Source organism: Arvicanthis niloticus, chromosome 1, assembly GCF_011762505.2.
Source record: "Arvicanthis niloticus isolate mArvNil1 chromosome 1, mArvNil1.pat.X, whole genome shotgun sequence".
Lineage (NCBI taxonomy): Eukaryota > Metazoa > Chordata > Mammalia > Rodentia > Muridae > Arvicanthis > Arvicanthis niloticus.
Genome location: NC_047658.1, coordinates 165,352,465 through 165,496,643, shown reverse-complemented (window position 1 = coordinate 165,496,643; position 144,179 = coordinate 165,352,465). Strand labels below are relative to the sequence as shown.

The window sequence follows — 144,179 nt, the reverse complement described above, 5'->3', positions numbered from 1 at the left end:
GTGAGTTAGGATGCAAAGTCTCCTCCCCACCTATGGGACCACCCCAGAAGAGACAGGCAATTAAATGCTATGCCCATGAGTCTTCCAAAGGCAGGTGTGTTGGGAGCCAGAAGAAAAATCTAATTGCCCCCCACACACACACTTTTCTTGTTGTGACTAGTATTTTAGTTAGGTTTTCTAGCATATTTTGGAGTCTATGCTGAATAGACACGTAGACACATGGAGTGAGAAACTGTTCACCTATTTCCTGTCTTTGGAGTGAGCCATCCCCGAATCCAGCCTAATGCAGCTCTTCTCAACTTCCTAATCATAATGCTGGGTCTGTCTGAGAAAAAAAAATGACCCGCCCCAAATCACACAGCAGCTGGACGGCACAGCCTCCCTTCTGCTGTGGTTCAGCACTGTCTACTATACACTTTGAAATGTTTGGCACCTCCTGAAGGGCTTTCTTCTTGTTTCCCTATTTTCCACTGGCACAAGTTTAGTGACACACAAAAGCCACCTCTTTCCATCTCTGACTTTGCCACCGTTTCCTCAAGTGTGCCAAAGCTGCTCACTTGAAAGCATGGGCTAAAGATAATCCCATATAATTTTTAATTACAGATCATCATTTAAGATGTATAATTTTGTAAGTCTAACAGTGATTAACTACATTAGGGATTTTGGTGACGCACGTCACAATTAAGTGTTTTTAGTGTTGAGCCAATTAAGGGTTAACAGGCAGCAAATACCATCTTTGCACATTTTTGCTTAATGAATTCTTAGTGGGAAAGTATTCTCATTAGGTTAATTTGTCAACACAATCAAGTTACATCACCGGACTTTTTCTCTGCACTCACAAACGTGTCCGCCTTTGTATGGTGGTGCACACTTTTGCATCTGATAGCTGCTCCTGAAACCCAACACTGTTCCACAAAGAAGGAGGCAGCAGGGAGACCTTCAGGCCTTGGTGATCATTTGCATCTTTTCGACATAGCCATGTTTGTGCCGTTTTACAGAGCTCTCTGGGGCTTTCTGTCTGTATTTCCTTAGTACGTTGTCATGCCAGAGAGTAAAACACACATCTGTGTACTGGCAGAGGGAGGGCCACAGCCCCTAGGATGGGCTTGATGGCCTCAGGGAAAACTCTGCTCCCCAACCACTCAGCCAGAGAGGGAGGGCAGCTGCTTTCTCTGTGCACTTGAAAAACATGAAGCCTCCCTCCTTCCTTCTCATCCGTCTGGCTATGGCCCTGGCAGAGGAGCAAATATCCTGTCTACAGACTAATTGGTCTGTTTAGTGAAGGAATAAGCAGCAAGTCTCATTGTCAAAGCTCTTTTAAAAAGAAAAAATATTCTCCACTCAGATCTTAGGGACCATGTTGCTCAGTCTTAGCTGCTTTCAAGTACTTCCAAGGCAAGTACCTAGATTGTCTTTAGAGGGAGCACCAACAACCCCCATGCCCAATGGGAACTGACTGTGTGGTGAAGCCACCAGTACACAAAACTTTGCACACACTGGGGAAATTCTGGAAGTGAGGGTTGGTGGGTGTGGGGGGCTCAGTGAGTAACACACTTGACGCTCAAGAGTGAGTACCTAAATTCAAATCCCCAGAACCCACATAAAAGAGATGCAGTAGCCAACATCTGTAATCCTAGCATTCCTATGATGAGATGGGAGCTGGAGACAGGAGTCCTGGAAGCTTGGAAGACAGCTAGCCTGGAAACATCAAGAGAGTCTATTTCAAATGAGCTAGAAATCAAGGACCAATACCTGAGTTTGCTATGCCCTCCACATATACACTCTGACACGAACACAACTGTGTGTGCACACATGTGCGCACATGCTTAGTTAAAGTTACTATTGCTATGATGAAACACCATGACTAAAAGCACCTTGGGGAAGAAAGGGCTTATTTTTCTTACATTTTCATAATACCACTCATCATTGAAGTCAAGACAGGAACTCAAACAAAGCAAGAACCTGGAGGCAGGAGCCACGGAGGGATGCTGCTTCCTGACTTGCTCCTTATGTCTTGCTCAGGACCCAGGACCACCAACCCAGGGATATCACTACCCTCAATGGGCTGGGTTCTCTCCTATTAATCAGTAATTAAGAAAATGCTCTTCAAGGATTGCCTACAGCTCAACCTTACTCAATAAGTATGTTTTAATTGAGGCTCCCTCTTCTCTAATGGCTTTATCTTGTGTCAAGTTGACATAAAACTAGCTAACGTATGATCTGATCTGGGCTTGCATTTGGTTTTCATTTAACTAAGTAGCCTTTGCCCAAGGTCATAAGCTCCCCACACGCCTGCAAAGTACAGGAAGTTGGAAAACGGCATCTGAGAGATTTGCGCTCCACTCATTCCACACAAATAGAGTCAACACTCTCCAGATGCACAGCTCCTTGCTGGGGATCAGGGTGAGGAGATGAACCAGCTAATCCTCACTCTCAAGCATCTCTGTGTTATCCAAGGGCCCCCTAAGTTCAGAAAGAGTTTTCAAAAATGTAGGGAAGCACTGAGCAGTGGGGAGCCTCCCTCAGAGCAGTGGTGGGCTATCTAGACAAGGATGACCAGGAATTCTTTTCTCGGAGGGAAGGTGGGACCCGAAAACCAAACTGCTAGACCAAATGCAGCCGATGTGGCATGCTGTCCTCAGCTAAGATGTAGCTGGTGACAGCTCCAGCTACCACTGTGACTCTGTTGTTGCTAAACCAGATGGTAGTTGGGACTGTGAAGAGGCTATGAACCCCAGAGTTATGGATGAGAGGTGGCCATCAGCCTTGGGTAGGTAGTTAAATATGCCAAAGGACTGAGGTGTAGAGCAGAATCTGTTCTCACCCCAGGACCTTGCTGGGCCCCTCTCTACACACAGATCCTGCTTTGGGCTCTTTTCTCCATGAGTGTCTCCCCCTGCAAAGTGAAGAAAAACTACTAAGCACTCCAACTTCCCCTTCTGGATATGCATTGGAGGGAACCTTATACCCCTGGCTCTCCTTCCTCCAAGTTTCTCATGGCATGTAAACTTGGAATATTTAGTGCACTGTTTAGAAAAACTGAAGTGTGACTGACTTCTCACGAGTTATCAACAGGTGACTGAGAAGTAGCACTGATGCCCCCAGAGCTTAAGGCTGCAATGACTTTGGGGATCGCACAAGTCATGTGCCATGTGTGCTACTGACTGCTCCACTTTGATGACTTAAATCTAAGTATCTGGACCGATGTCTTAAATCTAATTCTACAATGCCAACAAGAACCCTGAGGCTAATGTCCCCTGTGAAGGACCACATGGAAGTGGCCCTGGAAGCCAGAAGAAGGTTAAATCCCTAGGCCTAGAGTTATATAGACAGTCATAAGATGCTATGTGGGTGCTGGGTCCTTTGGGAGAGCAGTCGGTGCTCTTAACTGCTGAGCCATCTCTTCAGTCTCTAGTCCAGCATTTCTTAAAAAGATAGAATGGAATGGGATGGGGGATGGGATGGGAGATTGGTGGGGGATGGGGTGGGGGATGGGGTGAGATGGGGGTGAGCTAGGGTAAGTTGGGGTAGGTGGGGTAGGAACTAGATCAATGCAAAAAGCAAAGGCAAGTGTTGTTTTGGAACATTTTATTTCAGGCTTGCACGTGTGTGCAGAGACAAGGAGAACAGCTGGTAAGCAGCCTCTATGTCTTAACTTGATCTGATCATCCAGCCCAAGCTTGGTTCACCCACCCTATGTTCTGAGGGATCACAATCCCAGGAGCAAAGGGCACCTTTATCCAGTGCTCCCAGTCTACATGCTGTGTGTCTACTAGCACATAGGTGAACAGCGTCAGATGCACGTGTACTGCTGACTGTCTGGTTGGTTAGGCACACTCATTGCTACCTGTTCCTGTATCTCCTAGACTTCTCCCACTGCTGCAGACTGGCAGCCTCTCAGAGTGGCATCTCATTGGCTGTTTTTCTGGCTGGGTTTGACTCAAGGGTGACTGTGTTTGAACTCATGAGACCATTCCTGTCTGTCTTTCCCAGCCTCAACATAACCTCTGGCACAAACTACACCCATAGGGCCACAGTTTCTACCAAGAGCCCCCATGAGGGCTCCAACCCTTGGTGAACCCTAGAAAAGTCCTTTATCATCTTGTCTTTTCTACCTTAAGGTACAATTACTATGAGGCTGTGAGGGTCCCCACAGCCACTGTCTTCTTCACCTATCTTACCTCTGTATGACCTTTTGGGAAAAGGTCACCTTTTTCAGGAATTCTGCTTCTTGGAAGATCTTGGACACATTTGACCCAGAATGTTCATGTGCTTGTGATTGGCTGTGTGCCTATGTGAGTGACTGTGTACACACATGAAAATTGTGGGTGCACACATGTGAGTTTGGGAGTATGGGTGGGTTGTATGTCTTCTAAGTCGTGCTGCAAAATATTCTTTTTACTGTGAGTTTTAGACAAAGATGTTTAAGGGACATGGATCACACTGGATATAAGCAGAAGCTTAGGTAATATGGGGGGACAGGGTTTCTAGAATTATAATAACAGCATAAAGAACAGGAAAGACAATTTGCCGAGAAGAACACTGGATTAGGAGTCAGAACCCACAGGACTTCCCTAGCTTCAGATTCTGCAGTCAACATGCGGGCAGTGAATGTAAACTGCCTTTGGCTCCAACCAGAACAACCTAAGAGCCATCACCTAGGGAGATTCCCTGGCTGGCAAAATGCTTGCCATGCAAGGATGAAGACCTGTCCAAGCATGCATATAAAAAAATAAAATAAAATAAAAGTCACATACACCTGCAATCCCATAATGGGGAAGCAGAGACAAAAGAATCCCTAGGTCTTACTAGCCAGTCAGTCTATCTGAATGAGAAAGTTCCAGGTTTAAACAGAGACTGTCTCAAAAATTAAAGTGGAGAGTGACTAAGAAGTTATATGATGGTGATGTTTGGCCTACTCATACAGGCAGAGGCACACACACCAGCAGGGGGGGGGGGGGATTCTGATTTGACAGCTGACTTATTTGCATATCCCAAGCCTACATCTAATAGCACCATATGTATTTTTAATTCACACAAGAATGACATCTACCAGTTGCTTAGATGAACCAATTTCCCCTTTCCTGTACCCCTTGTCCTCTAAGGATTAGAGCATCCACTCAAATCTTTACACATTACGCTGAGTGTGTCCCTCTGACTCCTCAATCATGAGTCACTTTCTTCCCCTGAATATTTTTATATGTAACTCATGATCGAGCTGCCAAAACGATGAACACAACCAATCTGGACACAGTCACTCCTCTAAAAGAGGAGCCTGGGGGCTGTGGATGAATCCTGAAATTGCTGGTGAGTGTCTCTGAATCCAAGCTTCTGAGCTCACGATCAAAACTGCTTCTGGGGGTAGGGAGTCCCCTTCCAAGCCCAGCTCTACAAAAAGTGGCCCAAAGCCTAGCACAAAGCCACTCTGACAGCAACAGCGTCATCGGGTCCTGGTGATGGCATTTCTATGTCCCTTCCCCCAGGGGCCTCCAGATTCTCCAACCATAGTTGTGGTATATCTTAGCATTTGTCTCTTACCCTGGCAGAGGGACTCTTATCATGACAGATAAATGGTTTTTTTTTTTTCTCAAGAGTGGCAGCATGCACCCTAGGCTGGTCCACACCTAGACCTGGCCTGGAAGCACATGGTACAAGACAGTAGTACACAGTTTGGCCTCAGGAGGAGGTGCTTATTTGAAATCCTGTCTCTGCTGTTTCTTCACTGCAAGATTCTGATCCATCTTTTCAGCCTTCTAAGTGTCCGTACCCAACTTCTATAAAACCAGGATGATAATAAATGCTTCAGAGGATTGCAGTAAGAATTCGATGAAGTCTGTGTGAAATGGACTTAGAACCCGAAAGGTACTCCATAAGCGTTTGTGATGATGTATCTGAGCATGCACACACTGGGGGGATTGGCTGATTGTTCCGATGCTGTCACCAAGGATCCCTGGGGACAGGCCAACTGACTTTATCTTGCTAAGCCTCCATATTTCTCAGCTTTGAAATGGGGTAAGTATCTATATCTGCCACACAACCTTCAGCCTGGAGGAAGAACTTAAATAATACAGGTGGTTAAAGACATAATAGGATTGTATGTGCAATTACTTTAAGTTCCCAGTGTGGTGATGTGTGGATGTGATTCTAGATCTGGTGAGGCACAGATATGCAGGTCCTCAGACTCATCCAGCCCAGCCTGCTCAGTGAATTCCAGACCAGTGGGAGACCCTACCTCAAAAACAACAACAACAAAAAAAAAGCAGACAGCGACCTGAGGAATGACACTTGAGACCTATATCCACACACCCCACACAGGTACACACATGTGAATAAACAGATGCACACACAAAAAATTTTCATCCACATCCCCACATCCCAGCTTCAAGAAGGAGAATGCTTTTCACCCTCAAATTTTCTTTCTCATGTATCCAAACATCTGTATGTATGTTTGGTTTCTCTTGCCTCAAACACGAGAGAAAGATAGATCCTTCTTGACCTTTCATTCCTCAGTATTTCAAAGTCAGTTTTCTCAGAGCAAGGAAACCCCTTACATAACCACAGCACAATAATGCCTTCAAGTTTCATGTACATTGCTTTGTGTATCAAAATGTTCTTTCTTTCACTCCATGATATCACACACACATACACATGTACACACACACACATGCACACATGAACACGTATGCACATACACACATATGCACATGTGAACATGTACGTACATAGACACACACACATGAACACATATGCATGTACACACATGCACACTCACATGCACGTGTGTGTGTGCGCACACACACACCACTTTTCTTTAACATAGTACACTTTCTTTATCCACTCGTGGGACATTTGGGTAATTTTTACCTGTTGCCACATGTGCTTAGCACTGTTGTAAACGTAAGCGCATGCATTTCTGCTCAAGCCTCTACTCTTGGTTTGTTTCCTGGGGCAAAGGGAACGCTTACCCAGAAATGAATTGCTCTGTGCAACAGCCACTCTATACTTAATTTTTCTAAGAAGTACCATTCCGAGAAGCAGGTTGGTTTTAACACAGCAGTGACTAAAATACTCACTTGTCACACCCGACATTACTCTCTGCTCTATTTCAGAACTATGCAATGGATAAAAATAATGAACTTAAGCTCTGCTCTCAGGGGAACTATTGACACCACCAGTCTGCCCACAAGGCATCTATGTAGGGAGGCAGAACCTGGACTCTTAGGACCACCCAGCAATTACTTCTACCAGGGAGGGAAGGATCCTTCCCCAAAATCAGAGTCGGGCAGAAGTGTTCCCCAAGTCTGTAGACCTGGGGACAAAGGAAATCACAGACCCACACAAATAAATACAAATGGTTGTTCTGCCCCTTCATCTAATTATCATCCAGTGTTTCCATGCCCCCCTGGGGACTGGAAGCTTGTTTGTTAGAACTGTCTGTTATTACTCTGTGAGCAGTTAGGAGAATCATTTGCATCGGTCATTAGCCAGCATCACCTATGGATTTCTAAGCGGTGGCTCTGTTTTAGTTAATGAGCCCCGATAGTGTGATACTTGGTGTGTCTTATAGGAAGACAATTAGGCATTGGCTTTCTTTTATCATTGGCCTTAAAATAAATCATTTAAAATAAAGAAGGGGAGACTGAGGGACTGGCTCCTAGAGCAAGTCTGTGGTTAGGATTAAGAAGCCAAACCATTTCCCACTCAACCCCATTCTGTACACGCCCAACTGACTTGAGAGGCTTCCTGGGCTTCTTGCTGACATTCCAGAGGCACAGTCGCAAAGATCTTTTGAGTGAGATGTGTTTATGTCACACAGAGAAGTAGAGAATTGAACTTCTCTGAGTTTTGCCTTTGTATGCAAGGGTGGGGCTGGGGGATGCAAGTAGGCATGGCTTACTGTGTAGAGATTCGAATCCTTCCTTATCGTCCAGAAAATCCTGCGAGGTACATGTCCCTACTGGATAGATGAGAAGCTGAGGCCTGCAGAGGTTGCCCATTACTCGGGGACATGCTTAAACTAGTATTTTACACAAAGCCCTGATCCTTCCCGGACTGTACGTCAAGGATGGAGGCTTAACTCCATATGCCGCCAACTCTTCTGCTAGTTTGAAATGCCTCAGTTTCCCTCCATGTTGACTGAACTCCACAGTTCATTTTCCTCATACACTGGGCTTACACTTGGGCTAAAGAACCAACAGATCTGCCTCATGTGCCTCCTCTGCCCGTGAGCTCATTAGACAATCACAAAACTGTCAGTGACTGACAGCAGAGAGAAAGGCTTTGCCACCCTGTGAGTGATGGTGAGACAACGCCATCCTATACCTCATAAGCACAGGACTTTATCAATAATAGGTTTAGCCATAAGCTACCCCACCGCCCACCAGACTTCAGATCTGCTAAGCACAGCCAGTCTTAATACTGCAGAAAGGCAGACATGTAAGAGCAGCTTGCCCTGAGTGTGATCCAAGGCCACCTATAAGCCACCAAATGTCTCTGGGAATGGAACTGGAGACTCACCAGGACCCATTGTTCCCCTATGTAGATGACACCATCTCCTTCTTCTTGGTTGTCTTGCAGATGCTTCTCCAAGAAGGACATTGTCCCCAGGGATGGTCTCAGTTACAGTTACCATAATGACTCTCTAAGGGCTGTGGTCAGACTTTTAAAAAAAAGATTTTTTTGTTGTTTATGTATGTGTGCCTGAATATATAAATGTGTACTGTGTGTGTTCAGGTGTCTGCAGAGGTCAGAAGAGGGAATTGTATCTCCTGGAACCGGAGTTACTGGTAGTTGTGAGTTGTCATGTGGGTGCTGGCCCTCAGTAAGAGCACAAGTGCCTTAACCACTGAGCTATCTCTCCGGCACTGTGGCCAGTATTCAATGACTACAAGCCCCCTACTGAAAAGGAAGCTCTTATCATGATGGCCAACAGGGAGAGCCTTTGTAGGCTTTATGTAAAAACTCCTATTTGGGCAACTCTGATGGTCCCAGCTAAATATATACATGATACATGTATGAATGTATCATATACTATATACATGTGTGCAAATGTTCTTCCATACAGAAGAATACCATGTAGCTGGAATGAAACATGTGAACAAGCTCTCTCTGAAGAGAAATGGAAATGTTACCAGATGTGGTAGTACATGCCTTTAATCCTATCATTCAGGAGGCAGAGACAGGTGTGTCTCCGTAAGTTCGGAGTTATCCTGGTCTACATAGTGAGTCCTAGGGATGCAGAGCTACATAATGGAGATCCTGTCTCAAAAGAAAGAAAGAAGAAAGAAGAGAAAGAGTGAGACAGAAGTAGAAGAAGAGGGAGTGGAGGGAGCGGGAAGGAGGGGAAGAGAGACAGGGGAGGGGGAGAAGTGGAGGAAGAGAGAGAGGAAAGGCAAAAGCAGAGAGGGAGGGAGAAGGAAAAGAATGGGGAGGGAACAGGAGGAAGAGGGGGAGGGGAAGAACGGAAAGGAAAGGGGGAAGGGGAAATGGAAATTGATGGAAATGGACCCAAGTGAAATATCATGGGAAGGGGATGGAAAAAATCTGAGTGCCAGAGGAAGGGGTGTATGAAATCCCACACTCTGGACATGACAAAGCCACTCCACTCACTCAAGAACTTGCAGCATCCATGGCCACCTGCAGGAGTCAGGCTGACAGGATCAGTCAATATTTCAACAGAAAGCACTAATTAGTAATTAGTAATTGCTAATGTAAATGTAACCAGTGGGTTACAAGAGTAAAATAGAAGGGAGGGCAGCAAGTTGGGAGTGCCTGGGAGGAGAGAGAGGGAGAATTGGAACAGATATGATCAGGAAGTATTATCTACTTGAGTGGAATTGTCGATGAATAAATAAAAATATTTTAAATAAATAAATACTTCTTTGAAAGTATTCAACTATTTTTTATTTTTCTCTCGTATATTATACCCCCCTCCTCCTCTCCTGCTAGTCCTTCCCCCCATCTCCCTTCTCCCCCAGATTTACTCCTCTTCCAATTCCCTTCAGAAAAGAGCAGGCTTCCCAGGGAAGTCAATCAAACATGGCCTATCTAGCCTTAAATAAGACCAGGCACATCCCCTCATGTTAAGACTGGATAAAGCAACCCGATGGAGGAAAAGGATCCCAAAAGCAGGCAAGAGTCTAAGACGGCCTCTGCTCCAACTTGGAAATCCCACAAGAAGACCAAGCTACACAACTGTAACATACGTACAGAGGGCCTAGGTTAGACCCATGCAGGCTCCACGGTTGTTGGTTTGGTCTCTGTGAGTCCTTGTGAGTCCTGGTTAGTTGATTCTGTATACTCACCTGTAAGTAGGCATTAGCTATGAAGTAAAGGGTAGCTATGCTGTAATCCAGAGACCCGGAGAGGCTAAGTAACAAGGAGGGTTGAAGGCAGGACCGTGGATTTCCCTGAGAAGGGAAAATAGAATAAATATCAAAGGTAGGCTGAGAGTGGGCTGGGATGGGGACAGGAGAGATCGTCAGGTGGGGGAGGGAGCAGAGGGGAAGGGGGCGTACTGGGAGAGCCTGGAATTGGGGACATTTCAGGAACAAGGTAGAAACTTTAGTGTGATAGAAACTTCCAGGAAGCCAGGCAGTGGTGGCACACACCTTTAATCCCAGCACTTGGGAAGCAGAGGCAGGCAGATTTCTGAGTTCAAGGTCAGCCTGGTCTACAAAGTGAGTTCCAGGACAGCCAGGACTACACAGAGAAACCCTGTCTAGAAAAACCAAAAAGAAAGAAGAGAGAGAGAGAGAGAGAGAGAGAGAGAGAGAGAGAGAGAGAGAGAGAGAGAGAGAGAGAAGAAGAAGAAGAAGAAGAAGAAGAAGAAGAAGAAGAAGAAGAAGAAGAAGAAGAAGAAGAAGAAGAGAAAGAAAAGGAAGGAAGGAAGGAAGGAAGGAAGGAAGGAAGGAAGGAAGAAAGAAAGAAAGAAAGAAAGTCAGTCAGTCCCAGGAATCTACAAGGTCAACCCTAGCTAGGCTCCTAGTAATGGATGATACAAAGTATTCTGCTTCTTAAAAAGAAAAAGGAACTATCCCCAGGCTGCATTCTAAGTTGGAAACTTAGAATGGAGAATAACTAATCTCTTCCCATAACATCAGAGAAAAATAAGAATCCATGATATTTGCTTGTATGTTCTAATTCCTGATGTAACCCACTTGGATATTTCATTGCGTATACATTTTAATCCCTGAGGTATCTCTAAGAAAACAAGGTAGCAGCTTTTTACCGGTGCCTTCTAGGTAGAGAGGTCTGGTCAGCTGAGGGGAAAAAAAAAAGTTTACCAGAGTCTAGCCTAAAGGTGCAGGCCTGTAGTCCTAGCCACTTGAAAGACGGAGGCAGAGAAATCTCAAGTTCAAAGCCAATCTTAGCTGCAGAGTGCAGGAACAGCCTGAGTAACTCAGTGAGACTCTTTCTCCAAAAGTAAATTAAAAAGTGGAGGCTAAAGCTGTAGTCTTAGTGGTAGAGTGTTTGACCAGCATATGCAAAGTCCAAGGTCAGATGCCCGGCATACTCAGCTCATCCATTCCCCTACCCCCGAAAATTATTTCCTATAGCTTGGAATTTGAACTATGTAAAGGCATTAGCTACTCAAAAGGCATTATATTGCTAAATTCAAAAACATTCAGGAAGAGGCGAAATGGGATTCAAACCATGTATGTATAATTCCTCAGTTATAACCTGCCATCTTGGGCCTCAGTACCCAACAACCTACATATGAAAACAGACTCCCAAAAAGCAGTTCCTGGAGGGGCAGCAGACAGGACAATCCACCTGGCTGGACTGCTGATTTGCAAATTTGATCCCCAGTCCTTTGCAGTGTATGAGAGCAGGGACTCTGAGGTGAGATGTGGAAAGGGAAGCCCTGATGCTAAAACAGACCCATTTGATGTGTCGCCTGCTTCTGTAAGTGACATCACCTCAATAACACGTAAGTTTCAGGCCACCGCCACCTTGCTCCAGTAGTGAACCCCTAGCACGCCCAAGTTGACAGCATGACTTTCTAGATTCTTCTTTGCTTCCAAATGATCCTTTAGAGCAGTGGTCCTAACCTTCCTAAATGCTGTGACCCTTTAATACAGTTCCTCCTGTTGTGGTGACCCCCAAACCATAAAATAATTTCCATTGCTACTCCATAACTGTATTCTTGCTACTATTAAGAATCGTAATGTAAATGTCTGTGTCAACCCAGGTCCTCTGCAATAGCAAGTGCTCTTAACTGCTGGGCCATCGTGCCAGCCCCAATAACTCATTTTAAATAGTTTTTCTAAAGTATATATTATAAGAATTGAAGCTTGGTGTCTGGAGAGATGGCTCTGTGAGGAAGAACTCTTGCTGCTCATATGGAGGACCCAGTTTAAGATCCCAGAACTCACTTCATACAGCTCACAGCCATGTCTAATTCCAGCTCTGGGTTATTTGATATTCTCTTTTTGGCCTATGAGAGACCTGCAATCAAATGCACACACAAATATACACTCATATGCATCATTTAAAAATAAAATTAAAGAAATATTTGAAAACAAAGAGTTGGAGTTTGAATGCAAATACTCCATGACCTGGAAAGTTGTCTACATGGAGACAACTTAGTCCTTTGTCACACGACATGGCATTTAGGGTTGCACTCCTCCTTGCTAAGGATTTCCAGTTAGGATGCTTACTAGAAGGTTCCTGGGCCCTCCCTATCCTCTAAGACTCCACGTGAACTCTATTTGGTTAATCTCACTCAGGGGAGTACTGGGGAAGTCAGAAGTTCCAAGGGGCCCCAGGGAAGAGAGGTGAGGGAAGGCGCATGTAGAGATGGCACCAGGTTCTGCATTCTGTGACGTTCAGCCCAGAGACCCTGCCAGCAGCCTTTAAGCAATGCTAAGCATTGGTGAACAATCAGTTCTACCCTGCCCCAAAACGTACTTGCAGATTGCTGTTCCTTCCCATTTAAATGTCCCAGGAGAATGAGATTCCTGAATTAGGGAACAAAGTGACTACCATCCAGAGGACCACTGGCTCCACTGCATGCTTTGTCTCCACTGTACTGCAAGGTCAACAAACAGTCACACCAATAAGTTGGCATCTCAGGACTAGAGACAGTTTATAAGCAGTGAGTATCCCACATCAAAGCCCAAATCTCACAAAGCTGAAATGAGGGTACCCAACAGCTGCCCTCCAGTACCTGTCTGGACCAGTGTTACAGTGTGAGTCTCTGGCCTGTAGAGATGACGGTAGCCAGGAGGTAAGCATGCCCACCTTCTGGGTCTGCTTCATTTATAATAGATAAAATTGGTAGCTAAAAGAGATAACACAGCCAAACCCAGAGTCAACTTTAGAAAGGACCACACTAAGACATTTACTAAATGTCATCAGTGTAACAACCTACCACATAAAGTAACTCAGAATAGGTTTTACAAGGGTCAGGGGTCAATTGCATAATTTCCTCTGGGGTTCAGAGCATTAACGAGCACCAGGAGAGCCAGAGAGATGAAGAAGAAGTAGCTAGCTAGAACTGTTAGGTCTGGGCAGAAACCTGAGAAAGTATAACAGTGATTCCCCACACACAGCTATATCAGTCAGCTATTAAAGCATAATGCTGTGTGACGAATAACCTCGTACCATCACATTCATTGATCTTGTTGGAAGGTCTGTGGAGGAACTGGGAATAGGTTGTGTTTTAGCTTCAGCTGGGGTTGCTCTTTTCCCTGTGTCTCCTGTGGTTTATAAGGAATGGACAGTAGTAACCTGAGATTCGTACTTGTCAAGACAATGACATGGACACTAGAGAGAAAGATCAAGGATGTTCACCTGCTACTCATTGCACATCTGGGAAACCTCACTGGTCAAAGCCAATGACATCGGCAAACAGAGTCAAAGAGCCTCCCTCCTGTTTGTTGTGTTTTATAAAAAGATAGAGAAGTCAGGGATATGTTTGGTTGAGGTGCAGTATGGTGTCAGGGAAGGGGGTGCCTCTGAGGGAAGGCTCATGTAGAGATGGCACCAGGTTCTGCATTCTGTGACGTTCACAGTCCAGAGACCCTGCCAGCAGCCTTTAAGCTGAGGCATCCCTTCCCCCTCTGAGGTACCAGCCATACGATGGTATAGTACAGATTAGAACTTATTCAGAACATGAGGAGGGGAGTGGAGAGAAAGGCAGAGAGAGAAAAAAAAGAGAGAGAGAGAAGAGGATGAAGGGAGGGAAGGAGGGAAGGGAGGGAGAAGGAGAGAGGAGAGAGAGAGAGAGAGGAGAGGCTGGCCATGAGCATGTGGAGAGAGATGGGGAGGAGAGTGGACAGAGGGGAAGAGGGTAAGGGAGCAAGGGCAGGAGGGCAAGAGGAGCAGGAGGGAAAGGAGGGGCCAAATGCCACTTTTATAGTAAGTCAGGCATACCTGGCTGTTGCCAGGTAACTGTGGATCGGAGCCTAGACTAAATGCCAACACTGTTCATGGGGAAACTATGGCCAGGTGTAAGTGTAGACAAATCCTAGCTAGGAGGGAGACATTCCTCCCAATGTTGTAATTTGCCACCATAGCCCTCTCCCTTCCCAGTTTCATCAGTTCCAAGCTGGAGATTAACAAATAGATCAGCCAGTACCATGATGCTGCAGAACCGGCCCATTCCCTGAAGCTTCTCTATGCTTATGCTCTACCGTAGAAATAGCCTAAAAGATATCGTAGGTTTCAACGTCTATATTCTCCAAGAAGGGAAAGTCTGAGGGCCAGAGATACACATAGCAGAACAGGAAGACTCAATTTTGTATATTTTAACGCTTTTTGTCATTGTTGGTTACCAGGGTCCCAAGCATCTTCCACCCACGGCTGGAAGCAGAGCCACGGGCTGATCTCTACATCAGACAGAGGCTCCTGTGCATGGCACGCTTTTATCATTAAACTGTCTAACAGTGAAGGCTACTTCTGAGGTGACTTCCTCAGGAAACACGTTGATTTCAAACACCTGGACAGAGCAGATGTCCTGATCGTCTTTTTATCTGTCTGAACACCTTTATTGATTTATTACCTCTCTTAACATGTGTAAAGAGAGGTTCTGTTTGCTAACTCGTGGAGTCTCCCCAGGGCCCAGGAACTGGGGATCAGGGGTGATAGAAACAAGACACTTTTCATATGTACCTGCTGAAAACCATGCACTTCATCAAGTTTCAGAGTTGTGAGACATGGTAGGGCGTGGCCCTGGGGCTCCCAGAGCTAAGTCTGATAAAAGGGTGTCAATGTTAAATTCCACAATAGTCTCAAGGATGGGGGAGTTTCAGGGGCTGGTGGGGCAGATATGGGATGGTTTGAGATGATTTATCTGAAACTGAGAACATTGAAGAGACTCAGTGAGGATAATGGGACCAAATTCAAACTCAGTTCTCCAGAATTTGGCTATAGGTACGTCCAGAACGTTCACATACCTCCCCTCACAGGTATCTCTCCAGGGTCCTCCCTTCATCAAATCTCAAGACTGCATAGATGAAGATCCATTCAGACAAACTCCACCATGACTGTCCAAGATAAGCTCTCAACTGAAATGTAACACTTCTCAGACATTTCATCCCCAGAAAGTCCTGCTGAAGCATGATCTTCTATTTCCATAGTGAGAATGTAAGAGGCAGAGAACACTCACATTCTAAGGGACCTACCTGCTGACTTCTAGTGCAAGCAGCCACAAGATATTGCAAGCCTTCCCTAGGGCATGCGATAGAACCTATCAATAACTGAGCATCCCTGTCATCAAGCTCTCTCCACCAGTGGGGAGACATCTGTCATCTTTGGACACCTCTTCTGGAAAGCTCTCCTGTAGGCTCCTTACAGTGATCTGGGACTTGCTTCTCTGCTGTTTGTGGATTGACTTCCCCTTTTAAAACAGGCAGAATCTATTTTCCCACAGGACAGGTAGGTCTTCCCTTGTGGGAGACTTTGACTCATGAGACCCTGAACCTTCTTTTCTGCCTGTGAGATATTCCTCATCCTTGGTATCACCTACCACATGATCTGTCATGTCTCTTTTCTGGACAAGTTTCCATTTCATCTCATTGCTCCAAAACCCAAGGTTGAGAGTCAGTGGTGAGCTCTCACAAGCTTCCTAGGAGGAAACCCTTCCTTTCCAGCAAGCACAGCACCATCCTCTCTGCCTGACTCTGGATTGGCACTTCCTGCACACTGTGGATTCAGATGGGCATTTGTCCAGCCAAGAAGGTCTGTTTCACAGATGTGGGTAAGCCCCAGCCTGGGTGTTCACAGGGTGGTTACATCTGGACTAGTCTTGGCACTGAATTGCACACCAAGATGGCTCTGCTTCACTTTCCTCAACTCAGCTCTGTGCTCCATAAGTAACTGCTGTGGGTTTTTGTGTCTGATCGTTGGCTTGCTGATTTCACTTGCACCCTGGGGTTTTGCTTTAAAATCTCATCATGACCTGAAAGAAAATGCCGAGCTTTTCCGTGTACTGTTTTGTGTTTAGCTTTTATCATTGTAAAGGATAGAGAAGCCAGGTATGATAACACATACATGTCACACCTGTGGAGATAGAGACAGGATTCTGAGTTCCAGGCCAGCCAGGCAACATAACAAGACTCTTTCTCAAAAAGAAAAAGAAATAACAATAGGTGAGTGAGAATTTACAATAGGTATTTGACAGAAAATGAAATGCTAATGGCCCTCAAATATGTGAATTGCCCACCCTCATGTGTAAAAAGATAAATGACAACTCGCCAGATATATGAATATCAAAATCTCCCAAAAGTCTAAAAAACATTTACTCACATTGTTAACAAAAGTATTTTTTAAATGCTCTATGAGAGCTATGTGCAAAAATCTGTCAGATTGTGAATGCAGAGGTCAGGACAATGGCTCAGCAGATAAAGGAATTTGCCACCAAGTTGAATTCAAGTTCTTCAACCACATGATAGAAGGAGAGAACTAACTCTCTCCAGTTGCCCTCTGACCTCCACATGAATGCTGTGACATGCACACACGCGCACACAGACACAGACACACACACACCAAGTAAGTTTTACAATTGCACAGGGTAAAAATGAGTGTAGCATGTGTCTCCTTTTGCACTCTTGGGAATCTCTCACACTCAAACATAGATGAAGTCAATCAAGACTTCACAAAGCATCATATCTCTGTTTCTATAAGACAAAGGTTGGAAATGCTATAAATGCATGTCAGTGATGAGATGGGTGAATCCACTATGGAACAAATACAATGAAATACTATACAGATGTTTTTAAATAGTCCTCTAATTCATGGTCATAATGAAATAATCTTTCCTCCATAGACAATAAGCTGCATTGAAATAATTATTTTCTCATACTAGATAATGGGAATTATTGGACTGACCCCCTTGAGAGAAGGAAGTAAAAATCATGTGTACTTGAGAGGTCTAACTTTCAGACACTTTTTTAAAGTGTGTGGTGTGTGTGCTTCTGTGTATGTGTGCATGTGTGGGTGTGCACACACTCACACACCTGTGCAAATTCCCTTGGAAGCCGGAACAAGGCATTGGATCTCCTGGATCTGAAGTTATAGGCAGTTGTGAGCAGCCCAGCCTCAGAGCTGGGAACTGAACCCTGGACCTCTACAAGAGCAGCAAGTGCTCTTGACTGCTGAGCCATCTCTCCAGCCCCAGATTTTCAGACACTTTTTAAATGGCAAAAGATTTATATAGTTTGAAGATAAATTAGAGTATGAGGCAAATACATTTTCATTACAGCTGAGCTGGGGAAACAGACTCAAGTTTGGAGATTTGGATAGTTAATACTTAGGAAACAGAATTCTAGAAAAGAAGAAACCATGCAGAGAACAGTATCAGCAGATGCCACAGCCATGCCACAAATTGTGTATGAATACTAAACAGTGCATGTGTGAAATAAGACTCCACACAGCCTGCAAAAAATTTCAGGGCTAGAAACTATCAGAGTTTCCAGAGGATCAGGGGATGTTCAAATGCTAACTAACAAGACTGGATAGATACCCTTCAATATCCAAGATGTTCCAGGGATAGAAAAAAGCTTACACCTTTGGAGCTAAATAAGTCCAAGGCTATACTTAAGCTACTCTTGATATACCCTAACAAATGAAAAACAGCAAGACAGCACTGCTGTTGTTCAAAGTGTATAAACCACCAAAGAGTGAAATGCAACACTTTCTAGAAGACAAAATAACCACAACCAAACAGCATAAGAATCATATGTCCATCGTTCTATCAAATATTACAGTCAAAGGAAGCAATAAAATTTCACAAATAACTAGGAGAAATATGTCAATACAAATAGATCAGCTAATCTCTCAATGATATAATTAACAGCCAAGAGTTTTAAAGCAATTACAAATGGCTCTCAGTGTCTAAAGGAAAACATGAGCACAATGAGAAAAAACATAGACTAGAATCAGATGAAACCAAAATACAAAAAAAATTATATCTAAAATAAAAAACGCATTGAGTGATGTCAAAAGCATATGAGAAAGATTGTGGAACTTGAAGGTAGAGCATGAAAAATCACTTCATCTGATATACAAAAAGGCAGAAGAGAGGAGGCTAGAAACAGGATCGGATACCAAAAGATCTACAGAGCAATCTAGCATACACATAACTGAAACATCAGGACCTGAGATGGTGGGAATATATGAAGAAATAATGCCTGGAATCTTTATAGATTTTATGTAAAGTTAAATCTAAAAAGAACCAAGAAATCTCAACAAATCTCAAATGGGAACAATAAATAAAATGCTAATATGTCACCTCATAATCCAATTCTGAAATCAATGAATAAAGAAAGAAACATACAAAGTAGAGAAGCAAAATTTGCAGAAAAAAACAAAGGACTGTGATTCCCCACAAGAAAAAATGCAAGACAGTGGAAAATATGGTAATGTCTTACCTAACAAAGAGTAATATAAGTAGATGGTAGGTAAGATAAACAGATTAGCTGGATGGTTGATGGATGGATGGATGGATGGATGGATGGATGGATGGATGGATAAAAGGAAGGAAGAATAAATGAAAGGATGGGTGGGTGGAAGGATGAGTGGAAGGAAAAAATGGATGAAAGGATGGGTGGAAAGATGAATGGATGGATGGATGGATGGATGGATGGGTGGATGATGGATGGATAGATAGATGGATGGATAATGGATGGATAGATGATGGATGGGAGGATGGGTGGATGATAAATGGATAGATAAATGATAAATGGATGGGTGGATGATGGATAAATGGATGATAGATGAATAGGTGGATGGATGGTGTACTGGCTGGTTTTGTGTGTCAACTTGGCACAAGCACAGAGAAAGGAACTTCCCTTAAGGAAATGCTTCTATGAGATCCAGCTGTAAGGCATTTTCTCAATTAGTAATCAAGGGTGGAAGGGCCCACTGGGAGTGATGCCCACTGGGAGTCCTGGGTTCTATAAGAAAGAAATCTGAGCAAGACAGGGGAAGCAATCTAATAAGCAAATACCCGCTCCATGGCCTCTGCATCAGCTTCTGCCTCCAGGTTCCTACCCTGTGTGAGTTCCAGTCCTGACTTCCTTTGGTGATGAACAGCAATGTGGAAGTGTAAGCTGAATAAACCCTTTTCCACCCAACTTGTTCTTGGTCATGATGTTTTGTGCAGGAATAGAAACCCTGACTAAGATTAATAGATAAATTATGAAGGAATGGGTAGATGGATGACAGACAGATAACTGGCAGGTAGATAAATATAAATAAATATATCGAGTGACATACATAGAAAGTTGATTGATAGATGATCTGTGGTAAATAAACTAGCATAGTATAAATTTATATCCAGTAAAAAAAAAAACTTTTTTAAAAAGAGAAGACCAAATAAAGACATCTTCATGTTCTCAAACAAAAAAGGGGGGTTAAGATTTACAGCCCACAGGTCTGCACTACCAAAACATGATTTTAAAATTCCTTCAAACTGAGGAACTAGGACACCAGACAAATTCAGACCTGCATGGAGGAATGAGGAGGAACAGACACAGTAAATACATGGATTAATATGAAATATGTTTTCTCATTTTTAATTTCTTTAAAATATAAATTGACTAAGAAAAATGATGACTCCATGTTTGAAGGCTTACAACCTATGTCTAGGCAAGATTTACAGCAGAAGACAGGGGAGGAAACGAAGTGTTCAGTTATAAGATCAGTACAAGATAGACATGATGTAGTGTTTAAGAGTAGATTGTGATCAAAGCTAAAGAAGTACTGAACAATCACTTGGGAATGGAAAAGAGAGAGGAGAGGTGGGGATAGTTCTGATTAATTAAGAAACATGGATAGAGAAACAGAAATAGAAGACACAAATAAAACAGATAGCAACATGTCAAATACAAACCCAGCTGTATCATCATGTCAATTATGAATGAAATAACCAAATCATTTCCCCATGTAAGGAAAGGTGCTGGCAAACAAAATAAAATCAACTATACTTTGTCATAGGGATGCACCTTAAGTGCAAATACATTATATATGTAAAGTTAAAAGACAGAAGACTTGGAGTGTGGCTAAGAGACAGAACAACATGCTTACAGTATGGGGAGTCCCATGTTCAATGCTAGCAGCAAAAAAAAATTTTAAATTAAAGCATTGGGAAGACAATCGTCATGACAACAGTAACATAATAAACTAGGTGTCACTATCAAAATTAGGCACATTTGTTCATATATGAAGAAGGCCGCAATAACAGTAAAGTTAGCTAACTGGTGGGCTATTATAATATTCCTAAATGATTATGCACCTACTGATACAGCTTCATACCACATAGAGCAAAGCCAAACAGAACTAAAAAATAGAGTAAAAGGCATAATAATTGTACTTGGTAATTTTAACATACCTCTTATTCACTAATAAAATAAATAAAATCCCAAATAATATAGAATTCTGAGCAAACTTAGCAACCAGATGGACATAATTAGTACTTGTACAGTACACCCAACAGCTGCATATTCTTTCCATCCAGTAAAGTGTTTGTTGTATGAGCAGAAGGACCTGAGTTTAGATCCCTACAGCTCCTTAAAAAAGTAAAATAGAGAAACAGGCACAGTGTTGCACCGCTGTAATCTCAGCACTGGACACACAGAGGACAAGGTTCCTGGAGCTTTCTGTCCAGCCTATCTTGCTGAACCAGTGAGCTCTGGGTTCAGAAAAGCTCCTGTCTCAAGATTAAAGTAGAGAGTAACTGAGAACGAAAGCCAGTGTTGGCCTCAGTTCTACACAAACACACACACACACACACACACACACACACACACACGGGGGTGGGGTGGGAAGACTAACACATAAACTCACATATCAAATAAAAATATACCATATCCAATGCCATCAAAAAATCTTTTAAAAATATGAATGGACTAAAAATTATGAAACATGTTCATTTATTGGAATGAAGTCAAACCAAAATACAGCAGATACCTAGAAAAATTTCAATGACTTACAAATTAAATGTCACAATTTTAAAAGTTCATGGATTAGAAAAAAACTGAACAGTGTTTTTAAGATACCAAGATTAGTACAGCATGCAGTTGAAATGGCTTTTAAAGAAACTTCACAGCTTTGATACATACATATATTAGAAAGAACATCAACAAATTGGTCATTCATAAGCTTCTAATTTACAGAAGAGTTAATTAATCTCAAAGCTAAAGAAAGAAAAATAGTGAAGTGGAAATAAATAAAGCAAATGAACAGCAGAGAACAGCAGCGAAATCCAGCCGTTCAGTTCCAATGCTGACAAAACTGATGAATTTCTATTAAATGTATTAAATGAAAAGGGGAAGAAAGAATCATGGAGACAGATGATAGATCCGACAAATACTAAAATATAATAATAAGGAAGCCTCGTATTTCATGCCTATAAACCCAACAGCATATCTGAGATAGAACTGTTTCTGGATATATATAAAATTTTCAAAACTAAGAGAAGACTTGATTTCCATGTCATCCTTTGATCCATTTAAGACATTGAATTCATGAGACTGGATAAACTGCTCAGCGATTAAAAGCACCTGCTGCTCTTCCAGAGCAGCGGGGTTCGATTCCCAGCACCCACATGGTGACTTACAAATGTCTGTAACTCCAGTTTCAGGGGCTCTAACACCCTCTTCTGGCCTCTACAGGCACTGCACACACACTGCACAGACATACATTCAAGCAAGCACCCATACACATAACATTAAAATAAATACATCTTTAAAAGTCTTAGAAAAATGAATCCATAAATACAAATCCTCCTAGAGAAAATTGCAGTCTGAGAGAATTATATTGGTAAATTCTAACAAAAGAAAGTTAACACAAAATTAACACAAGGACTACAAGCAAGCGAATGTCTTCCATGAATATAAAAGGAAATATTCTGTAAAATATTCTACATGTGTATGTATGAGTGTGTATGTGAGTGTGTATATGTGAGTGTGAATGCATGTGAGCATATGTATATGAGTATGTGCATGTGTGTGAATGTATTTGAGTGTGTATATGTGAGTGTGTGTGAGTTTATATGTGAATGTGTACATATAAGTATGTGTATGTGTATTAATGTGAGTGTGTGTATATGACTGTGTGTGTAAGTGTATGTGTTTATGTGACTATATATGTATATGTGAGTGTGTATGTGAATGTATGTGTATATGTGAATGTGTATTATAGAAGTGTGTATATGAGTGTGTGTATACAAATATGTATGCACAGAAGTGTGTGTATATGAGTGTGTATGTATGTGTGTTATATGAATGTGTATATGAGTATGAATGTATATGAATGTGTGTGAGTATGAATGTATATGAATGTGTGTATGAATATGTTCATGTGAGTGTGCATGTATGTGAATGTATGAGTGTGTTTGAATTTATATATGAGTGTGTATATGTGAGTGTATGTACATGTGAATGCATATGGATGTATGTGTATATATAAGTATATGTGTATATGTGAGTGTATATGTGAGTGTGTGTATGTGAGTGTATGTGTATATGTGAATGTGTATTATAGAAGTGTGTGTATATGAGTATGTATGTATATGAGTGTATGTGTGAGTGTGTGTATATGTGAGTGTGTATGTAAATGTGAGTGTATGTGAGTGTAGGGTGAGGATATATGTGGGTGAATGTGTGTATGCATGTGAGTATGTGTTAGTGTGTATGTATGTGTATATGAATGTATATATATATATATATATATATATACATATATATGTGTGTGTGTGTGTGTGTGAATGTGTTCATGTGAATATATGTGACTGTGTATCTATTTGAGTCTGTGTGTTATTAGGCTAGGGATAGAACCCAGGGTATCACACAACCAAACAAGTGTTCTGCCACTGGGATACACACCCAGACCTTCAATGCATTTTTAAAATATTGAGACACAGTTTCCTGAAGCTGCCCAACCTGGCCTTGACATACCTCTGTAAGCCAAGGCAAACTATGAATATATGGTCCTGCTTCCTTGTCTCCAGAATAACTACATGACAGGTCTGTGCCAGTAAACACTGAAAAAACGAATACTGCTGATTTTAAAAAAGCAAATCCTGGACCTGGGGAGATAGGTTGGTGGCTAAAGCACTGTTGGACAGACCAGAGCACAAACTCGCCCGTGACTCAGAAGGCAAAAAACAGGGACTTCTCCAGAGCAAGACCAGCATTATAGGTGAACCTTGGTTGTGACTGACATCTATTTCAAACAACTAAGTTAAATGGTAATCAATAAAAGATTCCTGGTATCAACTTTGCCCCCAGCCCCCACATACACACACTCCCTCACACATGTGTATCCACACACATATGATCATACTTATGAACACAAATGAATGCATACAACATATTTTTTCCTTTGTGTGTTTCTGGGGATCAAATCCCAGGGCCTTACCCACGCCAGGCAGGAGCTCTACGCTGAGCTCTATAGCCAGCTATTAACAAATATTAAGAAATACAATGCAATCTAAGCAGGATTACAAGGCTTGTATTCAAATTTGAAAATCAATAGAATTTGCTACATTAAACGGAATAAGGAGGAAAACCATAAGAACAATTCATACACGCAGGTAAAAAACATTTGAGAAATCCAATACACATGTATTGTTTTTAAAGTAAGAAAGGGGTTGAAGAGATGGCTCAGTGGTTAAGAGCATTGACTACTCTTCCAGAGGTCCTGAGTTCAATTCTTAGCAATCACATGGTGGCTCACAACCATCTGTAATGGGATCTGATGTCCTCTTCTGGTGTGTCTGAAGACAGTTACAGTGTACTCAAATACGTAAAATAAGTAAATAATTATTTTAAAAAATAAAATAAAAGTAAGAAAGAACCTGTCAGGAAAAAAAGGAGCAAAGGGAGCATCTTCAACTTAAGAAATGGTCCAGGAAAATCCCACAGCAAACATTATGTGCACTTGAAAATACTTGAAATTTCCTCCCTGATATTAGGAAAAATGGAAAAGGTGGCCTTTTTTTTTTTCACCATTTCTATCCAACATTGTGTTCGAGAGCCCAACTTATACAATTACATTATAAAGGAGGGGAATACATAAGAAAAAATTAAAGTGGTCTCTATAGACAGTATTGATGCCTACACAGAGAGACTTAATCAATCCAGAAAACAACTATGAAAGTAAATCACCTAGCAGAATCACAGATACAAAGTTAATACAGAATAAAAAGAATTTTAAAAAGTTAATACATAAAAACCCGTGGTGGGGAGGGGGCTAAAGAGATGTCTCAGTGGTTCAGAGCACTGGCTGTTCTTCTAAAGAACTCCACTTATATTCCCAGGAACCACCTGGCAGCTCATAACTATCAGTAACTCCAGCTCCAGGGAATCTGACACCCTCTTCTGGCTTTCTCAAGTACCGAGTGTACACAAAGTGGTACACGAACATACATGCAGGCAAAACACTCACAATAAAATAAAATACCAATTGTATTAGCAGGAAACATTTCAAAATTAAGTTTAGGATCAATTTTATTTGATTCTACCACAAAACAAGACTACTTTTTTTAAAAAAACACATTTTCAAATGCGTAAGACTTCTGTGTTGCAATGTATAAAGCATTGCCAAAGGAAATCAAGAACTTCTGAAAAAAATTAACTGAATTAAGGGATAAGCTGTGTTCACAGCAGAAAGACTCAATATGGTTATTGTGTTGATTCCCCCCAATTAATCTGTAGATTTAATACGATTCTAATAAAACTCCCAACTGCCTGTTTTTTAGAAACTGAAATACCAATGATTAAAATTGATATAGAGATAATGTTATGATCAAACAGACAAAATAATTTTGGATATAAAGAACATGATAACAAAGGTGTATTAGTTTATTTCTCATTATCCAAGTAAACACAAAAGCCATACATATACAAGTGCACATATGGTTTACATAGAAGCTGGCATAACTAAAGTGGTGTGATACTAGAATTAGACATAGAGTCCAAAAACAGACATATATGTAATAGCCAATCGATATTGGCAAGAGCAATAGACCCACTCAATAGGAGACAGATATTGCTAGACCAAGTACACAACATAGTCTTGGTATGCAGGTGGGCATGAGTGTTTACTTATGTAGGTGTGAGTGTGTGTGCATGTGAGTGGGCATGCTTGTAAGTGTGCATGCGTGTGTGTGTGTGTGTGTGTACACATTTGTGTGAAGGGCATAAGCGAACATCACATGTCTTCTTCAGTTGCTCTCTGCCTTAGTTTTTGAGACAGGGTCTCTCACTGAGCCTAGAGCTCACTGATTTGACTAGAACTACTGGCCAGCAACTCCCTGGGATTCTCCCTCCTTGTCTCCCCAGCACTTGGACTATGGACATACACTGCCATTCCCCACTGTTATGTGAGTGCTGGAGGATTAAACTTGGATCCTCAAGCTTATCTAGCAAGCAACTGAGCCATCTCCTCAGGCCCCACCCATTTTTTTACGTGAATCTTATGAGCAGACATGATGGCACGTATTTTTAATTTCATTTAGTTAGCTGAAGCAGAAGATTTCAAGCTTGAGACCAATTAAACTACACAGAGAAACCTTGTTTAAAAAACCAAGCAGTCCAAGAATGGTGGACCTGTACCTTTAATCCCAGCCCTGGGCAAGCACAGCCATGTGGATCTCTGTGAGTTCAAAGCCAGCCAGATCTACATTTTGATTGTAGTCCAGCTACTTAATAAGACTCTGTCTCAATGATCGCACATTTATACATGATGTGAACGTGAATAAAATGGCTTGAAGACAAATAACTGATTAGATGGAAGAGTGGAAGACTGTGGAAGGGAAATCTGGCCAAAGCATACATGCTTTTAAGAAAATGTCCTTGGGAAACAAATTACGACCTACAGTAAATATACACTGATAAAAATCTTAAAAGGAACTCTTGACCCATAATTCCATATACCCAAACTACAAGCTCTAAATAAATCATAAACCTACACATACTACAATATGCCCAAACTATAAGTTCTAAATAAATCATAAACCTATATGTGGCCATTAAAAGTAGGCAGGGATAGCTCGGTGGTACACTGCTTTCCTGGTGTGTGCAAAGTCCTGGAAGTGGCCACCAGCAGTACCAAAACATCAGTGATAACCACCTATCCTCTCAGCACAGGAAACCAAGGCAGATGGACCTCAAGTTAAGACCAATCTGAACAACACAGGGAGTGTGTCTCACGTAACAACAATAATAAATGAAATTTCTTTCCCTCTAAAGAGTCTATTAATAAAAATAGTTGAATTGTCATCATTTTTGCTCTTAAGTTAATGCTTCTAGCCAAAATACACTGTCCACCTGATACTTTCTTCCAGAAGAGAGAATATATAATAATAATAATAATGATGATGATGATGATGATGATGATGATGATGTTGGGTCACATCTGTACATATGTATATACATGTGTACATTTAGAGACTAAAGAGATGGCTCAGCAGCTAAGAACACTTGTTCTTGCAGAACACCCTGGTTCAGTTTCCAGCACCCACATGGAGGTTTACAACCACCTATAACTTTAATTCTAGAGACTCCCTCCTCCTCTGACCTCCAAGGGCACCCAGCATGAACTGGGTTCACATATACTCACTCATGCAAGCAAAATGTTCACACACATAAAAATAAATAAAATAATTCTAAATATACTTTAGAATATATAAGGAACATTTGTGGTTCGTGCAAAGACAACTCAACGGGGGAAAATGAACCAAAGATGCAATAGATGTTTCATAAAAGAGAACTAATAAATAATGTGATTTTTAAAAAGGTGCTCTACGATATTATCATCGGGGAAACCAAAGGGAAGAGATAATGATGTTCCCACAACCACTTCAATCCTAAGTGTGAGCAAACAGGACTCTGTAATGAGTCTTGTTGAAGTTGGGTTTCCAGTCCCAACAAGTTCCCACTTTGGGGATGCCAAGAGAGAGAACTGCCCAGCTTAGGTACACGGCCAAACAACACCTAATGTGACCACTAGTCTGAGATCTCGTGATACCACTAGAGGAACAACTCAGTTACCAGATTACAACTGCACTGACAAACTATCATTGATTTGCAAAAGATTCTGAGACTTCCAGGGTCTTCTTCCCCTCAACCCAAGAAGAGCTACTTCTGAGAAAAGCTTCCAGGGCCAGCAAGAAGCCATAGTGGGTAAGGCACTTGCCACCAAGCCTGTCTTATCTGCCTTCGATCCACACCCACCCAGGATCTAGCATAGTAGAAAGACAGAACCAACTCTCACAAGTTGTCCTCTGACCTGTGCATAGGTTCCAACATACATGCATACACACAAAAAAAATAATTAATAAAGAAACAAACAAACAAACAAAGGCCTGATCTGCAACTCAGACTTCACCATTGAGTGGCTGAGACCTTAAGCAAGTTACGTCACATCTGTGCCTCTGTCTCTACTAGCATGAAATGGGGACCATTTCCCTCACAGAATTGTCTTAACAACCCGTGAACTGGAGGATCACTCCCCATGTGGTTCCATTTTCCTAAATGGCTTAGGTGACTATCAGTGATGAATCTATCTGGCTTCCTGGCTCTGTAGACCTATGCAGGTCTTATGAGCTGAGTAACCTGTGCCAGCACTGGACCTCTCTGTCCCCAGGTCCTTTTTATATTGTGCCTGCTCCATATCACATCAGGAACTATATCAACCAAGGGGAGGCATGAATGAGAGGTGAGCAAGCAGGAAGAAGAGAAGCCAGAGCTCTCCTACCCTTCTGCCTGAGGCACTGCCTTTCATGGCAGTCCTCCTTCACCTCGGTTCCCACTGAGCCGGCCTGCCTGGTTCCAGAACACACTGGACTTGAGCAGCACCGTCTGTCCCCTTTGCTTCACTAGTCCCCATGGGCTGCTTCCTGCCCTGGCTCAACCTCCTTACAAACCTGACTTAGTCTGCTGGACTCTTCCACACCAACCACATCACAGAGTCCCTGTCTTACATTCCCTCTGTTCTGAGTAACTGGCAGGCTTCCCGCTTTCCTGGTCAGCTCCTAGCTGCACAGATGGCTGGTCACCTGGTATGGAGGACCCTTGAGATTTGAAGAACGTTTGTTGTAATTGCGTCCTCACTTGTACAGAGCCCACTGTAAGTGCCGGTCTGTATCAGTCAGTCTCTGTGAATCCTCTGCTCCCTTTAGTGAAGAGCATGTTGCTAATTACCTATTACCCCAGAGGATATTTCAGAAGCTTTGCAGCCAGATGCTCTGGGCATTTGCTTATGAGAATTGTCTCTGCTGTGAGACAGGGGGATAGAAAGTATACTATCCTTTAGTATAGAAGAAGGATTCTTCTTGATTCTTCCTGAATGTCATCCCTGTTTACAGTGGATCTTTCTCATGGCTGGGCAGAGTTCAGAGCTAATGCCTCTCCACCCTCCCACCTCACACTGTCTATGCCCCAAAGCTCAGGCCTGATGCTGTCTATTGATTTCATGTGCAGCATGACCTCCACTACATTTACATGGTGCTAGATTCAAATGTGCCCTACTGGAAATGGTGATATAACTTGTCATCAGAAAATGTAGAGCACTGTAGTGGTTAATCGTGTGTGTGTGTGTGTGTGTGTGTGTGTGTGTGTGTGTGTCTGTGTGTGGTGTATGTGTGGTGTACATGTGTCTGTGTGTGCATCTATGTGTATCTCTGTGTGGTGTGTGTCTGTGTGTCTCTGTGTGTGGCATGTGTATTTTTGTGAATACGATGTGTGTGTATTGTGTGTTTGTGTGTGTAGTATGTGGTGTGTGTATGTATGTGTCTCATGTGTGTGTCTGTGGTGTGCGTGTGTATATGGTATGCATGTGTATCTGTGTATGTATGTTGTGTGTGTATATGTGTGTGGTGTGTGGTATATGTGTATGTGGTGTGTGTGTGTGAGTGTGTGTGTAGGTAGTACACACATGCCCGATTGCATGTGTGGAGACAGAGGATAATCTCAGATGCAACTCTCACCTTCTACTTGTTTAAGACAGAGTCCACTTTTTTTTTCTTGACACAGGGTTTCTCTGTGTAGCCCTGGCTGTCCTGGAACTCACTCTGTAGACCAGGCTGGCCTCGAACTCAGAAATTTGCCTGCCTCTGCCTCCCAAGTGCCAGGATTAAAGGTGTATGCCACCACTGCCCAGCCAGAGTCCACTTTTGTTGTTTGCCTCTGTGTAAGAGAGGCTATGTGCCTGGAGATCTTCCATGAACTCATTTGTCTCTGTCTCCTGTCTTATAACAGAACCCTGGGATTGCAGGTCCAAGTTACTGCACCCCAGTTCTATGTGGGTCCTGGGAATCCAAACTTAGGACTTCATGCTGCATGGCAAGTCCTTTACCTGCTAAGCCATCTCCCCAGCCCTGTGATGGTCATCTAACTATTGGGTTGACTGGGCTAAGAAACACTTAGGAGATTAGTAAAACACATGAATGGAGGAGAAATATGGAACAAGAAGATTCTGGCCCAATGAATGGATTAATCCTTTGATGAATTTATAACATGATGTCATTATCATGAGAAGGTAGGAATGAGGAGATGGAGCCTGTTAGGGGAAATACAGCAATATAGGGGTGTGTCCACAGGGGCTACATCTTGACCCAGCCACCATGACATAAGCTGCTCTGTCAGCCTTGTCTTCTCTATCATGATAAACTGTTCCTTCTGAAATGATAAGACAAAACCAAAATAATTTCCTTCCTTCTTTGAGCTGTTTCTACATAAGCAGTCTTTCCCAGGGATGAACACAGTAACTAATAGGTCATTTATTCAAAGAAGTCAAAGCATGTAATCAGACACAAGGTCTCGTTGGTGCCCAAGTGCATGCTGGGCATTCAGCTTTCCCCAGAGCTGCTGAAGGATGCTGGAGTTAGATGCCTTCCATAGTGTTGAATGGCCCAGGATAGATGGTCATATGCACGCACACAGTCCTAGCAGAGGACTGTGACAGGGATGAAGGAGTTCTCTTGACCACACAACAGAGTTCAGGAAAGACAGGAAGTGAGGAAGAAAAGAAGTGGTATACACCCTGCTGCCTTGGTTTATTTATCAGAAAACCAGGGTACTGGCCTTTAACTTATTGCCCTTGAGCACACCGTTGGGTCCTCCTCTAAGTCTCGGAAAGCTCAGGGACACTTTCCCTGTGTTCAGCCATGTGGTTTTGTGTTCCTCGCCTAAGACCCAACTGAGTAAGTTGGATCCTTCACCTGGGTCAAAGTTCAGAAGGGGTAGGTAAGATCCTTCACCTGGGTCAAAGACATATCAATCTGTCACAATAGCAGTTCACATCAACCTGTGACTGGAACACGAGGCCTCTATATAAAGACACAGGAACTAACCAATCTGCAGGCCATCTGTGGTCATCATTAAACCAGGAACTTAGAAACTTGTGCAAAACAGGAATAGCATTTACCTTTATTTTTTTAAGATTAAACTCAAGCAGGTAAAAAATGTTTGGGCCAGAATATGTGTAATAATGGCACCCAAGAAAGATGGTCTTTCTATCTGGATACAGCCATAGCCCATGTGGCTATATCCTCGTGTACCCATACTAACAGGAGTCTCTGATGTACATGCATAGCCATAGTAGAGAATTTCTATGTATTAATGTCAGTATGCTTGTGTGGTATTCCACTAAACAACTTTGTCCAGTATCCCTCCTCCTATCCCCAATCATCATAGCAGATCTGTGGACTGCTATTTCTCTGCCCTGAAAATAAAAATCTCAGATGCTTCACACAACCTTTCTGGTTACCCTTCAACAATCAATAATTTGTATTCTCTTGTCAGCCCCAGCACTTAGTGAGGTCAGCAAAAAGTGTGTCTTCACAACTAAGTTCCAGCCTTCACACATACCAAGGTTATCCCCAGGTTGGGCCAGCCTCAGGCAGAGGGAGGCCTGCATGGGATAGGGACCATAGGCAGCTCCTCACTATTTCCCAACTTTGTGTATCCTGCTATCCACCACAAGGCCTTTAGGGTAAGCTATCTTCTCCACTCTTTATCTTCCAAAAAGAATTCAGACACAATTGAGAGCTGGACTTGGCTGTCAAGGATGTCCAAAATTCACTCTCCCCTTGGAGGGATTTTATTTGGGTTTCTCTGAGTCTTCCCTGCTAGGCATCACTCCTTCTGCTACTTAGAAGACCCTATCTCCTGTTCTCCCAGAGTCAAACAATCTTAGATGGAGCCATACTCTCCCACCTGCCAAAATTAACATGTCCTGCCTACAGGTCCTCTTGACTCTCGAGAAGGTTCGTGTGCCTGCCCTGTGAAGCATACGAGTGTGGGTCAAGCTTGCTTGACTTTGTCTCTTCCTTGAGTTTGTCTCCCTTGACTTGAGAAGGAAATGAGACAGAGTGAGCCAGAAGGGATCATGACACAGGAAAACATACCAAATTCCAGGCAGGGCTACAAATCTTCTGCATGAACAGTTTGCTACACTCCTTCCACAGCTTCATATAGAGTATCACTTTAGCATCCAAATGAGGCCTGGGATGTAGCCCAACTGTAGAAGAATGCTGGCTTAGCATGCATGAGGCCCTAGGTTCTACCCCACAGTGCCACCTGCAACTTATTCACATGCCCAGGGTAGCTGGAGATGCTCTGACCCACACCTGCTACTTCCAAACCTTACCTAACCATAAAAACACACCCACTGCTGAATCAATGAACTGTGTTGGGAGACAGGCTTGGAGAACCTCAGACTTGGTATTGTTTTAAGTGCCTAATAGGCAAGTCCCAGACCCCCAACTGAGGTGTTCACACTCGAACCCTAGCCTGGAAGCAGACAGGGAAGTCACTTCACCAAGAGTGCAGGGGTGGGGAAGCAGACGGTGGGTGTGTCTGCCTGATGGCAGCTTTGTCTTTCTTGAAAGCTGATCAAACATAACAGCTGTTCCATACCAGAGTAGACAGGCCAGCACAGAGCAAGGCACAGGTATAAATCTCCCTCTTGCCAAAGCCTGACAGTGCTGGGTGTCCGTTGTTCCCACCCTCCCAATCAGGAGATCATATTCTGTTGCTCCTAGGAATGTGCAGGCACCCAGTCAGAGGCTGGCAGCCCAGCCTCCAAAGAGCAATGCTCCAGGCTAAACGTGCCTTTATTGCATCTTGGGGAACTATTAGAATGTCTTTGACAAGGATTTCCTGTTGTAAATACTTCTGTCCCTTGACTAAAGAAGTTGTTGATCTCACACACCTTGGGCTCAGGTATTTCCTCTGCCTTCTTTTCGGGTGTTCACCAGACCTATGAGTCACAGGAGGACAAATGATCGGTGTCATTTCCATCCAATGTTGTGTGAAAACCAATGTGGGAACATGTGTTAGTTGACAGAATTTTTAAAGTTAATATTTCTAAATTAAAGTGATAAGTGCAGGCATGCAGCCTCCCATACAGTTTAACTGGTGATGTGTTCTAGAATATTCATGATTCTCCATCTGTGCAGAACAGAAGAAAAGGCACTAGACTGACTCAGAAGGCAGAGTGTAGGCCTTGCTCCGCCACTGTGTACCAGCCTGTACAACCTCAAGACACTGTAAATCTTGCTAGGTTTAGATTATTTGTCTGAATAGTATCCACCATAGCATCTGTTCAACTGACCTCTGACCTCAAGGGCTATTAGGAGGTGTTGGAAGAAAGCAGCTATAAGCCATCATAAGTGAGGAGTTTTGAGGCATCCAGAATAGACCCTAGACACTGTGGAAAGAGGAGGAGGAACAGTATAACATCCACTCTACAGGAGCTGTTGGCTTTCAATAAAGCCCACATCCCTAGCCTGTCAGTGTCAGGATGTGAGACATCACCCATTGAGCCAATCCAAATGACCAAATGGGCCCAAGGAATCATTTGTGTCCCTGGATGTATCAACATCCTCAGGATTGGTGGAATCATAGACACAGAAGTTACTTGCAGTCTACAGAGCCAACTCACACTGGCCAATCACATACATGTGCAGCTGGCTGGAACCAGCCATGATGGAAGCTCTTACAACCCCAGAAACTGGTAAACACAAGCCAGGGCCAAGCAAGCAATATCACCAAGTGACAGAAGAGACAGGATGTAGTGGCCACTGCAAAAGTCAAATGGGTCAGACAGCAAAGATCCTCCTCAGTGGTACCTGAAGGGGCCAGCACTCAAGAACTTCTTGAGAAATCTCTGCTGACAGAAATGCAGGCAACATGTTCTCCCTGCCTATGACTTCTGTACACGAAGGCTGGGCAGAGCATGGATAAGAAGAACATGTCAAAAGGGCCAGGTCAACAGGTAGTTGGCCAGGGTCTAATGTACCTGTTCTGCTCAGCCCAGACCCAGGCAGTCTCAAGGCCCTCTGAAGGCCTTCCCTTGGAAGAATTGTGTCTGAGATCACACACTTCCCTGTGGTAGCTGGGGTTCTAGGCACGGCATACAAAGACTTAGACTACTAGCCTCCATTCAAAACACCTCTGAAGGACCTCTTCATCTCCAGAGGTCCCCTGTAGTCATCCATGGCTTCAGTTTTGACTGTCCTGAGCCCAATGCCTCTCTCTACCAAGCCCTGCTTCCCTCCTCTGTTCCAGGTCACATTCTGGCCTGCATGTCCTCGAATGAGACAGAGTCAGTGCAGGTCCTAAAATGTATTCACTATGAACCCAGGGCTGTCTTTGAGTTGTCTCCATTCTGCTGTGGATCAGACATAAGCCACATAGACCAACAAAATGAATAACAAACACACATTCTGGAGAGGAGATAGAAGCAGAGCACTTCCTGAGTGGCATCCTTAACTTTGATTCAAGTCACCAAGGATTCTCCAGCAATCAAACCACTTGCGGTTATCAAACATGTGGGGAGAAACCACTAACCCAGTGTGAAACTGAAGTCACATCGAGCGAGTCATGCTGCACAGATCAGCACTTTATTCAACTTTAAACCAGGGTAGCACAGCTTCCCATGCAACTTCTCTGCTTACCAGTAATTTGGGTAATGTGATTTGGCCCAGAAATTGTAGCTATAAATAAAACAGCATCCTCTAACAGATGTCTGCCCTATGTGCTGAGCTCCATCGTGGGCCAAAATCCTACCTAGCACATCTATAGCTCTGCCCAAGGTCAGGATCCACTCCATCCCAGATCTGGGTCTTCAGAAGACAATGCCGTTGTCTGTGAGTGTGATTTGTGCTCACGTGTAATAGCAAGGTATCGGGAGACCTCTTTCCCACTCCTGTGTAGCCATGGCTTCCATACACATCCCTACTTCTGTGTGGGATTCTGACAGAGGAACATCTCTTCCCCCATTACCCCATCTCTTGTCTCTTCTCAATCCTCAAGCCCTTCCCTGTCTGGTGGGGTCGTCAGATGCAGACAGACCTGAACATGGGGATTTATTTCCTGGTAACTTCTAGAGAGAAGCTCCCAGGAGAGGCCAGAAGTAGAACATCAGGGAAGCAAGACGGGGAGGCCTAGAAACTGCATGGAGATGCTCTCAGGTGGCCTCGTAATTCTCACTGAGGGTCATAAGAGTACTGAGCCCCAGTCACAGTTCTGGGTTTGTTCTTCCTTGTTGGGAGCCGGCTTGTAGCAGAAAGCGGCTATCAGCTTTGCAGCCATCTCGAGCCATATCCCACAGCTACAAGGTGCACATGCTATTCACGCTATACACGCCTGTAAGGCTTACGTCATATCCACACCTGCAAGGCACGTGACAAAGTGTATAAACACCCCGGACTTCCCTTCAGAAAAGGAGAGACAATAAGAGAAAAAGAGAGACAATGAGAGAGAAAAGGAGAGACAATAAGAGAGACATGAAGAGAGACAATAAACAAGAAACTGGACTTGATCACACACACCCAGTCTTGTCTCCATTCTTCGCGTCTCTTGCTAGGCCCTGACCCTCGGACCAGAATAACAGAGCGAGCCGCGACATTTTGGCCCCAAAGCATGGGGCAGAATGATCTACAACACAGTGGCCGCCAAGCTGGTCAGTATGGGCCTCAACACTTTCTGTCAGTGGAGGCATGGGAGCTTCTCTCTGCCCCACTCCCGTCTCCCTAGCCTCCTTCCCAGACCTTGATGTGTGCACATGCACATGCAATGTTTATGGATGTGAACGGGGAATGCCCCAGCTCACATGGGAGAATCAGATGTCAGATGACAACCTCAGGTGTGAATCCTCATCTGCCTTATTTCAGACCAGGTCTCTTATTCACCGATACGAATGCCAAGCTAGCTGGCCCTGGAGCTTCCTGTACTTAAATCACACAGCAATCCTGAGTACTGGTTTTCCCATGAGTTTTCATCTCAAAGCAGAAGCTCTGGGGTTATAGACACACACTGTGTGTCTGTGCCCAGCTTTCTGTGGGTTCTAGGAAACTTGCATGGCAAGTGCTTTATCCATCCAATCATATCCCTAGCCTCACGTAATAACCAAACTTGGGTCGACCGTCTTGGCAGCAGTCACCTTTACACACTGAGCCACCTCGATACCCCCTTCCTCATTTTGTCTCTCAGTAAGACGAGGAATCATCAATTTGGCTACACTGGCTTCCCGGTGTCTCCAGGGATCCTCTTGTCTCCAGCACTATGATTAAAAGCATCATTTCTTATATTAATGTGGGTGCTGGAGGTCAAACTGAGTAATCTCTTCAGACCCATGAGCAAGGACTTTTGGCTGCTCCAGATCACCAAGGACTGCGACCATGAGCCTCTCACCCTCCCAGCACCTTGTGTGACTCTCATGACTCCAGCAGCTCAGTGCTAACCTGGGAAGTTGTATGCACCAGAAAGATTAGGGGTGGACACGTAGATAGAGAAAGACACACAAAACTGGGAAGAACTATTTGAACAACTACTCTAGTACCTCAAAGAAAGTGCAAAGGCTTTTTTTTTTTTCTGGGGCGGGGGTTGGGGGGACACTATGGAGTTGGGAAAAGAACAAACAGCTGCCTGGAACTGGAATCCCAGCCTGCTGTCTACATTGTGGCTATGAGCAAGTCTCAGCAACGCCTCTGAGCCCTTCTCACCATCTGTGGAATAATGAGACAAGAAAACTCTCTCTAGCTCTCAGGGTTACTATGTGATTTAAGTGAAATAATGTGGTAGAAGCGTTTCGTCAGTCGCAGAGGGATTCCTGTCCTGGAAGATGCAGCCTGCTGTCACCAGCATCATCAAGTCCTATCCAGCACTTGGCCTGGGATTTCCTCCCTTCTCCCCTGGATGCTCTCCCTTGCCAACTTCATTTACTAGCTATCCTCTCAGGCTGTGCACTGCTAAACTCCTAATTCAAAATAACCTGATAAAATGCTCTTGGGGGACTCGCTGCTTCCAAAGAAATATACAAGGACCGTGTTGGCCCCAAACACAAACTGCAGGGCCCTGGTCACAGCAGAGGTGCATTCCACAGGCCAGCAAAGCTCACCCCAGCCCCCAGCTCTCTGCAGCCAGCTCATTAAGACCTAATCACTAAAGGGCTGATGGAGAGGCCAGGTGGAGAAAGCTGTTTGTCCAGACGTGCTCAGAGGGAATCAACTCATCTGCAGAGATGCTAGCCTGAGAAGGACCTCAGCCTTGTCCCAAACTCCTCTTCTCTTTTCCATCCTTTCCCTTGGTATCCCCAGGGTGAAGAACCAAAGCACCAGCACTGTGGGGGCTTTGTCTCAAAATATGTGAGTTCAGCTGATCTCCAGATGCGCTGTTCAATCCTATCCACATTTTACCAGCCCGCTAAACTGGAAGTAGCATGAGTGTTAACCTGGATGGCAAGAAAACGTGGCCTCAGGCCCTCGGCTCCCAGAAAGTCCCTCACCTCCCTACCATGCTCAGTTTCCTTGCCTGTGCCATGAGAATAGCAATGTTCCCGCCTGTCAAAAGCACCTAGAGGGACTGAGGGGATGTGCAGAAATGAGTCTGGATTCCCAGCACCCAAGTAGAGAGGAAGGTGTAACAGCATGCATCTGTTACCCCAGTATCGGCAGTATCAAAGAGAGCAGAGACACCTGGATTTCTGGAGTTTAATGGCCTGACAGCCTAGCCAAAACATCCAGTTCCAGATCCTGTGTCAAAGCTAATTGAGAAATATAGGCTTAGATAAAAAAAAAAAAAAAAAAAAAAAAAAAAAAAAAAAAAAAAAAAAAAAAAACCTAATAAGGGTTTTTAAAAGCTTTAACCTCCCTTCTATCCCACCACCCACTAGTGGCAGTGGAAAGGGACGGTTAGTAGGGCTAAGGGAGATGTGGACCTGTTTAGAAATAGGTTGGGGGGAGGAAAGGGGAGGGGAGGGGAGGGGAGGGGAGGGGAGGGGAGGGGAGGGGAGGGGAGGGGAGGGGAGGGGAGGGGAGGGGGAGTCTGATCTTTGTTGTCCGGGTATCAGCAGTTCAGTTCACACAAATCAGCAGCAGTAGCTCAATCCACTCACAAGCACCATTCATGAATCAGCCATGGTAGTTCAATCCAGAGGAAACTACAAGGCTCTGCCAATCTGTCCAAGTCTGAGGAAGCAACAGGAAGCCACTGAAGAAGCCACTGAGAAGTTCTTTGGTGCGTTTCTCTCTACAAGCAAACAATGATCAGCAAAGAGTGGCGCGGTGAACCAATGCCGCACAGCATCAGCCACTGACTGATGGGTTATACTTACACCCTTTCCAAACACCATGTGCTCTCACAAGCTTCTGCTCTAGCAAAACATCACATGCCCTTTTTCCAGGCAGCTTCCAGAGAAACACCACGTGTTTATTCTCAGCAAGACATCCTCTCACATATCTGCCTCAGCAAAACATCCTCTCATAAGACAGTTTCCAGAAAAACACCACATGACACAACTGAGTTGTTTTGTTTTGTTTTTTAAAGAAAAAAAAAAAGGTTCTACTTCAGAGAACAAACAAATCCAGATCCCATCTCAAAGCTAAGACATCCTGACTTCCATCTCTGGTCTCCACAGGCACACACACACACACACACACACACACAGGTATGCACACACACACAGGTGTGCACACACACATCACACACACTTGAGCATACACAAAGCCAAAACCACTCTAAGGATCACCAAAAAGAAGATGCTCCCTCCAAATTAGGCTGTTCATGCAGGAGGAGAGGCTTATTGACACCTTTCTTATGACTACCTACTATGTGTCAAACACACATAATCCCCTTGAGCCCAAGGGGCACATGATACCCTGGTACAGGAGAAGAGACGTAGGGCCTAGATCTAGGGAAACCAACAGAGGCAAGTATTCTATCATTCATTCATTCATTCATTCATTCATCCAGGGTATCTTAAAGACAACTACTAGGTGCCAGCTGGTGACATATGCTGCTACTCACAGAAAGCACCACCCCCTTACTGAAAACCCACCTTCCTATAGACTAGTCTGAGGAGGCCTCTACCATTTATCTGTACTTGCTCGTATGAGAGTGTGTGTGTGTCTGTGTGTGTGTGTGTGTATCATGTACTTAGTACTTAGCACAAAACCTCCTCATTATTCCCTCCCCCATAGTCTGTACTTGACTTCCACTGGAAACAGCACTGACACAGGGGAAACTAACTCGCTCTAATCTAACCAAGGTGCGGCACAAACCAGGGCTTGCTGACAATAACCGAGTTGAGAATCGCAGCAGCTGGAGCTGGGAGATGCTTCAATACGCAATTGTGAGGCTAGGAATCCTAGCTCCCACATAGCAAGCTGAGTGTCACACAAACATAACTCTAGCTACAAGGGATCCGGTGTCCTCTTCTGACTTCATTTGCACAACTGCACACAGGTGCATGTACAGACAGACAGACTCTTAAAAGGAGAAAAAGAATAGCAGTACCTGTTGAGTTCTGGATCTACTCTGTGCATGGACCAGAGGAAGTACTACAGATGTTATCTTAATCTTCATCATCTTCCCAGTCCAACGGCACACAGCCAGCAAGGAGCAGAGGCAGGCCTCATATTCTGTGAGCCTCAAAACCTTATCTCCCTGCTTCTGAAATCCACACACTTACATATAACCCCTCTGCCTCTGTCACAGTGAGTAACCGAGCAGGTCCCTACCCACTCTGAGCCTCAGCTTCTCCGTCTACAAACTGTGAGAGTTGGACTTGCTCTTCAGCTCCTACCTCATGCCTTGCCCGAGGGGGATGAGTATAATTCGAGTTTATAATGCTCAGTGAAATAAGCCAGACGAGAAAAACAAAATATCTGATTTTTTATATATTAGGGCTCTTAGAGCAGTGCTTCTCAACCTGTGGGTAGTGACCTCTTTGAGGGCTAAATGACCCTTTCACAAGGGTCACCTAAGAACATCAGAAAACACAAATATCAACATTGCAATTTGTAACAGTAGCAAAATCACCATCATAAAATAACAATGAAAATAATTTCAAGGTTGGGGGTCACCACACCATGAGGAACTACTGTATTAAATAAAGAACTACAGCATTAGGAAGGTTGAGAACCACTGCCTGAGAGGATGAGAACCTATAGGGTGTGTGTGTGTGTGTGTGTGTGTGTGTGTGGACATACACACACACACACACACATATATATGTATAACTGTATACATATATATACTGTATACATATATATACAGTTGTATTAAATAAAGGACTGCAGCATTAGGAAGGTGTGTATGTGTGTGTGTGTGTGTGTGTGTGTGTGTACATACACACACACATATATATGTATAACTGTATACATATATATATACTGTATACATATATATATATACAGTTGTATTAAATAAAGGACTGCAGCATTAGGAAGGTGTGTAGGTGTGTGTGTGTGTGTGTACACACACACACATATGTATATGTATAATTGTATATATATATATATATATATATATATATATATATATATAGTTGCCTCACAGATGAGAGAGGCTGAGAACTAGGAAGTTGTCCTTGAGGCTGGGTAGCTTGGCAGTCCCAGTGTAGTGCCAAGAACCTGGAGGGTTCTAGAAGGTCAAAGGTTCTGCTATGAGGGAAGGAGACAGCAGCAGCATAAATCAACTCAGCAACCAGAGGGAAGGCCAGGCAAAAGAAGGGCAAATGATCTGTCTTTGGCCACACCCCCTTTCTATCTGGGCGGCTAGCAGAAGTGCTGCCCATGTTTGGAGTGGCACTCCCACTCCCACGTCCATTAAGACAATCAGGAAGGTTACTTAGTTGACTCTCCTCCCTGTTCAGATGAGCCTTTGTGGTGAGTTGACATTAAAACCAGACATCACAAGCATCTCAAGAGGAAAGGCAGGGGGTCCTGAAAGACCGGGGAGGAGAAACAAAAGAGGGTGATGAGGAGGGGAATGTTGTGTGCTTTCTCTCATATGAAGACTATAGATTGATATGTGTGTGCCTATATATATAGATAGATAGATGATCTATCCTATGAGTAGAAGGAGACAAGTGGGATGGGAGAGGAGTGAGTATATGGAGGGTGATACCAGCATTGTGCAATGATATATATATGTATAAAAACAGCATAGTGAAATGCATTATTTTGAATGCTAAATTTGAAAAAAATAAAATAAGCATCTTGACCTGGAAGATGGAACAAGAACGTTGATCCTGTGCAGGCCTTTAGATCCTAGAAAGAGTCCATCCCTTGAGAAGGGGACTTAGAGCCCAGATAGATGGAACCTGAGCCTAAGACAGCTTTGAACAGGACTCAACAGAGTGACAGAGGCTGAGTTTGGCTTGCTTACAAAGCTAACCGCTTCTCCATCTTGCCTGTCTTCGTAGATCTTCCTGCCTGGCTGTTCCTGCTAGGTCATGCCACCTGCTGCTATCCCATCACTACTGAGTTGGACTGCTGATATATCCGTGAATTGTTTGCAAGTGGATATAAGCTGCCGCTGCTGACCTGTGAACTGAGCTGCTGATTTCCTGACAACACAGATGGGATTTGCTCCAAAGAATCATTTCTAAACAGGTCCACTTCCCCATATCCTTTCTTTTCCACTACCTCTGGTGGATGGTGGGCTAGAAGGGAGGTTAAAGCCTTTAAGAACCATCATTAAAAATAGGGTTTGAAAAAATTAAGGTTATAACTCCTCCAAAAAAAGTCACGGCACCCTGGAACTGTAGCTGTCCCAGGAGAAACCTGTCTAGTCCAGGCTTAACTGGAGCTAGTTGGTGTTTTCTAGTTCCACATAGCACCTTAAAGCCAAACCTCCCTGGGCCTCGATCTGTTCAGCCTTCATGGAGAGCAAGGACTGATGGTGAACGGAAGACAAGAAAGAACTTTGACCTAGCCCAGAGTCTGGGGTACCGAGGGCAGCTATCCCCAAAACCATGGGCTAATGGGTGCTGAGCAGGCTGCTGTGGTCTGCTCATCAAGGAAGGAAGAAAATGTATCAGATTCCATCCCCAACACAGCCCTGCCCTGGGCATTTGTCTTCACTCTTTCCCTTCTGCCCCTAAGCCTAAACCAGGACTTACAGGATGAGATGCTTCAATTATGTTGCTTTCCAGTGTCTGTCTTGTCACAGACTCACACCTGCCAGGCATCCTGGACACAAAGACATTATTAGCTACAAGTGTCCTCCACATTAGATGGGCTGTGAGGGTGGCCGGTAATACATGTCCATACAAAAGCTTTCATCGAGAAATTACAAAATCTCTGGTAAGTTGTTTCCTAACTGAGACATCCTATACTCTTATTTGTTGAATTTTGCAATATCACACAAGAGAACAGGTCTGAGATGAACCATACCACACCCTGGATGGAGTTAGGTCCAAGAGCCATGATTCCTACAAAAGTATTTCATGGCAGTAGCTCTACATGAGCCTGTACATTTGTGAATGTGTGGTTTCTGGGTTCTATGTCTGCTGGGGTGGGCCTGTGCAAAACGTGGGAACGCATCATCTCCATCCCAGTCTGGAAAAGCACAACAGTGACAAGCAATGACCAGGAATGAGACTAATGATGCTAGAGAAACAGGTTTTCAGTTATCTTCCCAGGGAGGTTTCTCATCTAGCCTGGGACCTGACCAACCATGTAGGAAAGGAGAATCATATACCCATCTGGCTGCAATGGTCCTTTGGTCAGATTCCTCATGTATGTACAGAGGAGAAAAGTAAAGCCCGGAGAGGGAAAGGCACAGGCTCAAAGTCACACCGAGAAAGAGCCAGACCTAGAACTGAGGTCCTCAAACCTCTTTCTCAAGGCTTGTCTTCTTGTGTGAGCTGACACTGTTTGACAGCAGTAGCAGAACACGCCTAGAGGGACTTGGGAAAACAATGGCACCCACTGCTCCCAAACCACAGCCAAATAGGTAGTAGTGACCAGACACTGACTGAGCTTTTGCTGCAAGCCAGATAAAACCACATGCTGCCATCCCAACAACCTGAGTTCCATCCCCAGGACCCATGAGGTGGAAGAACTCTCAAAAGTTGACCATTGACCTTCACATGTGCACTGTACTGTGCACACACATACACACAAATAAAATAAACTCTTTAAAAATATAGTCAAGTTTTTTTATATCATTTTTAGATAACCTGGGAACACCCCCAGGTTGAAAGATGAGCCATCCCTTTTGCTGGGTGTATTTGTTGAGCCAGAGAAGGACTCAGCTTCCTTATACTAACTAAACTGGGTCTGTGTTGAATTTGGGTCTGTCCCTGGGAAGATGGCTCAGTTTGTAAAATGCTTGCCCTGCAAGCATGAGTGCCTGAGTTCCAATCCCCAGAGCCCACATACAAAGCTGGGCATAGCAACATTCTCTGTATTCCCTGGGATGGTGAAATGGAAAGACCTCTGGAAGCTTGTGGACCAACTAGCCTGGCTTACATGGGGAAGTCCTAGGCCAACATCCTAACTACCACATGCATGCTGCACATGCAATGCATCACACACACAAACACACATGAATACACATGCATGTGCACACTGGATAATCAAATAAATGAGTAGCTTGGGCCTACGGGCTCTTCAGAAGTCCTGTGGCCAGTGTGAAGGGCCCTAGAGATCACAACTTCAGGCTTCCCAGTCTGCAGCCTGGCCCTCCTGAGAAAGGCCACCATGTCTCCTATCTGCTGTTCTTGCCCAAGTCACAAACTTCAGCTGCCATTTGTCAACCCATCTCACTAAGAAATGTCCCCAGACTGCTGCTCTGGGCCCAGCAGGACAGGAAGTGATTGTGTTTCTACCTTCTAAGCCTTGGAGACCAGACACCTTCTCCTCTTTCTCCCTGAAGACTCTTCTGCACACTTCACCCTGGCTCCCACTATGCCAGCCCTGTTAGTTCACCAGCCATTCCTTCTGACTACAACACCACACAGGTGTATTGTTACCTGCCTTGTTTTCAAGAAAGAAAGTAGATTTTTGGTTGGTGTCCAGTTAGGGGGCCTGGGTATGGGCAGAGAGCCACATACTTGGCTCCTCCTTAGGGAGCGCCTTACCATGTTATCTGGTGCTCCTGAAATCCAAGTCAGGTAGTGGGGCAGCCAGGTGTGCCCAAGACAAGACTGTTTTCCTCTCAGGGAGGCCTCTGGGGGAGGGATCCACTGTACAGCTCTCACCTCCCAGCATCCTGGGCCTGGATCTCCTTGTTCCTGATACTTAGCTATGAATCTTGAAGTCTGACCTCTAACCTTTGACCTCTGACATCCCCCCACACACACGCACACACACACTTCTTGTTTCCAGCTCCCCACGGCTCCTTGTCAGGACCATCCAGCTTTCGTCTTCTCCCCTGCTTCCAACATGTTTCCAGTGAGCTCTTCTGCCTCCTTGGCACTTGGTGCATTCTGGGAGCCAATTTATCCCAAAGGCATCACCTGTCACTCCTTGGTACCACTTACAGATGATCTTGTCCTGAGACCAGATGGCAACTCCACTCAAATCCCTGCTCAGTCATTTACCACCTGTGTGACCTTGGGCAAGACACTGAACCACTCTGAGCCTGATGTGCTCATTCTTAATATGAGGTTAATGAGAGTCCCTACCTCCAGGGATATTAACAAGAGGATAAAATGAGATCACACGTATGCAGTAAAGAGACCAGCACTGGGAGCCTCTCAAAACTGCGAGCTTCTGTCCCTGTCACTGTCAGGGCAGTGCACAGAATGTAACCAGTTCCTCTGACTTGACTGGCTTCCAGCTTTCCCACTGACCTACATGATTCAATATATGCTTTCCTCAAGCATTTTTACTGTTCTATTTCCCTTTATAATGTGTGTAAATCTCTTATGCATCACTAATTAAGTTTATGTATATTCCCTGTGGGCCACCTAGAGTATTTTTAGTAATAAGGCAGAAAAGGCAGGTACCCGGAGAGCACACAGAGGTACAGAGAACAAAAGCAGAGAAAAGCCGGGGGAAAAAAAAGACTGAGAACTGAGGTCATAGGAGGAGCAGGAGAGAGGACTTGATTGTTTGAGAACAGGAATCCAGTGGAGTATGCTGTAGTCTATGTGGAAGACTCCTTCCGAATTCCTAGAGAAAGGAGGCCCCAGCACAAGGAGTCGGAGTGTGGCACTTCTGACCCCTGTAAGTGACAGCTAAGACCTTGAAACCTAACTGGAAAGTTCCCCATCATTTGATCATCTTAGCACACACCCTGTACACATACACACACACACACTCACGAATGCGTGAATATATGTACATACCCATATACACACTCCTGTACACACCCATATTCACTCTAGGCACGTACCCATTACACACACATACATATTCACACCCATCTACACTCACATGACAGAAACACACCCATATCCACATCTGTGCACACATACCTTAACACACAGCCTACATGCACACCTATATATACACACACATGCATACCTATGTAAATGCACACACACATATTCATGCTTGCTTATCTATACACACATTACACACACATGCCCACCAATAAATACCTACCCTTATTCACACATACAACAGGAGAGTTCCCTATCATCTCATCTACACAGCACACAGACATTACACACACACATATGTACACCCACACACATATCAACACTCATGTGTACATACACACATACACACACATGTACTTATACATACATATGTATGTCTATACACACCCATATGTATACATGTGTATGTATTTATATATGTATGCATCCATACATATAGATCTTTATTCACATACACATATAGACACTTGCATGTCTATATGCACACACCCTTATCTATTCACACATGCACCCCATATATGTATATATATATACACCCTTCTCCATACTCATGCTTACACACTCATACACATACACCCTTACCCATACACACCTAAACATACATCCATATGTACATATTTACATTCATTTGTATACCCTTACAAATATACATATACATATGCACATAGCTTTGTACATATATACGTATACATAAGCATGCATAAATACATATACCCATGCATACTCACATACACTTTTGTAAACACATGTCACACACACAGAACATCATATAAGCACATGTGTCTATGTTCATACACACTCATAGATTCTCACACACATATCTTAACACAATTATATACACATCCACACATGAACCCACATGTACACATGAAGTGAAAGCTTCTGGTTGTGTCATGTGATGCAGACTCAACGTGATGTTTTGCTGAGGCAAGACCCGTGAGAGGACACATGATGGTTGGAGAGAGTATAAATAGGACTAACCAGATAGAGACAGGTAGGGGTCTGGGGAGGCTTGAATACTTAGCTGTGCAACTCTTCCTTGGTCTCTTGTCTTCGCCGATCTTCACGTCACTGAGAGAGGCACAGCAGAGAACTCCTAGCATTCCAGCTGGTCCTGGTTGCTCCTGCTGATTCCTGCTGATTCACTGGAGGCCTAGAGGTTTCTGCTGGATCCTGCTGCCACTGCTGATTCATGTTTGGTGACACTTTTGAACTAGACTGTCGGTATCCTGACACTACTGAACTGGATTGCTGGTATCCTGATAAATGGAGATTGGAATCACCCCAAAGAACTATTTCTAAACAGGTCCACATCCCCTTGTATGGGAAAATCTTGTCTCCCCTACCTTTGGATGGTGGGCTAGAAGGGGGGAGCAAAAGTTTTGAGAACTCTTATTAAAGTAGGTTTTGAAAAATCTAAGCCTACACACATATACACACTCATTATGAATACACCTGTATATGTGTATACATATATGTGTATATATAAATATATAATATACCCGCATATGCATATATAATGCCTATATACACATATCCATATACAGTCACATAGAATCCCCTATAAATAAATCTTGGATATGTACCCATAAACTTTCAAAGACAAACCCACATACCAACAAAGGCACACCCATCCTGTACATATCGGTAGGTGCACACACCCCAGAGCTCTTTAGAGGGTATCTCCACTCCCCTGCACCCAGTGTCATGGACACCACCTACCCAGCTCCCTAGGTCCCAGCCTCATCTTGTGTACCTGCTGCTGGCTTTGGGGTGTTTCCTGCAGCTCTCCAAGGACAGGAAGAGATGGGTTCCTAAGCTATTAAGACATGGCATCTTCCTACATCCTTATCCATACAGGCCAAGTAGCAATTCTGCCTTCTGCCTTCTGCCTTCTGCCTTCTGCCTATCTCCCCTTCCTGAGGCCTCCAAGGCCCCTAAATCCATGCCCCACAGATGAGGAATCCACTGCTCCAACACAACTTTTCAATACAGTTCATAGTTAAAAAAAAAAAAAAAAAAAAAAAAAAAAAAAAAAAAAAAAAGATACTGTGGATCCCTTGAAATAGAGAAGGTCAGAACACATTTCCTAACTTCCCAAAGGCAATGTTTGGGGTAATTAATCAACACTTCATCACCACCAAGAGATTGTTTTATATCCAAGACATATAATTAAGAAAACAATAAGCAAACTTGTTGTATATTTTCGTTTCTAAAGAGTGGTAATTACCCTCCACACCCTGACACATCTAAGGGCTCTCCAATACTTAGAAACCCAGGAGAAGTTGGCTTTGAGGTATCTCAACAAAGGCCTAGCAAGGAAGGAAGGTACAGGTAGCAGAGGGTTTTGCCCAGGCCTTGGTATGGGCTCTTCATGGTACAGCTGCATAGCACTAGGGAAGAAAGGCACCCATAATCGCTAAACCACACACTGTTGCTTAATTACTTCAGATCAGCACCTCATTTGCTGAGGGCGCAATCGACCTGCTGTGGATGTAATTACTCGCCAGGGACACTACTTAACAATGCAGCCACAGTGGAAGAAGTGGGGAGCCTGTCATGGCTCTATTCTGAGGTCATGACTTCATGTCCTAGGACCGTGGACCCTGGCAGTTCAGACACAACTAGTAGCTCCCAGGAAGCAAGCTGCAGAACGGGAAGTCAGAAAAATCCACTCCAACATGTTCAGTGGCTAACGGGACGCTCGTGGGTCGATCCTCCCTGGGGGTGGATCTGGGGCCAGTTTCCGAGACAGTCTAGTTCCAAAGCTTTACCTAGGCTCTCAGATATCCCAGGCTCCTGCTGGTGCGTATTTCAAGGCGTGAGATCAGCTAGGGCAGAGTTGGAAAGTAATAAATAGCTAAAGCTCCTGGCATTGAAGGAGGACAGAGGCAGAGCCAGTGGTGTGCAAATTCTCAGGTATGGAAGAAGCAAAGCTGTCCTCCCGAGACCCAGGGGGCCCTGTTCATGTCTGCACAAACAAGTGTGCACACGCATGCACATCTGCACACACACCATTATGGAAAGAAAATTCTTGCTCGATCTGGAAAGGATCAGCAACCAAATACCCTGTTTCCCATGTCTCAATCTGTGTACAGACGGCTTTTTCAGTCATACCCACAAAGAACCAAGGCCCTGGGGAGAGTAAATGCAAGCTCTGAACTATGTCACTGTCTCCTGGTGTCACCCAAAACTCACTGAGTCACAGGAAACAGATTTAGTTGAGATGTGGAAGTTTAACCATAAAGGGTTTGGAGTAAAATCATCTGGACATCAGAGTCAGATTGATATGGGTTCAAATCCTAGGTCTGCCACTTACTTCTATTCAAGGGGTACCTTGAAACTCTCACTAAGCTCATGGATCTCAGTGTGTCCATCTATAAAATGGGTGTATAAGCCAGGGTTCTTTAAAGAACTGATGGAATAAGTATATATGAAAGAGAAGTTTGTTAGATTGGTTTCCACAGTATTGTCCAAGCAGCCCAACAGTGGCTGACTTCATGCTAGAAAGCCATATCCCAGGTAGCTGCTCAATCTGTGAGGCTGGATGTCTCAACAGTCCCAGCCTGGCACTGATGGCATGTAGAATTCTCAGAGAGCTACTGTCCTTCTGCCCACCTTGGAAGGTAGAAAAATACTCAAGAGTCCATAAAGGATGACTGTACCAGCAGAGATGGCAGCAGCAGGGTAGATGACTCTGCCAATGAAACACGCAGGCGAGTAAGCCAAAACCAAGAGTGTTCCCCCTCAGACGTCCTCATAGGTAGGCTGCCAAAAGAAATTGAGTGAGTCTTCCCATTTCAAATAATGTGATCAAAACTATTTCCCACCTGTGTTTTCAGTGGCTTAGCTCAGGGGTGATTCTAGGTTCTGTCAAGATGGTGGAGACTATAAACCGTCACAATGGATTTTCTAAGAGAACTTCCCACAAGTAACTACAGAGACGATTGGGAGGAAGAGCACAAATTGGAGCATCGGCTTATAGCCATGGCCCCAGGACCACAGACCATAGACCAAGGGAGCTGCAAGCTCACACCAACTTCTAAGCAAATACTACTCCAGTTAATTCCAGCTCTGAGACCTTTGGCCTGAAACTGTCCTGGTCTAGTCCCTTGCCTGCCAAATAGAAATCATCTTACTGGACTTACCTCATGGATACAGGGTGAGAAGCACACAGGAGTCAAGATCAGATGAGGCTCTGATGGGCTCATGGACCTTGGTCATTCATTTTAACCCCGTTTTTTTTTCCTTTTATTTTCTTTCCCTTTTTTTCAGTTTTTTTTCTTGACTGTACAGAATTCTTAATTTCATCTAATGCCATGTGTTGATTTTTGGGATTATTTCCTGTGCTATTGATGTCCCCAGTCAGAAAGCACTTACCTATGCCAACACCTTGAAGTATCTTATGAGTTTTCCTCAACTGTTTTGAAATTTTGAAATCAGGATGTTGCCCCATTTCTGGCTGGTATTTGTGGAGTGATAGACACAGACCTACTTTGGTTCTACATGGGACAGTTTTCCCCAACACTGTGGAAGAGGCCTTTCTTCAGTGTATTTTTTTAACACATTGGGCAGTTTCCAGGAAAGAGACAAGAGAACCAGGTTCACTCAGCACTTAACAGAACCAGGACCCCCAGGATCCTGAAGCTCCATTAGGAGGAAACCCCATGAGGAAGGACTCTTTCACATTCAAGAGGTACTGAGCTACATTTTGAGGGGAGGAGGTAGGGGCTGAGGGAGATGGGAAGCCACACTCTTCTGCATTTAAAACATTTTGTCAGCATATCTCCACCAGTTCCTTCTGTGTCCTTTTAGAAAGATGGAAAGCAAGTAGAAGCACATACAATTGTCTGTAATTTCTCCTATACTGACAATAACCCATGTATACGTCTTTTACTTTTATCAATTAGGATAGACATATCTTAGGCACTCCTGTTCTGGTTCTTCTCGTGGTCAAATTGGCACAACCCAGAATCACCTGAGAAGAAAATCTTAATGAGGAATTATTTGAGTCAAGTTGGCCTGTAGTTGGTTGTCTTGATTGTTAATTGACGTAGGAAGGACCTCCCCATTGTGGGTGGAGCCATTCCCTAGGCTGGACCCTAAACAATACAAGGGTGAAGAAAGCTAGAAAGAAGACACACAAGAATCCATGCATTTATTCTCTTTTCTCTTCGATGAGGATGTGACGTGTCTAGTTGCTTGAGTTCCTATCTTGACTAGGACCTGAAATTATAAACAAAATAAACCCTCCCACTTGTTGCTTTTCATTTAAGTATTTGCCATGCAACAGAAATGTAATTATAATACCCTCCCATTTTAGAACTCCAATTATGGCTTGCTCTTTTAGTTAATGTGTAATACCCATCTCGTCGTAAATGCATTACAAATTTCCTACCCATGGACATTTAAATAGCTTCAGGAATGTTAAGTATCATAGAAGGAAGGAATGAAACATGGGAGAAATGTCCAGAGAATGGGAAAGGCAATCGTTCACCCTTCCTAGACACAGCTGTTTTCCTAGTCCTATGAGTCTGATTGTCCCCCAGATATGTTCTGTCACCCCATCTTTTTACCCAAGATAAAGATACCAATCCAGGCTGTGAATGGGGTACCATGGGGCCTATGGATTGAAATGAGATGGAACAGAACTCATAACATAAAACCCTGGCTTTCTGTAGGTACTTAGAGCAGAAGCAATGGCTGTTTGTAGTTCAGGGGCCAAGAAAGGGGATGTGGTTGTGAGAAGAGCATCAGGGTGGATGTTCACAAAGACTCCTGCCCCACCTATTCCTTTCCAGAGGCCAGAAACCGAACTCTGTCCTTCTCGGACTATACACAGAGAGCTGGTGAAACTATAGAATCAACCTATGTACACACATCACACACGGGCACATAGGTAAAAGCATACCCTCCTCCTCAGCCACCTTCTATTTTCTACATAAATAACTCAACTGTGAAACCCAGAGAGTGCTCCAGTTGTCCTTTAACTTCAGCATCAGGCCTCTTCCCCACCCACCCATTGGAGTTCCCACCACCCCCAGCAATGCTGTTTCTGTATGACAAGCAGGAGTTCACCATTTGAATCAGTGTGGCATCATTTAAGTAACAAAGTAGCAGCCGGGCACTTCAAGTGAGCTACAGTGTTACACACCACTTCTGGGTTTCATGGAAGGGCATAATTATGGTTATTGAGAATGAGGGAGGGAGAAGCAAGGAGTGGTTGGGATGAGCCCCTCAGAAACAGACAGATTGTCTCTGCTGAAGGGAGCATTAATGTAGTATGAGAAGCTAGCTGTGTACCCCATGAACCTCACTGACGCTCCCACAAGTATGCTAAGCCATGCCCCATCCCATCCTGTGTCCTCCAAAAATGCTCAAAACACTCATGTCTAATTATTTCTATGTGGAAATGCATTCCCAGTGACTCAGCCCTTACATGATGTTCAGGAACTCTGAGGATCACAGGTGGTGGTGCCAGCTGCAACTTAGAACATCTCTACTGTGAAAGCAGAAAGGGACAGCCCTCAGCTAGGTGTGTACCAGTGAAGGTGAGACTTCTCAGAAAAAAAAAAAAAAAAAAAAAAAAAAAACTACATCACAGTAAGCAAAACTCCTGCTGGGTCACCATGTCCAACACAGACAGCCCTTGCAGTTCTGATTAATCACTCTGTGTAAGAAACATAACCAAGGGACGGGGGCAGAGGACTTCACTGAAATCCAGTCGCTTAATAAGTCATAAGACAATCACCCACCCAGAAGAAGGGGTACCTGTTCATAAGCTGCACACAGAGATCATACAGGTAACATGAACCCCTTCCTCCAGAACCAGCTACATGCTTATACATGTGGCATGTGTTCTGCAGGTTCAGTGTTCCATGCCATACAAGCATATTCAGGTACAGATACGTGCGCATGCTCAGCCAGCAGCATACAAGACACGTAGCCAAACTGACCATAGAACATTCTTGTCATCAAACTCATTTCTCAGAGACCCAGGCACAGATTCTCTATTCTCCCTTGACCTGCACTGAAGATGATGCCACCACTCCAGGATCAGCACCCCACAGGGGTTCCTCAGAAGTACCTAGGCCTCTAAGAGTCCTTACTTGAGCACAGCATTTAGGGAATAAACAAGTAACACACTCCATCAGCTCCCTCTTGCCTGGGTAATCAGGGTTGAGGGCAGAGGTGAGATACTATAGAGCCTGCTGGATGATCCACAACATTGCATGATCAGCTTGGTCTGCAGTGAGTGGAGGGAAGCTCTGCTGGGGGAAGTTTCTACCTCTTAGGACCCTGCAACTCCATGAGCCAATTGGAGAGGGGACGTTTCACAGGAGCCATATCTTCCAAATAGGGCCTACTTACCCTCAAAGCACAGGAGAAGCACGGTAAAGGCCCTGGAGACATTGCACTTTAATGACCTTCCTGGGGAAGCCAAAACTTCCTTGCCTCCCAGGAGCACCACTGTAAGAAGGAGGCTCCCCAGTTCAGTCCAGAGGGAGAGCCCTCCGCTCTCCACCGAGCACAAGCAGGAGCCCTGCAGGCAGGTGATGATGCACAGAGGAAGCTGGCCCAGCCTGCCTGCCTACTACTATCCCACCACTGAACCGGGGACCACCAGTCCAGCAGCTCGCTGACCCCTCAGCTCCTCCGCAGCCTCTTCCTCTTCCTCTGGTTTGGGAAGGAGGAGGGGCATCCACATTCTCTAGGGAGTGGAGCCCCGCGAAGTGACCCCGTTTCACAATGAAATTGAGCTGCCATTTTCATCTTCTTCCCAAATGTCAGCAGAGCTAGATCAGATTAGGAAGTAATCTCTTGCCCAAATTCATTTCCGAACAGAAGAGGTGGCTGCGGGCGGGGTGAGGTTTGTTGTTTCTTTCCTTATTCCCACCCCGCTTTCCCTCCCTGTACCTGGGGTGGGAACAGCGAGTACAAGTCAAAAGGAGTGCCCTTAAGGGACCCAAGCAAGGCCCGGACGCTGAGAGAAGCCCCCTGTTGGGGTGGCAGCAGCCACAAGGGCCCGCACTCTACTACAGCAGCAGCGGCAGCGGCGGCTGCGGCGGCGGCGGCTTTGGCGTTTGTACTCAGATAGCTCCCACAGTGCAGAGAGGCCCCCCGGGGCGTCCGTCCTGGGCTGCAGAGAAACGGAACGAGGGACCAGAGCACACAGGGCCCTTGGCACAGGCGACTGTGAGTTACCTTCCACCTTTTAGGCTGAGGTCGCTCCAGTCACTAGCCCTGGCATCCCCAGTCATGTAGTCTCCCACCCCAGGGACCAGGGTGGTAAAGGGGGAGAGGAAAGGCAATTACAACGGGGGCGGGGGGGGGGGGAGTACTGGTCAGTATCCTGAAGGAGGCCTCACTTGACGAGTGACCAGAACACAGCCGTTGGCCTGAATACTTAATTACCCCCAAGTGAAAACTCCCCATCTAATTTGATATTTGGTTCTTTGCAGATGCTATAGCCTTCGTAAATAATATACAAAGTAAGAAACCTAATCCCGCCTGCTAGAATGTTTAATTCATCATTATGCGAGCTAATTGGAAGGTGATTATATGGTAATTGCTCATTAGTGGTGTATATTTATCGCTGTACCTTATGTCAAGGCCATGGGAATTGTGTAGAGTCTGTTCTCTCATTTCAAGGATCAGTTTCAGAAGCAGGAGTGAAGCAGGCAAGATCAAGTTCTTCCTGACGTCAGGGTCCAGTTGGGGCTATGGAGACCCAAGCTATATATAGGACCTGGAGGTAGCTGGAGCCAGGAGCAGCCCGAGGTCCTATATATAGGTTCAGTCGCCTCGATCTGGGAGATTGCTGACAGCCAGGCAAAGCTGGCCCTTCTGGCTCAATTTCCAAAAGCGACCCCAATCCCCTGCCTAGGCACTACTGGGGCCCCTCAGGTGCGTCTTGGTCCTTGGGTGTATTCTGAGAAGCCCCATGCTGTCTCCAGGGCTCCTCTGATGAGAGTGCCTCTGAACAGTAAGGGTGGAATTGCGCGGGGGGGGGGGGGGGGGGCAGGGAAGCTCAGGTTTGGTTTGGAGATTATGCGTGGAATGGAGCTACGTGGGTTGACTTGGAGACGGATAAGGAATTTGGAATGATAAAGATCGAGTTTTTCCTCCCCTATTTGATCCCTGGGGTGTGGGGAGATCCCCACCTTGGTCACTTGTGCCAAAATTTCTCTCCAGTTAGCCTTTCAGTGAAGTAGGATGTGGCCTCCACGACAGGACAGTGTGAGCTGGTGCCTAGAGAAAGGAGTGCAAAGTCTGGGGTGAGTGGCAAGCCAGGGCTAAAGAACTAGAATCATGAAGAAAGGCAGGATGTGAGTTTTACCCAGCCCCACCCGCTGCAGCTGGACTAGGAACTTGGAAGAGGCTGGGCAGCAGGTCTGAGGTTTCTAGGGTGCAAGAGGGCAGCTTGATTTGCAGGGGAAGCAGGAAGGAACAAAAAGGTGCCAGAGCTTCCGCAGCCACAGGACCAGGCCCTGACTCTTGGGAACTAGCCTCCAAGAGCGCATTTTTGCACGTGGTTGTGATCTTTGGCGCGCTCTGGCGCCCCCTCAGAGGAGCGCGATGGCTTTTGCCCTTATAGAGACCTCAGCCTCGGGCACAGGCACCGGCCCCCAGCCTGCACCAGGCACCCCGACTTGCAGCCTCGGGCCCTCCGAAGCTCCCCTGCTGAGCAACAGGCTCTAATGAACAAAAGGCCAATTAGAGGCTGGGGCGCGGCTGATGAATGGACCCTTTCGCTTTCAAGCGTGGCACCGCTTCGGGTTTCTTGGCGCACGGGATCGCGCCTGGAGAAGCTGCCTCCCGGAGTCGGGTCACGGCTGGGGTCAGAGGGTTCTCAAAACTCCCACTTCCCCCTCGCTATGGGGCTGGTTGGGGAAAATAAATCAGGGGGCTGAGGCACAGACTTTGTATCCGGGCTCCTCATCCCGGCGCGGTGGCCTAGTACTATAAGCCGGCATCCTCGACCCCGCCCGCGGCTGCTCCGAGGCGGCACCCAAATAAATCAAGTGCTGATTGCGGAAATAATAGAGATCGGCCTAGAAAAAGATGCGCAGTTACAAAAACCGGCTGTTGTTTACCGAACTCTAGGAGCCGGTGGTACACTTCGAGAATAACACACCAACGCAAGCCTCCACTCTTCTCAGACGTAGAAACCCAAGATACAAAATGCAACTTTAAATGCTGAGCATGGATGTTCATTAAAGGAATCTCCCCTCAACTTAAATAGGAAGAAGCGTCCCCACAAGTCACACACACTATACCATCCTCTAAAATGCAAACAAACGCTATCCACTGATATCTTGTGCAACCAGACCTGGTGCACAAATCTAATAAGCTGTATGTTCACACCTTATTAGGCGCTTCATTCGCAGCCCTATGACTGCAAGTTCTTGTCCTGACTCAAAACAATACAGAGGCACGAGGAAAGCTGGACATCTTGCCACAATCTATACAGGGAACTCCAACCTCCTCAGCTTCTGACTAAAGTAAACAATCAGCACCGATACAAACAGACGTGCGTCCTAGGTGAGAACGCTCAACTGGGTTTCCATAATCCACAAACACAGCTGTAGGGTGGACAGAGACACATACCTATTACAAACGTACTATCACAGACCTCCAGCCTAACCAATTCAATATACTGACTTAAACTGCCCACTTGTGGGCAGCCCAGTTTGGCCCCCATCTTACCACCACAGACTGGGGCACAGAGCCAAGCCCCCGAACCTCCAGAATCCCTCCCCAACCTTCTAGTGTGTCCAGGACTTTGTTTCCTGAGACTTGAGGCCGGACGGGGAGGAGCCCAAGTTTTCCAAACCACGCTCAAGCCTGGGGCCCCCTTTCAGTCGGGTCGGCTGGCTTGCCTCTGTAGCTGCCACAATCCGCCCCTATTACAAAAGTGGCCCGGCAGGTTCCGGGCCTCGGCCAACGTGCCCGCTCCGGCTCGGTTCTGCTGCCAGAAGCAGAGTCCTAGGGAGCTGAAACTCCACATATCCAGAATGTTAGCTAGGAACGGTGACTGCCGGAAATCCAAGGCTGCTGCCAGAACCAAATGATTTTAGATATGTACTCGAAGGGAGAAATACTCAGCTCAGGTGTATATCGCAGGAGAATGTAGCCCTGGCCCGCTTCCACTTGACCCTATTAGGAAAAGGGAAACTGAAAACCTTAGACTACTAAACATTCTTTGGCCCAGGGGAGGACACACGGGGGGGGGGGCGGGGTAAATATGTCAATTTACAGCCTACAAGTCACAGGCAAGACAAGGGGCAACCAGCTTGCAGTTAGCTGTGCCCTGGAAGTGAAGCACAACCCTGCCCACTAGGCACATAGAGAACCCTGCCCAGATCATCCAGGCCTGGCACCTACGGAACACGAGTGGGAACTTAACTTCCACTGGCTACAGCCAATCTCGAGTGCACAGCAAAGGGGACGGGACGCAAAGCACATGCACCCCCGCTCACCCTGACCCAACCCTACGCCCAGATAGGCATCGTGGGATGGCATCTCGCAAATATTTATATTCTTCAGCGCCACGGCAGCCCGCGCCCACATTAGACGCTCTAATCCTGCCACTTTAAATAGATGAATTAATAAAGCAAACGAGCGGCTAATAAGCTGACTGTCCTGCCTTTTTGAGGCGGGGGGAAGGACTCGAAAGTGCGCCAAATTTGTTTGCAGTGGATCAAGGCGAGCCGCCTCTGCTTCACTTTCTTTATCTTAATTCCGACTTGAAAAGATATAATTATCTAGTTTGAACAGAGCGGCTATCAAATCCTTCTTTGGGCCGGGAAGGGGGGCGTTGGAGTGGATTGCGGCTCTCTGAGCCGCTCGGTGCAGCCGGAGATAGCGCGTAATGAAGATGTGGAGGCCCGAGATACAAAGGGCATTAACCTCATTAGCATGAAACCTTTTCTTCCTACCATTGTGGGACCCTTTCAGCCGCCTAATCCCCCCTATTTTCAAAGCTTGGTTTGTAATAAAGCTTTTAGGTTTTTTTCCCCCTCAAAGCTAATAGTATTCTCTGATGATTTTATTGCTGTCACACTGCATAGGACATTTAGGAAAAAAAAAAAAAAAACTCTTCACCACTCCCCTTTCTTGTACTTAAATTTAAGTTTATGGTTACTGCAGAAAGCTTTTTACCAAGATGGTACTTTTTTAATAAAAGGGTCAGACTCGATTGTAAGGAGACTATACTCTACTCTATATTCAAGCCATTCCAGGTTTGGGAGGATGGAATGAATGAAAAAGAGTAACCTGCTCTTGTTCTAGCAAAAAGGATGATGAGGAGCAGCAACTGCCAAGCTCTCAGAACAGTCACAGACAGACTGCTCTTCTGACTTCCAACTGTGGATGCACCCTAAGCCCCACGCATCTTTGAGTTGCACCTGTCTCTGTGGAAAGGCAAGCCCAGGTCTTCCTGAAACCTCTCTGCTGCCGGTACCCACAATACAAACTCCGGAGGAAGGTTCTTTGTGAGCTCAAAGTATGAGCAGCCAGTCCTGCCCAGGGACCAAGACCAAGAGGAGAAAGGTGATAAACAGAGATACAGGGGCAAGAGAGAAAAAAAAAGAGGGAGAGAAACAGAGAATGAATTCTCCTTCAGAGAAGGAGAGGAAAAACAGAAAGAAAAGATTTCATAGTGCCCTAAAGTCCCCACACGTGCACGGAATGTCTAATCTTAACTTTTCAAGGCAGGATGTTAACAAAGCTTGTATTTTTGCCCTGCATTGTAACTTGGCCTTATCACAGTGTAAAGGGTGGGGGAGATTGTCCTAAATTATGTCCAGGCAGCCCCCCTGGATCCGTGGATTAAGAGATTAAAGGAGACCACTGGGCAAGGCCTCCTCTTTTCCCTTCATATTCCTGGTATGATAATTGCTTAAACTGATTTGCACTTTCACAAAAGCTCACAGGACGCTTTGTAGCTCGAACAGAACAGACGAGGTTTCTCTATCAATGGAAATAAAACTGATTAATGCAGCCTATCAGGATAGGAAGCAAATGAAGCATGCAAAAAACAACCTCATACCCTCAGAAGGGGGAGGAGGGGGGAAGGAGCGAAGTTTTCTTTGAGAATGGTTACAACTTTTACTTTAATGTTAAAATTAAGAGTGGAAGATCTCTCAGAATGCTTGCCTTATCGGGCTTCTGGGTCCTTTGGGTTCATCTCCATCACTTTTGGCAGATTAGAGCGAAGAGAGAAAGGAAAGGAGAGAAGGGGAGACTGACGTGTCCTTAAGGGGTTTGAAGTCAGAAACAAAGTTAGAAGCCCCAGAACTCGGGTTTTAAGAATATTCTCCAATTCATAACTACATTCTAAACTTTAAGAAGAAAAAGAAATCAGAAATAAAGAGAAGATTTGTGTTTTGTTTTTGGTTTTGTTTTTTAGTTTTTTAGCCTGAAGTTGAAACTAAACTCCTTCAGCAAAGTTGCTTAAACAGCTTCTCTCCTATTTTTCTTCTGAAAGAGTTTGGCTGTCTTGGGCATCTCCCTTCACACCTCTTTAAAATACATGCCCCCCCAAAGCTCTCAGTCTTGCTGGTTTGTGGGGGAGTCAGGGTCTCTGGAGCCTAGCTGGAGAAGTCTCACATTCGACTTACAGAGTTATTTTTGTAAAGATCCACTTTAATTTCCCAAGACAACTACTCTGAGGGCATATTGATAAATCTTTATTGACAAAATATTGACATTGACATACTTCTTGGAAGTATATAGTGTGTTAGAATTCTAACAAATTAACACAAAACACAAAAATATTTACATTCTGGTATCGAAGACACTAAGGAAGCATTTGTAACCCTCTTTAGTAAGTCTGTGGTCTTGGAAGAGAAACTCAGTGCTTGAAAACTCCCATGTCCTTGGCCACGCCACCATCACCCCATTAACTACAACCCTTCTTTCCACTTTTGCAATAGACAGACTTAAAAGTTCTGAATGGCCATTATATTGAGTGGCTGGATGCAGTCAATCTCTCCAACCATTAAAAAGGAAAGTTGACTTGGTGATTTAAAGTATCAGAATGTTAGAAAAGGAAATATCCAAGAAATAGAATTAATTTGGGCCTTTATCGGTTGTTGTTTTTACCCCTAGTATTAAGTCCTGATTCTTCTCAGGGGCACCCTCCCCCACCCTCCATCCCCATCCTGCTCCCTCATTTCTCTGTCAGAGGACCACTATCTCCGAGCCTACTTCGTTTAGCTTTCACAATCACTTTGACAATAGAAGGTATCAAAAAAGTGTTTTTTACAGACTGCACATTTCTCAGAAAAAAAATAAAAAATAAAAATACACAGAACCTGTCTTTAAAAGAAGAATAAAATTACAATTCAGTTTTTAGACACCATTCGCCCGACAACTGCTACATGCAATTCAAGTTTTTGAAACAGGTGTAGGATGGGGCTAGACATGGAATTTTGTATGTTATTTCTAATTAAAGATGAGGGAGAAACACTGTGAAGTGCAAAATTAAAAGTCCTGTGCCTTTTTTTTTTTTCAAAAAAAAAAACCATTATCATTTCTAAATGGACTTCGATAAGCGGAATACCCGCCAATCATCTTGTTTCCCTGGTTTGGCATTTGACTGACAGCTCCCCTTGTCAGAATGTGCCTTTGCCTCACAAGGATCATTCTCATTCTCTCTCTCTCTCTCTCTCTCTCTCTCTCTCTCTCTCTCTCTCTCTCTCTCTCTCTCTCTCTCTCTCTCCTTTCTCTCCCTCCCAGTCTCTGTCTCTCTCACTCACTCAGCTGCCTCTTTAGACGAGGGTTGCATGTTGATGAAGGGGCCTCCGTCCTCTGTCGTCCCGTAAGCGGTGCCCAGCGCCGGTTCCCGGTCCAGTGCCCTCGCTGTCCAAAGTCTGCTGCGAGCGCCACTGCTCTGATTCCCTCTCTCCCTTTCTCGGTAAATATGTGTGCAGTTTGTTTTTGTTTTGTAGGGTTTTTCTTCCCCTCCTCTCCCTGTCTCTCTTGCTCCGTGCTGTCCATTTCTGTGAGATTGGGTTTGTACTTTTAATCGTCTGAGGTAACATCTATTTCCTCGGGACTCGCCTGCTTGGTAGCAATTCTCCACCGGTTAATGTGGTGTGTCCCTTTTTTCTTCTGTTGAGAATCTGAGCCTTCTTCCTCTAGTTTTTGCCTTTTGAATTTCGTTCTCCGGTTCTGAAACCATACTTTTACCTGTGGGGAGACACAAGAGGGCCTCATTAGATGTTTCATAGTGCCTTCCTATCAAACACCAGAGGCCTATCGAAGCCCAGGCCTGACCCCAACCCCCCAGACAAATATTCTAAGGGCTGACCACTCCCCTCTCCTTCCCTCTGAAAGCAGACCCCCTCTAGAAAGGCCTCCTAGTTCCTCATCTTTCCAAACCCTACCAGGGAGCCTTCCCCCAAGGGCCACAATACTCAAGTGTGGCTGTTTCTCCCACACGAATTCCCACCAAGAGCAAACACTTTTTGCAAAGCATGAAAAACTTTGTGTGTGTGTGTGTGTGTGTGTGTATATATATATATATATATATATATATATATATATATATATATATAGAGAGAGAGAGAGAGAGAGAGAGAGAGAGAGAGAGAGAGAAGCATGTTCCTTGCTTGCCCAGACAGTGAGTACTGAGTACAGGAAAGATTCAGTCTCTGTCGGTCTAATGTGCTTTCTATTTTCTATCAGTCTGGAGTTGCCTAAATATAGCGCCTCTTCTCCCAGGCAAGGCCGTGAGTAGAGGATGGGGGATTGCCTGTCCTCAGGCCTTGCTGGCAGGTGAGCAGGACTAGAAAGGGCCCAGAGAAAGCCAAGTGGACAGTGACTTTACAAGTCTCACTCAGGGCCTGGACAAATGGAAAGCTTCAGGAGACCATGACATAGAAGGGGAGTAAAAGAAACTGAACAAAAAGAAGGAAAGAGGTGTCTTTCCTCTGCTCCTGTCCTGTCCCCAGTCAGGGTAGGACTAGCTGGCCCCAGCCTCCAGAGAGAGTCTGGTAACCAGGCCTTCCCAGAGTTTGCAGCATCAGTGAGGATGAAGTCAATTGCCTTCCATGGGGAAGTTGAATGGTGGGCTCCATTCAGCAGTACTGCCCAAGTTTGTCCAGCAATGAAGTACAGATGAAGGAGACAGTAGTGACTGTGACCCTGCAGCCCACAGCAGCCCAGTCAGAGCCTCTTGATGCCACCCCACTCTCACCTTTAAGACTGCCAAGGGATCTCACTTGTTCTCCCTAATGCTCCTATCCCTCCCCCAAAGTGCCCCCATGAAAAAGCAGAGTAGGAACTGGAAACAAGACTGAGTTTAATTTGCTTTGAGTCTGCTAATTAAGGGGGAGGACAGTTCATACCCCCCCCCCCGCGTTTGCCCAAAGCGAGCTTCAGTGTGCTCCCGGCTTGACACGCACACAAAGACTCCAGACAGTATGGGCAGCGAGGCGGACAAAGACAACCGCTGCCTCCGCTATCCAGGAGAAATCAGGTGGGCCTTGCCTTGTGCCCGCCCAGTGCAAACCCGCGAGGCCCCATTCGTTATTTTTTCCACTCGTGAAGAAGAAACATTTTTAAAACAAAACAAAAAAACTCAATTTGAGCTTCTCAGGAAAAAAAGTTACTTTGCTCTGCCTACAAACGTTACTGTTTACTGGGAACTTTGACCCTGCCTCGCGACTGAGAGTACAGTAGCGCCTACTGTAGACCTAAACTCCCTGCCCGCCTCGGGACTAACACAAGCCAAGCCAAGAAGGATATGTCCCCTAAGGCTAGCCCTCTTTGCAAATTGTCTAGTTTTCAGGATCGTCCAGCTTGCCGGGCCTCCGGCTTCAGATTCCCCCGCATTCCCGTAAGAGTAATCGGGTGGGCCCTGGAGTCGTTCAGAACTCTTATCTAAATCATTCCCGGCTCTCTCCAGCCTTGAGCCAATCACCGGAACACTGGGCTGCAATTAGCCACATCTCGGACCCCAGCTGAATCTCCGTGATTCTCTCTAAAATTGGTTTAGTTTGGAGTTGCAGGGGCCTGACCAGCGAGAAGAACCAGCTTGTCAGTGCAGCTCATATTGTCCTAACAAAGCTGAGCACCTGAGAAGTTACTCTGGTCGGAGTGTTGGTCGCTGGCTGCCTGGGTCAGGATGAAGTAAGTAGTCTGGGCCACACTCACCTGAGTTTCCGTAAGGCTGAGACTGTGTGCCAGCTGCTTCCTTTCCGCTCCCACCACGTAATGATTCTTCTCGAAGGCGTGCTCTAGCCTTAAAAGCTGGGACGGCGAGAAAGCGGTTCGAATCCGCTTCGGCTTTCGGGCCAGAGCGTTGTGCAAAAGGAAACTCTCGGGACTTGTGTCGTTCCCTGCAGGGGGCAGAGCAGAAGTACCATTAGGGGGCCTCCTAGGCAGGAGTCGCCGGCTTCTCTGGAGCCGGGCTAGCCCAGCATAGCTCCCTGGGCCTCTGCCTAGTCCGCAGCGCCGGACCCTCTGGGGCTGGTAGAGCTTTCAAAAGCTCTAAGCTTTTGAAAAGGACACTGGCCCAGCCATCAGACCCGGACCACAGGGCTCCAAACCTGGGCGGTACCTAACGAAGAGTTAGTTGTCTCTGAGGTGGCAGTCCTCAGGCTCCGGAGTTCCATAACTGCCCTGGCACCTCAGGCCTAGATACCTCCACGCTGTGTGTCGGGGAGCAGAAGCCTGGGCTCGGAGATTGGTGCTTACCATCCATTAATAATAATAATAATAATAATAATAATAATAATAATAATAATAATAACAACAACAACAACAACAAGAAGAAGAAGAAGCAGTAGTAGTAGTTCCCTACTTTCTAGCCTATTTTAAATTTTTGACATAAGCATAGAAAGGACAGCATGTTGCTACCCATAGTTTTCTCGCGGATTTATTCAAGAATTTTTTGTTTGGTTGGTTGGTTTTTGTTTTGTCTGGCTATCTCTCTGAGAAATTGCAGAGGCCGGTCGAGACGTTGCAGCCGGGCTGGGACAGAAATCTCGAGGCGAGTATGCCCCAGTATCTACGGCCGCTGCCTCCAGAGTACCCGGTTCTAGAGATCCCTGGTTACGGAAGAGCTGAGAGGAAAGTGAAGGGGCTGTAGCCTCGGGGGTTGCGGGTATTATTTGCCGCGATGGTCCGTGGCCGCGAAGATCCAGGCTGTCCGTGATATGGCGACCAAGAACATGACTAGCAGAGAATGGGGAAGCTAGGCTCTAAACTTTGAAGGCTAGGCTGGGGTATTTCAGCTTCCCGTATTAAAGGAAGTGAATCTTTTTACCAACCCCCCCCCCCCCAAAAACAGCAGATAGTTTTAGCAGGAGTAAAGGCAAATTCAGTGCTGGACTAAAGGAGAACGGTGTCTTGCTTTGGTTCGGATTTTTTGTTTGTTTGGTTTGTGTTGGGGTGGTGTTTTATAATATATAAATATATAAAATGGCGAATTGGCATCTATCCGATTCTAGACTGACAGAAATGCGAAGTGTTGTTGAATGGAAAAGCCCATCGTTATCGATAGCGCCCCGCCGGAGGTAGGTCTTTTAAAGACTGCAGTCGGCAAACTAATTCGAACCCTTTCCCTAAAGTTTTAACTTTCTTACCAACCCCTACCCAGAAGCAAACAAAATTAATAAATTGGGGGGGGGGGGAATGAAGACACCCAAACAGATCTTTCCTTGTCGGGCCTTCTCTCGATTGGGTTTTCTCTTTTCTTTTTCTTAATTTCTTTCTCTCTCTCAGTAAAACAAAAACAAAAATCAGCAAGCAAACAGAGACCAGACGGAATCTGACTTCCCGCCACGTCCGGCGGGTGCCCAAGTTAAACAGTCGCGGAGAGAACCAGTGGAGCTGCGGAGGTTTCTACTCGTTCTCTTCCCGCCCCTCCCTGGGCCTCCAGAGCCAGAGGAAGGAAACAGTTTGCTCTGGGGTTTCCAAGGTCTCCTTGTCTCCTTAAGGGGTTGAAGACCTAGAAGTAGTGGGTCTGGGCTGGAGGGACGTGGAGTGAGGGTAGAGCAGAGTTGAAGTCCTGTGAACCTAGCCATGTGGCCCTGTCTCTGAGAGAACACGGTCCAGAGGAACAGGATTCAGGGACCTCACGGGCTTAGAGCTTCTTGACAGCAGACTTCTTTGCCCAGCATCACGTCCCAGCCAGCCCGACCCCGACGCGAACCAAGGGGTACCTCGTTTGCACCCCTTTCCAAAAGGTCAAGGAGTAGGCAAGTCAGTAACCTAAACGAATCTCGGCTTCAGAGCTCCGGGGACCAACGGCACTCGGGCCCCTCGCTACCAGGTTTCGGAGCCGTGCACCGGGGCTGACCTCCGCCCAGGCCTTGAGGAGCGCCCACCCGGAGCAGGCCGGGCACAGTGAAGGAGGCGACCCGTGCGGCGCGCTTCGGTTCCGCGACGTGGCACGTACCTTGGAAGCGATGACCCAGATATCGGTAGCGATGGATGAGCCAGGGGTAGAAGGTGGACGGGTCCCGCTGCTGCGAGGCGAAGAGGGGGTGTGGCGAATGCGAGGAGGGCAGGGGGTGGGCGGCCAGGGCGTGCGGCGGCGGCACCGGGTGCACCGGCACGGCGGGGTTGGGCGGGTGCGAGACCGCCTCGGCGAACACCAAGTCCGGGTTGGAGTAGACGCCCCTGCCCGCGGCGGCGGCGGCGGCGGCCGAGTGGAAGCCGTTGAGGAACGGATTTATGGGGCTGGAATTGGCGTAGCTGAGCGCTGCGGGACGAATGGGATCCTCGGAGCGCGAGGCAGGCAGGGGACTGTCCTTGGCCACCAGCGACTCGATGGTGAAGCAGCGCTTGGGCGCCGGCTGAAACATGCTGCGCCGAGGAGCGGGTGCCCTGGGCTCCCTGCTCCCGGCGACCGCGGCGCGCTGCCTTCGCCGCCCGCTGCCCGCGGCGAGGACCGAGGAGAATGGGGGACTCGTTTGTTTGGGGTGGGGGTGGGGGTAAGGAAAGGAAAGGAAGGAAGAAAGGAAAGGAAAGAGGAAAGGAGGGGGAGGGGAAGGAGAGGCAAAGCCGAAGATCCCGAGTTTCTTGCACCAAACGAGCCCAACCTGAAGAGAGGGGGGGAAAATCCTTCCAGAAGAATTTGCAGGCGTGGATTGGGGTAATATTTTTTTGAGCGAGGTGGCGTGGGGGGGGGAGAGATTGGAGTTAGAGGCAGGGAGGGGGGTTCTCGGGGAGGCAAAAAAAAAAGTTTTCTCTCCTTTGCAAAAGGCGGGCAGGGCGCCCTAAGTCCAAGGACAATCCATGGAAGTGTTCGCTTCTTCACTAGTAGTGCAAACGATTTGTTAGTTCATGAGCCTAATTAGTGCGGGGATCACATAAACAGCTTCCTCCGAAGCCTGGTAAATGGCTTGATGATTGGTCGCTATTACTCGCCCTGAGGTGGAAGGGGGGAGACTCTTTAAAGTGCGTCAGAGGGAGGCGAACGCCTGGGAACCCGGAGGCCTGGATCCGGGCCCAGAATGGAACGGAGTCGGCGCCACTGCCCCGGCCGTGCCTCCAGCCGCCCGCCCGGCCGCCGACCTCTTGGTGTCTTCGCCCTGCGCTCCGGGCTAGCTCCCTCGCTCCCGCGGTGCCCCGCTGCAGTTTCTCTCCTCCTCCTTCGCCTCCTCCGCTTCCCTCTTCTCCTCCTCTTCCTCGTTCCTCTCCTCCTCTTCCTCCTCCTCTTTCCCCCACCTCCTCCCCCTCAGCCACCGCCTCCAACTGCACCAACACCACTGCCTCCAGGGCACCCGGGTCCCTGCAGAGTCTCGGGGCCGCTCTGCCTTTGCTGCGGACCCCTGGATCCTAAGCCTGCCGCGCCGGAGCTGATGGGACTGAAGCACCGACGGACGCGCACATTGCTTCACGCACTGAGCTCCGCTGCGGATGTCCCCTGGAGGCCCGCGCCCGGGTCACTGAGATGGCTTCGGGTGCCTGGCGAGGGTAAGCGGGCGGGGACTGGTTCTGGGCAAGGGCTAACCCGCTTCACTCATACCAATCCCCACCCCCAGCAAAACTCCCGAGGTTTCCTAGGCGCACGGGGGGAGGGGGGGGTCCTCCCACACCGCCAACCAAGCGTAGCTTCGAGGTTCCAGGGTCCACGCGTTCTCAGTCTTTGACCCGGCTGGTTCGTTTGCAAGTTCAAACCTGAGAAGCCAGCTGTGCCTGTGCCTTTGCAGTGGACTTCCAGCTCGCACCTAGAGTTTCTGCTTTTCCTGTCTGGAGGGCAGTCACTTCCTTCCCCAAAACAGTTCTTTCTGGGCTATGTGGGGATATTTGGGAAAGGAGTCTTGGGTCTTAGGTCAGAAGCTGAAGTTGTGATTGTGTTATCGTTCTATTGTCCTTAGTGGCGTTGACAATGCTCTCATTGCTGCTATTATTACGGTACCTATTTTTATTCTGACATCTGTCGTCCCAGGGCTGGGTTGCTCTGCAAATCCAGGTTTCGCAACTAGGCACTTAGGATTGCGTCGTCTCCGGTCCTAGGCCCTGTCCGCATTTTCGAACTTGCCTTCAGTTTTGGGATGATTTTAGGGCCGACTTCTCTAGTCCCCATTGGCTCACGCTGCGGTATAATTATGATCACATCCCCCCAGCCTGCTGGCGCTGCTCTCTGTTTATTGGTGGTTAAAGATCTATTATCTATTCATCAGCCGCCTCCCCCCACCCCCCAACACACACACCCTTTGCCAATTACATTCTTCTAAAGTGAAGTACCAGCAGGTATTTTGCACGTTTACAATTAATGATAAAAAATTTTTTTTCTGCCGTCCTTTAAATCTGTTACTCCCAGGTCGAAGCCATTTATCCTAAGAGGGATAAAATGTCTGTGCTAGGTTGCCTGAGACCCGGGAGAAGCAGATCTGGAAAAGACAGATGTGAAGTCCTCTAGAGGGACTGTGAAGGCCACCTGATTTCACCAAGGGTCTGGGCCTTAGGACACTCCAGGAAGTCCGGGCAATAATGGGTTCCTTGCCAGCTCTCCTGTTTGCTTCTCTTGTTTTTCATCCACTGCTGTTTAGGTTGTGTGGGTTTCTGGTGTAGCGTTCATGTGAGAAGGCAGAAGCTGGGGGTAGGGGTGCCCTAGGTAGAATGGAAGTTGAGAAAAGTGTTTCTGCCTCAGCTTTGCTCTCCTTGTGGTATAAATCTACCCTTGCCTCAGACTTCAGACCTTTTTCACCTTCTAGCCTAGATGGCCTTCTTTCTTTGTCTCTTTTTGGGGGCAAGCTCAAAGATTGTGGGCATTAGATTCAGCCCTATAAAAAGGTATGTGTTTGAGGCCACACACTCTCTTCAGGCCTGAACCAGCCCCCAAATATAGCTGAGAAATCTCTCCCTTGTCTCATGTGCGCTGAGGAAATAGAGGGCAAGCCTTTGAAGGCTGGAGCCCAGTGAGGGATGGAAGTCTTGAGCTGTGCCTAGCCAAGCAAGATTCAGAGGAGCTAGGGGTCACTTGAGGGCTTCTGAGGCTAGAAACAAATGCTTCCACTTGATCACGCTGCGGCTTCTCTGGAAGAGTCTAGAATGGGAGTCCAAATTAGGACCACTAAACTCTTCACTCAGGCTATGGGACCAAATAGCTCCCCCAGAATTAGCATTAGTAAGTTTGGCTGAGGGTATCACAGCCATTGACTTTGAGGGTCAAGGAATCCAGACCTGTCTGGGAGATTTGACTGAGACCCCCATATGTAGGTGGTACTTGCTTGACCCCTCTTTGTGCCAGGGTGTACTGGGAAAATGTCTTGAGGAAATGAACACCTAGCTTCAGACAAGCCCCCCCCCCCCGCCCCTTGCGTGAGGCAGAGGCATTTCATCAGTTTTGTGATACCCTCAGCAAGCTACCAGCCTCTTGCAAACTGCCCTTCTACCGCTAGCATTGACGACCCGAGGTGGTCTCTGGGTGACCTGCAGGCCAGTGCTCAAGAGCGACACGTTTGGTCTCCTAATTTTGAAGGAAGCCAAAGCATTGGGCACGCAAGCACATGAACCCTAGGGGGCTCTGCCCCTTCTCACTCCACCTCCACTGAAGAAGAAAAGCGGGTTTCCGGTGAGTCAGGCAGGGTGCGGAAGCCCTAGACGCCAAATAATCTATGCTAATTCATGCTCCCAGCCCGAGGTGCCCGGGAAGAAATCTGGCCTCCTTGGCGTGTAGAGGAATTAACAAGAGAGTAACTCATTAACCACACTGGCCAGCAGAGGCGCACCAGGGCTCTGGGCATTCAAGTCCGGCTTGAGACCCAGAGCTTACAGATGGGGACACTCTTGGCTTCTGGCCTAGCAGAATTCGCAAGTCCTAGGTTCCTTAAGGACCCCAAGAAGCGGCAGTTTGGTTAAGTACCTGTCCATACAGCTAGGCTGATTCTCTTTGCCCAGTGTGCACTCCAAGTCACTGGGGCTTTGGCACCATGCTTTTTTTTTTTTTTTTTTTTTTTTTTTTTTTTTTTTTTTTTTTTTTTTTTTTTTTTTTTTTTGCAGAGAGAGAGGACTAGAAAACACATGTAAATGTTTTAATAATGCATTTATCTCTTACGGAAAGACCAGAGTCAACACCTCGGTCCCTCCTGACCTTATTTTGTCATATATAAAAGTGCAGCCCGTATGTCTAGGAAGCAGACAGTAGCAGTGGCCAGCGAGTTTTTGTATGGCAGTATACAAGCAGCTATTCATCAGAGTAAAGGTAATTAATTACACAACCCGTTTTCAAAACTGCACAGTACGAAGTGTGAATTTTACTACTTGTAGTTACACCTAATAAAATTGCCCCCTCCCCCATTGCATTCATAGCTTCACTATGACCTTGGGTAAGCTAGCTACCCTCTTTGATTTGTTTTCTCTTCCTCCAAATGGGAATAAATGATAGTACAGTAGCATTTGGGATTGTTGCAAGAGATAAGCAAAGCAAACTGTTCAGACAGTGTCTAGCACATAATGAACATTAATAAAAGCCAGCTCCTCTCGTGGACATTGCTGTTATTATGTGCCCCCAGCCAGGGCATCACGGACCAAACAATAACTCTGTAAAAAGGCATCCACACTAACCTCAAGCCTGCCACGTTCCTCTGTGGTCTCTGTAGGAGGTGCTGGATTCTTGATTTTCTAGAGGTATCAACGGGCAGAAATCTCTGAGGATCTGTGAGAACCATGGGCTCTGAGTATCCTGCAAGGCCTCTGCTCACAGAGAAGCAGAGTCCTCACCTCTCCACCTCCGCCCAGAGGTGTCTTAGATGAGTGGATGGCATCAAGCAACTCTAATGAATAGAGCTTCCTGAGAACGACTAGCTGTGTGGTCATCACAAAAGGCTGAATAAAATGTCTTAGAGGTTGTTGGGGTTGGGTGAGCTTGGCTCACTTTTAGTGTTCTGTACATTTTCGTCATTACTAGGGTGGTGTTTGGACCCTGTAGCGTACCAAAGAGGTGAACCCCACTGTACACCGCCAGTGGCCCTCGGGCTTGTGTAAGATGTCCTGAGAGGGCCCAACCTAGCTCTGGCTACGAAGTTTCTCCGACTCTTTAACTGCGATCTCAGTCCCTCCGGCCTCTGAAAGCTACGGCGGCTGTGGGAAAACGAAAAAAAGAGAATTAAGACCTTAAAAACATTTTTTTAAATTATCACGGTAAATCCCTTTCTGGCATCCTCCCCAGAGTTCTCTCGCGGAGCAGGCAAGGCCGTTCAGGGCCGCGATCCGCGTGCGCGCAGCGGCGCCTAGTGGCGAGGGATGCGAGAGGGCATGACGCCCTCTGAGCTTTTTGAGAGTGCAAGGGGTTGCAGCCCACTGCCACCAATCACAATCGGAACCAGAGGAGAACCTCTGAGGAGGCTCGTGGCTACGGAGAAGAGAGAGAGACTTGACCTTGCTTCCCACCTGTTCCCTTCGGCTTCAACTCAGCTCTAGAGGTCACCCTCGCTGGAATTTCTCCTTCTCTGGGAGCCAGGCTTTCCTGTAAAGGGATCAAGGAGGAATGGATAGGTTCCGCTCTAACAAGGACTTGGCGACTGAGACCATCTAAGCAAGGGAGATAGCCAGTTACTGTGCAAAGGCGACCACAGCTTCATGCCTAAGGACCCGGATATCACTGCCTAATCACTGTGACTTAAATGGGATTGTAGGGACCCTGACTGAATGAGGTCAGGGACAACTGGTTCAGCTCTCCTAAATGTGCGCCCTCTTGCGACGGTGGGGGGCGGGGGGGAGAGGACGGCCCGAGTTTGGAGGTGGGGGTGTCTTGATTATTGTGCACGTGAAGAGTATCACTAAGTGCAAACCCACAAGGCGAAGGGGCTATGATGACACGTCCTGAAGCCAGACACTCACGGACTTCATCTTCCACGAAGCAACCGAGCTCTTCTCTTGAGGTGAAGCCATAGAATCCTCATAGAATTTCTGGAAGCCCGGATGGTATGAAGAGAGCCCTGGAGTATTACTCTCTGCCTTACTGCTCAATGGGCAGACCTAGGTATGAATTTTGAAGAGAGGGTCTCTCCTGTATCCTGGCTTCTATTGCGATGAGTGACTGCAGAAAAGACGCGTTGCCTGTGAGTTTCTGGATCTTTGGAAGCCAACGTTTCAATCCAGAATGCCACACTACTCTGGGAGACACACCAGGAGCGAGCGTGGGGCTTTAATGCCACCTCTGAAGCTCGTCAATCCTTAGCGCAAACAGCTCTGGTGATTTATTATTGAAAGCAAAGAAATAACCAATAAGGGAGGGGTGCCATCGTTTCTTTCTTCATCAGCTGCCTTCAAATAAGAGATTATGGCCAAAGAAGGCAAGGAAAAAAGACGTTCTCACACACAAGGATGCAGGAGCCAGGGACCATGGACAGGCTTGCCCAGGTGACTTCCCAGCAGGACATGAAACAGCTCTGTCCCCGGCACTCCCTTCAGTCACCCCAAAGCTGCTCCTCCAAGGCACACATAGGTCCAGGATGTGGAGGGGACAGAGGGGGTCCTTCGGGCACTTTCCTGGGCTCTCTGGTGCTTTTCCTCCAACTGCTTTTGACCAGAACCCCACAGAGGAGGGTGGATCTCCATCTGGAATATGAAGGATTGTAAAAGACAACAGAATACCTCTAGAATGCTTTTCTGTGCGCTTGCCTCTCCTTTCTGCAATTCCATACTTTTCTAGAGTAAAGACCTGGACCTAAAAAGGGGTCAAGCCATCAGAGAAAAAAAAAAAAGAGAAATGCCAGGCTTTTTCTTTTGGACTCTCCTTGAAAGCTGGGGAGGATGCCAGGATGACTTTGGGAAACACTAATAACTCCTGTCCTGTGTGGAATTTGGCTTTAAGCATGTCCTTTCACAATCATGAGTCAGTGAACTTTTTCAAAGTGTGGAGAATAAGATGCCCATTTACCAGGTGAGAAGGCTGAAGGCCAGAGAGGTTATAGTCACCCACTGTGCCACTTTGCCATCTCCTAACTATAGATGCAGTGATTAGTCCACGAGGAGCCCTGGACATTCCAATCTACTTCTCACCCAGCCTTCAGAGAGCACACTCCAGCCAACATGAAAGGTCAACAAAGAGTCCCCACCCTCAGATGGGTTACCCAAACTGACCCAAGCCAAAGGACCTATTCATTGGTCTTGAGCCGTAATCCTAGCCCTTGATGGTTTGCATCAACTGTCCTGAAAGCTACATTCCCAACCCGGAGCTAGCAAAGCCTAGGAGTTAGGAGTCAAGGATGTGAGTGAGAGTCTTTTTGGAGCACCAGTGGAAGAACGGCCCTTTTGCCTGTGTGGTTCCCCGCGTCTTTCCTGTTAGAGATTCAAAGGGGTCTAGAAACCTTTTTTAGTGGGAAAAGAACATCCGGGTGCACAGAACATGAGGCAAAAAGGAGAGTGGTTGGGGCTTTCTTAGCTCTTTAATTCTGCCTGCCTGGTGGGATAATACTTCTGGGAGATTCCTATGATGCTCCGAGAGGAATACTCACACCCGGAAAACACCCCCTCCAGTATCTACCCCTTGCCAACAGCTCTAGACGTTGAAACAGGTAGCCTTATGCTTCCTTCTAGGACTTAAGATTCTGTCTGTGGAGCCCCAGCTGCCCACGCCCCGTGGGACACTCACATCGGTCAGGAGCCCTGACACACACAAGCTGAACTCACTCGGCCTGGCTTTACTGTTTGCTACACCCGGTTGTCACAGCGCAGAGTAGCGCGGTGCAGATCTACTCCCACTAATCGCTGGTCTTCACAACCAACCCCTGGAAGTTGGTAGAGAGTCGTCGGCGGGGGTGGGGTGGGGGGGTACTGAGGAGCCTCTGGGGGTGCTGCAGCAGCTGCTATCCGCCAGGGCCTCTCTAGCCCGAAGTGAACACACACACCCGCCCCGACCGCCACAGCCCTCCGCTTAGCTGGGCCGCCAGCAGCTCGCCCGGGGCTGCGCAACAAAGGGTGGCACCGCGGCGGCGCGAGCAGGGACCGCATTGGTTCAATATTAGCTTTTCATTCCAGTCTATTGTGCCCATCTGAGATAATATTGACTCTGAGGTGAGAGCTACAGACTACGGGGCTTGTCTAACACTCCGCCCGCCACAGGGCGCTGGAAGAGAACCAGCCACCAAGAGTTAAAGTGATTGCAAATAAACGCTTCTCGCTCTCCCTGCCGGGGCGCTGCCGGGCGCTGTCCGCAACGCGCTCCGGCCTCGGACTCCAAGGCCAGATTGCGCGCCGTGGTCTCCCGGCTCCGCGGCAGCTCAGGCGCGCTGGAGTTCCCATCGAAAACAGAAAAGAGCTTTTGCTTAACGCACACTGATGTCGAGGTCCCAGACCTGGGTGACTCCGGAGAAAAGTAATTCCCAGTGTTTAGGTTGCAAGCCCCTTCGAATGGTGTTTTCTCCATTCAAACGGCGACATTTCGGGTAACTTTCCGTGGAAGTGTTTCTCTATTTTCCTTTTCCTAGGAAGAGTAAACCCATGCAACACCTAATAAACCGCTTTACTCGTGAAAGCGTCCTTAATACATTTTTTTTTTCTGTGCGTTTTACTTTACTTTGAATCTCCTTCAACCCATCATCAATCTCGAAACTGCCTTCCCAACCATCGCGTTTTGAAGGGCCTCTCCAGCGTTCAGATCTTGCAAATGAAAATTCATTTCAAAGTTTAAATAGGCTGTAAATGCAAACATTTAAACTGTTTTATGTGTCTGAAAAAGAACACTTAGCCATACGCTCTAGGGACCAAACGAGTTTACAGTGACCATGTTGAGTGTGTCCTCCCGGGTCATTTATGAAATCTGTGCCCCCCCCCCCTCCACCCCCAGTTAGATTCCGACCCTTGTAAGAAAAACTGCACTTACGTTTTCCCAATAAGAAACCGGCCTTGGGGGAGGGGTATTTTTATCCACCTTGAAGACAGGGTGGGTTCTTGGGGAGGGGGGTAGGATAGGTGAAGGGTTGTGGCACAGCATGGACAGCGTGATGTATACTAGGGTAGCTGCCTTTTCCCTGCCTGTCACAGACAAAAAAAAAAAAAATTCAACACACCTTGTGTGTTTCAGAAGTGGTAATTGTGTTTCATACACAGGATCTACAACTTATTTTGTTTGCATTATACACTGTTTACTCCATAATATGTATTGATTTTCACCAAGCGTTGCTTAATTTATGACATCTAACTCCTACATTAATTTATAATCACATTAATTATCTAATATTTATTATATAGCTTGTATGCATTGTACATTGTTCTGGTACATAGCTGCATGTTTTATGTATTTATGTGTGCATGCAAATATATACCAGAACAATGGTATATATTTAATCTTTAATCTCCCTGTAATCAACCTTTAATCTCCCTGTAAGCATGTATTTGGTGTTTTTCATCTAACTTTACAAAGCCTTAATCGAAACCTTTTTGAAACCCTCTATAAAATACCTTTGGGTCCAATTGTGTTTCCAGGAAGAGGACCTGGCAATAAGGGACAGCCAGGCCCGTCTGGTGTCTGGTTTCCCTAATGCTCCCTTCCCGGGGGTAGCCTCCTCTACTTGCTGAGATTGTAGGACTTGGTTTGTTTCTGAGGATGACTATTCTACAAAGTTATGTCATGAATTGAAAATTACTTAGAAGAGTGAAGCATGTGCTCAGCTCATGCATCTGGGAGAACAGAGGAGGCCTCTCACCTCAGATTCTGGGCTCCAAGCTGTGGGAGGATCTGTGGGGGTTCTGGGTTCCACTGCAGTCCCACAGTTCCCTAGACCCCAATCCAGTAATGCTGGTAACGCTCACTGCAGACTGATTCCAAAGCTTTCCAACTTCAGCCTGTTTTGTTTTGTTTTGTTTTGTTTTGTTTTGTTTTTTTGGACTGAAGACTAAAACCACAGGTTAGACATGCAGTCGCCCTACCCCGCCTCCTACCTCCCACTGGAGCAGCACCCTCTCTGCAAGGTCCCAATGAAAATAAATAAGGATTTAAGAGATCAGAACCGGCAACAGGACTCAAATGGGCAAGTCAGGCCCTGCTGATGAGGCATTGAGTGAGAAAGGTCCCAACATTGCAGTATAAACAGCAAAGTGGCAGTTTAGAAGCCTAGGCAGTGGGAAGGGAAATTAGGGTATAAAAGGGAAGTAGGTGAAGACCTTCACCATAGAACCCATGGGTGGGAGAGCCTGTTTTACCAGACTTGCTTTTTCTTAAAAGTACACACTCTCCAAAATGGTTACCTTTTGTAAACATTTTGTAGCAGGAAACAGTGAATCTGGCTAAACCCCAGACCAGTTGGCTTCAGCTCCTTTGCTTAGCAAAAACCCCAGGACTTAGAGAGGCCCCAAGCTGAGCCTGCCTGCCTCAGAGACTTGGGGAAAGGCTTCTGTGGACATGAAGGAGATCCTAAAGAGGCCTCTAGGTATGTGCTAAAATGACTGGGGGAAGGGAGGGCATTGTGACCCCTTGTTGCTAAAAGCAAAACAGTCAACCCCTACTTCCCTGGGCTGTAGTCTCTGGGCCTGGCTACTTCTGAGCATCTGAACATGCCTTCCAGATGAGGAGTGTTGTATAGTGCCAACCATGTGGTTGCAGCTCTCCCCCAGATGGCCTCAGGCATATCTGGCCCATTTTTCTCAGTCCAGGTGATCCATCTTGTCCATGTCCAGCATGGTGGAAAACTTCATTCCAATTGTGTAAGCATCAAAGCCCCTTGTTCTGAGCCCCCATGACCCTGGTTTACAAGGCATCTGCTCAGGTGTGCTGAAAGATAGGGGAGAGTCGGGTTCATTTCTCCTCCTTGCCGGGGCATCTCAGAGGAGAGACAATTCATTCCTATCAACGATGGCTCTTATCTCGGCCACTGTGCTAAACAGAAAATACATGGAAACAAACTGGAGAAATCATCAATGCCCTTGGAGACCGCTCCCATTTTCCACATGGAAAACTGAGGCCCTGGTGTTTGCGATGGTCCCAGGTCACAAACACAGTTATAAAGCAGTGAGTTGGAATTTCTGCCCAGCTTTTTATGACTCCAGTGGCTTTTCTCTTTTCTCCCCACCTCTAATTCACAGGGATTTTTTTTTTTTTATTGAAAGTAAAAGCGAATAAAGATGGAGTAAAGAAAGAACACCCGATTCAAACTCATGCCCCTCCCCCAAAGTCCGTAATTCCCAGATACAAAGCCTGAATCCCAAGTCCACACCACAGTACTTACTCCTGGTCCAGAAGAGCCAGTGAATTGCATATGCTACGTCTATCACTTTTCCCAGTAGCCATCATCCCATTTTAGAGAAGTGGAAACAGACAAAATGGGGTTCTCAGCTTGCCCAGTGTCGACACAGAGACCTGGCATCACCCTGAAGCTATATCAACCCCCTGAGGTTTGGTCTTTACAGCATAGGGAGTACATTTAGCCAATGGAGTTGGGCTTCCCATTCTGCCGAGAAATCACGAAGCTGCCTGTGTGTTGTGACGTATTTATGCCTCGGTCTTTGCCTTCTCCGTGTGTGCACACCCTGGTGTTGCAGAGATGCAAGGACAGAGGAGAGGAAATTCTCTTTCACCTGTCGCCAGATGACCTTCAGAGAAAGTTACCAGTCTGTCATAAAACTATATTTTTCTCTGCTCCCATTTGACTGACACATGCCGCTAAAACTCAAATGTACAATCGAGCTTTTAAAACGTGTATAAAAATGTTCCCCAAGTAAAGAGAGTTTGAGATAGGAGGAATCTTTTGGTCAGGTTGTTTCATGTTTAAAATCAAAACCAAGAATGCCTACAGAGAAACAAAGAGCTATCTGACCACTGCCTGATGTACTCACTGTTCACTTCTCCACAAAGCCATGGCCCTGGAAGCTTCACTTTCCTTTGTTATTATAAAACTCAATGTATAGTTTTATATTAAAGAAGACAGAGTAAAGGGATTATTAGCAGTCCTTGAAATCCCCCTACTCAGAAGCCACCACATTTGGGGTTGTTAACTTTTGACATTTTAGAAAAGAAATTAGATTATGTCTACGCATTTTGCTATTGTTCTAGGGGATAAAAGAAAAGGAGGGGAAGGACTGGGTGCCCTGCTCACATGAAGCTACAACCCAGGAAACCCTGTTGATGCTATAGAACAAGAGGGAAGGTTCCAAGGAGCTGGGAGTGCTTTCTAACTGATCACTTCAGGGATGGCAAAGGAAGCACGCAGTTGCCAAAACTCGTCACACTTGAGACTTTACAGTGTTTTACTGCAGATCTTTATACCTTGGCAAAATAAAACAATATTACACAAATACTAGAGGAAAGAAACAAGGGGTGGGGGGAAGATTACTGTTAACCCATCAGATGCTGAGCTCTGACAAGCTACCCACCTCTTTTCAGTTTCAGAGAGGGTGGGCAGCCAGGCCACATCCTTCAAAGGGGGAATTTTTGACAGCTGCCAGACTCCATCACTGTTTCCTCCCAAACCCCTCTACCTACATTGCACTTCTCCAAAGAGTCCAAATAAATCAGAGAAGGAAGACAGAAGGGCTTAGTTTTGGATTCCAGACGCTTCTTTCTAGTCAGTACCTGGCATTCACAATGTTGTCCTTCATAAAAATAAATTATATGAAGTGGTTAGTAATTCACATCAGCTCCATTAAATACCTCCTTATAAAATACAGAATTTTAAGTTTAATAGGATCATGACTGTACTGGGTACTAGAAACTATGAAGAAAACTAAAGCAACATTTCTCTACTACCCCCACCCAACTATGTCTGTATGTGACCGACATTGGCTGGCATTTTGGAATTCAAGAATGAACACTCCCATGACAGTACCGTTGAGGAGCATACGGTCTGGTAGAGGAAACCCACCTGGTGCACAGGAAGTTCAGTGCAGCCTCACAGGTGGGAGACATCACCTGTCAGTGCTCTCCAGGAGTATTACAGTATTAACAGTTTCCATCAGTGCTGGGGTATGTTGGTTGCTTTTATTCTTTGAATTGTTTGGAAAGGTAATGTGAGGGAAGTTGCCACTACAAAGGGAAAGGGGGAGAAATATAAAAGGAAAAAAATATAAAGGCCACAGAAAGTCTGCCTGAAGAGCTGCTTTTGGCAGGTCTGGCTGAGAAGAGGCAAAGGCAAAAGCATAAACCTGGCTCTTGGGAAGAAAGAAAGAAAAGCCAGTTGCTCCTGGGAGCAACAAAGGGTGGAGCTGGCACTGTGGCTGGGGCTCTGTCTCAGAGCAGAGCGGACTAGGAGGATTGGGCACTCAGAAACACCAAAGTATGGTATCACTTAAAAATCAGATATTTATAGAAGTTTTGGGTCATTTGCACTCTGCCAATGGAGCACGTACCATTTACAAGGAAATTTGCAGTTGACCTGCAATTACAAAATTTAGTCAATCCCAAGGCTGGCCCTCAGGAGCTAGCTGGGGAACTAGACAGCTAATTGTAACATAATAGGATCAGTGTCCAAGTGAAAATGCTCAGAAGAGAGCTGCTGCTATCACAGTTGAATGATACAAAGCAAACATATGCTTCCTGTAGCGCCTCCAAGAAACTCCTGGAAGTAAAAGCAGGCCAGACCATCAGGAGATTTTTAAGGAAAACAAGGAGGTGTTTTAGAGACTGTAAAACTTGGCAAGTGTGTAGGTGACTGACCCTAGCTGGGTGGAAAGGACATGTGGGACAAAGGACAGATAGGATCAATTATTTATTGAGTTATCTGGGCTTGAGGTAGTTGGCATAGACTGTCATATTTAGATATCATGAGCTCCTTCAAGGGTGTGTGTGTGTGTGTGTGTGTGTGTGTGTTCATCCTTCCTGATTTTGCATGTTTAAAAATTGGAGCTGGGACCAGGGAGATGGTTTATCCCATAAAAGCCCTTGCTACACAAACCTAATGACCTGAGTTTGAATCAGCCAGTAGCCGACGCAATAGTACCTTTCTCTAATCCAGTAGCCCTACCACAACTTGGGATGTAGACACAGGAGAACTCACAGGAGGCTCACAGGTCAGGTAGCCTGGAATATGCAATGCAGTAGAAAACAGTGAAAGAAATCATGCTTCAAGCAAGGCAAAAACCAATACCCAAACTTGTCCTCTGATCACACGGGCACTGTCGTTTGTACACATACATGTGTGCACACGCGTGCGCGCGCGCACACACACACAGAAACACGCACACGCGCTGTGTATATGCACAAAATTATAGTAATAAATACTTAAAGAAAAATAACAATAACTTAAACCCATAAAAGAAGGTGAAGTAGATTCCTCAACACAAAAAGGTCTCAGGACAAGGATTAGAACTGTGACCTCTGCCTCTCAATCCCTGACTTTAGGCCACAGTTCATCAGGAAGTCCTGACCTCATGAGGTAGTTCTGAGGACTGAAGTAAAAATGCCTTTGTAAAGTGTGAGCCTTTGACAAGTGTTAACTGTAAAAAATAATTTGCAACTACATCTTTCTCCCACAGCCAATTATGTATTCAGCAAATATTTCCTGCATAAAAATGCCATGTGAAGCAACCTCTCTGGGCACTGGGGATGTAATAGGAGAAATCTCTTCATGACGTTCTGCAGTAGGTCAGCCAGCTAACTCCATAAAGGACTGGCTCTGACAGAAGCAAAAAGCTCAAGGTGATATAGTCACTGTTTCCTAATGTTGAAAAGGAAAAAAAAGCTGGGCAGTGTTGGCGCACACCTTTACTCCCAGCATTTGGGAGGCAGGTGGATTTCTGAGTTCAAGGCCAGCCTAGTTTACAGACTGAGTTCCAGGTCAGCCATGGCTTCAGAGAAACCCTGTCTCAAAAATAAAAAAAAAAAATTTAAAAATTAAAAAAATAAAACAAAAATAAACAAACCTTTTATGTCCATTAATAGGAGGTTCGCCTTGAGAAAAAAAAATAATGCTTCCTGACTACAGAAAACAGAAGTAGCTTTCTGCAGTATCGTAGGAGAGATACCCATGACTCATCAAAGGAAAAAGAAAAGAAAAGAAAAAGCAAGTTCTAAAACAAAAATTCTCAACCTGTTGGTCTTGACCTCTTGTGGGGTCAACTGACCCTTCCTCAGGGGTCACCTAAGACAAGTGGGAAACACAAGTAGTTACAACTCATAACCATAGCAAGGTTGCGTTATGAAGTAGCAATGAAAATAATTTTATGGTTGGGGGCGTCACCAGAACATGAGGAACTGTATTAAAGGGCTGCAGTGTCAGGAAGGTTGAGAACCAATGCTCTACAACAGTACGTGTGACTCTGTTAATGTTGAAACAAGCACCACTTGTCTGTGTGCCTGCGTGTCCTGTTGCACACACAGACCTAGATGGAAACTTGGAGCCGCTTTCTGGAGATGTTTGCACTAAGCTGGCAATGGAGTAACTTTAGGACCGGAAAGGGGACCTGGAGAGCCTGCTGTGAACTGGGCGCTTTTCCTGGTGACGCCATGTACTTCTCGATTGTTTAATTGCTGACAATGAGAACGCATTCGTGCCCTGCCCGTGCAGTTAAGCAAGGAGGCACAGGCATGTGACCGGTTTAGTTACAGCAGTATGATTATGCTGTCCTCTTTTAATCTCCTTTAATGTCGCTTTAATATGTCTACGCAGTGATATAGACATATAGACTTTTTTTTAATAGATGAGATGAGATAGATGAGATGGTGCCAGAACATGGCCTCCTGGCTTGAAAATCTTGCCTCTCTCCACCCCAGCTGCAGTTTATAGCGAAACCCTTTCTTTTAAAGAGCATCATGGATTCCTGGATGGGAACCCTTGTTCTCCTAGTTCTGAGACACATGTAATTATTTCTCAGCTAAGTAGCCTCAAGGGTCTTTGTGATAGATATGACTTCATTTATGAGAGAATCAAGCCTCTCTGAGAGGTGTCTGAGCTGGAAGAGTCGATGTGAAGGTTCTAGGATGAGGACTGGTTTTCCCTAGGGTTCCCACTAGGGTGTGTGTGTATGGGGAACCCTACCAAGGTTCTCTTAACCTGTACCAAGTCAGATGTTCTTAGTTTTGGCTGATGTCTTCAAGCTCAGCTTATGTTAATTCATGGTGTCTGCAACCGTGGGCAAGCTGCTGCTCTTTCCGAGTTTCAGAGAGAGAGAGAGAGAGAGAGAGAGTTGGATAGTGTGACCTATAAAGTCATTTCTAGTCCTACACTTCTGATTTCAACTATGGAAAATTATGGAAGGGTGTCACCATCCATCCATTCATTCCTGGGCATCTGCCATGAGCTGATGAAGGTGCCAGGAAGATGGACCTAGAACAGAAGCATGGGTGTGTTCCACCACACTCCCCTACAATCTGCTTTGGATCGTCCCCCACACTTGTTTTCTCTCTCATGGCCATGAAAAAAGTGTTTGGCAAACCGTCCTCACAGAGGAAGAGATTCATTTGGATTCACAGTCCAGGGTACAGTTCATCATCATGGGGAAGTCACAAGGGCAATCAGGAAGCAGACAGAGATGAATATGGGTGTTTAGCCAGCTGTTTCCTTTTCTTCAGTTCTGGGCCCCATGGAAGGATGCAAACCAGAGTTTGGGTAGGTGTTTGCACCCCAATGTAGCCTTCACCCTCCCTTGAAGATATGCCCAGAAGTTTGCCTCCTAGATCGTCCTATGCTTCATCAAGTTGAAGATTAACATTATCTATCACATTTGACCTCTGACCCCCAATGTCTGTCTCCTCACGTTGCCAGACAGCTTCATGTCCTTAAAGACTATATCACACATATATTGCATAGGGGAAAGGCAGCCTCTTGTGGGATCAGAAATGGTCTCAGGTCAGCATCAGCTCTGAGAGGCTAGAGATAGGACTCAAAGTCTCTCTGGCCAGTCCGCTGATCCAGGAAACTGTCATACAAGCACTTTTTGCGTGCAAAGCCCTTAGTAGATTGTGAAAGCGCAGGTGAGAACTAAAGAAACCTCCAGCTTACTGACAACTAGCTGGAGGGTAAATGTCTTGGGAGGACAATATCTTCTGGTATAGAATCTTCAGATCTGTGTCCTTTGTGTACCACCAGAGAATTGGTCTGGCCAGGTTTATATCCAAGTGGCAAGGAAGCCCAGAAACAGCACTGAGTGAAGAGTGAGAGCTGGAAGTCACTCCAGAGTGTGGTGGAAGACTCCACAGTGATCTTGATCAATCTCAAGCAAAGGCAGCTTGCATCTGTGGGCTGAAGGGTGTGTTCATCCAGAAGAGGAAGTGCAGCTGTCGCATGTGTAGAAGTTGGTCCACCTGGTCTTTATCTCCAAGCCATGTGACCAGGCATATGATCAATCTTCAGAGACTCAGTTTCCCTTTCTACAAAATGGGAATGATAGTGACTGCAAGTGTGATGGCATTTCTCTCAGAGGGAAATACCGAAGATAACTAAAGTTATTTGCAGAAAAGTCGAGTGTAAGACACGTTGGAACATAAGAGAAAGGTGTTGTTATCTTGGACAGACGTGTCCTCCTATTTCCACCTGAGGACCAACAGTCAGCTACGTGAGGTGTTCCAGGAACAGTGCTGCTGCCAGAGCACTGGACCTCCTTTGGTGGAGTGGTTATGCTGTGGCCCCGTGGCCTTCTCAGTAGGAAGAATAGATGCTTAGAGGACCCCAGGAGCCTGAGCATCAGGAGACCCAGCTCTGGGTCTTCTGTTCTATTCTGAGAAGTAACTCCCCATTTTGAGATTAATTTATCGTGTGTGTAATGCTTCTATTAGAAAAATAATATATGAGGGGCTGCAGACGCAGAGCGATTGGTAGAGTTCTTGCCTGGCATTCATGAAGCCCTGGGTTAGACTCTCAGCATAGTATAAGCTGGGTGTAATGGTGAACGCCTGCAAGCCAGCATTTTGGAGGTAGAGGCAGGAGGATTTGTAGTTCAAAGTCATCCTTGGCTTGCATGGTGAGGTTGAAACCAGCCTGGGCTACCTGAGACCCATTCTCAACAACAACAGCAAAATATTATATGATCAGAAAAAAATATGAAGAACCAGAAGTCAGACTGAAGTTATCTCTCTTGTCCTGCACATTTTATATCCTTAAGCAACGTGTTCACCTGTAATGTACTTGGATTTTCCTCTGTGAAGGTGTCATGAAGCAAAACCCACTTCTTCCTTCTAATAAGTTCTTCCAACACCATGCTGGTACCATCTAACCCTTTTCTATTGTAGGAAACAACCTCTGTCTTTTTCTAGATGTCATATTTTATGGTATTGACCTGCTAGATTTTATCCTACATTACATTTTACGTTATTGACTAATTACTTTCACTTTGTAACATGTTTTTTAAAATCAACCAGAACAATTTCGTCTCATTTTTCTTTTTAGAAAAAATGTCTATTCTTGCATATCTATTCTCTGAGATGATTTTTAGAATCAATCTGCCAGTTACTTTAATTTTAAACTATACCAGGATTGTGTAAATTGTATAAACTAATTTGGAAAAAGGTTGTAGCCTTTATACCAAGAAACATTTAGATTTTGATACATTCATTCTTCAGTTCTGACTGGGTCTTGGATATTTAAGGCATGAAGGAGTTGTATGTTCAGTTCTGATGGTGCCTTATGCTTTGGTTTTGTTCTAGTGAATGGAATGGTTTTCCATTCTATATTTGTAAGTTGTTCATTCTAATACACAAAGAAACTAGCTTGTGTCCAGAAACCCTTGATGAGCTCTCCTGGTGCTGCTATGAATTAATCAACCCCAACTCTCACATGTTCCGCTTAATAGTGTCTTCATTTATTACCAAAGCAAAGTGTATCTTGTGTAGGAAATGAAACATACAGGAGAAAGTGCTACCTATAAAATCCCGTGCTTCAGAAACACCCCTGAAAATCTGGATGACCTCTCTCAAACATATATTCGATTTTAGTTAAAAAGGGAATTTTAGCCAGGCAGTGGCAGAACATGTCTTTAATCCCAGCACTCAGGAGTTCAGAGATATCTCTGAATTGAAGTCCAGCCTGGTCTACAGAGTGAGTTCCAGGACAGTCAGGACTACACAGAGAAACCCTTTCTGGAAAAACCAAGAGACAAAGACAGAGAATTTTAGTATATTACACACACACACTTATATATGTGCAACATACATAGTTTTCAAAGAGCAACACAATACACATAATGTCTTGTTGCCTACATCCCCCACTTTGCATATTGTAAATCTTTCTCTGCTTTATTCTTAACATTATTTTTTTCACGTACTCTGTATTAAGCACCTATATTTATCTAGGCAATTCCCCCATGTCCGACATTTAGATTGGTCCATCTTTTAACATCGTCAATAATTACATAGCGAACATTTGTCTCTTTTCATAAATGATTGCTTTACAAGAAGTTTGTAAAAGTGGGATTTCTAAGATGTTAGGCATCCAGCAATCTTGGGCATTTCTGACAAACTGACAAATAGCCCTTGAGAAAGCCTGGAAGCATTTATTCTTCCACCTCTACTTTTTAATGTGGATTTTCCCCCCCTTGGATTCTGATTTCTTTCAGTAGCAGTGTTTCCATCTGCCACCAACTGTGTTCTGGCCATCCGCAGCCTAAAATAAACTCTAGGGCCCTAACTTCTCAACCTTAGATCTGTTTCAACAAGGGATGGATCGTCAGCTCTGGGCTCTGACATCTAAGGTTGAACTAAAATGGTTAACTTAACCTCTATCTTTGTTTGCAGCAGAAGGTGTCTGAGCCCCAGCAAGATGTAAGTCACTCCAGGATAGCTACGTATAAGTACCAGAAGATCCATATGAGCTTTAAGTAAAATAAATAAATAAACAAAAATAATCCCTCTTCCTTGTTCATTTCATCAGGAAAAGGAGGGTCATATTTCTCTAGTCAGGTGCTCCCTTGGCAAGAAACACACCTCACTGACTGAGAAACGCTCCCAGTGAGCAAGCGACTGCAAACACATCTGCATTGACAAGTTGAGACTTACATCCTTCTATGGTGTTTTTTGCTCTTTTGAAAATGTTAATAAAAACTTAATGTGGAAAAAAAACAACTTTTTCCAAATATGTGTACCAGTGGGCCTGAGGCAACTCATACTTTCTTATAAAATAAAGTAGGTCACTCACATCAGTCATATTGTCTTTAGCACATTTTTTCCAAATTAGGAATTCTCCATCCATCATCCCGAAGCATGGCATCTCGTTTCCAAACATTTCCTTTTAATATGCTCTTTAACATGATAAGCAAATCTAATAGAATACATTAGTGTCACTTGCCAGTGATGGAGTGTTTCCTCCTGCTGCTATCCTCCATGAGGAGTTTGGGGAAACTTTTTTATGAGCTCTATCCCTGACAGCCATCAGTTTTTGAAAATATGACAATGGTCCCCAGGCTAACCAAGGCCACATTTGAGGCGATAGCCTTAAAAAGATTGCCAACAGTTCTATCTTACCACCTCACATGTCATCGATATAGAAACTCAAAAGATATGTGTGTGGTTCCAAGTAATGGGTCCAGGTTCTGTACACAAGAGGGGTGTCTACAGTTAGCCTGTGTTTTCAATGATGCTACATTTCCCAGGCTTCCTGTTCAAGCCACATTGTCTGCAGCACATTTCTAAGTCTCCTAGGTCGTGCAGAAATAGAAGATCCTTGGCTTTAAGTGCAATGCTCTAGAATTTGTTGCCACCTTTTCGAAGTGGCTTTGGACACTGTGTGAGACACATGCTCTGACTATGACCCACTTGAGATAAACGTTAATGCAAGTTTGTATATGTGACAACATTTACCTGGCAAAAAGCAGATATTTGTATCTGCTCAGATCTCTGGCTCTCTGACTCATGTGTTCAGTGCTAGCAGTTGAATTTTTAGAGGAATTTTCTTTGGACTGAGTTTTGGAATAAAGCACTCAGACAAGTTGGGAAGGAAAGATGTGTGCATAGAAAGCCTGGGAATTCTATTCTCTTGGATTCTTGGCCACTCAACAGGGAAATATCTGAATGAAGCAGGTTTTCTGAGTATGTAGAATGATGTGTTCCTGAAGACACCATGCCTACCCTGGGACCTGGGGGGATGTTTCACTGGGAAGGTGCTTGTCTTGTATGTATGAAGACCTGGGCTCATCCCCAGAACCCATATAAGGAGCCAAAGTTCCAGAGCTGAAGGACAGGGGCAGTCTTTCAGGTCCTGCTAACTAGCCAGCCTAGTCCACTTCTCAAGGTCCAAAGAGACACCATACCTCTGGTGAAGCCAGAGAAATGGCTCAGTGGGTAAGAGTGCTTGCTACCAACCACTATGATCTGAATTCATCCTCAGAAACCACATGATGGAAGGGAGAACCAACCTCTGAAGGCGGTCCTCTGTCCTTCACACATGTAGAATGGCACTTGTTTCTCTCTCTCTCTCTCTCTCTCTCTCTCTCTCTCTCACACACACACACACACACACAGAGAGAGAGAGAGAGAGAGAGAGAGAGAGAGAGAGATACAGAGAGAGAGACAGAGAGACAGAGAGAGAGAGACAGAGAGACAGAGAGACAGAGAAAGAGACAGAAAGGAGAGGAGATGGGGGAGAGGGAAAGAGAATAGAATACCTGATCCATTGAAAGACTTAAGGTTCTGAGTTTGTGTGTCCCAGTCAACAACATCAACACAAAAGACTGTATGTTGGGGACATAGAAATGAGACCAGTGCCTGTCCTTAAAGAGTCCCAAAATCCTGAGGACCAATGGCAGGCAGCTGCACAAAGAGGCATAAGTGGAAATTAGAAGGACAAATCCTGTGAGAGCCCCAGATGATCTAAGGTTCAAAGCTGGTCAGCAGTGTCTCCCTCCACATCTTTTCAACACGCCTACGTGCAGTGGGAGGACTGTCGGGGCCATGTTGGTGCTTGCGAACCTTCTGTTTTATACTTATCCTCTTACATTAGGTAACTGCAGTTGCAATGTGTGTCCTCTGCTGTGGTTCAGAGCTCAGTCCTAGAAATTTCATAGAACATAAGGAGTCTCCTGTTTAGGGGTTTCTCAGTGAATGGCGAAATTTGCAGAGGTTGTTAGTTTTCCTTCTGGCCTCAGAAGGGATGAGGAATACAGGACATCAGGTTCTCTGGTGGCTTATTTGTTAGACAAATATTTATTGAGCAACTTGTATCTACTTAACATTGCTGGTGTTCGGAGACCAGGCAGGTGGATACAATGTTGTGTGTGGGGGTGCCTCTCCCTTCCTAGAGTTCACCTTCTGGAGAAGACCAGGTAGATCAATACAATGTTGGAAACTCCACCTTCATAAGTTCACCTTCTGATGGGAAGACATGAAATGAAGAAGACGATGTCAGAGAGTTACAGGAAATAAAAGAATCAAGTAGAGCTGTACCACAGCAGTGACAGCTGGCAAGAGAAGGAAGTGTGCACCACAGAAGGTGGAGGAGGAAGGGGTATCAGCCAGACCTATAACAGGGGACAGGCCCCCTAGCAAGGGTCTGGCAAGTGCAAATGCAGGGTGATTTGTAAGACGCCTTGGAGATGGAGGGGAAGAACGGCAGCAGCTGAGACTGGAGGCAGCCCAAGCACAATTTGGGGCTTGGGAGACAATAGAGAGCCACCGTGAGTTATAAATATTGGGGTTCCCAATGAGAGCCACTCTTAGCTACCATCTGCTCTGACCTCATCAGCACCAGCTTCTCTGCAAAGCCAAAACAAGCATTTAGAGAGACTCAGCTTTTATTTCTACAGAAATCTTTGTACCCAACCACCATAGCGTTTTTAATAACAAACTGGCAGAAAGTCAGACATCTGTACTTGAAAAAAAAAAAAAAAAAAAAAAGGCCAGGCCAAGTATTTCTAAATGTTTTATATTTACTTGTAACATTAGAATAACCACGAGGTTGCTTTCTACATAATCGGAACCATTCTCATTAGGGTCCCACAGACCGCGTCCTCCGTGGGTTTGGGTGGTGGTTTTCATTACGGCAGTGACATTGATCTGACGGGAGTGAATCTCTCCTTGAACATTTGTGGAAAAAAATGGGGAAGGAGTTGAGAGGAGTCAAAGCAAGCTGGGAAAATGAGAACTCGGGAAAGATAACCATCAGCTTGGCACTGGGGTAGCATCGAAGGGGTCCAGGCTTTGAAGTCCAGCAAAGCTGGGCTGGTGGTACAATGCAGGGAGCCAACCTTAGGGGAGTCACTTGACATCTTTGAGCTTCAGGTCACTCCCTGGCCCTACTCCGTGGAATTGTGTTGAGGTCTAAGAAGGGTATCACTAGTGAAGGGTCTGAGCCAATTTTGCTCCTAGATGGCAACCTCCAAAATTACTGTCTCCGTTAAATTGTATCTCAAAGTTTGTCTGCAAGGTCGATAGGCAAAATACAAGATGTCCAGTTAACCTGAAATTTTGGATGGTAGCCAGCAATTATTTAGTGCAATCGGTTCCTATTTGGTATATTGCTTAGAATACACTTGGAGTTATTAAAAATATGTGTGCATACTTATCAGAAATTTAAATTTGACCGGGCACTTTGTCTGGAAACCTTTTCTTAAAAGTTTAATTGTCAAAAGAACGTCAATCGGAAGTGGCTTTTGAGAGCTGGCCCAGGCCCAGGCATGAAAAAGACCTCTGTGTCAGGAACACCTTAAAGCACAGACTGCATTCACAGAGTGGACCTGACTTTGAGTAGAGATTCTGGAAAGATGCAGCTAAAAAGCATCTCAAAGAACTTGTGGTAGGTGCTCTCATCTGATGTGCTCTGTAGACAGGCCACACAGAGGCAAACGACCCAAGAACCTCAGCCTAATCAGATTGCTCCAGAATAAACCTGGAATCCAGAAAGAGGAGAGGTCTCTTATCTATCATCCTCTGTGACCAATGGGAAACCAGGTCTGTGAGTCCATGGTGTCAATCTTTCCAAACAACACACACTGCAGAGTTATTTGCCACCTAGTTATTTTATGCCTTATCAGAAAAGGGGGTTAAGCTCCCAAGTTCAGTGCCCACACTTAATCTTCCTCCTGACCCATGATGGGTGGATGACGGCAGAGTTGGGAATGGAGCATGGCTCTGCACAAGCTGAGAGAAGCCACTGAGGAAGAAAGTCAGGCCTGGTCCCTGATCACATCCCTACAAGCTGTTAGAGACTCCTGAGGACTTCCAGGAGACTTGGGCTGGGCTTATAAAGAAGGATCTTGACATCAGGAAGAGCAGCCAGCCAGTAAATTCCTACTTCATTTTCTAAGACTTCTGAGTGTGTTTTGAATTTTCTCTAAATTAAGATAATCATGAAAGGTTAAGATATTTCAACAGCGTGCCACCTGATCCGAGGGCTTGGATTGTATGCCTAATTAGTTCCCGAACATACGGCTCAGAATGTCTTATAAAAACAGGGTAATGACTTGAGGTATATTTGGGTATTAGATGGGGCAATGTTAAAGGGACATTCAGACCCATCTCAAAGCCTTGAACCTGCCCTTGATCTGGGCTGGGAGCTTTGGCTGACATCTGTTTCAAAGAAAAAAAGAGAGAGAGAGAGAGAGAGAGAGAGAGAGAGAGAGAGAGAGAGAGAGAGAAAGAAAGAAAAGCAAGGGAAGAAAGAACAAGAAAAGAAAAACAACTGCCTTATGATAAACCAAAACCCCATACTGAGATAGACATCAAGCATTAAAATACTCTGAATTCAGCACAGCTGGAGGAATGTATGGCCTGGGAATAGGAGTTGGGGACAGTGAAGAGGAACTCATGCCAGGATATACAGATACCCTTAGAATTGCTGGGGAAATAGTCCTCACCGTGTCCAGGGAGGGAGCTAATGAGTCACAAATGTTCCAGTGCCTTTTGTTCCCAACCTGTGCTTCAGTTCCCCTCACCTCACATACCTGTATATCTGTGTGGAACCTGATCCATGTCAGAGACACTCCTCCTGCAACCCTACTCCCATGGGATCCCAACCTCCATATCCCACTCTGGGAAGGCACTTTCTGATGCTCCCCAGGAGGAGTGCCATGCTACATGGACATCTCCAGGCTCTACCCTAGCTGCAGGGAGCACACTCACCTCCCACCCACCCTTAATGTACTGAATATACACTTTTTAAAAGTAAACATTTGGTCTGCACATGACAGGATCCAGACAAGGCCCCTCCCTAACTGCCTTCTCCATTTTTGCACCGAAACCTCTCTTCTCTAGGTTTTTATAATTTCTCTAGGTTTTTCTATTTGTAAGATTGGCCACATGTTGAAGATGGCTGCCAAGGGACTAGGGATATAGCTCAGTTGGTAGAGTGCTTGGTATGAACAAAGCCCTGGGTTCACTACTCAGCACACAGAAGTCACAAAAAGCTGCGGTAGTGGCATGTAACCCCAGAACTCGGGAGGTAGTTACAAGAGGATCATGAGTTCAAGGTCATGCTTGGTTACATAGAAATTTTGAGTTTTAGGCCAGCCTGGGCTACATAAGATCCTGTCACACACACACACACACACACACACACACACACACACACACACACACGGGCAAGAAAATAAGCAATTGAGAAAGAGAAAGGGGATAAAAAAAATGAGAGAGAGAGAGAGAAAGAGAGAGAAAGAGAGAGAGAGAGAGAGAGAGAGAGAGAGAGAGAGAGAGAGAGAATGAGGATCAGATATCTGTCATCTCAGGTCTTTAAAGAGACCTCAGAGGACTGTCCTTTCACATCTATACTGCCTCAGGCCATTCGTCCATCTACTCCTCCCATTCTTTGGCTAAGGCTCTTCAGCTTGGTTTATGATAAATGGGATACAGAGCAGCTCTAGTGAGAGAGGGTTTGTGGGAAGCCTGGGGAAGGGCACCTGAGAAGTGGGATACAGCACATATTTGCTAATACAAGAGGAAAACGGCTTCCAGAAGAGCCAACAGGGAAGCTTCACAGCACACAATATGTGCCTAGCTCTGAATGGAATACTGATTTGGACAATGGTGTCTCAAGGTGACAAGGCCCTGCAGGGGAATGGAAGATATGAACCAAATGCTGAAGAAAGGAAGCCACCGGGCAGTCCAAAAATAACAAGTTGTTGTACAGCTTACAACCATCCACAGCTCACCTGCTCATCCGGACCTCGAACATCTCTGTCAGGTAAGGCAAGTATGGTCTGGTTTTGTTTGTTTTTTTATAAATAGGAAAATGTAAAATGCCACAGCCAAGATGCAATACTGCTCACATTTGTACTCGGGCTCAGAGTTCTCAGGAAGCTGAGACTTCAGACAAGGTCAGATTACAGAGGGTCTTAAAACTGAAGGAAGGGAACGGGGAAGCCGGGCAGAAGGAAGTGGCGGACTGGGAATGGCATGGACGGGAAGCTGGGGTGAGAATGATTCCTCAGAGATCATCAAAGCCAAAGTGGGCCGGGGGTCGGGGGAGAGAGGAAAGATGAACGTAAAAAAGGGAGGTAGAAACCGGAGGTGCAGAAGGCAGGAAAGAGCTTCCCAGACCCACTGCAGCCGCGCATCGAAGGGATGCTGGCAATCTTCCAGAGCTAGCTGACAGGCAGCTTCCAAAACAGCCCCAGCTCAGGTCAAACTCACGGAGCCGGGAGCTCTTATACATGTGACGTCATGGGCCTTCTAACCACCCAACGACAAAGCTTTTCTTATTGCTGCCATCTTAAAGATGTGCAAACGGAGGCACCAAGAGGTTAACAGGTTTAGCTGTGACCTCTTTGGCAGGAAACAGCTTCTGCTGGAAAGTGAGCAGACGCCCACCCAATCCTGAATTCCTGACCACTGTCTGTAGTCGCTCCATCATTGTTTGGATGGAGGAGGTTTTCACGGACCATCAGAATGCACCTACCTAGATTTCCTATCTTACAAACCCCTCCTCCATTCAGCCCAAAGTTACCTTTCTCCTTTGTTCCCTCCTGGGGACCTCAGAGGGTTCCTGCTGCCACAGTGAAGCAGGCAGGAGGTCAGATCTGAGCTGTGATAGATGTGAAACCTTGTGAGCTGGGGACCAATCCTGGGGCAACGCAGCAGGAGACCTCCAATCTGGGCCAAGCCAAGTGGGATGAAGATCAAAGGCAGTACGGGGTGTAGGCGGGTGGCTCCAACAAGGAACAGAAGTGGGCAGGGTCCTCTGAGACTGCTTCCATATCATTACTTGGCTGTGTGGATAGACAGGCCTCTTTGAAGGACATTCCAACCTGGGTTGCATGGCAGAGTCCTGGGTTCCCAGGCCTGCCACCATCTCCTCACTCCAGGGCTGAGGACATAAGGATTGGGAAGAGCTCTGTGAATATATAACCTCCCTCACCCAGGCCACTGCTGCTTTGCAGCTTCTTGGGGCTCAATCCACAGCCAGAGTCTCTGGAATTGCTGCCCCATGTCCTAGATGGTACATGGATCCTGCATGGTGCGATCTATCACATTCAGTGACTGAGCATATTACTGCCCACATAGTAGGTCTTCCAAAAGTCTTCAGAGATGCTTAGTGAAGACACTTCATATTCCTACCCAAGTCAATAAAATCATGCATCAGGGACACATCCTGAGAGACAGGACACAGCCCTAGCTAAAACACTGTTTAGGGAGCTCAGGATTCCATGCAAAGCACACTGACAGTGATATACACTGAGTATGCAAGATAGGGTGCATCCCTTCAGCGCCCCCTCCTGTGGTCCTAAAAGAAGATGGGCTGATCTATGTTCCTGCAAAGCACTAACATGGCCAGTCTATAAGTCAGGAATCCCTACTGCAGGACACACAAATTGCTCTGAGTTGCTAAGTACTATTATTACTGGAAGATGGTCCATCATGTGTTCCTCTATATTGTGTTTTCAGTGAGGAGTATGGACTTCTTCTGTCTAGCCTATAGCTGCTCTAATACCAATCTCATGTCTTGGCAGAGGTTGTGTCTAAAGGTATTTTAGAAATAAGGAGTTTTCCTCTCCCAGAGAATGTGTTCAGTTACACTACACACACACACACACACACACACACACACACACACACATGTGCACATGCACACATGCTCTCTCTCTCACACACACACACATTCATGTATTTCAGGAGCTGTCTGACTGAAGAACAAGTACACTTAGTATGCTCTGATTCTCTGTTACAAAAATCTAAGTTGTGTTGCTAGACTGTCATTTGAGCAGCTGTAGTCATCACAAAGAGAATGAGAACCACCATCCTGTCCAGCTAGTTTCATTTCAGAGCACTGCAAAGGAAGAGGGCACCAGGTGGATCAAATAGCCTCACTTAGTGGTTCCACACTCATCACTATTCCAACATGCATGACACAATCTTCAGCAATCCTAAAGATCCTCTATCCCTGGATAGAGGGCCAAGGTTTGTTTCTTCTGGAGGACCCTGAAGGAGACTGTTGCAAACCTCTCTCCTAGCTTCTGGCAGTTGGTGTTCCTTGGCTTAGGACAACATGGATCTAACCTCTGCCTCTGCTTTCACATGGTGTTTTCCTCTCTGTGCCTCTGTTTCCAGATTTTCCTATCCTGAGAAGGGCTATCCTAGTGATCCCATACTAACTGTGATATATCTCCATAAGCACTGTTTCCAAGCCAGGGCTCATCTATTGCTGCAGGTGAATTTGGGGTAAGAGAGATACAGGAGACCCAGACCCATGTAGAGAATCAATAATTATATAGGGTGAATAGTAAGCTGTCTCTCTAGCCAGTGTGTTGCCAGTTTTTCATCCACAATCCTTGGAACAGAAGCAGCAAGTCCAGTGTATAGCAGCTATCCTTCAGAATGTCCAGCCTGGCTCACTTGGCTGGTGATAAGTAGGGCATCATTGTCATAGGCTGCGGCCGTTTGCTTTGAGGCTCTTCAGAGACACCTCTCACCACCACCACCACCACCTTCTTTCTTCATAGCTGACAACAGGGAAGGACTAAGAGATAATCTCCTTAAGTTGAACCATTGATGAGTGACAGAGTCAGATCCGGGGTCAGTCCTTGGCCCAATGTCCCTCACACATGGACATTAGAATCTCTAAAAGCACCTATGGGAGGTTTACTGGAATCAGGGAAACTTTAGTTCCCTTGCTACCAGCCACTGAGAACACTTCAGGTTATTCAAAGAGAATAATGGTGTTATTATTTGACATAAATATGTTCACAGCCCTGTGGGAGGTGTGAATAAAGGCGTCTTCGGAGAAGTGCAAATATGTTTTCGTCGTCACGCAGGACCTAAGCTGATCCAATGGGGGTGAGGCTGTAAATGTTACAGCTTCGGGAGTAACCTCCAGTGACTCTTTCCATTTCCAACCAGATCGTCCCCAGGACCTGTGACACACTATGATCTAAATGCTGAACATTTCTTCTCCCAACAACCCTGGTAGAGGAAGTTCTTTCTCCTCTACCTAGAGGGAATCTGAGTCTAAGTTCAGTTCACTGATATGTTTTGTATTTTTTTCTCACCAGAATGCATCTGGGTGGGACAAGCACTCTTCAGTCCCCATGGTGCCATTGTCCCTTATTACTATAGTCACACTTGCTGCAAAGGTAGAGATATCCACATAGTGTATTAGTTATCCATTTAAAGTTTGTGTGAAAATTTTCATTGTCAGCTTGGCTGGATTTGGATTCTGTAGGAGACATACTTCTGGGTGTCTCTGTGAGGGTGTTCCAGAGAGGTTTAACTGGGGATGGAAGGCATGCTCCAAATGTTGGCGGTACCATTCCATGGACTAATGTCCTAAACTAGATGAGAAGGAAGAGGGAGGAAGTCACCTGAGCCATCGTATGTCTCTGTTTTCTGTGAACATGTGAGCCAGTGGCCTCATCCTTTCCTGTGTATTTCCTAATGTGACAGACTATGTCCCTTCAAACTGTGGACTATGTGACAGATTGTATCCCTTCAAACTTTAAGCCATGGAATAGATTGTATCCCTTCAAACTGTGGGCCACATGACGGACTGTATCCCTTCAACTGTGAGCCATGTGACAGATTGTATCCCTTTTAAACTGAGCTACAAGACAGACTGTATCCCTTCAAACTGTGAGCTGAGAAAACCCTCCTTCCTTCCTTATGTTGTCAGGTGTTTTGTCACAACAATGAAAAAATAACACAAGGTGAGAGTTGGTGGGTTTTAACATACATGGATGCATGCAACCCTCACCACAGCCAACCTGTAAATGTGCCCATCGCGTTAAGGGAAAGTCAGTGACCGATAATGATCAATTCCCTCTGCTCCCTCCATCAACCCAAAGCAATCACTAATCTAATTTTTTATCTCAATGGAATTACCTGTTCTACACATTCCATATAAACAAAAGCACACTTGTGACTTTTTGTGTCTGTCCTCTTCCAATCTCATAAACATTGCAGGATGTGTCCACAGATTACTGGGTGAATAACATTTCAGAGTATGGATAAGCCACATTAGGAATGATGTTTCAGAAAACCATTCTCTTGAAATACAGATTAATGTCTTTATTCAACAAATGATGTGTGATTAACAGAAACCTGTTAAGGAATATGATTTGAGGCCCATAAAAGCTTCATTCCTCAGGTCCCTAATAGCACCTTTTTTATGCTTTTATCAATAGGCTGCGGTTGACTTTAATAAGATTTTGATAGTGAACTTTTCTTGATATGAAGTAGAAATCCAGAACATAAACAGAACTGAAGAATCTTTCCAGGACTCCTCAGAAGTCAAGAAATAGGGACCGAGGAGAGATCTCAATAAGTAATCGCCTAGCAATGAATCTCCAGAGCTCACACACACGTGTAATTCCAGCCTTGGGGAGGCAGAGGTAGGGTGATCTCTGGGTTCACTCCATAGAAAAGTTCCCAAGTTCCACACCAATGAGAAGCCATATCTCAAACAACAACAACAACATCAACAACAAAAAGTCTTGTGGAGCCTGAAGTACAATACCTTCATAAATCTGTACACAAAAAGCAGCAGAGACAGACAGGAGTATCTGAGGCAATCAATCCAGGAGCCGAAAGGCAAGTTCTAGACTCTAAGTGTTCTCCTAGACTCAATAAGTGACATACTAAACAGGGCATTAAAAATGCCCTTAGTGTCAATTTATGATGACCTCCCATCAAAATGCACCATATTTCAGACCCACCCTCTGTTCCTGGGGCCAGAGCCCTAGATCAAGTTTTCTTTTATGGAAAGGTTGTTTTTATCTAATCAGACATTCAGTAGAGCTAGAGAACTAGTCCCTCCCTGCTCCACTAGAACCACCTTAGTCTGAGAAACAGCCTAGGGAACCAGAAGAAGGGGATGGTAGAGGGAATTCTTGACCTGGAAACTTGAAAAATGTCCTCAATTCACAAAACCTTGTTGTTCTTTCTCCAAGGAAACTCCACCAAGCAAAAACATCTAAGGCAGGAGGAGACATACCTTAAGCTGGTAGAGTCCTGGTTGCCTTGATTCAGGAATTTTCTGTGGTCCTGCCAGTGAGAATGAGAAGTGTCCACTTATAATCCAAGTTTCCAGACAGAAATTTCTTCACTTCTTTCTAGTATCTTAGACTTCATGCTATAGTGTTGCAGGTTCAGGCCACCTCACCCCACCCTGATTTGTTCCTCTACAGTCTCTCAGGAGGCACCTTCTATCTGTCTGTAAGTCAGTGAGATTCTACTGCAGAAGCAGAGCCAGGGAAATACAGAGAGTTATGACTTTCTGTGCCTGGCTTGGACCAGCCTGGCTGGTGTGAATAGGAAAGGCACTGGGTGAGAAAGCCAGAGAGGCTAGGCTTGGTAGCTTCCTAGCTGGTCTATATCTGGTTCCTTACTACTGGGCTCTAATTTACCCCTCTCCAGAGTTTGAAACGTTCAGTTAGAAAGCACTCACATGATGACTATGATTCATTAGCTAAGGCTGTCTAGAGGGTTGTGTTGAGTAGATTTTGATCTGGGATCAATTAGCCATGTCTGTACTGTGCAAAAGGGCAGGGTACCCCATCTCCCCACACACGGACACTCTCGACAGTACTACCCAAAGTTCTCTTGGGCTTATACATCCTGCAATTTCATAATTCCCCTTGCCTTTGTTCTTTTCCTTGTCTTCTCTGAGAATCTGTTTAGAAGCTGTTGCCATCCTCCAGTGGTCTACAGTGTAGAGGACTATACAAACTTACAGGAGTGGGACCGTGACATGTAAGTCAGAGACAGCCAAGGATAGAGGAGGCTAGCTATCCTAGACATGAGAAGTCAGTGTGAGAGGCTAGTCAACACAGAACTGAATCTCACGGATCATAAAGCAGCTAACACGGCTAAGACGATCACATCAGGGTATTCACCATGAGACAAATATGTTATTGCCTCCATCTGCCTAGATAGATCAGGGAGAACTGAGAAAATAAACTCTGCCTTTCAAAAAAAACCAAAAATGAATGCTTTCATAAACCAATAAGGCACTGGTGTAAGCACGAGGAACTATGGTGGAGCCCCAACACTTATGTCAAAATGTCAGGTGTGGTGGCATGTACTTAGAATCCCAGTGCAGAGGAGACAAAGACAAACAGATCCCTGGAGTGTGCTGGCCAGCTTGCCTAGTCAAATCGGCAAGTTCCAAGCCAAGTAAGAGACTCTGCTTCAAAAACAAGGAGGCTAGCACCTGGGGAAGGATACCAGAAGTTGATCTCTGGCCTCTATGTATATGTATACATGCACATACACCAATATGTGGACATACCTGCGCATATACCCATGAGCACTAAAAAACCAAAAAAAAAATAAAAAATAAAAAAACAAAAAACCAACAAAACAAAAAACAAAAAAACAAAGAAGGACCTGGGACAAAGCTCAGTGGAAGCAATAATAGAAAAAGCAAGGAGAATTTCTGGCAAAGGCAGACTGGACAGGTATAGTGCCTCTGTCAGTAAAGAGGCTTAATTCCTCCCTCGAGGGGTCCTTGAGACCCTACAATAACCCTGTCCTAGGGGTTTGGGAAGTACCTTGAACTAAGTGATCCTGCTTCCACGAAACAATCCAGCATCCTGGCGTTCTCCACTCTGAGTACTCAGCAGCACCAGCCTGGGCCTGTGGACTGTTCAGAAACAGGCTCTCCCTTCAGCAGGGCAGTGACCAAGGAGGCTCCACACTCACCAGTTACAATAACACAATTAGTCATTTTTCATTCCCGAGATATCTGCCCATGGGTGGGTAGGTGTGTATGTGCATGTGTGAGGGTGTCTGTGCCTTTCGAGGAGGGGAAAATCCATATTCTCTCTCTTCTGCCCGAATTAATCAAATAAATCTTCTGTAAGAAGTTGCTAAATGAATCACAGATGGCTCTGCCCTTTTACAGGTTACAGAAAGCACCCGTTACAGTCCTTTTAATTTATCAGAGGAAAAAAGATGCCCTCCTGTGCCCCTTTCCTCTCACAGTAATAATCAGAACCAGCCTATTTTCCGAGGGTCCGAGACTCATTTTCGAAAAATGTGTATCAATGGATGTAACAGTGGGAAGACTATTTTGCCAAGTTCCAGCCTCCAGCATGGCAAAGGTGCCCTGGCTGGGGAGAGCATTTATAAAACCACATTTAATAAAAGAGAGTGTTATATTAAGTGTGTTTGCTAGTGTATTTCAGCATATGGTTTCCATATCAGGCGGAAAGATGGCAAACACATGCTTTATTACCTTCTTTCGAAGCTTTCTGAGAGGCGTCCCTCTCTGATGGGTGGTGGGATGAGACGTTTTGGTGTTTTGGGTTTTGTTTTTGTTTTGGATGTGAGCTGTTTTGTTTGGTTGTACGACTTCAGCTCACGTGAAAAAGCACAGGGGAACATTCATCAAATGTGTGGAAACTCTCTTTCTACTTATGTAATTAGCCAAGGGAGTTGCCTAGCTGGCTTTCCGAAGAGGTCCTTACATCCTTCCCGAAGCACAAGGAGTTGGCTAACTTGACACTGGAAATTCACCTCAGTGTCATGGAGCTCCTGGATTTTAAATGTGAACTTGCCAATAACAGGACAAGCTCTGAGGATGGCTGCCTAGCTTTGTGTCCTCAATGGTTTCTGCAGATCAACCTCCCTCCTAGCTATTTGTCTGTTCAGAGACCTGGTTTGGCCCTGGAAGTTTTCTGTGTGTTGTGTGCATGTGTGAGGGTGTAATTGGCCTGTGTTTATATATATGAAGGTCAGAGGTCAATGTCAAGTGTCTTCTCCCAGCACTCTCTACTTTTTTTTTTTTTTTTTTTTTTTTTTTATTAAACTGGCTGGCCAATGAGCCCCCAGAATCTGCCTGTCTCTTCACACACACACACACCAACACCAGTATTACAGACACATGCCACTATGCTCCATTTTTTTATGTGAGTTCTAGGGATTTGAACTCACGTCCTTGTGTCCATAGAGCCAGAGCTTTTACAAACCACGATATCCCCAGTATTGGGAATTTTATCAACTAGGATTCTATAGTCAGAGGCATTTGGATACAGCCCTGTAAGCTTGAGATTCCTGGAAAGGCAGCTAGGAGCAATCTCTCCAACCTACCACCATTAAGTAATCTAACAAATTCTCAATTCTAGGACGATCAGAGAGGCCAAGAGGCGATGTTGTATAGGAAAAGCGGGTGGGGGCCTCTGTATGCAGGCTGATTTGCCTACCCCCTCCTCACTGACCTGAGCAGATCTGCCTGCGCCAACTATAAATCTACTGGTACCATTTCTTTTTCGTCACTTTCCTAATCCTGTGCCCTTGGTTTTCATGTGCTGTAATTATTAACATCTGCTTTCCGAGCTCAGCTCGCATGGAGTTTGCAAAGGCAGTTCTGGGCCCAGAACAATAGTGACAGCTGTTTCATTTAGCCTAGGGCCAGCACTTCCTGTTCAGTCTACATCTGCCCTTCTGTGTCCAATTTTGGTTTCAGGGGTTTTGTGTTTTGTTTTCTATTTTTTTCCCTTCATCTGACCTTACTATATGTTTAAGAAGAATTTCTAGCTTAGCACTGTAGCTAGAATTTCTAGCACATATGCTTATTCTGTTAGCAACAGGCAGAGAGAGAGAGCTGAGAAGACCCAGACTGTCCCCAGCAGCTAAGAGGGTAGAGGGAGGAGGCAGAATGAAGAATTGGCATGGACCATAGTAGCTGCCCTGAAAGTTAACCTCTCTGGAAGTTAGGTACAATAAAGATGGGCTTAGTTGATCTGTCCTCCACCACAGGCTCATCTCCTTGGCTTTTTTGATGAGGGAATCACTTGACCATTCCTTCAAGGAAGAAGTTCAGGGGTGGCCTCTCACATGCCCCTTCTCTTTGGGCAGCAAGCAACCTGCTCAAATAAAGCAAGAGTCCGAGATGTCAGCTTCAGTTTTTCCCTTGGAGCAAACAGCTTTGTGCCTGAAACACCTTTTGATTGACTCAGGGAAGCCCATAAGATAGGTGAGACAGTATAATATGGTCAAAATAAAGGAATATGGCCTTTCATGAACTGTATAGGCCCTTTAGCATACAGGGCTACATGTGAATGTGGAGAACAAAGAAAATAGTAACCACACCCTCCCCTGCATTTCCACCCACCCACTCTTTCCTAGTCTAATTCCAGATGACCCATACTCAAAGGCTTCTGCCCAGCTGGCACATAGATGTCAAGTTGCTAATGAGAGACCCCACCACAAGTGCCAGGTTAGATGCTCTCAGGCCTTGCTAGGATATTCATCACTCTGGCAGAAGGAATGCCCAATCTTTCCCATGGATAAAATCTTGCAGAAAGCTACAGGTGTTCTGTGGATGCCCAAGTCAGAGAGTGAGAGTCTCAGGTGCCAGAGACATGTGGCTCAATGTCTGTGCATTTTATTGGATCCAGGGAGGGCAAAAGCCCTGGAGTTCAGCACCTCTTTCTTTCGTTTCCTTAACATGTGACAACCGTGGGCCCCAGAGAGAAGAAACTACTAGTCCACAGCTTCAGCTTGGCCGTGCTTAACTTACAACATAGAGCCGTGTAGAGGGCATCCACCCAGCATGCCTCTCTCCACGTTAGTGTGGTGCCTCCTTACACCTTAGCTCTTCTCTGCTCCCTTTTTAAGATGTGTCTTTTAAATTATGTATATATGTGTATAGGGATGTCCATATGAGACCAGGTGCCTGCTGAGGACCAAGGATTCATATTTCCCTGGAGCTGGAATTACAGGTGGTTGTGAGCCTTCTAACGTGGGTGCTGGGAACCAAACTCAGGTCGTCTGGCAAGAGCAGTATGTGATCTCAATCTTTCCAGCTCTTCTTCTCTGACCTAAACGACTCTGGATGGACCCCATTTTCTTGTGGGTAGAGTGAGGCAGCTCAGTTCTTATGTCTGAGGCTCACTTTGTTATGGTGGCTTTTGGCTACTACTGGACAGCTGTCTCCCAGCAGCTCCTAAGCCAAGAACCTAATCAAACCGAATATATCTGATGAGTGGTCAAGACCCTGTGTCTTTTCATTTGACTTGAACTAGAACTACCCAAGAGATCTGATTCCGGTTGTCGGCTGTCGGATGCTTCATAGGGCCCATCTTAAGCACTGGAATCCAAAATGCAAATTGTAGGCTTTCAGTGAGCCAGCCAGGGCTCCTCCATCTTCTGCTCAAGAGCCTGCTCTGTGATGGGCATGCCAGGCCCCGCCTACCGTTCGAGTCCCTGCCCCCCCGCTCCTTCGCCCAGACTCCCCTAACACACTCCGTTCTCTTTCTCACTCACTCCTTTTCTTCTTAAAGTTAATTGCAACTTTTTTCTCAGCTCCCTGATCTGGATAAGCCACATCTCATTAGAAAAAGATTTAGCCAGAGCCAAAGCAGGCTGGAGAAGGAATCCCTAATCAACAGAGAAAAGATTTGGGTGTAATTGCTCTCTCCCGCCATTCTCGCCCCCCTCCCTCTTCCAATCTTTTTCTGCTCATTAATCTGAAAAGAAAGTCCCGCTAATGTCTGTGTTCAAGTATCTGCTGCAGCAGCAAGCAAATCCAGGAGCTTGGGGATGGGGGTGAGGGGTGTCGCACAGAGAGTCATGGTCGCGGTTGGGGTACATGAATGAAATGGTTTGCAGGGCTTGGGAAAGTATGCATGTAAACTGGTGAAATGCTGATGTTGTTGGGGGATTATGAGCGGTCATTGGTATGGAGGTATGAAGTGCTGATATTTGGGTATCTAAAAGAAGCTCTTCACATTTTGTGTGTGTTTGTGAGTGAGTGAGTGTGTGTGTGTGTGTGTGTGTGCGCGCGCGCGCGAGAGAGAGAGAGAGAGAGAGAGAGAGAGAGAGAGAGAGAGAGAGAGAGAGAGTTATTGGTTATTGGTGTGAGTGTTTGAAGTATTCTGATCGTTGCATATTGAAACCCTTTGTTTTATTGGTGTGTGTGTGTCAGAGAGAGAGAAAGAGAGAGAGGGATTTCCTTCATTGGGTACTGTGTATCATCTAACTCATGGTTTTTCTTTTTGTTTCCCCAATGCTTGATAGTATATTCTGACAGGTGTTTAGATGTTGACACAGGGGAACTGAACTAAGAAACAATCCATTTCACCGATAGGAGCCCTGATCTTCCACCACCCAGCAATGGACTAGCACCCGATGTTAATGTTCTCCCTTCAATTTTGGATTTTATTTCCCCAAACGACAAATTATCAGTGGTTGAGAGAGAGTTGGCTATTTGAATTTTTGTTTGTTTTCATTCTTGTTTTTAATTGAAAAGATAATGTGTGCTCAAAATGAAGGAGAAAGACAGAAATACTTCCTGGTTAAAATGTGACTATGGAGGGGTTGAATAGCCCTCCTCGGTTCCTGGAACCAGATTTCTTCCCTGGATCTCCTTCCTAGTGCCTCTTACCTATAACCTTGTCAATGAGGGTGCTGTGGGTTGGTGCTTATCACAGATTACCCTGAACTTGTCTTTTCACATAACCACACCCCTCAAAGGTTGTTCTTTCTAAGCACAGATCTACATCCATACTCGCTCTGATTTTAACACATAAAATGAGTTAGTTGAGAGAAATAACAAAGCACCCCTTTTCTGGACAGGCAGGGTGCTGGGGAACCAGTTCTACCCAGTGAAACATAACCATGGTATCCTGGCATGATATAGAGCCTCACCCTTCAGTCAAGCTCAGAAAAACCCAAGGAATCACATTCCCATTCATAGATGAAGCCACCAAGGCAAAGAGAGATACTAGCCAGATCCACATGGTTCACAGCAGCTAGCACACAAACCCGGGCAGTCTGACGGCAGAACTCTCAACAAAGGAAGGGCCTTCAAAGAAGCAAGGGATGCAGAAATGGTGGGTGAGTCTTTGATGCCCCAGGTACACTACCATGTTCACAAGCCCCAAAGCTGTGCCAGGCCACTACACAGGAGACATATCTCACATGGTCTCATCCCAGACTTATAGGGTCCTACCTCACTGACATTTTGCTCCTGACCTTGGCCCCCTCCAGGAGTCCCAGGGATAGCTGCTTCCAGGAGAACCCTGGGGTCCTCTAGGATCGAGTATACCTCAGGGAGAGGAGGTTCCAGCAACTGTCCCATCTCAACTCACTGTGGCTGTTAAAATCATTTTCCTTTCTGTGGAACAGAGGACATGGGGAATAGCTACAGAGAATGTGAAGTTCCAAAAAGATTATCAAAGGTTGTTGGTGACCTGCTGAGGGCAAGGAAAAGCAAGAACAAGACTGACCAGCTGGATAGTCCACACTGGCCACAAGAGGTCAAGGAGCATTTGAGCTGGGGGCCAACTTCGGCCTGTAAGGGCAGATGGCACCAGATTCTGAAGACACTGTGAGAAATGAAACCATAAGTGACCTGGCCATTCACGAGACCCTAGCACGAGAGTCTGAAGATGCAACATGAGATAACTTATAAAGACCAAGAATGGTCCACACTGAGTGCTTTGACCGCTTGTTCTAAGTGCTTGTCTATTCATTTATTTATCTAGAGACAGGGCCTCGCTCTGTGACCTGGCCGCATCTTTATGGAAATAGTGTTGTCTAAGCACAAGCTCTGACTAAAAGCAGATGGTAAGAGTCAAGGCCAACGGAGGGAGCCTACAAATCAAAACAAACAAAAACCTGCAATCGGTGCCTTTGTGACACGGTGCAGGGAAGAACTCCTCCAGGTACAGACTTGGAATCAAGCTTTGAGGAGGATGGCCTTGAATTCAGCTCCTCCTACCCCTGAGGGCCTGGGTTACAAACATGCACCATCACACTCAGACTCTAGAATTGCGGAAGGAAAAAGGAAAGCCTTTGAGTGGACCTGACACTAGCCAGAACATGAAGTCATAAAGTCTGTCCTTGCACACTCTGCTCAAGCAGGCTGCAGGTGTCAAGTTCTCTGTGAGGACTTGGGAAGTTCCCATCTACCCCCAAGGCCTCAGTTTCTCCATCTGTCAGAGCTAGACTACATATTCTTTCAATTCTGCGGGATCCATAGTGACTCCTCTCAGTAGATGACTCCTTCCACACGACCGAGGATGAGCCGCAGGGGTGGTGGGGTCTTTTGGTGAGGGGTAACCTCTCTCACACCACCTTTAAACAGTGGTTCTCAATCTTCCTAATGTGTCAACCCTTTAATACAGTTCCTATTATCATGATGACCCCCAATCATAAAATCTACTGTCATGAACCATAATGTTTTTTGGAAATAGAGGGTTATCAAAGGGGTCTCAACCTACAGGTTGAGAACTACCGATTTCAGAGTTAGTCACTCTGGACATTCATGGGAAAATGCTGCTGGTATGCCTTGTGTGTGTCTGGCACACAAGAAGCACTCAACAAATGCTGGCTTGAGTCGTCCTCCAAGCTGTAATAGCCTGGCCAGCTAATTGGCCAGTTCTGGGTCAACAGACTCAGGTGCCCCAGCAATGCCTACCCTGAAGCCCCACCCCAATCTCCAACCAGACACACTCAAATGCTGAATTCGATCTAAGGTGTCTTCACCTTGAACTTGGCTTTTGAAGGTTTTGTTTCTGTTGCAACTCAATTCCCTGATTGAATGGGTAACAGAAGCACCCGGAAAGAAGGTGCTGACTGACCTGGGGTGGGTGTCGGCCTGGTTCTTGTAACGTCATCTGCTGGAATCTAGCCAGAATAAGACTAGAGACGGGTTAGGGACTAAGTTCTTACCCTAGATAGTAGCCAGCAAACGACACTTTCTGTCCTTTGAAGGAGTAATGCAGATCCTCTCTGCTGGCCTTCTTCACCCCCTCCTCCCACCGTGGGAGACTGGCTGACCTTGTTTCTACTCAACAGTTTCTCAAAGTTTTACACCTGAATTTTGGTAAACAACCTCCTGCGCCATGGATAGGGGCCTTATCGGCTCCCCAGAGGCCTCCTACACCAAACCCTTTTGTTAGGGGAAAAACTTGCCTTAGAAGTAAGTGGGGCGGGAGTTCACTCCTCCCAGCGTCGTTATCTTGCTGTTCAGAGACTCTTGAGTTCAAAGCGCCGCCGCTCGGCAGTCTCTGGCGTTCCTCGGCTGCCCTCTTCTGGGAAGTTCTGGTATGACATGATCTCCTGGCTGGCAAGCTAATTCGCAAGGGAATAGGCCCGGGTATTCACTCAAGAAATATTTATTGAAAAGAAATTGTGCATGCGTCATAGTCCTGGGCACTTGGGATTCATCACTGAACAAAACAGACAGAATTCTGTTCTCCTGCATCGTAGTTGTGCAAAATGAGCAGCGGGTGGAAAAAAAACCAAATGTAAAACATGACACAGGGTTGGGGGGGGGCTGGAAATAGCAGGTGAAAAAAGCAAAGCAAGTTGCAGTTTTCAGAGTCAGCGTAGTGAAGAAGGTGGCTTTCAACCAAAGACTTGAAGAAAGCAAGAAGCTTTGCTTTGGAAGTAAGCATGTAAGTGACAGGGAGATGGCCAGTCGGCAAAATGCTTGGTGTGCGTCTGGTTAGGATTGTGACTGCTGTGATGAAACGTTACGCCCAAAAGCAAGATGGGGAGGAAAGGGCTTGTTTAGCTTACAAATCCTAAAGCAACCCACTGAGGGAAGCCACATCAGGAACTCAAGCTAGGCAGGAACCTGGAGGCAGGAGCTGATGCAGAGGCCACGGAGGGGTGCTGCGTGATGGCTTGCTCCCCATGGCTTGCTCAGCCTGCTTTTTATAGAACCCAAGACCACCAGCCCAGGGATGGCGCTATCTACAATGGTATGAGCCCTCCCGGACCAATCACTAAGACACTGTCCTACAGGCTTGCCCTACAGCCTGTTCTATGGGAGCATTCTCTCATTTGAAGTTCTCTCCTTCTAAATGACTCTAGCCTGTGTCAAGTTGACAAAACTAGCCAGCTCACTGTGTAAGCATGGGGATCTCAGTTTGATTCCACAGACAGAGAGCTTATATATTTTTTTTAAAAAGCCAGGCAGGATGGTACATGCTTACAGTTCCAAGGCAGGGGAGGAAGAGACAGGCTTTTTGGGGTTTGATAGCCATGTGGTCTAGCTGAATCAGTGAGAGATGATTACTCAAAAAACAAGGAGAATAGTTACTGAAAAATAACACCCAAGGTTAACTTCTGGCCAGAGCATTCACACCTGCATACACACCACATGTGTGTGCAGGCACACACACACACATGCATACATACCCACACATGGGCGTCTCTCCAGGGCACTCTGTGATTCTGAGTGTGGGGATTAGGCAGATAAGGTCCTGTCTCTAGGACACATGGAGCCTTCAGTTCACTAGTCTATTGCCACAGATAGACTGGTTTTCTTTAAGGTTCTATGGTTTGATTTTGGGGGAGGGGCAGCATCTTATGCTGTAACCTATGCCAGATCTGAAATCTTAGCAGTCCCTCTAGGCCCTGGATTACAGATGGCAGAAACCACCATACCTGCTTTTGCTGTGCTTGTTAAGAATAAGTGTGTGCTCCTGACGTTGACCCAACATGCTACTACTGGTGTAAGAAGTATATGGAAGACCATAGAAGTTTCTAAATCTGGAAGGTAGCATGGCCATTGGGAAAATGATACAGGAGCCCTGGGACTGAAGATACATGAGAATAAAACCACCACTAAGAGGTCAACCACTCTGTAAAAAGCAGTAGATTTTCTGGTCCTTGGGTGGTGGCTCAATCATAAAGTGTTTGTTGTACAAGCATAAGGACCTGAGTTCAGATCCCAGCATCCATGTAAAAAGGCCTGCATGGTTGTGCATATCCAGCATGAAAGGGTAGAGACTGGCCAACAAGTTTAGCCATTCTGTGAGCTTCTGGTTTCCATTGGAGATCTTGTCTCAACAACTAAGTAGAGGAAAGGGAATAAATATTGTCAAATTACATTGTATACAATTCTCAAAGAATTAATAGACACTATAAAAAATAAGGTAAGAAGGAATCAAAAAAGATAGTTATCTGCTATGCATATGACCATCTGTAATGAGACTCATTCACAAATGTTTGTGTGTGCATACACACTATACATGCAAACTATTTTGAATAATTTTTCTGCTGTTATATTAAATATTTAAGGGGTGACTTGGGGCTTCAGGGTAAACTTTGAAGTTTTGCTGGCAGCTTTTCGTCTCCTCGGAAAGGCAAGAAAGGTAAGAAAGGTTGTGTCTGTGTTCAGAGAACCCCCGCCTTCTTCTCCACCACTTGAAGTTGTCTTGGTGTTGATGGTTAAGAGGAACTCTTTCTCCAAACTAAGACCTGCCTAGTGAGTTGTCATTATGTAATACAATTGTTGCAATGCCTGGAGGGAGCCATGAACTAAAGAGTCCCACTGTGTCTAGAAGGGAGCCGAAAGCAGATGTGAAGGTTTCTAAAGCGGTAGTCAAAGACTTCGTCCATTTCCTTTGAGATGTTAAACTTATGAACACAAAGTCACTGCTTATTATCCTTTATAAAAAAAATTTTTTAAAGATTTACTTATTTATTATGTATACAGCACTCTGCCTGTATAAATGTCTGCAGGCCAGAAGAGGGCACCAGATCTCATTACAAATGGTTTTAAGCCACCATGTGGTTGCTGGAAATTGAACTCAGAACCTCTGGAAAAGCAGCCGGTGCTCTTAACCTCTGAGCCATCTCTCTAGTCCCCCGTTTACTATCTTTTAATGACAAGATCAGCCCATACTGACAGCCTTTTGCTTTGCTTCTGATAGTACTCCTGTGTATTGTCACAGTTGTGTCTTTAGATTTATTTTTACTTTTATTCATGCTTTTGTGGTTATGTCACTGTGAGTGTATGTCATGTGTGCATAATTGCACAGTGAGGCCTGAAGAGGGCGCTAGGTCCCCTAGACTTGGAGTTACGGAGGTTAGTTGTAGTCCTCTGGAAGAGCGTAAGCACTATTACTCCCTGAGGCATCTGTCCAGCCCCCCTCTTTTCTTTTCTTCATTTGTGTCAGTCTTGCTCAATATGTATCTTTTAGTTTGCTAGATATGTATCCTTTTCTTTTCCTTTTAGAAGCATCTTTCTGTTTTGCTGCTTTTCCTATTTTTGGTTTTATTGGTTTTCTGCTCCTGTTTTAGTTTCCTTTAACCTGCTTCCCTTTGGAGTTTTGACTCTGTCAGCTGTTTTCTGGTTTCCTAGGGTGAGAACCCTAATCGCTGGCTTGAAATGTTTCTCTTTCCTAATATCAGCCTTATATCATGCTACGAGCACCCCCTTTGGCACAGCTACTGCTGTACCTCGAGTTCTGTGCAGTTTTCACTGCTTTTGAAATTCCTTCTTCAGCCCCACGGATGATTCAGTGATGTGCTCTGTGATGTCCAAGTGTTTGCAAGTTTTCTTGTTATTTCTGCCTGCTGAATTTTACAACCACCTTGGGTATTGTATGCCCATGAGAACAACATGTGGTCCATGTATTCAACTGTGACATCACAATGCAGGGCTCAACACGTGTGTTCAACAAATGAAAATGAATGAATGACTAGCATGTCTACTTCAAACTCAATGAAGCGGGGACTGCAAGCTAAAAAGGACAAGGAAGATGGCAGGAAGTTGGAGTCATTGTCCCCAGGAAAGGAGATACAGCTGCCTCTTGTTTTCTTTTTTTCTAGTGTCCAAATTCTCTGCTGTAAGCAGACACTGAACTCACGGCTGGGTCTCTGGATGCTTTCATTCTCTCCTGGCAGATTGTATCAGAATCTGAATTATTGAAAGAGCCAACAGGGAGGCCACAAACGACCCCCAAGGAGATTTTAAAGCTAAACCACCTCATTCTCTTGATCAGGTAAGGACCCTGCTAACCTCTTAACTTACCACCATGTGAGGTGGTTACCATGACAGCTTCATCTCAGAGGTCATGTGTGTAGTAGAACCATTTTAAACTTATCCTCGATTAGCTTACAAATAAATGAGAATCAAACTATTGTTATTTCATTTGGCGTTGATGATTACTGGGGGTAACCCCTAATCTACTCTTCTAACTGCTGGCCTGGCTACCTCCCCAGCGGTGTACTCCAGATACTTGCTGTTTCTCCTGGCCATGTGCTCATGATCTCTCTTCCCTCATGGTACCTTTCTTCTCTCCTCTTGTTCTTCCTCCTTCTCCTACTGGTCTCTCCTCACTCCTTTCTCTCCACCCTCAACCAGATAACTCAAATCCCACCTACCTCTTATCCCCCCCAGTAATTGGCTGTAGCCAATCTTATTTAACCAATAGTTTTAAATCAAGGAACAAGGTTTGCACAACAAAAGCTTGTAAGCATGAGCATACAAGCCTAGACCTTTGGGTACAGAATTTACCATTACAATACATGGCAACAGACCACACCTCAACACACGGGCACCTCCATTGGCCTGGCCCATGTCACCTTTCAGCTCTCACTGTGCAAGGCCTCTTGAGATCCTGAGAGTTAGGACATGGACAGGATACAGGCCCAGGATATCTTTTTAGGCTTTGCAATATTGCAGCCACCATGCCACATGTGGCCATTGTGGAGCTGCTGGGAGGCCATCAATCTTTCAGAAAGTCCTGGACCATTCTCAAAGTCAGGGGCAGGTCAACTGTACCGAGGTGGGGGGATGGTTAACTAGCTGATTATATAGGTACATTCCACTCCCTTGCTCTCCCCCCCCCCTTTTGTCATATGCTCTCCTCTGTTCTCCTATCCTGTCCCTCCACCTCCCCAACAGCCAGGCTAAGGCCAGAGCTCTGTTTCTGGATGCCGGGCCTCTGGAACCATGCAAAATTGAAACCTTTGCATCACTATCAGTCTCCAGGATTCACTATAGCAACAGAAAATGGACCAAGACGGCTGGGTAGTGTGAACAAGAGAAAGCATTCATTGTGTAAGATCACTGGGATCTGATGGTTTAGATCTGGAATTATAACATCACCTCACTGGTACCTGTACACACACACACACACACACACACACACACACACACACACACACACACATATACATGTTATGTAAAGGAGGGGGCATAAGACCATGGAGAACTCTCATAAAAACAATCTCTGTCCCCCAAATCTTCCATCTGAGTTAGCAGGGTTAGTTAGTTAGTTCCTAAAAACTGAACAGAAATAATCATAACACAAGATAATTGGATCAGTCAGCTTATGACTGTAGCAGAACAACTGATAGAATTAGCTTATAATGAGAAAAGGTTTATTCCAGCTCATAGCTTTGTAGTTTCTAGACTGTGTTGGAAGCTTATGGTGAGGCAGCAAACTGGGAAGGGCTTGTGGCAGACAAATACTGCTCTGCTGATGGAATCGAAAGAGAGACAGAAGAGAAGAGGAGAGGAGGGGAGGGCAGGGGAGGGCAGGGGAGGGTAGGGGAGGGCAGGGGAGGGTAGGGGGAGGACTTGAGGGTCCTACGTTCTATTTTCAGAGCACAGCCTACAATCCTGCTACATGGCCTCACCCCTAAATGGCTACAGTATCAAGAAAAGAGAACATGAAAACCAGGCAGAGTACAGGATGTCTGGAAGAGCAGTTCAGATGCCACCAACCCCTCTCCAGCCCTCCTGGACCAATCTTTAAAAGGAAATGATTACACTGTGTGTGTGTGTGTGTGTGTGTGTGTGTGTGTGTGTGTGTGTGTGTCTGGCCCATCACACCATCCCTGATCCAGTCTTGACCCTTTTTACTGTCTCTCTATCTTGTGAGGCTAGTCTCTGTACACCACACCATGGGCTCATCCTCCCCCTGTAGACCACAATAGAGGCTCCTTCCCCTTCCTGAATGCATATTGGAGATTCCCTCTCCCCATGGGCCACATTATAGAGTTCTGTCTGGTCTGGCCAGTGGAGGCCAGGGCAGAAGGGTGAGAATGGGTTACTCTTCCTGTCTTGTTGTTCTCAGACTGACTGTACCCACCTGCCCACTGAAAATCATAGCTGCTCACAAGGCCACCTCTCCTCATATCAGTTTCCTTCCAGATTCAGCTCATTCTCTCCCATTGTCTTTCAGGCCCAGGGCTCGGTTGAAAGAAATCCACCAACACCTAACAAATCCTGGTGCCCTGTCTGGGCCTTTGTAAACAGTCCTTATATAGTGAGTGCAACCCATAGGGTTCTCATCTGAGTAGCCTTCTTTTTCCCTACACACACACACACACACACACACACACACACACACACACACACACAATGCTAAATGTAATGTTTTTTTTAAGACTGTGTCAGGAGAGGCAGAGAAGAGCTCAACAACGTCTAAGCTTCTCCAACCATGTTCCGCCCGATTCACTTGTCTTACTTTGCTGTATATTTAAAGGAACGGGGAAGGCGACCTGACATGTTGGTTCTTAAGTAAGAAATGAGTACTTTACAGGATGAGCTTCTCCCCACATGAACTAAAAAATTTTTCTCCCTAAAATATGAAAAGAAAGGGGACAGGTGATGGCTTTCCCACCTAGGGCAAGTGAGGGGCCATCATTAGGACCCAGGAATGACACAGCTCTTGGCAAATCCTGGGACTACAGACCAGTCAGGATAGTGGGCCACGATCAAGCTGAAAAGCTCCCCTGATGCTCCCTTAAGGCTCTGGCATAGTTGACACCAGGATCACAACCACTGTTTAACTTGAACTTGGGGACAGATGCCTAATTTCCACTGCTCAGGGACAATCTAACCTGTCCTTTGAAATTCCACTGTGGGCTCAGAGATGTTCGGAAAAGGAGTTAGCACCCTTCACCACCTGGCAGTCCCCTCTTGGAGTCCCATGGAATATTCACTGCAGTTCTGCACTGATTGGCTGGTTTTCCAAGAGGAAAGTAAAGATGCCTTCAACAGACAGAACAGGGCTTGGGAGATTTCCAGGCCAGTCCTCACCTTAGCTCCACCTACTCCGGGAAGGTGCCCCAGGAGGATCCTGGAGCCTCAGAAGTAGCTGGAGGTGCAGACAATGGGTTGTATACTGTGTCTGGATCCCAGGGAGGTTGGGTTTGGACATGTCAAGAAACAGAGCTAGAGGAAACTTAGGTAGTAATTTGGAAGATTTAGGGGTTCTTATCCTGTCATCGGATTTTACTGTCACTGGTGACATGCCTAAGTTCTCTCCAGAGTAGGAAAGAGAGGAAGGAGGAAGGCCAGGTGTGCCTGTGTGCCAGCCTGCACAACTGGAGGAGGGAGTGGGATGCTTTAGAAGGTTGAGGACACATGCTGGGGCCTGGGCTAACACTCACAAGGCAGAAGCAGAGGGCTGATAAAGTCCCTGCTGTAGAACTTGCCTTAACAACTCTCGTGAAAACAAAACATGCTCCTTCATAAAACAATAAATGAACTCTGTTTCCATCAATTCCTCACATAGCAGAGAGCTGTCTCATCATCACTGTAAGAAAAGCCAGGTTGGTGATGAGGGGCAGAGAAGGAACTTAAGAAGGCAGGAAGAGACAGAACTGAGCTCCCCTTGAGCCTTGCTCCATTGACCAGCTACTGGATACATGTTTTTGCAACTCCTAAGAGCTGGACTTTGCTTCAGGGATGACCCAGCCAGACCATCTTGCTGTACTTGATGACATACAAGCCTGTCCCAGGTCTTGTGGAACAGTAAGCAATGATTTCCTAAGTCTGAATGAGACTGCATTCTGAAGAGTCTGCCCCTGTCGAGGTCGATGTTGCAGACCCATAGGACACTTAGAGAAGCAGCTGGGCATCAGAGGATGCCAGCTCTGTTAGGTGACACTTTTGTATGCCTCCAGATGAACACAAAACTACAGCTGGTGTGACTGATCTGATTCAGCAGCTCAGTGACAATGACCCATGGGCCTTGAACTCACATGGCTGCTTAGAGAGCACCATCCACATCTCAGCTCTCCACTGCAAGAATAAGCAAGGTGTTTATTTCCCTCTAGTGAAGGCAGGGCTGCCCACTAGTACAAGTACAAGTACAGAGGATGGCTCACCTTCTCAAGCTACCATGTAGGCCCAGGAATGAATGTCATTCATTAATTCACCTAATCAGTCAGTTGGTCTTCACTCAGGGAAGAGTGTGATCAACAAGAACACAGTGTCTGAGAAGAGTTGGTGCTCTACCCACTGAAGAAGTGTATCCCATTTTTATAAATGTTCTTGGAGCATTTATAAAAAGCAGTGTAGGTGTTGTAGATGGTAGTAGGAGCTGGGCCCTCCAAGGCCTACCATGCAAAGCCACTTTGCTAAGCACCCTTGGGGGTAGCTTCCTTAGCTCTCACAACAGTCGGAGTGGTAGGCGACAAAACCCACTGCAGAGATGAAGAGAATGAAGCTCCAAGGGCAAACTACGATTTCAGGGACACCAGGGAGCAAGGGGAGGGGCTGGGCTGGATGTCGAGCAGGCTGTCTGCTTATGATGGGTCTCAGTGCCTGCTCTGGTCACTTTGTTTCCCTGTAGGAGAGCTCCTAGGACCAGTGAGGCAAATGCTGAGTGAGTTTGGGATGAGAGAAGTATCTCCGTCAATCTTGAACTGTGTGACAACGCATCTGATAAGGCAACTTAAAGAAGGAAGAGTTCATTTGAGTCACAGGGTGAAGATACAGCCCATCCTGTAGCAGGCATTAAAACAGCAGCAGCCTGAGGTGGCCGGCTATGTTGTATCCATTGTCAGGGAGCAGAGGTGGGTGAGTGCTGGTGTCCAGCTCTCTCCCTTCTATTGAATTCAGGATTCCAGAGCTGGAGATGAAACTGCCCACATTAAGGTGGGTCTTCCCTGCTGCGTTAAACACGTATGGAAACACTCTCTTAGGTACACGCAGAAGGGTGCTTCCATGTTAATTCTAAGTTCCACCAAGCTGACAGTAATTAACCATAACAGAAGGTTCATTGGATGAAGCACATGTCATTGGCCACAGAAGCATCAACAATCCTACATAAGATGACTTGACCACACAGCCCTGAAGCACAGGCTGGTCTCCCTCTGGGTAAGGTCAAGGGCAGAGGAAGGTTAACTCTGCCTGGGCTTTATCTTGTTAAGAGAAGGCAGTATCTCCCATTTCTTGGTACTCTATGTCTACATTCTCTCTCTCTCTCTCTCTCTCTCTCTCTCTCTCTCTCTCTCTCTCTCTCACACACACACACACACACACACACACACACACACACACACACCACATTTCTGACGGGCCTCAGGCTTTGGGCATGTTGACACTGTGAATCAAATGAGCCTGTCTGGCATTCTCTCCTTTGGACCTACTATGTTCATTCATGTTATATAACTAAAGACAACACTATTTCCCTAAACCTGGACTCCAGAGGAGTCCCCCGTCTGGGGCTCAGAATTCCTGTCAATTTATAAATTTATTTTTTATTTTTTTTATTTTATAAATTTATTTATTTTTAAATTTATTCCTGTGTGGCTACTCCCCTTGACACCTGGAGCACACAGGAGTGTTTGAGATGGTCTCAGCATAAATGGTTGGTAGATTTATTCTATCAGGAGGTTGGGCACTCTGCAGCCCTCAGTGCAAGGACCAGGCCTACCTGTCTGATATGCAGAAAGTGACCTGTGCAGCTTATTCACCCACACCAGGCTTGGCTTTGACTTGCTACTCCTGCCCACATCAGCTGCCCAGTGTATGCTGGGTCCTTGCAGGCAGCCATCACTCTTTTTTCATGTTCAAGTCACCATATTTCCTCCATTGTTAACCACACTAGATGAGGGAGCTTCTTCTGCTGGACTGCATGTGGGTCCAAGAGCTAACTGTGCTGTGCTCCAGAATAAAGCCCACTTAGGAGAAATCATACACACCAAACAGGAGTCATGCTAAACCTAGGACAGTCTGTGCTAAGGAGTCCTAGAGAATGGAATTGTAGAGCAGGGAATACAGAGGACTTCCTGGAGGAGGTGAGACTTCTGAGCCTTGTTAAGGGTTGACTCATTATGGTTTGGCTCAAAGTTTGGAAGATAAAGTACCTCAGAGCAAACTTATTCAGAGGCAAGGTCACAACAGACATGCTTAGGAGAGACAAAGTTGGAATGGAAGTAGTAAGGACCAAAACTCAATAGAACTGGGCCTCTAAAGGGTGGCAGGCACACACTCGGGGAGGAAGCATCAGGAGGCAGAGGCAGGCAATGAATGTTGCTGCATAAATGCCAAATGCTGCCAGAGGTTGGGAGTGGGCAAGGGATCCACTCTCCTTCACCAGCAAATTCTGTGAAAGGAAGGAGACTTTGACCTCATTCTTCAAAACCCCAAACCAAACTAAAAATAAAAAATAAAAATAAAAATAAAATGCCTATTGTTTGGATACCTAGTCTGTAACACTGTCCCTGAAGCCCTAGCAAATGACACAGTCCAGAGGCACAGCAGGGGACTGACGTAGCAGCCAGAAGAAAAGCTTGCTGCTGGCTGGTGAAATTGGTAGACACTGAGTCACCACTCCCACCAGAGTCAGCCAACATGAAGACCTGAGTTTGGTCCCCAGAACCCACACAACAATCCAGGCTTAATGATCTGCACTTGCAACCCCAGCTCTGGGGAGGCAGAGACAGGCAGATCATATGGGGCTCACTGGCCAGCCAGCCTAGCTTCATTGGTAAGCCCCAAGTCCCAGGGAGAGACACTGTCTCCAAAACAAACAAACTGTAGCAAGGTTAACAGCTCCTGGGCTTCTGAGGAATAGCGTCCAAGGCTGGCTTCCAAATGTTCTAGGCATGTACTTGCACACACACACACACACACACACACACATGTGCATGCATGCATATGCACACGCATGTGTGCATGCACGCACGCACACACACACACACACACACACACAAGTGTTGAAAAGGATGCAGAAACCAGATACAGAGCCAGGGCAGAGAGGCTGGTAGTTATGGGCTTCTGAACTGCAGAACTAGGCCATCATCCATCTCTTTGCCAAGAAGCCCCCATGACCAGGCAGAAAAGAAATCGAAGGGGAAGCCTTGGCTACATCCCTACCAGTCTCCCTGGCCCAGGGATGCTCCTTGCCAGCTGGCCAGACTCCTCACCACATACCTGGCTGGAAGTCAGTAGGAAAACAGTGTATGTTTGTCAGGCCCTGCACTGAAAGGCAGTAGATCGTTGCTAAGCTAATAAATTAGGGGGAAATGGGATTTGTTGGTTCACAGTGGTTACAGCTGTGGAATCTAGTGTGAGCTTGGGGTCTTTTTAATGGCCCAGGGCAGCTCCAGTATAAGCGTACGAGGAGAAATAGCAATTCTAGTCCCCCTGAGTTGAAGCTCTCATTGCTATGAGAATTTGGGCAGGCATAATCAAGCAGACCAGGCACTCCAGATTCCAGAGCCTGTAACCCAATGACCAGGGTCCTCATAACACAAGAGTGGCTTGTATAGGAACACACCAAGTGGAGAAGGAAAAGTGTAGGCCCTAGGGGACCAGGAGCTACAGGAATGCATCTGCAAGCCAAGGGATGCACAGCACCATCAAAAGCTGGAGGAGATGAAGAAGCCACTCTCATGCCCTCTCAACAAGAGCCTGGCCTTACCAACACCTGTCAGAACGGGATGGAATACAGTGCTGTCATTATCTTCAACTCTGGCTTACGGTGTCTAGGGAGGGGGCCACAGGCTAGAGGTCGGGAGATGCTTTCAGTCCACTTGAGGCACCAGCCTTTTGGCGCCTTCTGCTTTCATCTTCTATCCACCTGTGCCCTGCAGAAAAGCTATTCCCTGTCCCAGCATTCTGGCCTTTTACAGGTCAGCTGCATTTGGGTCCTACCCTCCTCCCTGCACTAGGCTGCTTCTCACCCACCCCACTGTACGCCGTCTCCCAGTTCTATTATTTTAGCCCATCCTCCTACCCCCTTTTGTCAAGAACTCTCCCTCCCTCACCACTGTAAGCCTGTGCCACATCCTCTAAGTTGGCGTTCAGATCAGCACACGTGATTATTCTGCTCGTTTGGGAAACTTGGTGAGATCATGTCTCAAAAAAAAAGGAGTAAAGCAAAGGATATAGAGCCCTTAACTGTTCCCAGCCCAAAGTCCAATCCCTAATACACAAAATAAAATTGAAAAAAAAAAAAAAGACTACACGCTCTCCAGCTTTCCCTGCAGCTAGGTGTAACTTTGTGATGGATTCTAGACAATGAAGTGCAAGCAGAAGCAAGTTACAGATGACTTCCAGAGAGGATGCCAAGGAAAGGAGCCACCCAGTTCTTCCCTATGTAGGCCTGGAGCTGCATACACGACTAGAGAGGTCTTTAGGCAGCCATATTGGACTACCAAACTATTGCCTCTTAGGGATGACTTTGGCGTTACTCTGGAGTCTACATTTATCTCCAGACTGGGCTCACCTAAAAGAGAAAACTGAATTCTATCTTACATTGTTTAAACCATGTGCTCTCTTGTCGCCTTTTGTTCCGACTGTCCTGAGTCCCTTTTCCACATCAGCAGGAATGTCACAAAATTCTTCATCGGCAATATAAATCTTAGGATGATCAAAGCCCTCGGCCGGGGCGAGAGCATGAACCAAGCAGTAGGTAGCCCTTTGCATGATGTGTGGTCTCATAACTACTGCTAGAAACTCTCCCAAGAACACTTCAATGTGTGTGTGTGTTGGGGGTGGGGGGGGGGTGGATCTTGCCAGCTTGCTTCCTTGTACAAGAGAATTATGCTCTACTTCCTTACACTGGAGCCTCCCAACTCTGGCTTTGTCTCGTTGTGGCTACGTTCACTAACACCTCCCACTCCATGCCTTAGCCATCTTCATTCCCCAGAATCCAGGCTGCTCATGCCCCCTTATTCTTAAAATTCTAGAAGCCACAGTGTGTAGCCTGCTTGCTCAGCCTAGGGTCCTACTCACCCAATGCCGACCGCTATGTGACAAAAAATCACAATGCTATCACACAAAGAGGAACTTACATCCCTGATTTTTTTTTTCTCTCCGTAAAATGCATCTATCTAAAATGCAAACGTGTAAGCTTAGGCTGTGTAGCTCATCTGGTAGATTGTTTGCCTAGCACGCAGGAAGACCTAGGTTCAAGCCCAAGTAGTGTGTAAACAGGTGGCACACCCTTGTAATCCCTGCACTACAGAGGTGAGGTGGGAAAGTTAGAGTTCAAGGTCAGCCTAAGCCTTGAAATAGGAGGCCCTATTTCAAGAGGGAGAGAGGGGTAGGGGGTGGAGTTTGGGAACACATCCCATACTGAGTTACCCAAAAATGTCACCTCTGTAATTGGTTTGGGGAGAGCAGCTGAAGCAAGTGGCAGGCACACATGTCACCCCACCCTGCCATTCCTGTGTCTGGACTGGAGACAGCATTTGGGTTTGATGCCTTCGGCCTTCAGCTATCTCCAGTCTCCATTCTTTGCTCAGCCCCTCCACTACCTGTCACCTCACAAGCAATGCAGAGAGTGGACTCCTAAGTCTGAACACAGCTCTGGGTCCACCTACATAAGTGACTCCAGATGCCAGTCTGTCATGGACTTCACACCCCTCCTCTAGAATGGGAGGCCTTGGCCTTGAGACAGCGTCCTTTGCAGCTCTGCACCCGTGGAGACCACTGTGGAAGAAGGGTAGTGGGGTCTTCAGCCCTGCTATGGGGCTGAGAAAGTATACTTTCCATCCCATGAGTTCACAGGCTATCATCCACTAGGGAGGCCTGCATGAGCTTCCTGTCTGTTTCTGTCAAAGAAGCCAAGGAGTTCATGCTCTTCTGTGAACACATACATTTTTCATCATATTTAGGAGCCACCCCCCACCCCCACACTCCATGACACTTAGGCAGGGTCCCAATCCCTTACCTCACACTAGTGTGTATTTTAAATCATTTAATAAACATGAAAGTTAAGGGGAACATTTGATGAAGCCATTCTGATAATGGTGTCTAGAGTCCTGTGGAAGTACCTACCCAGACAGGGCTCGACTTTGCTTCCACTGGGCAGTGCTCTTCAGGAAGACTCCATGACCAAGATGCTATGATCCCTGAGGAAGAATCCACTCCAAAGCAACGAGGTGGGTTTTGTGCCTTGTAAGCTGTTTAGGTTCAGAGAGAGGGTAAACCAGAGTCACTTAGGTTCCCTAAGTACCTTAGACTGCAGAGGACAGTTGTATGTGGAAAAGCCGAGGACAGGGAGCACCCTGAGACAATAGAGACTGTGGGCCAAGGCAGATTCCTGAAGATCAGTTTCCCATGATCTGAGAAATAATTGTGTATAGCCAACAAGGAACCAGCTGTGGTTAAGCAGTGGCTGGACTATTGAGCAGCTGAGTCTCCTACAAATCTGTCTTTTCATGTACATCATGGATCCAAGGTGGTTGGAGACATGAGATGCAGAGGTTTGAGGAACTGACTGGACTCGTGTCCTCTGTCACACCTGCCCAGCCTCCAACTTTACACCTGTGTGTAGCAGCAGGCACTTCTTGGAGGTAAGGCAGGCAGAGAGTCGAGGAGTGGGGTATCTTGTTTTAACCCCTAAAAAGCAACATGCATCCACAGAGCCCCAGAACAACATTGCTTAGAACAACAGCTTCCCCCCTAATGTTAGAGTTCTCTCCCCCACTTTATTGCATAGATATTACAATATGCAGAACAAGTCTACAGTTTTCGCCTCTCCCGGTCCTACTCTTCTGAGGATTACTATCATTGGTGTGAGTTTTTTTCTTCTGTTTCTTATTTTGTTTGGGGATGCTTATAAATAGTCATTCATTCACCTATCAGCTTCCCAGCCCCCCAGATAAAACAATAGTATATATTATCTTAATACTTGCTTCCCCAAAGTCTGATAATACATCCCAGCTGTTGTACTACTCAACAATACGACAACATGACAGTGTACAACCACGAGCTTGTGTGCACAATACAAGCTGGACTCAACAGGGAAAGAAGAAAAATATTTGGATTATTTTTATTTGTGTGGAATTCTCAAAGAATTAAAAGAACACCCCCACGTGTTTGCCGCCAGCCCAGAGGGCAGACACCTCATGCATCATTACATGTATCCCCACATCGTACACTCCTCCAAAATACGATAGGGAAGAAGTAGCTCTGACTTGTAGATCCCTCAGACACAAACCGGATACCCCATGGTTACTGCTGCTCTGTTTCAAAATGATGGTGGGGTCTCTGGTGAAGAGGATGCAGATGAAGGGATAAAATCATTGCACTGGGAAGTTGTGCCTGACCGGAAAGGTCATGGCTGGAAGAAATCACAGAAAGGCTGATGTCTGCAGAGAGTAGGAAGGGCTGTCATGTCCCATGAAACTTGACAATCCGGCCCACAGCTACCCACACTCAGCCACCAATGAGACCTTAGCTCCTGGCCCTGGGTAGTGAAACTTTGTGAAAGATTCCTGAGCTTGTAGCTAAAAGGAGTGGCGATTTGAAAGCAGCTTTGCTGGCTGCCAAGCCTGGGAGCGTCCCGCCCGGTGACGCTCTCCACAGATCCTCCATGAGCAGCGGCCAGTTTTTAATAAGGCTTATTTAAAAACAAAAAACAAATCAGCTTATTTTTCAGTGTGAAATGGGTTGCATGCGTTTGGCCCTAATCCCTGCGGTCAGCCAGCATTCTGCCACCACACCAGCTGTCCAGGTCCCCACAGACCGCCTCACTGAGGGTTATGTCCTCTGTCTGAAGACAAAAAAGCAGAAACCCACTAACGCATTCAGTGCGGTGAAAACTTAATCCCAGAAATAATTTCCACTCGTATGAGGAACGTGAACTGGCTGAAGACTGAATTCAACAAACACCGCTTCCGAATTGAGGTCATCTTTCCCATAATGCCCCGTTGCTGCTTCCGCAAGAGATTTGCACCACATAGCAGGTCAAAGCGTGTTGATGGGTTTTCCTTACTGGGTTTGTGCATCCCTCTTGGTAAGTAAAGCCAACGGGGAGGGGCGTGCAATGTGTACTATACATGCCAGCAGATCTCCCGTGACACTCGGGTATCAAGACTACAGGCACTGAGGTACTAAAAACAGACCCTGAAGCCCTGGCATCTTGAAGAAGCCTCTTATGCAGGGACTCCTTTTCTAACAAGATGAATGACAGAGAGGCCATGGGCCTATGAGAAGGACCCCAGACTCCCTCAGCAAGGAACTGGATCCACAGACTTCTCCAGGAAAACAGCCAAGAGGCTGTGTTTGTAGAAAAAGACAAGTAATTAGTTTACATGTTGTGTTAGTGAAGTCCCATTGTCTTCAGGATGATTCACAAATTCAAAGGCCACAAAGAAGTGTGGTAGTTTGAATAAGAAATATACCCATAGCTTCAGACATTGGAACGTTTAGTCCTCAGTTGGCTGGAGGCACTGTTTGGGGGCGTTTAGGGGGTACAGCCTTGCTGGAGGAAGTGCATCGCTGCGGTCAGGCTTTGAGATGAAAAGCCAACCACTATCTCCATTCCCATCTCTGCTTCACGATTGCATTTGAAGACTTGTGAGCTCTGCATCCAGTTCCTGCCGCCTCCTGCCTCTTGCCGCCATGCTTCCTGCCACGATTGGCTCTTACCTCTCTGGAACCTTGAGTGCAAATAAAGTCTTCCTTCTATAATGTTCTTGATCATAGCATTTTACAACAGCAATTGAAAAGCAACTGACGCAGGAAGCACCTCTTATACTTCAAAAAATGTGCAATTGATGAGTCCACCAACTGCTCTTCTCAACCTACTATTTTAAAGAATTATCTGTCAAGAAACACTGGCGGAGACACACCCAAGATAAGACTACCCAGTTATCTGGGCACCCCATGGCCCAATCAAGTACCCCAGACATCCAAAAGGAAGGGAAGTAAAAGTGGCCTCCAGGTCAGGGAGGAGAATGGGCTTACTCTGTTGCTAGAGAAAATGAAATCAGAAGTTTACCTTGTGTTGTGTCCAGGGCCAGAAGATGCGGCTCTGCTGTAAGAGGTTCTCCTGGAAACCATGATGTGAAGGGCAGCCAGCTCTGTGGGGCCAGCAGAGTCCAGAACCATGAGCAGGCATGACACTGTACAGTGGTCTCACTTCCAACCTGGTCTCCAGCTATGAGGCCCCTTGAGACAAGGCCGTGTTTTCTCTGACCATCCCCACAGCCGAATTCACTCTCACAGCTTTCTTACTAAGGCTGAGTCTGCCAGCAATCAGGGAAGAAGAAAGAATGAGAATTTGTAGAAATTCTCTATATCTCATTCCAGATAACCACACACATCTCATTTAACAGAGGTGGCAGGACCTGCCTTTCATTAACCACAATTACTCATGGTAGGCACCACAGTCTAAATAACTGTTTTTATGCCTTGTGATTTAATCACTCTAAGTGTTAACAATTTAATTGGAACCTCCTCCAAAGACAGGAACCATTACCTTCTCATCTCATAGACAATCAGATAAGACATTCAGAAGCAGAGTGTCTTCCTCAGTCCCATAGCCACAAGAGTCAGAGCCATTTTGGAATTAACAGCTCTATACCCCTAACTCCTCCCATGAGGGAATCCTTTCTGTGGGGTCCCCTAGATTTGGGGTTATATACTGGGCAAACAGGAGCTTGCCTGAGCCAGATAAAATAGATTTGCTTTGGCCTGAGAAATTTCACAACAGCTTTCCCCCCTGGATCACCTTGGAATCCCATGTTCTATCTGTTGGGACATAGAATTTCCTGGGATGAAAAGAAAGAAAACAGACAGCCACCCAAGATGAGGCTTAGGAGAGGTAGAAGCTGTGTGGGAAGGACTGAGAAGGCCTGACTTCAGGGAGGCTTCCTGTGGGAAAGGTGGCCAGAGAAGACCCTGTCTGAGGAGTCTTCATCCTTCTACACCCTACAGGTTACCATAACTTAAAAGCCCTGAAGTAACAAGGACTCTGTTTCTCAGCCTGCAGCAGATTCCAGCGCCCTAGCAGAACCCCATCCTAACCTCCTTCTCAAGCAGGTCTTAGGCCTCCCTTTTCCACAAGGAAAGAGCTGGTCTTGCTAAGTAAGCTCTCCTGTCCAGAATGACTGTAGCATTTCAATTCTGGATTTAATTCTCTGGGTTGATCCAGGAGACACACAGAGATGGATTAGCAGCCCTGACATTGAGCTTCTGGTCTTTGGAATAAGCAACCTAAATTATCACCCACCAAACCCACATAGTCCCTGTAGGTTTCTCCCCATGACTCAGGTGAGGCTCTCAGGCAGTGGCCATTTTACCCTCTTCAGGGATGCTTTGCTGAGCCTGGCAAATCATGAGGAGGCAAAGAAAGCAGATGAGGAAATATGGGAGAGGGAGCCAAGGAGGGAGAAAAGAATAGAGGGAGGGAAGGAGAGAGAGTAAGAGAGAGAACTAGCATTACCTCACACAATTAAGGACTGAAACACATCCATGGCAAGTTAGCTGGAGCCCAGGGAGATTGGTGCTACCCCAGCCAGATTGGTGCTACCCCAGACCTCATGTCTTAGTTTGTTTTTAATCACTGTGATAAAGACCGCAGCCAAAAGCAGCTTGGGAAGGAGAGGATTTATTTGGCTTACCCATCCTGATCACAGTGATCAATGAGGGAAGCTAAGGCAGGTTCTCAAGGAACCTAGGAAGGAGCTTGGAAGCAGGGGCTGAAGCAGAAGCTATGGAGGAATGCTACATACTGGCTTACTCCCCTTGGCTTGCTCAGCCCGCCTTCTTATCCAACCCAAGACCACCTGCCCAGGAGTGCTACCACCCACAGTGACCTGGACCCTCCCACATCAATGATTAATCAAGAAAATGCCTCCATGGGCCAATCTTCTAGAGGCATTTTCTCAACAGAGATTCCCTCTTCTCAGATGACTTTACCAAAAAACTCAACCACAACACCAGCTACAGACCAGGAGAGCCACAGAACAAAATCCAGAATGATGCCCCCCCCTAAATCCCAAGACTCCAAAAGAGGTCTAGTCACAGTAAGCCCACCAACAAGCTTGCCTCTTGTCTCCTAGAGTGCTAACCTTTGAGATCCACCTGGTCCTTCAAGCGGCCACTCAAAGGAAGCCATCGGCTTTACTCTGATTTCAGTACTAATCTTAGTGAAGCATCGAGAAACACCCAGAGTGCAGTTTAATCACATATCTGGGCATTTAGTGGCCCAGTCAGCTGACTGCATAAAGTCAACCATCATCACAGGACTCACACTGGGAAGAGGGGCACAGAATGAAGATATTTCAATTCTATGTCACAGAAGGGCCACACGATGGCCAGACAAAAGCCTGAAGCTTATCAGGGTGCAGGAGCAGGTGGCTGAGTTGGAACAGCAGTGAGGAGACCCTGGGAAGGCCACAGGGCAGAGGCGGGAGTTAGGGCACACACCAAGGACAGACAGCCCAGCTGAGACTCATTAGTTAGTACAGCCATCAAGGCTTTAGAGACTACAGTCTTTTGTTCTCTATGCTGGTGAAGCCACTTGTTACGGTTTTGTCTGAACTATCTCTCCAACAGATTGAGTTCCACCATGGTTTGAGAAGCTGCAGCCATGTGCTCCTGCTAAACTCTACTTCCCCCCTCCTGTGATGGGCTGAAACCTTGTCCCAGATAAATCTTCCCTCCCTTAAGTTGCTTTATCAGGTGGTTTGTCGGAGCAATTTTTAAAAACAATGGGTATATTACTCATGCTGAGGCTTCTTTGAGACAGACATTATAGATGCCCCATTTGTGGAATCCCTGGAACCCTCAGCAACTTGTACGGGGAGTATTTTTTTCTTGCTGCCACTAGTTGGGAACCCCCTATGTGAGAATGGCTACAAATGCTCCCAGGACTATTCTTATCAGAGTAATGCTCTCTGATTCTTTGGAATTCGGTTTTCTGTGGCAGCCATAGCTGCCTGGCACCCTGGATACATACCATTCCTTGGAACATCATCTTTATATAGGAAACCCCTGTCACTGTGGCTGCTGCCCTGCCGTGTGCAGTCTCCTACACCATTGGCATGGTTGGCAGTGGTGCCACTGCTTTCACTGTGTATCTAACCCTAACCCTCATCCTCTGTGGCCTTCTCTGCCCTGACCACCTCTTCTGAGCTGCTGGGGGCACGGATGTAGTGCTCTTGGCTGGGGCAGGGGGACGGTGTTCTTGGCTGTTAGCAGTCTTGTTAACTCACATTTTCTGCCATCTGGTGTGAGAAATTTCAATATTTTAATGAGACGCTGGCAATATATATATATATATTTTAGTGGCTGATAAGCCTGCCTGAGTCACAGAGACCAAGGGGCACAGGAAAGATCTGTGAGAGATCTGAAAGAGAAATTCAAAGTAAATGGCTTTCTCTATGCAACCTCAAATGCCCACCAAGGAGCTCTAGAAAGATCTGGAACGAGAAGAGAAGCTGGGAGAAGAGCTATGCTTTAAACATCCAGGCTCTGTATTCTTTTTCTTTTTAACTGGATATTTTATTTACATTTCAGATGCCATCCCCTTTCCCCGTCTCCCCCCCCCCCCCACCCCCAGAAAACCCCTATCCCATGTCCCCTTTTACTTTTTGCTTTTATAGACTTTTTAAAAATGTTAATCAAGGGCTTTATAAGTTTGGTAATGCTCAATCAGAAGTGTAACCCAATACCCAACCTAGATATATAAACTGTCTTTGACTGGTGGAGACATGTGAACATCTGCCTCCATGTCCCCCCTCTCTTTCTCTCTCTTTCTCTCTCTCATCACCTAGCTTCTCCTCTCCTTCTTCTCCTCCTCTCCTTACTCCTTCTCTTCCTCTCAGTACTCCTTCCCCCTTAGCTCCTCCTACATATCCCCCTTCCTGTTAAAATAAAACTTTTCTCTCAAAATACAATTAGAGCATAATTATGCCGATTTGTACCAGTGAGGTACAAGATAGTCCTAATACCCAGTCCATCATTTTGTTGACTAACCAGAACCTCTGTCATCTCTCCTAACTAAAACACTTAGTTCTGAACCTGGCTTTTTCCTTGGCTTTAGAATGACTGTCAGCTGAATACCATCCACTCAAATCTTTTCTCTCAAGGTAAATAGCCAGGATTGGCTATGAGACTATAAGTTTTCAACCCCGTCAGAAATCCAGAATGGCTGAGTTAGCTAAAATTATGGGAAGCACAAAGCATAGCTTCTAAAACTTCAGGCTCTGTATTCTTAAGTATCTGGTGCCAGGACTTAAGGGCAGATCACTGGAGAAAGGGAGGGAGGAAGAGAGAGGGGGGGAGGGAAGAAAGAAAGGAAGAAAAGAGACAGAGGGAGGGAAGGGAGGAGGAGAGAAAAGGAGGAAGGGAAAGAGGGAGGGAGGGAGGGAGAGAAAAAGGATAAGTAGACATCCTGCATGTACTCCAGCCATGTGGAAGGCATTCCATATTTTCTTCTGAAATTTTTTAACTTCCCAAAATGTCTTTAAGGAATGTCATACCTTGCATTTCGCCAAGATCAGTGTCAATGAACGGGTACGTGTTTGTCTCTTCATTCACCCAACAGATGAAGATGTAGAGGCTACACCAAGCACCGGTATTGGCTGACTCATAAGGACAAAGATCTTGTCTTCATGGGACTCAGCAAGGCTACCTCAAAAGAGATGCTCACAAGGTTATACACATGCCTTAAACCTCAAGGGAAGGACAGAAGAGGCAGGGCATGAGACCAGCATCTCATTACTAAGTAAGCTGTGGTTCAGACTCCCCAGCGTCCCCTTCATGGCCCAGGGCTGCAGTGTTAGTCCTATCTCAGGCGATGGGTACCATTCATCTTTGCTGCTGCACTATTCATAATTGCTGGGATGTGGGACAAGCCCAGAGATTCATTACCAGATGAAAAGAGAAAGGAAATGCAGAACATTTGCATGATGAGACTTTGCTCATCTGCAACAAAGTACAAGAGTAAAACACTTACGAAAAAATTAATAGAGCCGGAGATCATTACATTGGAGAAATAAAAGCCCAGAAGACATCACGTTGTCTCTCACAGGCAGAGTCTAGATTTCACTTTATTTATGTGTATGCACATAACACGTGTGCACATATACACACACACAAACATAGGACATGGACATAGACTTCGGTGAGAGCGAAGTGCACTGTGGGAGAGGAAGGAGAGCACCCAGATCGGGGCCGAGTTCGTGACATTCCATCAGTGCGGAGTGAGACCTGGAGTGTGCTGTTATCTAGAATGAGTCTGAAGCAGGTCTTCATCCAGGGCCAAGCAGCAACCACGGACCCCTTTTCTAAGTACCAACCATGAGTCAGGAACCGAATGGTGGTTTTAAATGAGCTGCACCTTCTGTAGTTGATGGGACTAGCCTGATTTGTATCTTTATCAGGTCCTGCTTGGGGACCGAATACAGTTTTCTGTCTCTGCCGCCAGGCTCAGCCTTCAGACTTGTTCTAGCCAATGGGATATAAGTTATAAGACGACCTAAAGGCTTGGAACATGCTTCGGCAGCCATTGACCCTGGCTCTCTTCTGTGTCCTGTCATTACTGTGGGAAGTGTCCTGGAGGCAGCTGCTGCCACGTTGTCCTGAGCCTGAGTGAAACTCAACGAGTGGACTTGAGCCCACCAGACCTTCAGCTTGAAGCAGCAAACAGCCTAGCCAAGATTCAGCAACACTCAAATGCCATTCATTACTGTTCACCACTGGGGCGGGACGGGACGTTACATAGCCATTCCCGACCGACATAGTTTAAAGCTCCGCCTCTCAGACAGGCAGGTGTTCTTGCCTCCCATCTGACAGCTGTAGACTCTAAGGTTTACATACTGGCCTGCATCGTGAAATTAGTAAGTGGTATAGTTGGGATTTAAGTCTGGCACACTCTGGAACTAATATCCTAAGTATGGGTTTTGTTGCTGATCCAGGAAACCCTTACAGTGATGCACACATGTGTGTCATGTAGATTTGGATGTGACATCACAACTGTCCCCTAGCTCTCAGAGCTTCTTAGATGTACAGACTCAACCAGCCCTGTCAAGCACTTCCCAGTGACACTCATTACCTTCGTGGCTGGGAACTTTGGGTCCGTATTTAACAACATTACAGCAGCTTTCACTATGTTACAAATAGATGAAAACCAAGAGTAAGCTTTATCATGAAACATTGGTGCATGCTGGGATAAGGGGAAAGGACTTGAAAGAAGCAGACTGTGTTTCAGAAGCAAAAGTCCCGAAGAGAAAAGGATGTGTTTGTTATTTGTTATGTCCTGACTTCAGCAAGAGTTTCGGGGTGAGCACTTAGATTCCCTGGCCAATGAGCACTGATGTGATCTGGGCAAGTCAGGCAGGGAACTAGAGACCAAATGCACGGGGCCTGACCCTTGTGCACCTCTGAGCACCCCTGTGCACTGAGCCGTAATCCAAAGGAACCACACAAGCTCAAGGCTCCCCTAAAGGTTTTTCCCCAGCTCCCCAAACATGCTTCCGACTAACAGGACTCCTTATCCTTTCTCCAGCCTGGGACAGGAACATGAGGTGAGCTGACCGCAGGGACAGGCAGCAGGAAGGGATGATCCATGTCCTGGAAGCCCCAGAGAGCAGGAGGGACTGCCTCCAAGTGGAATTATTTATCCTGATTGTGCTCAGTTGAGCAGGAGAGCCACTAACTGCTGCTCTATCTCGGCTTGCTGCAAACCTAGACAGAAGAAGAGCTGCAGCACTGGGTTGCACTTAGTAATGGGTCACAGCTAGGGAAGTTGGGGGAGGTCAGGGTTTTGTGGAGGCCATGTATGGGGAAAGAGCAGCCGGGGAAAAGGAATTTGGGTTGAACTATTTTGGATCCAGGCCTGGACTCTTCTCTATTCATGAACTAAAGCTAGGAAGGCCTTAAATTCTTTTTTTTATTTTTTCTTTCTCTCCTCCAAGCTTCAGGCTGAGCTCCCAGGGGAGGCCTGGGGACAGGACGTCCCACATCCTTGGGGTGTTAGGCTCTCTCAGGTGTCTGCAGGCACCTGCTTCTCACACCTGCTTCAAAGGAACATAACTGCTTCAAAGAAATGACAAAGAAAATTAAAGACAAGTGTAGTTCACCCGACCTCAGCCTGCTGCCGCCCTTGTGCCAGTTCTGCCCAGGGTGGGTCGCCTCTCCCAGATCAGGCAGCTGGGTCACAGCTTTGCTATGTGTTTGTTTCTGAGCGGCCTGACTTCAGCAGTGACTAAGCTTGGAAGTTGTAAAGCTTGGTAATAAACCTGTCAGTGGAGCTGCGGCTACGCCAGGATGCTGACCCTAGGTGTCTTTTTCAGCAGGGCTGAACCCCAGGGTCCTACTCTTCCCAGCACCCAAGCAGCCCTGCCTGGAGCATGCTGGAAGTCAGGTGCCTCCTAAGGTCTTCCTGTGCAGCTGCAGCTGTTCTAGGTCGGAGAAGAGCCAGTCTGTTCTTTGTTCTTTAGTCACAGAGAGCTGACAGTGAGGATCAATGTATGAACACAGACAGACAGAGGTGCAAGCGGGTCTCCACTGTTAATAGTCAACATAGCTTTGGGTACCTGAGCTTAGAGCTGGAAAGGTGAGGATGATGGCTCTTAGAGACAAAAGGACACTGTGAGCATTTCCTGGTGATGAGGGTGGACACAGAGAGACCTATTGGATGAGTGGAACAGAAGCAAATACTGGGAATGGGAGCCCTTCTCCCTTTCCTTCATTCTTCCTCCCCTTCCTCCTCACCAGCTCCCCCTTTTCTTCTCCCTTTCCCTCTTCCTCCCTCCTCCCCCCTTCATTTCTTCTTTTACACGTTCCCTTCCTCCCTCAGTCCACCCCTCTGTCTCAAATCTCCCCCTTCTTCCTCCACCCTCTCTCATTCCTCCCTCTGCTCCTGTCACTCCTCCTCTTCAAATACTTGGATCCATAGATAGCTCCAAGCCTGCCTCTGCTGTGTTAAGCCAGGCTTCCCTGTCCCCAAGAGGAAACAGGGTGACTGAGAGAGAAAAGGCCCAGCTACTAAGGTCCAGCTACTGATGGCAAAACCAGACACAGTTCCCTTGCTTACAAGCACTGGCTTTGTTCTGGTGATCCTGCTAACATGACTCTTCCCTCTGAGGATGAAGCTGCCCTGAGTTCCAGGCAGGCTCCAGGCTGCAGACATAAGACCCTCTGGTAGTCTTGGAGGGAGGAAAAAGGAGTCTCTGAAGGAAAACCTCCGATAGAGGGGGAAGGCCAAGAAGATAAAACTGATCTGGAATCCTCAACCTGCCAGAGCAATGCTTTGTTCAGGAATGGCCAAAGTGTTTGCTAAAAGCTCAAATTCCTGGCCAGGCAGGGAACTGTCATGGAAATCCAAGACAGGGTCTAGGGTGTACATTTGGCCATCCCCACGTGCCCTGCTTGCCCCTTGACACCTAGCTCTGCCAGAGCAGAGACCACTTAACAAAAACAAACCAATCCCAGACTGGAAAATGTTAACATTTTGTCTAAGCTCCACCCCACAATTACCTGGCAACAGCCAGGTAGGCCTGACTCGCTATAAAAGGGGCTGCTTGCCCCCTCCTCTCTCTCTCTTGCTCTTGCCTTCTTGTCCTCTCTCCCATTCTCCTCCCCCCTCATGGCTAGCCTCTACTTCTCTACTCCTCCTCTTCTTCTTCTTCTTCTTCTTCTTCTTCTTCTTCTTCTTCTTCTTCTTCTTCTTCTTCTTCTTCTTCTTCCTTCTTCTTCTTCTTCTTCTTCTTCTTCTTCTTCTTCTTCTTCTTCTTCTTCCTCTCTCTCTCTCTCTCTCTCTCTCTCTCTCTCTCTCTCTCTGCCTCTACTACCCTCTTAACTCCCCTCCCCATGCCCTGAATAAACTCTGTTCTATACTATACCATTGTGTGGCTGGTCCCTCAGGGAGAAGAGATGCCTCAGCATGGGCCCACCAAGGCACCCTCTCCTCCATACACCTCTACCGAAATATAGCCCCTTCTCTCTTTATCTTTTTATAAACACATCTTATGGTGTCGAGAAGTGACTGTATTTCATGGTTCTTCACCAGTAAGCTCCCACTCCTTCCTTCTGTTGGGTGGGCCTGAAACAAAGTATTCAAAGCCTGAAGTGGGCGAAGGGTAGAGACTTTTGCAGCTCTTTCCCCACGCCCAGCTCAGTATCAGAACTCAGGGTCAAGAGGAGGTCTGTGGCTCTTGCCAAATCATTTACATACAATAAGCACATAAATCAGTCACCACCAGTTTCTATCTTGCCCTGGTCCACCCATTGCTGCTGAGGCTGGAGGCTGATCTGAGCTTCAAGCAAGGCTAGGGAGGGGCAGGAAAATTGGGCACCTGGGTGATTGTGGTCCTGAAGCTGCCACCTATTCTGCTCAGGGAAACCTGTGTCCATAGACACAGTAAAACAGCATTAGCTTCCATCTGTCACCCAGAAGTGGAGGCCAGGTATTCCCAGCATAGTCTTCTACTGATTCAAAAAATAAGACTGTAGGTTCTGGAGAGGTAGTTCAATGGTTAAGAGCACTGGCTGCTCTTGCAGAGGACCAGGGTTCAATTCCCAGCACCCTCATGACAGCTCACAACTGTCTATGACTCCAGTTCCAGGGGATCTGACACTCTCACTAGACATACATGTAGGCAAAATCTACACTGAGAACCATGAGCTCTCCCTGAAACTGTCTTTCAGCTGCTTGAGGAAGTCCTGGCCAGTTCGTCTGCCCCTGTCCCTCCCATTCAATTTTCTGACTTCCTTCCTCCTGTTTCTCCATGGCTTCCAAACCCTCAAGGAATATGGGACTTTCAGCCTTACCCACAGACCCTGCTTTTGCTCTGGAAACTGCTCCTGATTCTCGGGCTCCTCGGAAGATGACATGTTAGTACCTGTTAGAATCAGAAGCTTATGGGAGGAAGTGAATATGCAGATACTCTAGGTAGCAGGAGACAACTCAGCCTTGCAGATTGTAAAACCTGAGAAATTCCTCGCAGAGATGGCTCCTCAGGTGTAGCTGGGATCTTCACTTGGCACAGAAAGGAATTCCAGGACCAGCCAATGTGAAAAGGAGTTGGAGTTTAGAGTTTATCAGGTAAATGAGAGTACACGCACTGAACAGATTCCAGTGTGGATATTGACATATGCACTTAAATGTTTTAGTACACTAAAATGTCTATGTAATTCACTGTATTCAGTGATATCCTTCAAAGGATGCAATTTATAGGTAGGTTTAAAGTTTAAGTAAATAAAACTTTAAATATAAGTTTAAACAAAGGAACTAGTTTGCTTTCTTCTTTTATCTTAAAGAATTTCCTTTAATGAAATTGAAATAAAACTGTAAGGTACCTTTCAGGGTGCATGGTTCAGGGTTATGATTGACAAAAAAATGCTGGTAAGATTAAAACTGAAGGTCACAGGGTTTACGATATGTGTGTTGGCCTTAAGTGTGGTTCATTAGCTGTTTTAATATTCTTGTTTGAGATATTATGGATAGAGGCAGAGGCTTAGCCATTCATCCACCACAAGCCAACTAAGTAAATGAGTAATCGTGAAAATCAGGTGTAAAGAGACTTATTCAACAAAGCCATATGGGAAACGGGGATAAAGAAGCCCTAGACACACACACAGAGAAAGAGTGGGGGAGGAAAGGAAGAGGAAAGGGAGAGGGGGAGAGAGAGAGGATGAGGGAGAGGGAGAGAGAGGGAGAAGCATTTTAATTGCGAGATCTAAAAAGGACCTCAAAAAATGTCAAAAGAAAAAAACATCAGAAGTTACCATCTAAGGAGAGGGAGAGGATATCACTGGGAAACACCTGGAGTCCACCTTTGTGAAGTCTTAGTCAAGACTTGAGGACTTTAAATGCATGCTTCTTGTCCATGCACTAGGTAGACTTCAGTATGAACTCTGCAAGAAACAACAAATTCTCACAAGCGAGCAAGACGTAGTATATCACCCAAACCCAAAAGCCTCCCTCGGGCCCAGACAAACGCTTAGTCACAAAACGAAGTTCCACGTCTCTCACCTTTGGATCTCCAGTTGATAAATGAGAACTGAGCAGCGTCAGTCTTCGGCCCTAGAGAAGCTGGTGCAGCAAAACCTTTTCTCCCTGTGAATAAACTGACTGTAATATCAGACACCCTTGGAGAACCCCGTGATCCATGAGGCCATGCCCATGGACTGAGCTGAGACTACATAATATAGCTGTCACGTCCTGGCTATCTGTGAAAGTTTCAGTCCCAAGAGAAGAATGTTGCTTTTTGAATGAGGGGCAATGTTTTCTCTGCTGTCCTAGGTGTCCCCGTGTGCCATTTCTGGATCTGATTCTGGCTAGGACTGTGTGACATCTCTTGAGTCTGAGGTCACTTTATTACCAATCGACCCAGCTCTTACTATAGCCAGTTTAGTTGTGTGTTTACACATTTGCACAGCTAACACTGGGTGGTAGGACTCATGTTGCACGTGAGTGAGGCCCTAGACTCTATCCCAAGTTCAAGAGTTAAAGAAAGAGATGGAGAAGGAAGGAGGAGGAAGAGGTGGGGGTGAAGGAGGAGGCAAAGATGTGGGAGAAAAAGGAGGAGGAAGAAGAAGAGGAGGAAAAAGAGGAAGATAAGTACTTTGTTCGGTTCAAGGAAGAAATCATGAAGAGGCGAGACGTGTCCTTGCCCTGAAGTGGAGTTAAGAGGACAGAGTCTGCTGGATGTGCCCTCTGACGAAATGAAGAGGAGAGATTAGAACAGATAGTCTGAGGTGTTCACTGCCACCAACCCCAAAGGCCACTGGAGACCTGGCATTCTGCCCTTGGCCCATTTCTCTTCTTTGAGTGAAGCGGCTGGTGAAGAATAAGGTACAGAGAATGCTCCTCCCACGAGAGCCTGCTTCCTGTTAACAATGGAAACCCAGGTAGAAATTGGGCTTTTCTTATTTGGCCTCAGTTTCAGCTATCCTTCCTCAGGGGTCTCATTTGAAAGCTGGAATAATACTGAAAAGACTCCAAGGAAAATTGTAGCTGGTGTCTGTAAAGCTCCACTTAGAGATGCCACTTTCTCACCATCTACACTCTTAGGCATCAGCCATCCCCATGTATAGCCCAGGCTAGCCTCTAACGTACCATCATCCTCCTGCCTCTGCTTCCAGAGAACTGGGGTCACAGGTGTGCACCACTGAGCTTTCAAGTGAGGTCTCATTATTCCACCTAGACTGGCCTTGAACTTGGAATGCTCCCCGCCTCCACCTCCAGAGTGCAGGGATCCCAGAAGTGTGCCACCATGGCAAGCCTGACAAGCCCTCTTCTACCTACTGAATCAGAGCTGGTAGGTAGCACACCAAGCTCTAAACACTGGACCCACAGAGCACAGCCCTGGCTCTGACTTCTTTTTCCCTTGGACCTGGGTGGCAGCCCTCCAGCGCAGTGCTCTCTGAGACCTGGGCTCTCTGACTTTCATGCAGCCTCCCTCCCTCTCCTCACTACCTTCTTCTTACTGTGCCAGCCCATATATATTTAGCTCTTTTAATCTCGTCTCATAAATCATTGCTGCTTGTCAAGTCCCTGCAATGCCGCCAAAGCGTATCTAAAACACTTCCTTTCTGGCTGGTGCATCAAGGTCCAGCCTGTCAGAGCTGCCTCTCACCAGGACAGCTGACAAGGAGACTGCCAGGAACAGTGTTGGCATAGGCTGCAGCACCTCAGCCCCCTTCTTTGAGAACCCTTGAAATAGCACGAGAAGATCCTGGAGGTTACTGACCTCACAGCCCTCCAGGCAAGTTGGAGGCTAGCCTGGGCTATACTTGGGGATGACTGGTGCCTAACAGTGTAGATGGAGAGAACGTGGCTTCTTTAAGCATTACCTGATGGCTCTATCTCCAGCATCCGCATCTAAGCAAAAATCTGCTTCTTTATTTGCTGAGGATTTTTGGCCAAGTTCCATAAATCCTCTGTGCCTCAACATCCTGAGCTAAAAGATAGGCGTGGATGTTTGCTTCCTTGAACGGTTCCAAGAGTTAAATGAGGTAATATATGTATGAATATATATGTATGAATATATATGTATGAATATATATGTATCGCTCAGCAGAGTACCCAGTGCTTCGCAAATGTTGAACAGGTCTTAGCTTGTTCTAGTGCCCTTTCCCATGGCTTATCCACTCTTCTCCTCATCCTTATTAGCAAGGCCCTGTTGTTCTTGTTTCTGTTGTTTTTGTTTTATCATGGATGCCAACACACCATGTTGAAACAAAGTAACAATGGAAACTTTTTCCACCTTCTCCCCAAGCCAGAAGTCACCATGTAACGTTCTTGCCCAGGAGATGTCAGCTGGAGACTGGAAAGCTTTTCAAAGGGAGCGGATTCAATTGCTGTGGCCAATCCACCGGTCTTCCTTTCCTCCCTTTCCTTATCTAGAGCGGGCGAGCACATGATGTCTGGAGCCTCAGCAGCCTTTGCACACCACAGGTCCAATTCGAGATTGGCAGTCATGGGCTCAGGGTGACTGAACACAAGGGAAAGGGAGGGAACCTCTTCTCTCAGACTGCTATGGGGCTGCCCCATCAACCCTGGACTACCTGCCTTTGGAATCTTTGTTAGCAAATAAATGAATAAATACCACCGCCGCCTCCACCACCACCACCATCTCCACTATCACCCACCACCAGCACAACCATGCTGTAATTTGTGTAAGGCTTCACTTGTCAGGTTCCCATTGCTGGCAATCTTTCTGGTGAGTATCAACCCCATTTAGAACTAAGTAAGATAAAGAGGTGCTTGGAAAATGGAGTTCTGCGTGAGCAGAGGGGTTCTGGGGAGCCACGCTCGAACTAAGGACAGGAGTGAAGAGCTTGCTGTCTCTCCCAACCCCCTTCCCACTCACTCAGACGACTTAATGTAATATGTTCTAGTGGAGAGAGGTGACCTAATTAGCTTTTGTTTCAAGAACAGATTCTAAGCAAATAAATAAATACAAGTTGAAAAAAAAAAGAGCCATTCCTGTCTAACCCCCTCTTTTTCCAGATGAGTGATCTGAAGCCTCAGAAGTGGTTTGCCTCCTACACTCAGCCAGGCCCAGACAACAGGAGCCAGGAATGCTGATCTTCCCCTGGCCACTGCAAAGTACTGGAACAACCACAAAAAAAAAAAAAAAAAAAAACAACCCACCTTCAGATGCAAAGAGCTTCCTATTGCTGCCCAAGTGCCCAAGCCAAGCCAGCAGCTCCGAGAGAATGCCGGCTACAGGAGAGCAGGCCCCTCCAGTGAGATTAATGAGGCTAGGCATGCTCTTTCAGGGCCTTCTGTGCCAGCCTGCCCTACTGCTGGGACAGAGTTGGGCCCACTTCCTCTTCTGGCTCTGCAGCAATTCATTAATTGCTTGTTTGTTTATTTAAAAGCACACACTGTGTGTGCATGCACGCGCGCGCGCACACACAGGCCCGCTTGCTTGCTCTGCTCGCTCACTCGCTCACTCGGGGAGCAAAGGGGGTGGGAGAGGCGGGTGCCTAGAAACATGGAGTTCTTTGTGCTACTTCTTGTCCTGCATTCTGCATTCAGCCGGCTCAGCTGGTCGCTTCATCAATGCAAGATCAATGGCGGCCAAGTCACAGCTGTAAACACCACCTCATTCAAGGTCAATTAGAGAGTAATGAGGTGTTTTGTGACTGGGAGGGGAAATGCTGGGGGCTTTTATCATACAATCTTCAGTAACTGTTAAGAGACCCTATTCTGTAGATCTGTCCCTGCTAAAGCACAGTTGGTCAAATGGATAGAAAATGGCTGTTTGAGTTGAATCACCAGTCAGTCGCACGACAGCTGAGGTTATCTAATTTCAGGACTACAACGAAAAACTCTCTTTATCCCTCCATGCTGTCCCGTCTATCCGTCCGTCCAGTTCTCCATCCATTTTTGTTATTGTTGTTGTTGGGGGCTAGGCTTTTAGAAATGGGCTGTCCTGGAGGTAGCTCACTATGTAGACTAAGTTAGCATCAAACTCACAGAGACCTACCTCCGTCTCCCAAGTGCTGGGATTAAAGGTGGTGCGCCACCACGCCTGGGTTTTCTCTGTCCATTTTACCATTCATCCATTTATCCTTCCATTGATTTCATGCATCTACTTACCCATCCCATCCACCCATCTAGCATATCGACTTCTCTATTGGTTCTATCGATTTAACCCATTCCATCCCATCCACCCATCCATCCCTCTATTGTATCTATTGTCTACTACTATGTGTGTGTGTATCATCTATTATGTATGTATGTATGTATCTATCATCTATCTACTATGTATGAATCTATCCTATCTATCATCTATCTATCCTCTATCCCAGCCCATCTATCCATCCACCCAGCAGTACCAACTGAGCCAGTCTTCACCTGTCTAGGCAAGGCCTCTCTACTTGGGGGTGGGGGTAGAGAGAGTAAGTGCACTCACCTGAACCTGTGTTGGGGCTGCCACCAGCAAGAGAGGGCAGTTTGGGAGGAGGCTGTACACCTAGCCTCCAACTTCTGGGGACAAGACAATACGGCCCCCACTCAGTGCTCTGATTAAAGAATTAACTTAAACAGATTCCAGACATGAGCCAAGTGCTTTCTGTGGATTCTTCTACTTAACTCTTTTTGGAAACAGGCTTTCTTCTGTCTTCCCCCATTGAGTCAAGGACCCACATGCCCTAAGAGAAGCCAGGAAGTCAGTTGCTTTCTTCATATGTGAGCAACAAGGAAGGCCTCAACTGTTGAAGGACTCTTATCTGCATATGACCACTGTTCAGAAAAGGCTGTTGAACCGAGAGTCACCGTGACAGAAGAACCTTCCATATCCATCCAGCAGCTGTTTCCAGGTAGTAGAAGAAATCAGAGCACATGCTACACTTGGACTTTGAAACTCAAGTTCAAATTCTGTGGCCACCACTCTCTGTCCTCTGATGAGCCTGGAACTTACTGAGTAAGCCTCTATTTATTTTCTTTTCTTTTTTTTTTTGGCTCTATTTCTAGACCTGTACAATGTTATTGTACCCTGGATTTTTAGGGGAACTTGTAGAAAGGGACACTCAGCACACTTCCAACTTAGAATGATGGATAAACTAGACTTGGGAGCTGGGAGACCTACAAGAGATCGAGAGGGTATTGAGAGTTGCAGAGCTTCTGACCTGGGGAGGGGATATGGTCCTGAGAATAGCTAAGGCATTGATCTGCTAAGATCAGGAATTTGGCCACCTTCTAGACACATGAGGACAAATGTGTGTGAAGGGAGGGAGCCAGGGCCAGCATGGGATGTTCAGGGAGTGGTGCCAACGAAGATGGGACATTAGAAACTTTCATTAGGAAGATCGATGGGTAACCGAGCATATCAGGAGACATCTCGTATCGAGGCCTGTGGGAATCATTCGCAGCCACAGCTCCTGGAGAAGGGAGCACACTTCCTCTTCAGATAGCCACTCCTCTGCTCCTAGGATGAATCTGGAAGGACACCTGCCATTGACTCTACCCCATACAACATGTCCCAGTGGGAGCACTGGGCCAGCACAAGACACTGGACACTCAGAATCCTTTCTCAGTACTTTTCATTTGGAGGTGGAGGGGAGGGACTTTGTCTTTGTTTTGTTTTCCTTCTTTTGTTTGTTTGTATGCTATTTGTTCGATAGAGGGACAGAGTCTTTCTACATAGCCCTGAGTGTGCTGGAACTTGCTCTACAGACCAGGTTGGTCTCAAACTCACAGAGATCTACCTGCCTCTGGCTTTATCTTTGGATGAGGCCCTTCCCAAGGTGTGAAGATGCTGCCAGGTACATGTTCTATGGCAGAAAGAAGCTGATTAGGGCAGACAACAAAACTGAGCCAAGCAAGAACAAGGAGATGAAGGCCTAGCATAAAGCTCTTCCGGGCCTCTCTTCAGAGACTCTACAACTGCAGCTCTCATTTTAACAATACCAGAAAAACTTGGGTGGGAAAAGTGGGAGGGGGTCCTAGGGATCTATTTTATCTTTCTGTTGCCTGAAAGAAACTTTGACCCAGGGAACATGGCCACGAATGCCTACAGAAACGACACATGCTTTCCTAAAGACCATCAAAGACATTCAGAACCATAAACTATGACCACATGTAGAGGCGAGTGCCTACAATCCCAGCACTCATGAGACAGATGCAGGAGGATCATAAGTTTAAGGTAATCCTCAGCTACAGTCAGTTTGAGGCTAGCCTGGGTCACATGACACCTTATAAAGAAAAGAAGAAGAAAGTAAAGAGAGAGTGAGGAAGGAGGAGGAAAGGTGGGAAAGGAGGGAGAGGAGGAGGGTGAGAGAAGACAAGGAAAGCCTGTGCTTACTTGGGTCTAGGGTGTTTGTGATCTTCAAGCTACATCAGTGTTCCTTCCTCATCCCAAGGAATGAGAGGTCAATCCCAAGCTGCTGCTAAGTCACTGGGAGGCCACAGAAAGTCCTCCAACTCCTCTCCCAGTTGTAGTTTTACTGTCTGTGGAGAGGAGGCATCACAGATCCATCTCTCTGGCTTTTGAACTTTGGCTAGTGGAGAGATACAGGCAAGTTCTACAGGTTGTAAGTGGTTTGTCAGAGAGGCCATGCTATGAGAAGACAGTCAGCTGCCCCCTGCGGAGGCAGAGCCCTGATGGGGGATGAGAGAGACCACCACTCCTGCTGTTACCACTAAGCAGTGTTTTAAGCAGCCTCCCTTTGTAGCCAGGTAATGTGCTTGCTGCATGAACATGAGGCACTTAGTCAGTATCCCCAGCACCTATGTAAAAAACAAAAAACAAAAAACAAAATGCCCCCCAAAACAGGTGTGGAGGTGCATGCTGCAAGCCCAGTGATTGAAGGCAGAGACAGGAAGAGTCACAGAGCTTCTGAACAGTTAGTCTAGCCAAATCGGGGAGTTTCTGTTTCAGTGAAAGGCTCTTGTCTCGAAGAAGAAGAAGAAGAAGAAGAAGAAGAAGAAGAAGAAGAAGAAGAAGAAGAAGAAGAAGAAGAAGAGGAGGAGGAGGAGGAGGAGGAGGAGGAGGAGGAGGAGGAGGAGGAGGAGGAGGAGGAGGAGGAGGAGGAGGAGGAGGAGGAAGAGGAGGAGGAGTGGGGGGGGAGGAGGGGGAGGAGGGGAGGAGGGGGAGGGAGAGAGAAAGGGAGAGGAGGGGGAGGCAAAGAGGGAGAGGAAGGGGAGGGAAAGAGGGCGAAGACAGGGAGGGGAGACACAGGAGGGGGGAGAAGGGGAGAAGAAAGGGGAGGGGAGAGGGAGGGGGAGAAAAAGGGAGGGGGAAGGAAAGAAAGAGAGAGAGAGGGAGGGAGGGAAGGAGGGAGGAAAGGAGGGAGGGAGGGGAAGGAAAGCAATTAGGAAGACAACTTCTGGCCTCCTCACAGATGTTCATGCATGTACACAGATACCCACACATGTGTGTACACAGATACCCACAAACAGAGAGAGCACCAGTATGGTGTGCACCATCATACAGCTATCTCCTCTTTTAAAAATCCACATTTCCTAGGGTGCTGGAGAGATGTTTCAGTGGTTAAAACACTGCTTCTTTAGAGGGCCTGGGTTTGATTCTCAGAACCCACATGGAGACTCATAACCATCTGTAACTCCAGTCCCAGGGGACCAGAGACTCTCTCCTGGCTTCTATGAGCACTACAAGTACACTGTGCACAGACATAGACGTGTGTGCAGGCAAACACCCACACTCATAACAATCAAATGAAAAATATTATTTATTAGGTGTGTGTGTTGGTGTGCATGTATGTGTGAACATGCTTACCCACACTAAATCACAGGAAGTCTACCTCCAGGTAGTCACTTCTCTCCTACCGGGAACTGAACTCATGTCGGTAGGCTTGGCAGCAGGCGCAGTACTGGCTGAGGCACTTCCATTCAGTTTGATTTCAGAGTACTCCTCAACCTTGTTCTGCGGAGCAGAATTCACAGGCAAAGTGGCATCTCTATGACAACCTTGGGGTCGCAGAGAACGGACTGTGGATTAATTAGGTCACCAACGATCTGGTAGAGAGAGAGAGACAGTCCTAGTTTCATGAAATTCAACAGATAGCAGAGAGACCAGGCAAGGCCACTGAAGTTAGCAGTAGTAGCACAGTCGTGTTTATCCCACGGGTCACTCTACCTCCCTGCACAGTCTCGGTTGAGACATCATAGTTGAACATATAGGCACTCCCCAACCTGGCACTGATAATTCCACAGCTGCCACTCTGAATAACCTCTACCTCTGGGTCACCCGACTGGAAATCCCAGACCCTTGCCAGAGTATAGGCTACATGCTGCCCCCTGGTGATTGAGTGTGGACAGACCACTTCTTCTGATCCAGCTTCCTCAAAGACAGGAGAAGGGGAATCGCCCCACCACCACCACCCATTCCCTCCACCTCCTCACCCCACAGGATGTGGCAAGTGCCAAGGGGTTTCACATGCCAAATCCTCTCAAAAAAGTTGAAGGTTCTTTTTTTTTTTTTTTTTTTTTCCCTGGGATGTTCTTGCTAGAAAGGACTCTTACACACCCAAAGGACTTGTTAGTTGGCCCTGGAACTGAAACTAGACTATAGACCTTCCAGTTTCCCGTCACATGGTCATTCTACCTCCCTGCACCGTCCTAGAAACTGCAACTGCCCTGCTTCAGTGTAAGACTCCGAGGCGGGGAGGCTTGGGGGGACGGGGGAGGGCGGGGGTCAGGACTGTTGCCATAACAACCAAAAACCACAGCTTTATCCAAGACAGGATGAATTTCTTGGACTTTCATACTTCTCTAAGAAGGGGCGAATAATCACTCTCAGTTAATCTTTATCCCTTTGTAAACATAACTTCGAGATGAAGACACTGACAACGCGGCTAAACAAGCCTTTGCAGGGTTTCAGCATCCCTGCGTGTTCTTTTGGAGAATATGATTGCCACCAGGACAGGGTCCCTAGGGGAGCAGTTCTGTTTGAAGGCCGCAGTGAGAGTCTCTGGGCAGCAGGACAGCAGGGGGCATAGTGTCTGTGGTGAGAGAATGAAGAGAAGGTAGGAGGGAGTCCAGGCAGCCAGGGCTGGGTCTGCATCTTCCACAGACTTCATTATTGTTCAGCATGCTGGCGCGGCCACACTGTGTCTTGGCTGGACAGGGCAATTAACAGCTCCCCACGATCCTAATGAGTAGCTTTTTTGAGGTTTAAGCTGCCTGCAGAGTTTCCCAAGGGAACTTGCTTCTGGAAACCAGTTCCTCAGAAGCGTCCTCCTCTGGGTGCACCCAGTCCAGGGATGCTGGATTTGGCCAGTTGGTTGGAGGCTGAGACTTCAAGGTCCATGACCAGCTTGTGACTGTCACCAACAGCACCACTCAGCTCTAACATTTCTAGTGGGACCAGACACCCCTTTCTGGGTCAGCTAGGAAGTTTCTTCTGAGACCCTTTCTCGACAAAGATCCACCATGCTTTGTCCCTCACTCACCTGGAGATGGATACAAAACTCAAGACAGGGTTCGTATCTGCCCAAGACCCAAAACTCTGCCCTATATCAGAACCTGAGCCAATCTAACCATCTCCTGCAGAACTTCAGCTTGTGATGAAGAGATAAATCTATTCTGGGGCAGTAGCAAGAATAGTGGGAATAGAAGCTAAGAGAAGCCAGGACTGACTGAAAGGCAGAGGAAAGGAGTCTCTAACTGGCCACTTGCAAGCATGCAGAGCCTCCTCAGCAAATACCTGTTCCCTGAAACAGTCTGACTGAAAGAACCACACACACACACCTTCACATCAGCGCAGTGGCCAATGGTGAGTTGTCATCTAACTGACTCAAGTCAGAGGGCTTACTTTGTTTTCACCTGAGACCCAGCATAATTCAAAAAGCACTTTCAAATCTTTGCTTTTGTCTATGAAACATAAGGTTAAACTCTAAAAACAACCAATCCCTCAAGAGAGATCGATCTTCTCTGGGATTCCATTCTTTGGAGTCCCAAGGAGTAGCCAGAAAGACATGTTTCTTCGATCCTGAGACCACAACAGAGGGGCAGAGACCCGTGGAAAGCATCATCCTCCTTCCCAGAGGCACAACCCCTGAGTCTGCATATTTTAGTGTGACCTACAAGGTGTGGCTGTTCCTTGCAGTCTGAAGCCCGCCACCACCTTCTGCATGAAGCTCCAGCCACACGGCTGCTTCTGAGGTACTGTTTTCTGCACCCACAGTTTTTGCTCCTCAAACTCTTCCTATCCCTAGCTGTGTAACCAGCTCCACCCCAACCTTCAGTACCATGTGGTCCAGAACTCTTTGGGTTGCATGATATAGATACTGTCTCAGATTACTGGAGGTTCTGGGACAGCTTTCAGGTAGAAGAGTTCACTGCCTTTCAACGAGGACAAGAGAGGGTTGCCCAGGAATTCTGTCTTTTTGGAGGAGTAGTTCTCAATTAGAGGTGATTTCCCACCCTCAGACAGGGAACACTGACACCCTGTGGTAGGATGCTGCAAGTGCTCACCGGCTGGAGCCCCAGAGACACTATAAGCGTTCTGTGACTTATGCAAGGCCACTCTTTCTATTCCGGTAAAGCTTAAATGTCCATAGTGTCAAAGTCCAGAGCTGAGAAGCCCAACACTAGAAGGCTCCTGCCATCTTAACTCGGTTCCAATGACACACAGGCTATAAATCTCAGTTCAATTGGAGGAAAACTTGATTGAGTACTTATCCACAACCAGACCTATCAGGTTTAGCCAGGAGTGTCAAATCATCTAATGTAGACTTGAGATGAGAGTACTGTCTCTCCTATTTTAAATGTTCCTTTTAAAAGAAAGGACTTCTTGTGTTCCATATAATGGGTTCCAAATCATTGGGGTCAAGACAGATTAGCCCCTGCCAGTTTCCCTCCCTACCTTACTAGGTGGGGACATCTCCTGCCCTTTGGGTCACTATTAAATCTTGCATGTGTGTTTTCACCACATTTTGGCTTGATGGTTCATGTGTCCATCTCTCCCAAAAGACTTTGTCCTAGGTGGATCAAAAGCAGGTCTTACCCCTACCAAAACTCAGGTCAGTGTTCTGGTTACATAACATTATTACATGGCAAACACCCCCAAACTTAGTCATTCCCAATGGCAAGATTTTCCTTTGATGACTGTGTGAGTCAAAATGCTTCACACCATCTTTTGTTAGTCAGGGGGTTTTAACTGGCAAAGGACCTGGGCAGGAGGGTTCAGGACAGTTCCTCACATTGCTGAACCTCAGTGGAAGAGATTCATGGCTGGGGTCAGCTGCATCCTTCCTCCAGTCTCAAGTCTTCTCCATATGATCTCTCCAGAGAGGTTGTTTCCTAGGTGGCAGATCAGAGCTCAGAATGCAAAGGTTTCAAGGAGACGTAGGCAAAAACTGAAAGCCAGTGAAGACCTGGAAGTTCCTGGGTATCATGCCAGCTGCATCCTGTGGGCTAAGCAAATCACTAAGAATAACCATACTGAAGGGAATAGAGACTAGAACACATGCTTCTCACATGAGGAGCAGCATGTAAGAGCAGAAAAGAAACTGATGGTGGTATCCTTGGGGAGTCTCACACAGCCTGGTATAGTAGCTATAAACACATAACAGACAAATTTACTAATGGGAAAACATATTAGGCCTACCTCATCTACCCAGTTGGCAAAATAGTTAAATGGAAAATATTCTCATTAAAATATCTGTCACATCTATCAAATACTATGAGTGGAGTCTCTGTTAAGAGAAAATTTAGTCTAATTTATATGGGAATGGTTGCCTTTGTCACTCTCC

General features: G+C 46.0%; 2 protein-coding genes across 7 annotated transcripts; one reads left to right on the top strand and one right to left on the bottom strand.

Moving 5' to 3' along the window:
- Positions 1–58,746: 58,746 nt before the first annotated feature.
- On the bottom strand, positions 58,747–65,018 carry Emx2 (empty spiracles homeobox 2). 2 transcript variants are annotated; one of them, XM_034523857.2, is made up of 3 exons: positions 64,490–65,018; positions 62,242–62,426; positions 58,747–60,273 (listed from the first exon to the last, which is right to left on the bottom strand). In XM_034523857.2, exons 1-3 carry the CDS (start codon positions 64,896–64,898, stop codon positions 60,106–60,108), a joined length of 762 nt encoding a protein of 253 aa, XP_034379748.1. In that variant the 5' UTR covers positions 64,899–65,018; the 3' UTR covers positions 58,747–60,105. The 2 variants fall into 2 exon arrangements, with proteins under 2 accessions (XP_034379748.1, XP_034379757.1); XM_034523866.2 differs by lacking the exon at positions 62,242–62,426.
- A 254-nt stretch (positions 65,019–65,272) lies between these two features.
- LOC143439647 (uncharacterized) lies at positions 65,273–135,601 on the top strand. Of its 5 annotated transcripts, none has more exons than XR_013107754.1 (4): positions 65,273–66,012; positions 90,369–90,515; positions 108,341–108,513; positions 135,463–135,601. XR_013107754.1 is itself a non-coding variant. In XM_076925998.1 (3 exons), exons 1-3 carry the CDS (start codon positions 65,550–65,552, stop codon positions 108,370–108,372), a joined length of 642 nt encoding a protein of 213 aa, XP_076782113.1. In that variant the 5' UTR covers positions 65,273–65,549; the 3' UTR covers positions 108,373–108,662. The 5 variants fall into 5 exon arrangements, 1 of the variants encoding a protein (XP_076782113.1); XR_013107752.1 differs by lacking the exon at positions 135,463–135,601 and adding an exon at positions 126,049–130,244; XR_013107750.1 differs by lacking the exon at positions 135,463–135,601 and adding an exon at positions 113,104–117,223.
- Positions 135,602–144,179: the final 8,578 nt, after the last annotated feature.

Excerpts from the sequence above, each read along its gene's own strand:
- Emx2 (XM_034523857.2), bottom strand. The coding sequence starts at position 64,898 with ATGTTTCAGCCGGCGCCCAAGCGCTGCTTCACCATCGAGTCGCTGGTG. Across the intron at positions 62,427-64,489 it reads TCTGGGTCATCGCTTCCAAG|GGAACGACACAAGTCCCGAG; the intron begins GTACGTGCCACG and ends TGCCCCCTGCAG. Across the intron at positions 60,274-62,241 it reads TCAGCCTTACGGAAACTCAG|GTAAAAGTATGGTTTCAGAA; the intron begins GTGAGTGTGGCC and ends GTCTCCCCACAG.
- LOC143439647 (XM_076925998.1), top strand. The coding sequence starts at position 65,550 with ATGGAACGGAGTCGGCGCCACTGCCCCGGCCGTGCCTCCAGCCGCCCG. Across the intron at positions 66,013-90,368 it reads GCTTCGGGTGCCTGGCGAGG|GTGACAAGGCCCTGCAGGGG; the intron begins GTAAGCGGGCGG and ends TGGTGTCTCAAG. Across the intron at positions 90,516-108,340 it reads ACCTCGAACATCTCTGTCAG|TGTCCAAATTCTCTGCTGTA; the intron begins GTAAGGCAAGTA and ends CTTTTTTTCTAG.